At 49.9% G+C, this 144,179-nt stretch overlaps 2 protein-coding genes and 1 long non-coding RNA gene across 3 annotated transcripts; all 3 read right to left on the reverse strand.

The window, feature by feature from the left end:
* Positions 1-423: 423 nt before the first annotated feature.
* Positions 424-61,834, reverse strand: LOC122375876 (junctophilin-1-like). The gene is made up of 9 exons (XM_043355486.1): positions 61,568-61,834; positions 51,488-51,699; positions 27,894-28,171; positions 27,544-27,717; positions 21,937-22,271; positions 20,133-20,251; positions 15,902-16,614; positions 11,722-11,922; positions 424-1,597 (listed from the first exon to the last, which is right to left on the reverse strand). Exons 1-9 carry the CDS (start codon positions 61,774-61,776, stop codon positions 1,511-1,513), a joined length of 2,328 nt encoding a protein of 775 aa, XP_043211421.1. The 5' UTR covers positions 61,777-61,834; the 3' UTR covers positions 424-1,510.
* A 4,168-nt stretch (positions 61,835-66,002) lies between these two features.
* On the reverse strand, positions 66,003-70,097 carry LOC122375953. The gene is made up of 2 exons (XR_006255497.1): positions 69,258-70,097; positions 66,003-67,564 (listed from the first exon to the last, which is right to left on the reverse strand). It is a non-coding gene; the product is annotated as an uncharacterized LOC122375953 (long non-coding RNA).
* Positions 70,098-74,456: 4,359 nt separating this feature from the next.
* On the reverse strand, positions 74,457-78,678 carry LOC122376075. Its single transcript, XM_043355792.1, has 2 exons — positions 78,271-78,678; positions 74,457-76,686 (listed from the first exon to the last, which is right to left on the reverse strand). Exon 2 carries the CDS (start codon positions 75,923-75,925, stop codon positions 74,930-74,932), a length of 996 nt encoding a protein of 331 aa, XP_043211727.1. The 5' UTR covers positions 75,926-76,686; positions 78,271-78,678; the 3' UTR covers positions 74,457-74,929.
* Positions 78,679-144,179: the final 65,501 nt, after the last annotated feature.

Raw genomic sequence — 144,179 nt, forward strand, 5'->3', positions numbered from 1 at the left:
GCAGAGCAGAAAGACTACCTGGGGGGGGGGGGGTGGCAACCCCCCCCCCATGTGCGGGTGAGGGTTAAAGGTCATTTGGGGCAGGGTCATGAAATTTTCTGGGTAGGTGTAAAATTGATCAATGCGAGGGTACGGATAGTTTCGTTGCGATCAGCCGCTTTTTACGCGAGTTATTCGCGAAAAAAAAAACCCTTAGGAAAGGTTGCATCAGCTCCCTTGTGCCGGTGAGTGTTAAATGTGTCATCATTCTCTATCAGGTCAGGTAGGTACCTAACTATTTTACGTTTATCTATGCTACTCCCCCCTCCCCCAACCACTAAAAAAAAGTTCCCGAGCCTATGATCAAACGCTATGTAATGAGATTCCGTCACTGAGTGAGCTGCGAGCCCCGCGATATTGCATCACCAAAGGCCGGGCGCAGAGTTGGCTGGTTTGTATTTGGGTGGGGCTGCACCTGCAGACAGACTGAGACTGCCGGACGGGCCGCGGCCGGTCGCCGAGCTGTCCGCGGAGCGTGTCGCCGCCAGACGACAGGAATATGGTGCCGTCCACACCAGCACGCGGGCGACAAAACGAGACACACGCAACTTCCAGCCGCGCCAAATTATTCCAAACAAATGTATCGTTGGTGTTATCATTGCATAACATAACGGAAGGTTGCAACGTCACCTCTCCTCCCACCCCTGTGCGGTTTGCACAACTACTACCAGTCGTCAGGCAGTTGTCTGGCCATCTATGCGGGCGGCGGGCCGTGAGCACCTGGGCACTGGCTGCTGGGCCGGCCCGGGGACACGTGTCCAGGCGCCGGCGCCCTCTCCGCCCCTGCCCTCACCCTCCCACTCCGGGGCAGGCACGGCCCCTGGAAGCGCGGGGTGGCACGCAGCTGGGCGGCGAGGTCCCCGGCCGACGCCCACCGCCGCGACCTGCACCGCCCCAGCCGCCGCACCAGTCACCAGTCGCCAGTCGCAGGGCCATCGCTCAAACAGGACAAGCAAAACTGAGGAAACCCCTTAGCCGTAACGTGAGCGTATACGAGTCAGGTCGATGTTCATGTAGGTACGGACGACTCGGAGCAAACAGTCAGGGGAGTCGCGCCGCGTCCGGCAGACAGGCGGCCAAAATTGAAGCATCGGCACACACTCGGCTGCAGGCAGCGGCGTCGTTTGATTCGGTAACAGCACTCTCGGGGAATATGGGTGGCACTGCTCCGTCCGCTGGTCACCGGCACCGGCTGGCTGCAGGTAAAAACTGCAGCTGAAGGCACGCCGCCGAGGCTCTGTCACACCTCTCTCCGTGAAAAAATAGCTCAGGCATTCGTGCGTCGCTTCCTGTTGCGACCGCAGCCTCCGGTGTGAGCGACTCAGCTGGGGTCGCGTCTCGCGCGCGCACAGCGAGCAAGGCACCGATTGGTCGCTAGGTTGCAGACACGCGCTCTGTTTCGGCCAATCACGGCCTCAGATTGCGCTTCAACGAACACTGATGACGCTCAAGTAATGTTCTAAGGCCACCGCTATGTGAGGAGCTTCAGAAAGAGAATGGCCAGTGAGATGTTGATGATAACCACTGCCAGCACGAGCCGCTGCCTGGAGAACCAATCCTGCCGGAGAGAGCACACACCCAGTCACACACACACAAACACACACACACACATTCACACACTCACTGGCTGGCCGCAGCGCTTCAACCTTGGCAAACACGACCAGTGCCAGATAAAAGGCGGCCATTAACCCGCGCCCTGATGGGGGGAGGGCATTTTGGCCCCCCCCCCCCCTGTGGTTTTTCTTAAATAGCGGCGCCGCCAAATTTTGGGTACCTTCCCGGGCATCAATTTGACACCTTCACACAAAATTTCAAGTCACAGGTCACCTTGGGTCAGGAGTTATTGAGGTCAAACTGAGGTCATGTTCGAGTAAAAATGGGCAAAAATTATGACATCTTGAAACGTTCACCAAATATACTGTTAACAAGCAATTTTTAAAGTTCTTTATGTGGTTGTGTAGAGAAAGACGGCGCTACAAAACTGCTATATCGGATGTTCAAAATTTTGGGATTTTTACCCTCAAAAATGGAAAAAAAATGATTTTTTAAGAAAAAAAACTCAAAAATTTCCAAAAAAAATCGAATTTCGAAAAACCGGAATATATGTGATAGTCCCTGCAGCCTTCCATATATATATATACCAAATTTTAGATAGATACCTCCTTTTTGGCCAAGTTATAGCGAAAAAAACGGTTCAAAATTGATGACGTCAAATTTTTGAACTCAATTTTTAGCAATTCTAGACCACGTAGCGCAAAACAAAGACCATCATTGAACTCCCCGTGACGAGCTGCATCGAATCGATACCCATTTTATGCAAAAATATCAACTTTGAAATTTGACCTAATTTGACCTGACCTTGACCTGACCTTGACCTGACCTTGACCTGTCCTTCACCAAAACATAATCTCAACTGACCCCAAGGGCTGCCTGTCCCACATAATCGCATTTGGCAGATAAAATGGACCATAATACATTAGTGATGTCAATTACGGAAAATCAGAATACCGATACCAAACCAAATACCAACCAAAACCATGGGAAAATACCGAAACCAAACCAACTTGGGAAACTGAGGGAAATACCAACTTTTTACCGATTTCTTAGCCTCTTATACATTAGTGAGGGTTTATGATACCAACAAAATACCAAACACATTACGATTGAAATACCAAATACCAAGTTGGTATCGGTTTGGTATCGGTATACCAAAAAGTTGGTATCCGATTGACATCTCTATAATACATGCATCACATGATATTTTTAATTTGTGACCCTCAGTGACCTGACCTGGTATCAGTGACTTCAAATAGCAAAATATGTGTTTGACAAACATTTCCCCATCGATTATTTTCAATGAAATGCATTTAACTCGATTTTACAACGCATTTCTTGGAATGCCTGTAAACGGTGAAAATACGACCTTTGACCTGACCTGTGACGTCATCGGTTAGACCGAGGTCAATGAAATTGGGTCACAAGGTAGTTCCCCGTTGGGGCTATCCAACGCCGTTTGCCGCTTGTCGCTACATAGCGACAACCGCGCAACATATGTTGCGCGGTTCTCGAGATCTTAGGGGGGGGGGGGGGCAAAACGCCCCCCCATCAGACCGCGTTGCTCGGCAGACCCCATCAGGTCGCGGGTTAACACTGCAGGGGCTACCCCTAAAAAAAACAAAATTATCCAAATTAAAAAACAAATTTTCCCGCTAACATTTTGTTATTGTTAATTACAATTTACAGGGACTCCCAATAAAAGCAATAGGTAGGGTAGGGTGCGGTAATTTGAACAGGTGGGGCAATTTAAACATAGTATGAATAACACAAAATTACCGGAAATCCAAAAGTCGCGCACCAATAACACCAAGAGGAAAATTATCGTAACTAAAAGGGCTATCATATGAACGGGGTTTAACCCTCGCCCTGGCAGGGCATTTTTCATAACACGGCCTGGCAGGGGGGGGGGGGGGTCGATGCGATCCCCCCCTCGCGATTGGCTCCTATGGCACCTAGAAACACCAAATTTGGTAGGTAGGTGGGCCCCCTGGAGTTCTCGCCCCTGTGCAAATTTGGTTGCTCTAGGTCAATATCTAGGGGAGTTTTGGGGGGTATAAATGTAAAAATTTCGCTAAAAACAGGTCAAAAGTTTTTCGTTTATAACTTTTGATCTAATTGAGATAGAGCTAAAAGAAAAGCACCAGTGAACTCAGCACATCAAGGCGCGTCGAATGATATACTCTTTAGCTTGCTTAAGTGTACTTAAAGTTTTTCTTAAATTTTAAGTAAACTTAAATTAATAACTTAAGTTCAAGTTAACCAAATTGCATCATATTGCATATCATTCGATTCGGCTGATCACCAGGAACACAATGATACCATTTTTTTAAGCTCTAGCGTCATTATGTGCCAAGTTATTGGCAAAAACGTCATTTGACCTCAGTTGACCTCATTTGACCTGACCCATGGATAAGTACACCAAACAAAGAAGCACCAAGTGACCTGCTGTTAAGTACTGTGGTTTCAAAGCACAAAAGTGATAGAACGAAGCGGATATCTCCAGTATTTTCCAAATTTAGTATTTTCCCATAGGCTTAACATTACGACGTAATGACCTCTAACTGACCTCAGGTCAGTGACCTAAAAAAAAACGAATTATATGTTATACAACTCGGTGACCTTAGCACATCCTGAAAGTTTGAAGGAAATCAGTCCAAAACTGTGAGTTGGACAGGTGCAAAAAGAAAATTGAAATTTGACCATGACCTTGTACCGGTTTTTCTGACCTGGTGACCTGACCCAAGGTCACTCAGACCTGAAATTTTTAGGTCATATGTAAAAAGGTTGCCCCATAAGCTGTGCCAAATTTGGCGGCGCTGCGCGCCGCCGTTTTTACGCTATCTTCGAAAAACCTTAGGGGGGTCGCATCGACTCCCCCCCTGCCAGGGCGAGGGTTAAAGTTTCAGGGAATAAATATGTTGACGCACACTGTAAAAATTAATCTCGCAAGTAAAAACGCCCAAAAACACGTCATTGCAGCTACATTGCAGCGCAAAATCTTACATTGTTATCGCCTAATGCGCAACGGCTTTTGTTGTACAATGAACTAATAATTAACCCGCGCCCCGTTGGGCTCTGCCGAGCAACGCGCCCCGTTGGGGGGGGGGGCCATTTTGGCCCCCCCTAAGATCTCGAGAACCACGCAACCTAGCGACAAGCGGCAAACGGTGTTGGATAGCCCTATCAGGGAACTACCTTGTGACCAAATTTTATTGACCTAGGTCAAACCGATGACGTCACAGGTCAGGTCAAAGGTCCAATTTTCACCGTTTAAAATCATTGAAAAAAATTGAAAAATCGAGTAAAATGCATTTCATTGAAAATCATCGATGAGGAAATGTTCTTCAAACACATATTTTGCTATTTGAGGTCACTGATACCAGGTCAGGTCACAGAGGTCAGGTCACTGGGGGGTCACAATATGAAAGTGTCGTGTGATACCTGTTTTATGGTCCATTTTACATGACAAATGCGATTATGTGGGTCAGGCAGCCTTTGGGGCCAGCTTAGGTCACGTTTTGGTCAAGTTCAGGTCAAGGTCAGGTCAAGGTCAGGTCAAATTAGGTCAAATTTCAAAGTTGATATTTTTGCATAAAATGGGTATCGAATCGATTCAGCTTGTCACGGGGAGTTCAATGGTGGTCTTTGTTTTGCCGTACGTGGTCTAGAATCGCTAAAAATTGAGTTCAAAAATTTGACGTCATCATTTTTTAACAGTTTTTTCGCTATAACTTGGCCAAAAAACGAGATATCGATCTGAAATTTGGTATGTATATAGAAGAGCGCAGGGAATATCACATATATTCCGTTTTTTTCGAAATTCGGAAATTTTTTGGATTTTTTCAAAGTTTATCTAAAAAAACTCATTTTTTTGATTTTTGGGGTCAAAAACCCAAAATTTTGAAAATCCGAGATAGCAGTTTTGTAGCGCCGCTTTTTGTCTACTAGACCATATAAAGAACTTTGAAATTGCTTGATAACTGTAGATTTGGTGAGCGTTTAAAGATTGCATGTTTTTTGCTCATTTTTGCTCGAACATGACCTCAGTTTGACCTCAATAACTCCTGACCTAAGGTGACCTAAGACTTGAAATTTTGTGTGAAGGTGTCAAATTGATGCCCGGGAAGGTACTGAAAATTTGGCGGCGCTGCGCGCCGCCGTTTTCGTGCTATTCAGGAAAAACCACAGGGGGGGGGCAAAATGCCCCCCAACGGGGCGAGGGTTTTAACCCGCGCCCCGCTGGGCTATTCAGCCATACGCGCCCTGCTGGGGGGCGTAGCAGATTCTGCCCCCCCCGTCTAACTTCCGAACCGATGGTCTTAGAAAGACGGGGAAAACGGCAATCGAAAGCTCTCAACAAGGCGGATCTTAAGAGCCGAAGTTTTTTGCTTAGGTAGGTCAGAGGTCAGGTCAAGGTCAGGTCAAGGGTACAAAATGCAAGTTTCTACAGTATCGGCCTTGCACCGTAGTTGCCGAAGCATGGACTGAGACTGATTGCCCAAAACGTGTTCTTAGGCTACCAAGACAATATTCGTTGCATACAATATCATTCAAAGGTCAAGGTTAAGGTCAGGTTAGGTCAGGTCAGGTCACCAAAAACAAAATATAGAAAAGGGCATGTGTGACACATGTTTTATTTGTCATTTTATTCATAGAAATCAATAAGCACACTCAATAAGTAATATGGACCACCTCTGAATGAATTTCAGGTCGAGGTCAGGCCAAGGTCAGGTCAAGTGGAGTCAACTTTTGAAGTTGGTTGTTAGGCCTAAAAAGGTGTCTTAACTGATGCATTTTTTCATGGCAAATCGAATGGTGCTATTTTTGTTTCCGTACGAGGTCTAGAACTAAAAAAAATCATTTTTCAAAATTGATGTGTGTCGTGACGTCATAAATTTTGAATAACTCCCACCTTTTTCAATCGATTCTTCTAAAAATTGGTATGTAGGTGCACATTAGGGGTACCCATTTTTCCCGATTTTGGAAATTTGTGGGTGGGGGTAGTTTTTCCCATTATTTCGCGACTTGTGATTCCAATGATGCCAAAAATATTAAAATCAAAGGTGGTTTAGGGGTCGCGAATTGAGATTGAAATTTGCGTATTTACCTAGAAATATGCCTATTTGACGCTGATAATAAATCGCACTAAAGGCAAAGTTTTTGTTTTGAAAGTCGGGTAGAGGGGTCATTGAGCGCTCATTTCCTCATTCAGATCGATGTGCTCCATCACGTGGTTCCGGTTAAATGCTTTACTAGCGATCATTACGATGTCGATATTGTAACATTTGGTGAAAAGCGCCGGGAATCCCGGCGACCAACAACAGGAGCAAAACATCCTGGCCCGGGATGTTTTGCCCCTGTTCTTGGTATCATTCTGGTCAGCGTGTAATCATTTTTGAAATCTTCTCCTCTTGAAGGTCATGAGTTGTAATGGTGACCTTTGATGACCTGTGAGGTCAAATTAAAATGTGACCTTTCAGTTGCCACGTCTCTGTTCATGACAGGCTCTTTGTGTCCATACAATTGTACAATTAAAATTTGTGCAAATGAGCTCAGGATACATCTCACAGATCATGGCTTCGAATGGATTTCAAATCATGTAATTAAAAAACGATCGAACCATTTTTACCGTATGCTTCCACAAGAAACTCCGTCCTGATCGCTCACGGCTACCATGTAATACACCTATGAGACAGGGTAGGATAAATCTGGGTGTTCTACCCAAAAACATCAACTTCTAATCCGAAAACAAACTCGAAAGCGTCGATTCTTTCCATGCCCACCAATCATGTACTATTCCATTTCTTCAGTGGGGACAGATACACACCGTTCTTGTGTAAGAGTTTCCGATACAACTGCAGATCATTTACGAGTTCATATTCGACCACAGGTGACTAGCCATGCGCTGATCCTGCATGGGCCGTATGGTGGTACCAGGACGCATCATATGAGGGAGTGTGCGTGCAGAGACTGAAGACGAGGAGAACCAGGTCCGCTGCACCTAAGGTCAATGGCCCACCCACTGTGTCTGCCCCCAGGCAATGCCAGGAGTCAGTAAACGGTTCTACCTCGGAGTTGGCTGAGCCGTCTAGACATTGGCACCTTCCTAATTTCCAGCTTTAGGCAATGACATCTTCATCTTCATCTTCATCTTCGTTTTGCTTCTGTATATCTATACCGAGATAAAAACAGCACTAAGCTATGCCGGTATGCATGAATGATGACCTTTGCCAATTTGCTAGCCGACCTCCCCGAGTCACGGAGTTGCAGAGACGGTTGACGGATGAGGGAGACGGATAGCACTCGTCGACTTCAGTTCAACATCAGCTGAGGGTTTGGACTCTGAGCCTGTAGAGTGCAGTGTGCAGTGTAAGGTCCGTTATCTTGAAAGGATACTGCTGGCAGCGGCCGTCACCAGGCACTGGTTCCATGTCATGCTATCTGCACCCGTCTCAAGTCATCAGCTGGTATAGAAGTGACACATGCCCAGAATTGGAGTCACGAGCAGTCGTGCACGCGCTCGGCCAGGCCAGTGCTGTCCGTCATAAGCAAAATTGCAAACATATTTCTTTCATAATGGGGCGAGGATGGAGTTTCGGTGTTACTGTCCTGTGATGTTCTTGGCCAGCTTCCTTTCCATATGCTCAAACGCACATGCTGTGTGCGGGTTTGGGTGTTTGTGGGGGAGGGGCAAAGCTAAACTCACTCATACAGCAGCCACCCGACGGTGGTGTAAAGCTTGCGCTTCTCCCTCATCCGTCTCTGCAACTCCGGGGCTCGGGGAGGTCGGCTAGCAAATTGGCAAAGGTCATCATTCATGCATACCGGCATAGCTTAGTGCTGTTTTTATATCGGTATAGATATACAGAAGCAATTGATAACTTCTTTATCTACTTCATGCCATATTTCCGTTAAAATACGGCATGCGAGTTATATGGTTATACCGTAACGGTTTTTAATGCCCCTTCCACCCAAATTGTATCGATAGGTCAATGTTCATGTCCTGGGGATTGCTCATTTCCTTTGCTGAATGAGATGACTCATTGAAAATTAGGTGGTTCCAATGAGAAAGCCTCGATCGCTGATTTTAGCCCCCTGACTACATAGCAATTCGTTGCGGTCTTGTGTAGGTGCTAATGACGGTCTAAGCCAAAGTGAGTGTAAATGAGCATATGCTGTTCATTGACCAAAATGATATTTTTGGTGCTCTCTTTTACCGCTGCACGTCGAATATACCTACAGGCTACAACTAAAGCAATGTTGCACGGTGTCTAACAGCCATTAATACCACTGGAACACGTTGGCTTTGCATATTTATAGTCGTTCAAATGAAGTCATTTTTCCACTAAAATTAAAACTCCAATGCAAGCTTGCGATCCATAAAAGTGATCTAATATCGTTACTTCTGTCACTGCTATAGATCCAGAACAGAGCAAATAATGATAGAATCGACCCCGACCTGTTGGCATGGTAACCTTGTCCCAACATAAAATAATGGTAATTTGGTCGATTTTCTGCTAAAATTGACATGTTCATTTTGAATTCGTGACCCCCAAAAATCGTTTGCCTTCGTTATTTTTGGCACAGATGGAATCAGAATAGACCAAATAATGGGAAAATTGACCCCAACTTGTTGGCATGGTAACCTTGTTCCAAAATTAAATAGTATTAATTTGGCCGATTTTTCGCTAAAATTGGCATTTTCAATTTGAATTCGCGACCCCTAGAAATGGTTTGATTTCGGTATTTTTGGCACAGATGGAATCAGAATAGACCAAATAATGGGAAAATCCACCCCACCTAAAATTTGAAAAATTGACCCAAAAATGGGTACCCCTAGTGCACATAGACCACTTTTCTGACATATATTCCGGTTTTTACGATACACTCAAAATTTTGGATTTTATAAATATTTTGTTTTAAAGTCCTTTGTTTCCCAGGAAATTACATATGTATAGCTCCTTTCGGATTATTCTCTGGGATGTAAATATGTTACTCGAAAGTCCATATATTTCGGGTGATATTGCTCACCCTTGTTCACTGCACAAATAACAAACAATTACCTGCACATATGAAAAAGCACACCATTCGAGTAACATATTTACATCCAAGAAAATATTTTTCCCAAAAAAGTCGTCTTTTTTTAAGAAAAAAAAATATTTTGGGCCAAAATCCAAAATTTCAAAAATCCGAGATAGCCATTTGATAGACAAAGAAGAATCACGTATAACCTTTTGTAACGTCTTGATTCCTTTGAAAATGAATATGTTAGCGGCGTTTGAAATTTTGCCGTTTTTGGGCGAAAATGGCGAACATGACGTCACTAAAACGCCATTTCCTCAACAACAAAAAATCTGACGGATTTCGTTCCAATTTTCATTTAATTAAATTGGAGGCACCCAGGCACCCACCACCCGCCGAGGGGGGGTTCGTACCCGCCCCCCCCCCCCTCGGCCGGCGCGTATGTAGAAAACCAATAGGTCCGGCGAGGGTTAAATTGCTGATAATGTAATTTACCAGCCAAAAAGTGTTCATTACCTACCTATATTAAGAGCTTAACTAGACTTCCTATTATCCAGTCAATGCTATTTACGATTCCTTTATAAAAATGCTGAAGTGTAGCAGGCCATCCTCCAATCATGTTCGGTCTGCTACCTTTGTTCAGTTAAATTCCGAATTGGACATTAGACAAAATCGAAACTCCGAATGTCCAGGTTCCGATTAGCACCACTTTAACCCGCGCACCGACGGGGGTCTGCGCCAACTTCGCACCGACGCGACGGGGGGGGGGCGGATGACCGCCCCCCCCCCTGAGATCTCGAGAACGAAGCAAGATAGCGACAAGCGGTAAACGGCATCGGATACGCACGGCCACGATCTACAATTTTTACTAAGGTCATTTTCAGGTCAGGTCAAATATGACGTCACAGGGGTCGAAAAAGTCAAAATGGCGGCGCTAGATATGGAGAGTTTTTCTCGAATAACTTTCGAATTAGTCAAGATAGGAACAAACTAAGGGCATCATCGTGATCCTCTCGTCAATCCGCATCGAATGATATATATGTTGACCTCGAAAGGTCAAGGTCAAAGGTTGACCTCAGGTCACGTGACCTCGAGGTCATCATGTATATCATTCGATGCGTCTTGACGAGCTGAACACAATGAGACCATCCACGCGTCTGTATCTTGTTTCTGTACGGAGTTATTGGCCAAAAACCTTTGGTGACCTTTGATGACGTCACATGACCTCACAGCTGCCCAACAGCAAAACAGACCTCAAGGTAGTGAAGGTTGATCGTATATGAAGTCATGTATGCTATATGGGGCCATTCCGACCCGTTTTAGTGGTAAAAACAGGGAGTTGATTTTTCCCCCATTGACTTATAATGGGGAGGTCGCGAAATTGACCTGACCTTAGGTCACCTATATCAAAATTCCGATAGATACAAATTGTAGCTACTAATGACCTAATAATATCCTGCGACTTTCAAAGGCCTCCGACATCTACTGTAGCTCTGGCACGGTGACAAAGTTGCAAAAAAGTGACTTGAGGTTGGGTCATTCAAAGTGACCTGGTGACCTGACCTTAAAAGGTAGGAGGTTCAAACTTGCACACCATGTGTAAAATTGATGAGGTTAGTCATACGAAATTTCGCGGCGCTACGCGCCGCGGTGTAGCGCCGCGGTTTTCCCGCTATTCGCGAAAAACCTCAGGGGGGGGGGCGGGGGGCGGATATCCGCCCCCCCCGTCGGTGCGAGGGTTAACAGATGAAGTAAGATTGGGGGAGTTTTTATCGAAAGGAAATGGTAAACGATCTATTACTCGAAGAGATGCGACTTCTGTCAACTGACCGGTGTGTAGCATGCATGTATTGATACTCTGCAACTGTTATATATGTTGCTGTGTTCGTTTTTCAAATGAAGGTAAGCTTAGCATTGTTCTGCCTATTTGTTTATGGATCAAACACATCGGAGCTGTTTAGATTGTCGTTTGTATGGCCCGTAAAGGCAGAATGTTCAAATTACCCCACGGTGAGAAAATTTCAGCACATCGTGATAGCCGTCGCGAAAACGGCTAGTATACGTTTTTGCCTCTGAATCGGCGCGCCGCGCGGCCCGTCTAACCTTGACTTTGGGATTGAAGACATAGAGCAGCGGGTTGGCGCGATACATGGCCGCCTCCTCTGCCTGGCGGCGGCCGAACTCGCGCTGACTGGCGGCCAAGTAGTTGGCCTCCTCGCGCGGCATCACGCGCGCCTTCACCGGCAGCGTGGCCGCGTCCGGCATCGACTTCTTGCGCTGCAGCGTGGCGGCGGTGAGTGAGGGCTGCCGGAGGGAGGGACCGGTGTCAGCTGAGGGAGGGAACGGTGTCAGCTGAGGGAGGGAACGGTGTCAGCTCAGGGAGGGAACGGTGTCAGCTGAGGGAGGGAACGGTGTCAGCTGAGGGAGGGAACGGTGTCAGCTGAGGGAGGGAACGGTGTCAGCTGAGGGAAGGAACGGTGTCAGCTGAGGGAAGGAACGGTGTCAGCTGAGGGAGGGAACGGTGTCAGATGAGGGAGGGAACGGTGTCAGCTGAGGGAGGGAACGGTGTCAGCTGAGGGAGGGAACGGTGTCAGTGGAAGGAGGGAACGGTGTCAGTGGAGGGAGGGAACGGTGTCAGCTGAGGGAGGGAACGGTGTCAGCTGAGGGAGGGAACGGTGTCAGCTGAGGGAGGGAACGGTGTCAGCTGAGGGAGGGGACGGTGTCAGCTGAGCGAGGGAACGGTGTCAGCTGAGGGAGGGAGCGGTGTCAGCTGACTGCTGAGGGAGGGAACGGTGTCAGCTGAGGGAGGGAACGGTGTCAGCTGAGGGAGGGAACGGTGTCAGCTGAGGGACGGAGCGACCGGGGAGGGAGGGAACGGTGTCAGCTGAGGGACGGAGCGACCGGGGAGGGAGGGAACGGTGTCAGCTGAGGGAGGGAACGGTGTCAGCTGAGGGAGGGAACGGTGTCAGCTCAGGGAGGGAACGGTGTCAGCTGAGGGAGGGAACGGTGTCAGCTGAGGGAGGGAACGGTGTCAGCTCAGGGAGGGAACGGTGTCAGCTGAGGGAGGGAACGGTGTCAGCTGAGGGAGGGAACAGTGTCAGCTGAGGGAGGGAACGGTGTCAGCTGAGGGAGGGAACGGTGTCAGTGGAGGGAGGGAACGGTGTCAGTGGAGGGAGGGAACGGTGTCAGCTGAGGGAGGGAACGGTGTCAGCTGAGGGAGGGAACGGTGTCAGCTGAGGGAGGGAACAGTGTCAGCTGAGGGAGGGAACGGTGTCAGCTGAGGGACGGAGCGACCGGGGAGGGAGGGAACGGTGTCAGCTGAGGGAGGGAACGGTGTCAGCTGAGGGAGGGAACGGTGTCAGCTCAGGGAGGGAACGGTGTCAGCTGAGGGAGGGAACGGTGTCAGCTGAGGGAGGGAACAGTGTCAGCTGAGGGAGGGAACGGTGTCAGCTGAGGGAGGGAACGGTGTCAGCTGAGGGACGGAGCGACCGGGGAGGGAGGGAACGGTGTCAGCTGAGGGAGGGAACGGTGTCAGCTGAGGGAGGGAACGGTGTCAGCTGAGGGAGGGAACGGTGTCAGCTGAGGGACGGAGCGACCGGGGAGGGAGGGAACGGTGTCAGCTGAGGGACGGAGCGACCGGGGAGGGAGGGAACGGTGTCAGCTGAGGGAGGGAACGGTGTCAGCTGAGGGAGGGAACGGTGTCAGTGGAGGGAGGGAACGGTGTCAGCTGAGGAAGGGAGCGGTGTCAGCTGAGGGAGGGAACGGTGGAACGGATTCAGCTGAGGGAGGGAACGGTGTCAGCTGAGGTAGGGAGCGGTGTCAGCTGAGGGAGGGAACGGTGTCAGCTGAGGGAGGGAGCGGTGTCAGCTGAGGGAGGGAGCGGTGTCAGCTGAGGGAGGGAACGGTGTCAGCTGAGGGAGGGAACGGTGTCAGCTGAGGGAGGGGACGGTGTCAGCTGAGCGAGGGAACGGTGTCAGCTGAGCGAGGGAACGGTGTCAGCTGAGGGAGGGAACGGTGTCAGCTGAGGGAGGGAACAGTGTCAGCTGAGGGAGGGAACGGTGTCAGCTGAGGGAGGGAACGGTGTCAGCTGAGGGACGGAGCGACCGGGGAGGGAGGGAACGGTGTCAGCTGAGGGACGGAGGGAACGGTGTCAGCTGAGGGACGGAGCGACCGGGGAGGGAGGGAACGGTGTCAGCTGAGGGAGGGAACGGTGTCAGCTGAGGGAGGGAACGGTGTCAGCTCAGGGAGGGAACGGTGTCAGCTCAGGGAGGGAACGGTGTCAGCTGAGGGAGGGAACAGTGTCAGCTGAGGGAGGGAACGGTGTCAGCTGAGGGAGGGAACGGTGTCAGTGGAGGGAGGGAACGGTGTCAGCTGAGGGAGGGAACGGTGTCAGTGGAGGGAGGGAACGGTGTCAGTGGAGGGAGGGAACGGTGTCAGCTGAGGGAGGGAACGGTGTCAGCTGAGGGAGGGAACGGTGTCAGCTGAGGGAGGGAACGGTGTCAGCTGAGGGAGGGAACGGTGTCAGCTGAGGGAGGGAACAGTGTCAGCTGAGGGAGGGAACGGTGTCAGCTGAGGGAGGGAACGGTGTCAGCTGAGGGAGGGAACGGTGTCAGCTGAGGGAGGGAACGGTGTCAGCTGAGGGACGGAGCGACCGGTGTCAGCTGAGGGAGGGAACGGTGTCAGCTGAGGGAGGGAACGGTGTCAGTGGAGGGACGGGAACGGTGTCAGCTGAGGGAGGGAACGGTGTCAGCTGAGGGAGGGAACGGTGTCAGCTGTGGGAGGGAGCAGTGTCAGCTGAGGGAGGGAACGGTGTCAGCTGAGGGAAGGAACGGTGTCAGCTGAGGGAGGGAACGGTGTCAGCTGAGGGACGGGAAACGGTGTCAGTGGAGGGAGGGAACGGTGTCAGCTGAGGGAGGGAACGGTGTCAGCTGAGGGAGGGAACGGTGTCAGCTGAGGGACGGGGAACGGTGCCAGCTGGGAGAGGACGGACCAGTGTTAGCTGAGGGAAGCTGCACACATTTGCTGCCGATCAGTGATAGGTAGCTGTGAGCGGTAGGGGACCGTGAATAGCTGTGGAGTACACGACTGAATATCAGATACATAGAGATCATTGACAAAGATGCAAAGAAACGGTGAATAAACCAAAAACAAGCAGTGAAGCCGGTTGTAATCCTGTGCCCATTCACCGCTGCGCCTCCCCTGCCCCACAGCCATTCAAGTGTTGGCGAGTACCGCCGCCTGTGGCGCCGCCGCTCCCGGGTCGGGTCGGGTCGGTGGCGCCGCCGCTCCCGGGTCGGGTCGGTGTCGCCGCCGCTCGCGGGTCGGGTCGGGTCGGGTCGGGTCGGGTCGGGTCGGGTCGGTGTCGCCGCCGCTCCCGGGTCGAGTCGGTGGCGCCGTCGCTCCCGGGTCGGGTCGGGTCGGTGGCGCCGCCGCTCCCGGGTCGGGTCGGGTCGGGTCGGGTCGGTGGCGCGCCGCTCCCGGGTCGGGTCGGGTAGGGTCGGTGTCGCCACCGCTCGCGGCACCTCTCGGGGCTGATTTCCCAGCGGGCCCGTTGGGCCGGGTCCCACGGGAGGCGACCGTCGCGCCGCCGGTCCGTGGCACAGCAGCTACCGCCCGGAGCACCACCGACGTCTTCCAACTCACCCAGTGGGACAGCGCCTCAGCCGGTCTCCAGGCCCCATGCCGCCTCACCAGAAGTGACCGAAGTAGAGCAGCCAATAACCAGACACCGCCTCAGCCCAGAAGTGCTAGGGATAATCAGATAGGGCCTCAGACGACCAATGTTAGGGATAACCAGACACCCCCTAAATGGCCAGTGCTGGGGACAATCAGGCGCCGCCTCAGCCGACCAGCGTAGGGGAGCGACCCCGACGTGATCCTACCTGGCTGGAAGTCCCGGCCGTGACCCAGCTCAGCCACACACTCCATACTCGTACGGGCGGCAAAAGCGCCCAGCTGGCGAGCCCGGCTCTGAATGTGTCTGATTTCTATCCGCACTCGGAGAACATACCTACCTGCTCAGACAGTCACCGCTCACTAGAAGCCGTAAAGGCGGACTGCGGACCCTGTCCTGCCCAGACCCAGTGAGCGTGCGAGCCGCCACACCTCCAGCGGCCGACCCGAGGACGACCTGGTGGCATTCTCGCTGACCAGGACTGGGCCCCCAGTCGAGCGCCCTACATACCTGCAGCACCCCGGGGCTGAGCCCTGGCCGCCCTCCCACCCGGCCTGCCCGCTCTGCTGCCTTCCCTGGGGAAGGTGAGCGGCTGAGTGCACCACTCACCGCTCCGCCGCGGCGACCCTGCGGCCCCGGCATGAACATGCTCTCGGTCCTCTTCATGGCGTGGCCGCCGGCTCCCATCAGCTCGGCCATTTCTGCCGCCTGCTGCGGCGTCTCCGGGATGAAGAAGTGCGGCCGGCCGGCCGGCTCGGGGCTGGCCGCCGGCGCCGGCTCGGCCGGCAGCGGCGTGTGGCGCGCGCCAGAGGCCGACCGGCGGCCGGCCCGCTCCACCGAGCCGTCCCGACTGCTGGCCGGCCGCCGGTAGTGCTCGAACCGGTCGTTGTCGCACATGGCGGTGGGCGCGGCGGCCACGCTGGCGTGCGAGGGCCGCCGGGAGCCGCGGCCTGGCGGGTCAGCCGTGGAGGGCCGCCGGGAGCCGCGGCCCGGCGGGTCAGCCGTGGACGGTCGCCGGGAGCCGTGGCCGGGCTCGGCACCACTGACGCGCCGCTGCAGCGCCGCGGGGAAGTAGTCGACACTGACGCGGTCGTCATTGGCCAGGGAGCCGGCGCGCGCCGTGACGCCACTGGTGACGCTGGTGCGCCGCTCGGCGGCCGAGTCGCGCTCGGAGCGGCCGGCCGGGTGCGGCGGCACGGGCCCGTCCAGTCCCGGCGGCAGCCCGTTGGGCGGCGGCGGACTCTCGGTGCGGATGTGCGGCACGTTCAGGTCCGTGTGGCCCAGCCGGGCGGCGTCCACACGCGTCCGGTAGCCGTCCGAGCCTGCCGGAGGGCCGGTCAGCGGTCAGATACTGGGTCACGGCCGGTAAGATACTGGGGTCACAGTTGGTCAGATATTAGGGTCACGGCCGGTCAGATGATGAGTGTGCGGCATGGCTCACGCCACGTGATCATGAAGGACGAGCTATGCTGGTTGCACTGACTGGAAGCCCCAGCCAGGGCTGCCTGAAGGGGGCACACCGCGATGGGATGGTTGGGTGCCCGTTCCTTGCATTCCCATTGCACATATACTGCCGTAGGTATGACCTAGTGTAACGTTGCCCTCAATGTATGTCCACCCCACCCCTCCCTTCCCTCCCTCCCTCCCTCCCTTCCTCCCTCCCCTCCCCTCCCCTTCCCTCCCCTCCGCTCCCCTCCCTCCCTCCCTCCCTCCCTCCCTCCTTTCCCCTCCATCCGCCCTCCTCTCTGACCAGCCCTGTATACCTAAGTGCGGTCCGGCTAGTCAGCCGAGACTGGCCCGCCCCCGTAAGAAGGCCCGGTCAGCCGAGACCTCAGCCGAGACTGGCGAAGCCCTCAGACCTCGGCCGAGACTGGCGAAGCCCTCCGGCCGCTCTTGTCGAAGCTCAGGCCCATTGGCGACCGCGGCGGCGCTGGCCGCACGCCAGGCTGGAAATAATCGCCGGCTGACTGGCCGAGACCCTGACCCAGGACTCCAATCCGGGACCCTGATCCCGGACCGGATCCAGGAGCATGATCCAGGACCCCGATCCAGGAGCCGGATCCAGGAGCCTGATCCAGGACCGGATCCAGGAGCCTGCTACATGATCCTGATCCAGGAGCCTGCTACATGATCCTGATCCAGGACCCTGAGCCAGTGAGCTGATCGAGGACCCTTATCAAGGACCATACTCCAATGACCCCGATCTAGGACATAGCTAAGTACAGGAACCTGATACAGGAATCTGATTCAGGATCCCGTATGTTGACCATGATCCAGGAACCTGATTCAAACCCTAATCCAGGAACCTGATGTATGATCCTGATCCAGAACCCTTCTTAAATGACCCCGATTCAGGACCTTGATCCACGACCATGGTACACTCGGGGGCAGATTGATGTTCTACAACTCTTTATCCACCGGGTTCCTATGGCTCAGCATTGGCAGCAGCCGCCTGGTACCGGTAGACTGTGCCGCTTCACTTACTTGTCAAGCGGCACAGCCTACCCCACCCGTGTGACACCGGTCTGGGTCGGTGGCTGGAAGGTGATGTGGGCCGCCTGTGACGTCAGCGCAGCGGTGAGGGCCGAGCCCGGAGGCATGGCTCGGGTCGGCGCGGCGCGGCGGCTGGCGAGGGCTGGGGAGTGAGGTGGGGTGGGAGCACGGACATCGCACGGCTGAGCGAGTGTAGTTAACTTTTGCGTCTCAAGGCGCCAATTATTCTACCTAACAATTGTGCTAAAGCAGTTGTTAAAATGTCCTATCCCCAAGACAGTGCCTATCATCATACTTGCAATGCACATTACGACACACTTAGCATGGCAATGGGACAGCCGATAGAACTTATGTCACTCGTGCATCGAGGTGCGGAGCTATATTTTGTATGACATATTAGTAAGGCCTTGATTGAGCAGATTTGTGTCTATTGTTTCGCACGGCAATCGTCCAGAGACGTGGGAACTGGGGGTTCAGAATTCAGAATTCAGAATGTATTTCAAGCTCATCCAGGTAAACATACACCGGCTTTTCATGTGCTTACGTCAGTTGTGGGATAAAAGGCATACACACACGACACTAATACGACATAAAACAATGCAAAAGGCAACTAACCCAATGAAAGAATGCTAAAAGGTACCACACACGAGCACGCTCACACCTGCATCTGCCGCGCCTGACCCATGTGTATCCGCAAAGCGTTTTTGAAAGCCGCGGTGCGTCCGTCCCGTACGGAGGGTGGTAGGGCATTATATGCTCGGGCCCCCCGGTAGATGAACATTCTCCTCCCTGACTCTGTTCTGATGCGTGGTAAAACAAGATGGTCGTCCTGCCTGGTCGATCTCTGCCTCACACTCATCGGGTTATGAGTAGTGCCGCAGCCAACGCTCCAATTTAAAGCGATTATTACTGTTGCTCTAATATGTGGTCGCAGCCCCCAATAGCAAACCGTTCCAACTAGGAGCCAAAAACTCGGCCACTCAGGGGGGTTCGAACCGGGCTTCTCTCCCACCGGCCAGCTCACGACGCGAGCGTTCATCCACTGAGCTACCGAGGTCCGAGAATGGTCCTCGTCTGCACAAAACAAAATGACATTCACCCGCTGACCGCCAATGACAGTATTGTGACATTTGATCGCGTTTGACCGCGGCGGGTGGTCGCTGGTTTCGGCAGCTCAGTGGATACACGCTAGCGTCGTAGGGTGACCGGTAGGAGAAACCCGGTTCGAACCGTCCCAGGTGCGCGATTTATTTGTTCCTAGATGGAACGGTTTGCTATTGGTGGCTGCGACCACACATTAGAGGAACAGTGAGAGTTGCTTAAAGTTGGGACGCCGCGCTATTCAAAAACCCCAGTTCCAACGTTTCTGGACGATTGCTGTGCGAAATAATAGACACCAATGAGCTCAATCAAGGCCTTAATACTTATCTGTTAAAAACAATGTAGCTCCGCAACTCGATGCACGTGTGATATAAATTCTATCGGCTGTCCCAATGCCACGTTTAAGTGTGTCGTAATGTGCATGGCATGTATGATGATAGGCGCTGTCTTGGGGATAGGACATTTTAACAACTGCTTTAGCACAATTGTTAGGTAGAATAATTGGCGCCTTTGAGACGCGAAAGTAACTACACTCGTTCAGCCGCGCGATGGTCCGTGCTCCCACCCCACCTCACTCCCCAGCCCTCGCCAGCCGCCGCGCCGCGCCGACCCGAGCCATGCCTCCGGGCTCGGCCCTCACCGCTGCGCTGACGTCACAGGCGGCCCACGTCGCCTTCCAGCCACCGACCCAGACCGGTGTCATACGGTGTGGGTAGGCTGTGCCGCTTGACAAGTAAGTGAAGCGGCACAGTCTACCGGTACCAGGCGGCTGCTGCCAATGCTGAGCCATAGGAACCCGGTGGATAAAGAGTTGTAGAACATCAATCTGCCCCCGAGTGTACATACCTGCACATATACTCCAGTGTCCTTGCTCCAGCGCGCTTGATATATGACTCTTAGTTCTTACCCAGTGTTCTTGATCAGGACCATGATCGTTTACCCTGATCCGCTATCCCGATCCTGAACACTGATCCGGGACCCTGACGCACGACCCTGATCCGAAAACATAATACAGGACTCTAACCTGGGACCCCGATCCGTGACATCAGCGTGGGACTACTGTGTATCCATCTGATATCGGAGTTGCCCCAGTTAGCCCCGGAGGATGTCGGAGTTACGCCGCGCCTCTAGCCCCGGAGGATGTCGGAGGTACGCCGCGCCTGGCCCCGGCGGATGTCGGAGTTACGCCGCGCCTGGCCCCGGCGGATGTCGGATGTCGGGAGGGGCGCGGCGGCGGGACACTCGCCTGGCTGCAGAAAGTCGGGCGCGAACTGCTTGGCGTGCAGCCGGGCGACGGCCGAGTCCTCTCGCGCGTGCTGCCCGGCCACGTCGGCCTGTTCGGCCTTACCGCGGGCGGTGGCCGTCCTGCGGGACACGGTGTGTCAGCTGCGGCGCACCGAGAGGGGGGGGGGGGGGTGAGCCGGGCGCCGGTCAGAGGGACTGGTCTGCCCGGCCGGTCAGAGGGGACTGGTCTGCCGGGCCGGTCAGAGGGGGACTGCTCGGCCGAACGGGGCAGTCGGATACTGTGGGCCGTCGAAGATGAATAAGTTTAAAGTTTAAACCATGTACCATTGTACCATTATCCATTGTATGCTATCAAGAATGACACATTTCACTTTTATATGCAAAACGTTAAAAAGTGGGCAGGCTTGGTAAAGAACTTATGTTCCAGTTCATGCAATAGGTCCTCTTTACTAAACTACACTGAGAGAAAAGTTGACTCCGTACCAGCTTTAATTCTGGGTTGATGCGTCGACAACTCCTTATTTATTCACCGTGACCACAGCAAAAACTTGTTGCAAGCTTCCATTATACTTCCCAAGGCTATTGTGATAATTTTGTCAGAGTCGCCCCTACCTATTTCCGTGCTCTCCTTATACTCCTGCCGGATGCTTATGAAATATTCTTTCAATGTGCTGATGTAACTCTGGCTGAACTGTTCCTACCTGGACAACTCTTCTTAACCCTCGCCCATGTAGGGGGGGTGGTTGGTGCAACCCCCCCCCCCTGAGGCTTTTCGGAAATAGTGCAAAAACGGCGGCGCGCAGCGCTGCCAAATTTTGGGTACCTTATGGGGCAAGCCTTGCGCATCTTTTGATAAAAAAAAATTTGACCGGGTCATGTCAGGTCACGGAGTTATGACGTCACAAAGGGAACAGCCTCCGGCCGGATTTTCACAAACTGAGTGCCAACGCCCGAGGTTTCCTGCCGGTGGTACGGTCATCGGTTGATGGATCGTGATGAAACTTCCCATGCATGTTGGGGCAAGTATTGGCTATCATATGGTATAAGAAACTTGACCGGGTCAGGTCAGGTCACGGAGCTATGACGTCACAAGAGGAACAGCGTCCGGTACTATTTTTGAAAAGCGCCCGAACCACTATTTTGCTAATTCTTGTCACCTCAATGGGAATATGCAGCAATATTAGCTTCTATAGGGAGCAAATGGACCTCCGAAATCCAAAAATACAATCAGATTTCAAAAATTTAAATTTTGATTTTTCGAATTTCTGCCGCCGACTGTGACCTTGCCGACTTCCGGCGCTCCCAACGCGCCATTTTTAGAGCTAGGGAAACAAAATACATACCAAACGATAGAGAATTGATCAAGGAACACGATAGTGAAGGTTTCAAGTCGATATCTCCCACCGTTTTGCCGCAATCGCCGCGGAAAGTTGAAAAAAGTCTATTTTTCCGAAAATTTGACCTTTGACCAGTCAAAAGTAGGTCAAATGTTGACCTAGGACCAAAAAATATACCACCAATCGCGAGATCTCGGCGAGAGCAATCCGTTGGTCTTTTCCGCTAAGCTCTACGACGCTCCGTTTTCAAACGCCAAGGGGGGGGGGTCGCACCAACCCCCCCCCCCCCCCTGCATGGGCGAAGGTGGCAGATCGCCGTTTACGGGCGAGGGTTAAGTCCTACTCCTTTGGGTATTCACCAGAAGAGTCTTTAAGGAATTCTGACAGCATATGGTAGCCATTTTGTAGAGTGCGTTTGTCCGCCATATTGGTTTATTTGCAAATGGCAGTTGTGGGCAGGCGGCTCACCTGCTGATGGCGATGTCAGCCTTCTGCAGGGCGATCTTGGAGCCACGGCCGGCCGCGCTCACGGCCGCCTCGATCCGCTCACGAAACTTGGCAGAGCGCATCAGCAGCAGGTGCTTCTTCTTATGCGACGTCACCAGCACGTTGTTCTTGTACTTGCCCTCCTCGCGCGTGCCGTCCTTGAAAGTGGTGACGCCGTAGCCGTACTTTTTGTTGTTGTACCACTCGCCCTCGTAGCGCAGTCCGTCGGAGCGCTCGCAGACGCCGTAGCCGACACGCCGGTCGTTTTTCCACTCGCCCATATAAGTTTCGGTGACGTTGCTGTCCATTTGCTCGTCCTGTGGGCAGAGAAGCAGTGTCAGCAGCGCTGCGGTCCAGCCGTCCACAGCACGGCGTCCAACGCGTCCGCAGCACAGCCGTCCACAGCACAGCCGTCCGCAGCACAGCCGTCCGCAGCACAGCCGTCCACAGCACAGCCGTCCACAGCACAGCCGTCCACAGCACAGCCTTCCACAGCACAGCCTTCCGCAGCACAGCGCCCAGCGCGCCCAGAGCACAGCCGTCCACAGCACAGGCCCAGCGCGCCCACAGCACAGCCGTCCACAGCACAGCGCCTAACGCACCCACAGCACAGCCGTCCACAGCACAGCGCCCAGCGCGTCCACAGCACAGCCATCCACAGCACAGCGCCCAGCGCGTCCACAGCACAGCCGTCCACAGCACAGCGCCCAGCGCACCCAGAGCACAGCGGTCCGCAGCACAGCGCCTAACGCACCCACAGCCCAGCCTTCCGCAGCACAGGCCCAGGGCGTCCACAGCACAGCCTTCCACACCACAACCGTCCACAGCACAGCCTTCCACAGCACAGCCGTCCACGACTCCACAGCGCGGCGCCTAACGCACCCACAGCGCGGCGCCTAACGCACCCACAGCGCGGCGCCTAACGCACCCACAGCGCGGCGCCCGACGCGGACCTAACGGTCGCTCGGGTGGCCGGCTAACGATACGGGCTCGCCGGTGTATGAGGCCGTGGGACGGGCACTGGGAGGCTTTGTTTGGCAAATTTGCCCTAGTTTGATTTAGGTGGTGCTGCCACAAGCGATCAAAAGCTCTTCCGCTTCGGCCGGCACAGCGCCCATCATATCTATCTCCGGGACCCTGCAGTTGCCACTCTACAGAAACCCAAACTCGAACGATTCGAGTCGAACCGTCAGTCCTGTCCAGCAACAACTGTGTGCAGTAGTATCAGCAGCGACTCTCTGTACAGCAGCAACTGCAGGGGTTTCTGTAGGTAAGTGCGTTCTGACAGTTTATTGCAGTTTCTTGTAATGGTGCTGTGACAGTTTTCCGAGCATTTCTGTACTCATGTAGTAGCCATCTCGGTCCCGTGCCATCGGGTTTCGTACTGGCGACCACAGCGCGCCGCCGGTTAGGGGGGAGGGGGGAGTTCCGGTGGCAGTCTACCCCACCGGCTGACCGGGGCCTCCCTCCCTCCCTCGGTGGTGCATCCCTGTAAAGGACGCAATCGATTTATCCAGTCAATATCTAGCGTAAGTCTCCGGTTTTAGAAGTGTGCCTCCTATCCATTATTTTTCTTTTCGTCCCTTAACCCTCGCCCATGTAGGGGGGGGGGGGGTTGGTGCAACCCCCCCTGAGGTTTTTCGGAAATAGTGCAAAAACGGCGGCGCGCAGCGCCGCCAAATTATGGGTACCTTATGGGGCAAACCTTGCGCATCTTTTGATAAAAAAAAATTTGACCGGGTCATGTCAGGTCACGGAGTTATGACGTCACAAAGGGAACAGCCTCCGGCCGGATTTTCACAAACTGAGTGCCAACGCCCGAGGTTTCCTGCCGGTGGTACGGACATCGGTTGATGGATCGTGATGAAACTTCCCATGCATGTTGGGGCAAGTATTGGCTATCATATGGTATAAGAAACTTGACCGGGTCAGGTCAGGTCACGGAGCTATGACGTCACAAGAGGAACAGCGTCCGGTACTATTTTTGAAAAGCGCCCGAACCACTATTTTGCTAATTCTTGTCACCTCAATGGGAATATGCAGCAATATTAGCTTCTATAGGGAGCAAATGGACCTTCCCAATCCAAAAATACAATCAGATTTCAAAAATTTAAATTTTGATTTTTCGAATTTCTGCCGCCGACTGTGACCTTGCCGACTTCCGGCGCTCCCAACGCGCCATTTTTAGAGCTAGGGAAACAAAATACATACCAAACGATAGAGAATTGATCAAGGAACACGATAGTGAAGGTTTCAAGTCAATATCTCCCACCGTTTTGCCGCAATCCCCGCGGAAAGTTGAAAAAAGTCTATTTTTCCGAAAATTTGACCTTTGACCGGTCAAAAGTAGGTCAAATGTTGACCTAGGACCAAAAAATATACCACCAATCGCGAGATCTCGGCGAGAGCAATCCGTTGGTCTTTTCCGCTAAGCTCTACGACGCTCCGTTTTCAAACGCCAGGGGGGGGGTCGCACCAACCCCCCCCCCCTGCATGGGCGAAGGTGGCAGATCGCCGTTTACGGGCGAGGGTTAACCCGCACCCCACCTGGGGCGGGTCCTGGATGTCCACACCTCATGCTGGGGGAGTTTAAACAGCCCCTTCTAACTCGGCTCCTGGGCCACGTAGGCTCACGCTGTAGGCGGCGTTCAAAAGAGCGTAAAAAATAATGAAGAAATTATGTCGGGCATGTTTTAGGTCATGTCAAAGGCCAGGGTCACCAGATGTCATGGAAGGTAAAATTTTGCCAATTTCGAGGTCAAACTTCGACAATTTTCGACAAACCAGCTCATAGCTCAGGAGCCGGATGAGCTAGAACGCCACAGAAAAGCGCATTCGTTAGCTCTTTTTCATCTTCGAAGCTTTAAAGCCTTGGCTTTATTGGCACATCATGTATGTACATGCATAGTTGGGTGTTCCCAACTAGGTATGCATCGCTCCCACTGACCGTAGAGTACAGGCAAGTAGATACCTATGCTTTTAGTCACCACATGCTGCATATCTGATGTCTATGCGACTACCCGAAGCCGCGGCCGTCTGGCTCGCTGGTGGCAGCGGAGGGCCGTCCAATGCGCACCACCAGCTCGCACCAGAGGTGCGCGTCACACGCACATGCACACAGACGCGCCGGCCGGGCTCCGATGACCGGGATTGGAGCGGCACCAGCTGGCCGGGTCCGGGGCCGGGGCCGGGGCCGCCCTGACGCCGCTCCGCGCGCACACCTGTGCCCGGCCGGCCGACACAACTGCGTGGCCAGTCGCGTCCGCTCCCACTGACCGTCACCGCCACCGACGGCACCGGCACCGGCGGCGGTCTCTGCAGTCTTTGGGGCACACACTGGCTACTGAGCCTCCCTCCCCCGCCAGATCCCCCTACCCGACAGTCTCCGAGCAAGCCTTCGAGTCCTGTGGGGGCTCTGAGACCCCAACCTGTTTCCTAGGCCCCATACCGGCTTCTCTATGCATCCTTACTGCACCTGAGCCCCCTTACTCATGGTCCCAAAACGCGGTCTTTGTGGGCCCCTACGCAGGCTGCAGAGGCGAGCCCACATCCGCTTCTGAGGGTCCTCCTGACGGCATCAGAGGGGCCCACTGCGGCACTGCCCATGTGGGCACCTCTGATGATGCAGTTGGGTGGGTGGAAAAGCCACCCAACTTTGAAAATCGGTTCGGTGGAAAATCAAACAACGACCGAGGTCTTTAAGAAATAATTCCGGCCTAAGGGCCTAAGTGTGGTATTTATTTTATCATATGGTGCACATGGTTGCAAAATGAGCCTTTTCAAAACCACGCTTCCCACCAGTTTCTAAGGATTTGACTTCGGCGATTTTATTAATTTTTATTTTAGAAAAAATGAAAGTAAGGAAACGTTGAGAAAAAGTGACCAATGCGTAAGAAGTTGAAGGCTTTCTTCAAAATATCAGTTTACGGCTCTTCATATATCGTGCTCAACATCAGTAGGTATCCATGGAATCGTGAACATCAAGATGAACTAAGAAACACGGCACCTGGAGCTGTCAACACTGTCCTGTCGACGGGTCCAAAATGACGCTATCTGAATAAAATTTGATTATTGGCGTTTATTTGCGTTTCGTACCTACGGATAGATATCGCCACATGGCCCCCCCAAATTAATTATCCCGTCTTCCGGGCAACGCAAAGATAAAAGAAGCATTGCTAGAAATGAGCTTTGACTGTAAGCAATGTTGAGAGATGGGTCAATGACCTCGAAACAATTTTCTGCTGGCATACGAAAAATGACCACAGGCCGAAAACGTTTCCCAGCTACTTAAAGCACTACAGTCTGAGCGGGCCGAAAGCATAGGTATACCAGAGATTTCCGAACGCTCCTGCTAATACTAAAGAGATACTCCACCATATGGTAAAAGCGGATACCTGCCTCGACAATTTTTAAAGATATTGAGCTAAAACTTTCTAGATTTGGCCGTTGTATCTGTCTGATATGATCTGATTTTTCGAAAGGTCAAAACTCTATAGTTTGAAGTTTTTTTTTTAAGGCTTTATGTGAAAGTTCAAAATTTTCTCAGTTTTAAAAGCCAAGATCACAGTTTGATAGCCCTCTGTAAGTGTGTATTGTACGCCCTCTCTGGTAAAGACATTGGTGCCAGCTGTAAAAAATTGGGCTCTTGAAAGCGATTGCCGTCGATCAACATTTTACATCAAAATCGGTCGAACATGGCGTAACTCTGACGTCATTTCCGACTGACCTATCGTAGCTAAGAAAGTTCTATTTGGACAAAAAATGTCAAATTAATGCAGATGAAGGTGCTGAAACTTCGTGTTGATAGCCTAGAGATTTAGAAGATATTGAAGAAAATTTCAAGTCACAGGAGTTCAGGTCAAGCCATCAGGTCATAAAACCGGTACAAGGCCACGGTATATTTGCACTATAATTTGTTTTCGACCCTCCCTGTAAACGTCTCTTCGAACACAGCACGATAATTGCTGGCTGAATTACTGAGAAAATTGGTTGATGCACATTGATTTCGCAGACGACCAACTGCATCAAAATTATTTCTACCTGGCTCCTTTTTTCCCAGACTCGCAGCTCGGCACTTGCCCATGTTTACAAATCCACAATGAGAGAGGACTTGTCTGGAATTATAATTGGACAAAATAATAAGTCGAATGGCGTTTAACATACCCGTACCTACATCATCGGTGTTACAAACTTATTGTGAAAATATTATTTCATATCTCCAATGCAATGTGCGTTAACTAGTTTTTCAGTATTTCAGCTACCAATTCTCGTACTGTGTTAAAAAATATTTAGTGAGGGTCAAACTAAAAAACGAATTATAGTTTAGCGACAATGAAATCACAAAGTTTTTCGTAAAAACATGAACACCGTGGCACCAGTTTTGAGGCACTTTTAGGGGCATCCATTTGACACGCGTCTTAGTTCCAGTGACCTAAGGTCAGGTCAGGAGGTTACCAAAACAAACACATTGTCAAAATAACACTGAAATTACACTATTTTTTCCAGCTATGTAGCCTAGAGCTTGATATCAGTTGATATCACTGCCTGGTGTGCGGTGTCAGTCTGCGCTGGCCGCGCGGCGCCACCCACCTCCACCACGAAGCTGGCGTTGGACTCGGTGTGGTAGCTGCCGTTGGTCACGTGTGACTTGGTCGAGTCGCTCGACTGCCACGAGGAGGTGCTGCGCGTCGAGCGCACGCTGCCGCCGGCCGCGGTGCGTCTCTCCAGCTCGCCAGTGCTGCGCTGCTTCCGCAACCGCAGCCCCTGGCCGGCACGGAGGGGGGGGGGGGGCTCAGTCGGACGTCCGACACGGGGGGCGTCTCACGGTGTTCCGACTGTGTTCCGCTCCTCTCCTCACTCTCACCCTCGTATCAGCCAGTCCCCGCCTGCGCCGCTACTATCTGCCGTCACTGAGTCGCTACAAAGGCCAGCCGCCTCACCTGGAGGATATTCTGCCGCAGCGTGGTGGGCTTGTCGACGGCGGAGCCGCGCCGCGGCGGCGGCTCCTCAGAGTTCACCTGCAGCACGAAGCCGCCGCGCGTGTCGTTGACGCGCCGGTCGCGCTCGGCGGTCGGGTCGGCCGGCGGCTCCGAGCGCAGAGACGCCGCCGACTGGTGGTGCGCCTTGCTCTTGGAGGTGGACGCCGCGCCGAACGCGGCCGACGTTCGCACGCCGTAGCCGTGCCGCGAGCCGCGCTGCCACTGTCCCTGGTACGTGCCTGCCAACCGGGGGCGGGGTCAGACTGCGTCCAACTCATACCGGGGGCGAGGTCAGACTCCGTCCAACTCATACTGCGGGGGCGGGGTCAGACTCCGTCCAACTCATACCGGGGGCGGGGTCAGACTCCGTCCAACTCATACCGGGGGCGGGGTCAGACTCCGTCCAACTCATACCGGGGGCGGGGTCAGACTCCGTCCAACTCATACCGGGGGGCGGGGTCAGACTCCGTCCAACTCATACCAACCGGGGGCGGGGTCAGACTCCGTCCAACTCATACCGGGGGCGGGGTCAGACTCCGTCCAACTCATACCATGTCCCTGGTTATAGGTGCCTGCCAACCGGGGGCGGGGTCAGACTCCGTCCAACTCATACCAACCGGGGGCGGGGTCAGACTCCGTCCAACTCATACCGGGGGCGGGGTCAGACTCCGTCCAACTCATACCGGGGGGCGGGGTCAGACTCCGTCCAACTCATACCATGTCCCTGGTTATAGGTGCCTGCCAACCGGGGGCGGGGTCAGACTCCGTCCAACTCATACCAACCGGGGGCGGGGTCAGACTCCGTCCAACTCATACCGGGGGCGGGGTCAGACTCCGTCCAACTCATACCGGGGGGCGGGGTCAGACTCCGTCCAACTCATACCATGTCCCTGGTTATAGGTGCCTGCCAACCGGGGGCGGGGTCAGACTCCGTCCAACTCATACCAACCGGGGGCGGGGTCAGACTCCGTCCAACTCATACCGGGGGCGGGGTCAGACTCCGTCCAACTCATACCATGTCGCCGTAGCAGTGAGACATCAGACGTCAAAATCTTAATCCGGACAGGATCTTAATGCGCCTGGGGCGCGTGCGTGCGCCCCCTCCCGTCCAACCTCACATACGTGTGCCTTTTGATGGGTACGGAGGCCAGGAAAAGACTTGGCATGCTTGAGCCAGCGTGCCACTACCGTCTTAACCCGCGCCGGGCCGGTGCTCTGAGATTCCGCGCCGGGCCGGGGGGTTGTCTGAACACTCCCCTTCTAACTCGGCTCCTGGGCCACGTAGCGACACGCGGTAAACGGCAATCGAAAGAACGTCCAAAAAAAGGACGAAAACACTTCAGTCATTTTTTGGGTCAGGTCAAAGGTCAGGTCACCAGAGGTCACCAAAGGTAAAATGTTGACTATTTCAACTTTTTGGAAACTGCCAACGGCTATCTCGGGAACCGATAGAGCTACAGCGCCGCGGAAAAGCGCATTCGATAGCCCTTTTACAGGCTTTTCTGACTAATGTTCTCAGATTTGACCTCAGGTCAACGGTTTAGCCTCCAGAGGGCAAAAACTCCAAAAATAGCCGTTTTTACGAAAATCGGTTTTTCGGCGATAACTTTTGACTCAAAAAAGCCATGACATTACTTTTGCCAGTATCGTGTTCCTCTCGTCGAGACGCGTCGGATGAACTGTATGTTGACCTTGAAAGGTCAACTTGAAAATTTGACCTCAGGTCAAGGTCATGACCTGACCGGAAAAGGTCATGTTGCATATCAGTCGATCCGCAACGTCGAGCCAAACACATCTAAGGCGTTTTCAGCGCTCTAGGACGCCTCTATCAGTTATTAGCGAAAAACTGTTAGATTCTGTTCGTGACCTGAGATGACCTCGGGGACATAACGAGGAGTCACAGTTGCCATTTTCTGGTTCAGTGTGTCAATTTTACCTACATCTCGATGTTTGAGAATGTCTAGAATGGCGTTCGTGCAAAACAGACGCTTTTCAATTTTCTCCCATTGACTTATAATGGAGAGGCCGCAAAATTGAACTGACCTTAGGTCACCGATATCAAAATTCCCAGATATACATTTTATAGATACTGTTGCTCTAATCAATCGCTGAAAGTTTCAAGGCAATCGATCAATCGGTGTGGCTATGACGAGCATTCTTATTTTTTCTGAGGTGAAGTCACTTGGCGTGACCTGGTGACCTGACCTAAGGCGACCTGGGTCTGAAATTTTCACAACATGTGCGGAAAAGATGAACAAACAGGTGCCGCCGTTTTTGAGATATCTGCGAAAAACCGCAGGGGGGGGGTGTTCAAACACCCCCGGCCCGGCGCGGGTTAAAGCTCATAGTTGTGCAAATTCGACGAAACAACGCCCACAGAGACCTACCAACAGCAGCTGGGACCCAGGCAGCTGGGACTCAGGCTCGGTTAACCCGCGCATGACTGGGGTATTTTCCATAACGCGAGTGACTGCGGGCGGGGGGCTCTACAAAGCCCCTCCTATCTCCGAAACTACTGGGCCGATCGTCAAAATTCAAACGGCGTCTGAAAGCCGTGGAAAAAACTGCTCAACGAAACCTAATTTCATTAACCTCGAAGTCACCGATAACGTCACAGGTCAGATAAAAGTATAAATTATCAGCATTTTGGCTTGTTCATAGTTTAGGCTGTGGCCATATGCCTTAGATACCCTGAGGGTATGGAACTTGTACTTCGATTTTTTAGGTCAAGGCCAGGTCATCCTTGGTCAGTTCAGGTCACTTTCAGGTCAAAAACAGTCAAATTTTGAAATGAAATTTTTCAACAAAAATGTGTTTATCGGATGCAAATTGAGCTCAGGAACACACGATGGGTGCTATTTATTTTGCTGTACGATGTCAAAACGTACAAAAAATGGATCGAAAAATCTATGTATATTTGTTCAATTTTTTTTATAATGCATATAACTTGGCAATTTTGACCATTTTTGGCCACTATAACTTGGCCATTATTGGGCTAAAACTTCCTAGAGTAGGTCATCGATGGGTGGCCTATTGCATTTATTCCGTGTTTCGAAAAGTAAAAAACTGTTTGAAAAAATCAAAACATATATATTTTGTTTTTATATCTTTTTCGAAATTTTATAAGTTTGGAGAATCCGAGATAGTAGTTTGATAGTCACGTTCATTCAAAGACCACTCAAAGAAATCAGATCTAGCTTAAAAACTAAGCTCTTGAGAGCGATAACCGTAGATCAATGTTTTGCATAAAAATAGGCCGACATTACGTCACTCTGACGTCATTTTCCGTCGATCTATTGTAGCTAAAAAGTTGAAATTTAGACACAAGGTGTCAAATTGATGCCGCTGAAGGTGCCACAACTTTCGTGTTGATAAGTTAACCCGCGCCCGGCTGGGGGTCCTGGATTTCCACGCCCTGCTGGGGAGGGGGGGGGTGTTTGAACACCCCCCCCCTTCTAACTCGGCTCCTGGGCCACGTAGCGATACGCGGAAGGCGGCGTTCGAAAGAGCGTCAAAATTAATGACGAAATTACTTTTATCAATTTTTGGTCAGGTCAAAGGTCAGGTCACCAGAGGACATTGAAGGCAAAATTTCGCCGATTTCCAGGTCGAATGTCGAAAATTTCCAAGAAGCCAACGCATAACTCGGGAACCAATAGAGCTACAGCACCGCAGAAAGGCGCATTCGATAGCCCCATTAACGCCCTTTCTGAGCAACTCTCTTAGATTTGACCTAACGTCAACGGTTTTGCCTGCAGGGGGCAAAAACTGCAAAAATAGCCGATTTTTTTCGGAAACAGTTTTTCTGCAATAACTTTTGACATAAGCCTTGAACGAGCTTACTGTTTCCGGCATCGTGTTCCTCTCGTCAAGACGCATCGAATGAACTATAATTTGACCTTGAAAGGTCAACTTGAAATAAATGGGCAGAAATTATAATGGGGAGGTCGCAAAATTGACCTGACTTTATGTCATCGATATCAAAATTCTGAGATATACATTTTATACATGCTATTGCTCTTAGCAATCGCTGAAAGTTTCAAAGCGATCGGTCACTCGGTGTAGCTATGACAGACATTGAAACTTTTTATGAGGTGAGGTCACTTCAAGTGACCTGGTGACCTGACCTTGAATGACCTTGGTCTGAAATTTTCACAACATGTGTAGAATTGATGTATGATAAGGTGTACCAAAGGCGCTCCGCGCCGCCGTTTTTGAGATATTCGCGGAAAACCACAAGGGGGTATTCAAACACCCCCCCCCCCCAGGGCGCGGGTTAAATGGTTTGGAAGATATTGCCGAAAAACGGGAGAGGGGCTCTGTAGACCCCCCCCCCCATTCATGCCGGGTTAACGGCAGCTGTCCTAGCAGACAGGGCTGCTAAACATCAGCCGCAACGGAAACAGTATGTACATATTTGGACTGATTCGACTGCTCTGTTTCTAGTGGTAAATGGCAACTACATGAAATGTAGCCCCCCCCCCCCCCCGCAGGAACCGAGAGTCAGAAGACGCCTTCGAGACCAGACGGAGGGCGTTTGCCGGCCGCTGCCGCCTGCCAGCCGGCGGGTAGGCTGTGCCGCCGGCCGCGAGTGTCCGGCGGCACAGTCTACCGGGCCAGGCCAGCCGAGGCTCGGCGTGGACACTGCCGCGGTGTAACAGCGGTGTAACAAAAAAGACCGCAGGCCAATCGGTCCAGCGGTTGCTGAGACATAAGCCTCTCAAAAGCGTTACAGGCCGGGCCGCTCATACTGAGATTTTTCCGTTATATTGAAAAGACTTCGCTTCGCTCGCTGCTCTCGCTCGCTCGTAAGTTGATTGTTAGATATGTTTTGTGGATGTCTGTTGGTATGTGGTGGTGAGCGAATGCTTTATTCCAATACGTTCATACCTAAATTGCCTTGGCACAGTAATAATAGCCAGTCTTGTATGTTGTCATCAGAGTGCACTATTAGAATGCGCCCCAAAGTAACTACATGCATGGATGCATATATACCAGGCGCGGATACAAGGGGGGGGGGGGCATGGGGGCCATGGCCCCCCCTTGGCCGATTTTTTTTTTTCAAAAATAAAATAAAAAGTTAAAAAGTTAAAAAGCTGAAAAGGGGGCCTCCTGAAAATAAGGTGGCCGAAATCCGATGAGTTTTTTTTTTAACCTACCCACTTAGTTATTTCTTAGAAGACTAGCTGAGAAGACTTCTTTGTTAGAAGATTGGTAAAGCTTTTCATAACTTGGAGGTCTCTTATACTCACAGAGATGACCACTTTTACAGGGCCTCCTAACCTGCACAGAGGGCCTCCAAGCCTGCACAGATGTTGAGATGTTGCCTGAACAGCTAGATAAGCTCAATAGACGCAGTTTTTTTTTGGGGGGGGGGGGCCAACAAGTGGGAAGATGGGGCCTCTAACAGGTGGGATTATGGGGGGGGGCCTCCTGGTTTCTAATGGCCCCTCCCTTGGAGATTTTCTGGATCCGCCCCTGATATATACAATATACCTACATAGAGGGACGGTCCGAGCAGGATGAAGGTATGGAACTGGACAGACCGGCATATACTTTGCAATGACATGGTGTTATACTAGTAATTGGGAAATGCATGCATCTGCGGTTTTATATGCAGTGTTCAGCTTGTAAATGCTAAGGTTGGCGGTGACAGCACTCCAGTGTGCTGCACTGGCGGATCCAGGGGGGGCCACGGGGGCCATGCCCCCCCCCAAAGGCCTAAAGTGGCCTGTTTGGTCCCCCCCCCCCAAAACGCCAGAAAAATTGCTAAGAAAATATACCTTGATGGAGGTTTTTAGCCACTTGGTGAAGTAAAGCTTTCCACAGCATAATATGGAAGCAATATAGTAGCAGTGAGGGTCAGTCAAAAGTTGCGCGAGCGGAGTCGACCTTAAAAAAAAGACTGTTGTTGGCACGTGTTTATGGCGCGGCAGCCATGGTAGTTGGCGGTGTTTCGCGTGGTGTGGGATCACTGGCGGATCTGGGGGGAGGGGGGGGGGGCACGGGAGCCTGAGGTGCCCCTGACAGGCCCGTGGTGCCCTTGCTAGGCCTGTGGTGCCCCTGGACCCTGGCAGGCCTGTGGTACAGTCCACAGCAGAAGTAATGTGGGGTTTCAGTCATGGGTATGTTCTGCTTCTGAAGCTTAGGAACGATTAGCCAGACTACAATGAAACTTTGAATGTAGCTTATATGTATCGTCACCCTTGCAGCTGCAACTTTAGCTATTGACATCTTCTTTTCAATCACTTCGCATTAAACAATCGCCAGTCAAAGCCAACCGTTGAGTTTGGTAAAACCCTACATTACTTTAGCGGTGGGCTGTACCTCTGGCGGGCCTAGGGTGCCCCTGCTAGGCTGCTGATGCCCCTGGGACCTGACAGGACTGTGGTGCCCCTGACAAGCCTAAAGTGCCCCCAACAGGCCCGTGATGCCCCCGACAGGCCCAAGGTGCCCCTGCGTGATGCCGTGATGCCTGCGAGGCCGGTGGTGCCCCCTGCGAGGCCGGTGGGGCCCCTGACAGGCCCATGGTGCCCCTGCTAGACCGGTAGTGCCCCTGGCAGGCCTGTGGTGCCCCTGCTAGGCCGCTGGTGCCCCTGGGCCCTGACAGGACTGTGGTGCCCCTGACAGGCCCAAGGTGCCCCTGCAAGGCCGGTGGTGCCCCTGTAAGGCCTGTGGTACCCCTGCTAGGCCTCTGGTGTCCCTGACGGCCCATGGTGCCCCTTCGAGGCCGGCGGCGCCCCTGGCAGGTCTCTGGTGTCCCTGACAGACCTGGGGTGCCCCTGACAAGCCTGTGGGGCCCCTCACAGGCCCGTGGTGCCCTTGCTAGGCCTGTGGTGCCCCTGGCGGGCTGGTGGTGCCCCTACTAGGCCGGTGGTGCCCCTGACAGGCCTTTGGTGCCCCCGGGCACCAATCGGGTCATGACCCATGTGGCCCCCCTTGGATCTGCCCCTGATGCATAATATATTGATTTGCAAAGGCGTTATGGCTTATGCAATATGCAATTGCAGGCACTTGGTATCCCTCACTTATCCCTCATTGGGGCTCTGGCGGGCTCCTGAGGGCCCACGTCTATCTCCGGGAGCCCATATAGACAGGCTCCTTTGGGTCCTTTCAGTACACTATAGCATAAGAGGTCTCCATGCGAGTCCTATACATACATCTGAGGGCGTACCCTGATGTCTGAGGTACCCAACTGCAGCTCCAATGGTCTCTTCTTACACTGGCGGATCCAGGGAGGGGGCATTTAGGGCCATGCCCCCTTCCCAGAGGCCTAAAGTGGCCCGTTTTCCCCCTCCCCCAAACGATAATGAAACATAGTTCAATCAGGGCGTGGCCCAGGAGCCGAGTTAGACAGGGCTGTTTTACCACCTCCGGCCCGCAAAGGGACCCAAGCACGGACTCGAAGCGGGTTAAAGAGACCCTCCCACCTTCAAAAAAGTTAATGAATTGGCATGAAAGTGATGTCGCTAGGTTCAGAAAGGGCGAAAACGAATATCTACCAAATTTTATCGAAAAATATTCACCGGTTTTCAAGAGATTAGACTTTTATTTTTGTTTACTTTTTGGGATATCCGCTGCTGTTCCTAGCCACTTTATTTGAAAGTGCGGCATTTGTTGCGCGCAAAGCAGCCTATACCACCGCATGCTACCAAACGTTTTAGTAAAATATTAAAAAAATCATTAGATCTCCGCTGACGTCACACATTCAGAGGGGTATCCAAAAGCATTAGCCCCCTCTGAATCAAAATGCTGCAATTTTGAAATTCAATATTTCCGATTTAAGGCATTTCTCGATGTTGTGAGTGCGTGCCGAAACCGGTAATTGTGAGCCAGGGACCCCATTTTGGCTATCTCAGCTCAAATATAATGTTAAGGTGGGAGGGTCCCTTTAACTGGTCGATAGAAACAATGGTAAGTGTTTACAAAGTAATATAAAGGCATGGGTCGGGTGGGCTACCATTCATATATTTTTCTTTTTAGTTAAAAAAAAATCATAGTGTCAGGGCTGTGACGAAAAATAAGTGGCCTAAATCCGATGAGAAAACAGGATTTGGGGGTACCCTAGGTTTGGCTCCTGCATGAGTTGCCCCCCCCCCCAAAAAAAAACGCAAGCCTGGATCCGCCAGTGGTGTGCTGAGCACAGCTGAGCCGCAGCTGAAGACTGGGCCGAGAGGCCGAGTTGGAGGTCGCGGCCGCTGGACAGTGGGGCGGCGGCGGCGGCGGCGGCGGCGGCGGCGGCGGCGGCGGCGGCGGCGGCGGCGGCGGCGGCGGCGGCGGCGGCGGCGGCGGCGCTGAGCTGTCAGCCGGCCCCGCGAAGGCCGCCCCGCCTGGCCGGCTGCCAGCAGGCCGCATGCCACCGGGCCGGCGCGCCGCGCGGGCGACCACAATCCGCGGCGCCGCCACCGCGCCCACTTGGGAGCCCCTGCCCGACCGACACAGCTCCGTTTGCGAGCCCCCGCGCCCGGCTCCGAGACCTTGACAGCAGCGCTGTGCGGTTGGATTGCCAATGTCTTATTCGTTACAGAAAAAGCATGAACAGCTGGCTGGCTGGCCGTTATAAAAGTAACGGTAAGGGTGGTATAGCAATGATGCACAGTAAATGGCCCCGGCCGCGCTCTGTAAAAGGGGAGCCGCCTGCCTCAGGGGAAAAAAGGCGAGCCAAGGCTCTAGTGTCCATCTCTTACCATGCAGTGCAAAAGCCGTACTGTTAAACCTATACGATTGGCTGCGGAATGGTTTACCGGAGCGTCGTCCCGTTATTCTGCGGTATCCCCTAACCCAGTGAACCTATCGGCAATAGCCTCAGTGCCTTCTGCTGCATCACTGTAGCACTTCCTGTCCTAAGGAAAAGTTCGTAGGATAGGCATGAATAACATCGGAGTGACCTCATGTTCGGTCAACTTTGATGTAAAATTAAGGTCGAAGGGCCTATGTGAACAGTGCCGAAGCTAAGCTATCACTGCTGAGCCACTTGCATCAGATGACGACGAATACCTGTACCTAAATGTAAAAAAGAACTTAAGTTCGTTTTCTTTCAAAGGAATCGTTCACTTTCCTGAAATTAGTTTTTTTTTGTAATGGATTTATGTTTTTTTTATGCTCAAAATGATCAGAAAATAACAAAATTTTTCTGTAAAAAGATTATTTTCTATATTTTATTATAGGAAGAACTATATTCTTTATAAAATAATGCTTTACGGGAAGCTTATTACGCGTTGACCAATCATATTGCGTAGTTCAAACCTACCCATGCTGCATTGGCTTAAGCAGCATGCTAATTGGCTGACAATGACGTGGCTGCATTCCTCAGCAAGGCACGCTTCCCTCAACAAGGCACTCTTTACGGAACGAGAAATGGAATATCTTCGTCTAGGGTGATCGTTGGGCCGTAAAAGCTCTAGTCTCAGCTAAAGCTACCAAACTGCTATTTCTGTTCAAACCCCCATGTTAAAGTGATCATCCCACCTTAACATTAGTTTTGAGTTGAGATAGCCAAATTGGTGGCCATGGCCTGAAAATACCGGTTTGGGCACTCACAACATCGAAAAATGTTTTAATTCGGAAATATGGAATTTCAAACTTGCAGTTTTCGGATTCTAAGGGGCTAATGCATTGGTATGCCCCCTTAGAATTTGTGACGTCAGCGGAGATCTAACGATTTTTAAATCTTTTACTAAAACGTTTGGTAGCACGCGGTGGTATATGCTGCTTTGCGCGCAACAAATGCCGCACTTTCAAATAAAGTCGCTAGGAACAGCGGAGATCCCAAAAAGTAAACAAAAGTAAAAGTCTAATATCTTGAAAACCGGTGAATATTTTTCGATGAAATTTGGTAGATATTCGTTTTCGCTCTTTCTGAACCGAGCGACATCACTTTCATGCCAATTCATTAACTTTTTTGAAGGTGGGAGGGTCCCTTTAAACATGAACTATTTCGAGATATGACTTGAGTGTCATGATTAAAAAACTTTTCCTCAGGACTGTATGTAATTAATGTTTATGTTTTTTCGGAGTTGCACCGAAGGTGCACCGATGGGTCTGAGCCTGTCCGTAGTCCTCGCTAATGCCTACATGGAGCACCTTGAGGAGTCGGTATTAGGCACAGCATCCAGTCAGCCAGTCATCTGGAGAAGGTATGTCGACGACACATTCATCTTGTGGAAACATGGGAATGAAGCACTTGAACAATTTCACAGGGAGCTGAACAGCTTCAGCCCAGCCATTCAGTTCACGGTAGAGAGGGAAAAAGACCAGCAGCTCCCGTTCCTTGACGTCCTCGTTCGTCGCGACAGGGCAAGACAGGGCAAGACAGGGCAAGTGTATTCGAAGCCAACAGCATCTAATCTGTACCTGAAGTACGACTCCAATCATCCGGCGTGCATAAAAGCTGGCAGTGTAAGATGTTTGGACACGAGAGCCCAGGTCATCTGCAGTGAGCCATCAAGCCGGCACGAAGAGAGGGCGCACCTCTGTGACCTTCTACAAAGTAATGGCTACCCAAAAAGTTTCATCGAAAAATCGATGAAGAAAAGAAAACAGATCGGGCAGCAAGCTGAAGATAACGCGCAAGAAAAAAACATTCGTCAAGCTACCATACGTGAGGGGCGTTAGTGAAAAACTAGCTAAAGTCCTCCGTCCCATTGGAATCCAAGTGGCACACTCATCGAACCGCCTACGAAGCCGCCTAGTCAAAGCCAAAGACGCCCCCAAACCCGAAAAGAAAAAAGGAGTAGTCTACCAGATATCCTGTTCCTGTGGCTCAGTCTACATACATCGGCGAATCGGGAAGGCCAAAGGATGTCCGACTCAAAGAACATGTCGCGGACATCAAGCACGCACGGCTGGACAAATCTGCTACAGCAAGACACTTCAGCACCTGCAGGGGTGACTTGAACCCACTCACCGCCAAGACGCTAGCCACTGAAGGTCACTGGAAGAGGCGCAAGGTCCGAGAAGCCATAGAGGTCAAGCTAACGCCACAGGCCACTATGAACCTTGACGAGGGCGGCGTCCGTTTGAGCCCCATATGGGACATTCTCTTAACCTAGACCCGCAGCATACATAGTATCGTCGTCTTCAAACCGCTAGCTTATAGAACCTCTAGTATTTACCCAGCGGCCGCCATCTTTTCTCATATCGTTTTTCGTATATTTTGTCCTACAATTACGCCCATTGTGAACCTTACATTACAAGTTTGTCCCCAACAGTTATAAGTTTTATTTTAAAAAAAGTCACCAACAGCTGGTAGATTGCCTGTAATATGCTTGGTGCTAAATTAGGTTTAGGTAATTAGTTCTTCTCAGGCATGTTTAAAATGTAGGTTTTTAGATGACGTTGTCGCGTGTTTTGTATTGTATGTGATTGTCGAACTACGAACCGAAACTTTGTGCGCCATTTCACCGATGAAGGTACCACAACGAGTACCGAAATATCTGAATAAATGTAATATTTGTACTTATCCTCTTTAACAACTCCGAAAAAACATAAACATTAATGAACTATTTCCTTTAACCCGCGCCCCGTTGGGGTCTGCCGAGCAACGCGCCCTGCTGCACTGTAAAAAAGTTAAGCAGTTTGCCTGCTATTCTCGCGCCAAATTTCAGCAGTTCATAGCTGCTATTTTCGACTGCTAACAGCCCTGTAAATCGGTTCCAGCTAAAATTTTAGTAGCATTAAGCTGCTAAATTACCTGCTAATCGTGGTGCTAATTAACGTGTTGCGTTTATGCACCCTATGATAGGGTGCGTAAATGCAACACGTGAATGCAACACGTGAATATGCACCCTATATATAGGGTGCGTAAATGCAACACGTGAATTAGCACCACGATTAGCAGGTAATTTAGCAGCTTAAGGCTACTAAAATTTTAGCAGGAACCGATTTACAGCGCTGTTAGCAGCCGAAAATAGCAGCTATAAACTGCTGAAATTTGGCGCGAGAATAGCAGGTAAACTGCTTAACTTTTTTACAGTGTGTGGGGGGGGGCAATTTGGCCCCCCTAAGATCTCGAGAACCACGCAACATAGCGACAAGCAGCAAACGGCGTTGGATAGCCCCAACAGAGAAGTACATTGTGACCCAATTTCATTGACCTAGGTCAAACCGATGACGTCACAGGTCAGGTCAAATGTCGAATTTTCACCGTTTACAGGCATTTAAAGAAATGCGTTGTAAAATCGAGCAAAATGCATTTCATTGAAAATCATCGATGGGGTAATGTTCGCCAAGCACATATTTTGCTATTTGAGGTCACTTATACCAGGTCAGGTCACAGAGGTCAGGTCACTGAGGGTCAAAATATGAAAATATCATGTGATACATGTTTTATGGTCCATTTTATATGTCAAATGCCATTATGTGGGTCAGGCAGCCTTTGGGGTAAGTTTAGATTATGTTCTGGTGAAGGTCAGGTCAAGGTCAGGTCAAGGTCAGCTCAAGGTCAGGTCAAGGTCAGGTCAAGGTCAGGTCAAGGTCAGGTCAAGGTCAGGTCAAATTAGGTCAAATTTCAAAGTTGATATTTTTGCATAAAATGGGTATCGATTCGATGCAGCTTGTCTCGGGTAGTTCAATGGTGGTCTTTGTTTTTCCGCTACGTGCTCTAGAATTGCCAAAAATTGAGTTCAAAAATTTGACGTCATCAATTTTGAACAGTTTTTTCGCTATAACTTGGCCAAAAAGAGGTATCGATCTAAAAATTGGTATGTAGATAGAAGAGCGCAGGGATTATCACATATATTCCGTTTTTTGCTAAATGGAACAAACTTTTGGGATTTTTTAGCGTTTTTCTAAAAAAAAATTGATTTTTGGGGGTCAAAATCCAAAAGTTTTGAAAACCCAAGATAGCAGTTTTGTAGCGCCGTCTTTTCTCTACATGACCATATAAAGAACTTTGAAATTGCTAAGTAACTGTAGCTTTGGTGAGCGTTTCAAGATGTCATGTTTTTTACTCATTTTTGCTCGAATATGACCTCAGTTTGACCTCAATAACTCCTGACCTAAGGTGACCTAAGACTTGAAATTTTGTGTGGAGGTGTCAAATTGATGCTCAGTAAGGTACTGAAAATTTTGCGGCGCTGGACGCCGCCCTTTTCTTGCTATTCAGGAAAAACCACGGGCGGGGGGCAAATTGCCCCCCCCCCTCAGCAGGGTAAGGGTTAAATGGTTTGGCTCCAAATTCATTATCCAAGCTGCCACTCGAGTCAGTTTTTGGGTCTGGCCAAGAAATTCCAATAGCTACAATATCCATTTTGGATTTGTGCTCGCTAAATACATGAAAATTGTGTCTACCAAAAGAGCATGTAAGCTATGATAACGTCACTCGAAGTGCAGCTGGTACCCAATGTTTAAATCCTGATGGCCTTTCTACATACACCATGCGTTTTCTGCGTGCGTTTTTTTCGCGAGTTTGCGTGTTTTAACCCTATTCCTGGCGGGGGGGGGGGCTCAGGAGCCCCCCCTGAGGTTTTTTGGTTATATCTCCCAAACGCGTTGAGCTAGGAAGCTCAAATTTTCTGACTGTTCCTAAAAGGCTTCTACGCAACATGTCTGAAAATTTTGAGTTGATCTGACCTCAGGTCAGGTCACCAGAGGCGGTTTGGTGACGCTACCTCAGAAAAGTTTGCAATCACGCCAGAGCTAGAGTTTTTGACCGATCAATTTCTTCTCTTCAGGGTTTAGTTAGGGTACCAGTATGTGCAATTTGTATATCTAGGAATTTTGATATCGGTGACCTAAGGTCAGGTCAATTTCGCGACCTCCCCATTATAAGTCAATGGGGGAAAAATCAACTCCCTGTTTTTACCACTAAAACGGGTCGGAATGGCCCCATATACCATACATGACTTCATATACGATCAACCTTCACTACCTTTAGGTCTGTTTTGCTGTTGGGCAGCTGTGAGGTCATGTGACGTCATCAAAGGTCACCAAAGGTTTTTGGTCAATAACTCCGTACAGGAACAAGATACAGACGCGTGGATGGTCTCATTGTGTTCAGCTCGTCAAGACGCATCGAATGATATACAAGATGACCTCGAGGTCACGTGACCTGAGGTCAACCTTTGACCTTGACCTTTCGAGGTCAACATATATATCATTCGATGCGGATTGACGAGAGGATCACGATGATGCCCTTAGTTTGTTCCTATCTTGACTAATTCGAAAGTTATTCGAGAAAAACTCTCTCCATATCTAGTGCCGCCATTTTGACTTTTTCGACCCCTGTGACGTCATCTTTGACCTGACCTGAAAATGACCTTTGTAAAAATTGTAGATCTTGGCCGTGCGTATCCGATGCCGTTTACCGCTTGTCGCTATCTTGCTTCGTTCTCGAGATCTCAGGGGGGGGGCCGAATCGGCCCCCCCCCCCGCCAGTTTCTTGTCCCGGCGGAGCCCGCCAGGAATAGGGTTAAGTAATATCGTTCTAGAAAAAAAAACGAGATTACGTTTTTGCGGTATGTTTTTTTGTAATATTATAGTTTTTAGTCAATATAAGAGAGTTATATTGTCTTTTATATACAGGGGAGAGAGGTGGGAGAATTGGGACGCAGGAGAGTAGGGAAACGACAATATTTAAAAAAATGGGCAGCATCCTTCCACGATTTTTGCTTTTGCCTTTTGATTTTATGTCTCATGCAACACTTAAAGGTTTCAGGAACCCTTTTCTGGCCGTCGGCTTTGCGAGTTGAGCACCAAAAAACATGTTTTTCGAGTGTTTATCTGAGTTGTCTGTGTATTTCATATGACAAATCATCTTTCTTTCCACATGCCACGTTATGAGCTTAACACCGTCTTTATGCGATTGCTAGTTTGCATGATCACGCTACGTAACTGAGGAATGACGAAAATGTAAGCTATGATAACGTCACTTGATATGACGGTGCTCTGGGAGAATTGGGATTCCGCCCTTTAACGAAACAGATAGTGTGAAGACAAGTTCCAATGTATCAAATGTTTGCCTAGACATAGGCACGACATATAATTCAAGATAGAGTCGCTGTCCCAACTCCCAATACCCAATTTTATGTCTGTCAATTCAGCCTCGTGTCTGTCCCTTTTCACTGAGAGCTGTTTTGATTCCTTTTAAGCATATTAGGGGAATTGGTCTAAAACAACACCCTGCACTGAAAACTAAAATGATTCCGGGGGTGTGATATTAGGAGAATGGTCTAAAACGAAACCCCAATTATTCCCGTAATATACTTCAAGTAGCACCTTTTTGGCCTTAGATACCCCCCATATCCCAACATTATTACCCTAATATGCCTGTTGGATGGCTAAGTGGAATCAAAATGATTATCTGGTTATGCCTCCATTATTCTTACGAAATGCCTAGTGTATTCCCCCTGAATCTCCTCTATGCCCCTTTGATGCCCCCTAGCATAGTTCGGATGCTCCGTCTAAACCCGATCTATGCTCCTTTGATGCTATCTATATACCCCATTGATGCTCCTTTGATGCTTGCTATAAACCCCATTGATGCTCCTTTGATGCTCTCTATATACCCCATTGATGCTCCTTTGATGCTCTCTACATACTCCATTGATGCTCTCTATATACCCCATTGATGCTGATTTGATGCTCTCTATGCACCACATTGATGCTCCTTTGATGCCTCTCTATATACCCCATTGATGCTTCGTTCCGCAGTGGCGCGGATCAAGGGATGGGCTCGCGGGGTCATGCTATTCCTCGTGAGATCCCCATGAGATACCGAGCGCACTGATTTCTTTACCCACACAAAGGTAAGAGACGCCATTTATGTAACCACCTTCGCCCTTCCTCTGAATTTCCTGGATCCGCCCATGCCATCGACGCTCAGCCACACCAACAGCAACCACGATACGCTTGTGTGTATAAGAAAAACGTACTGTATTGATTGGAAAGACAACTGCCTCTGCATTCATTTCAAAATCACAGCTTCCTAGTTGCCAAGAGACATTCAATTTGTACAGTCGGTCTTAAAAGTACCGCGCAAAGTAACGGTGGATCCATCAAGCCTGACCGAGGAAGGGCCTGCTAAATTTGAATCACCGAAGCAATTGACATTCTCGACCACTCCCCAGGTCAATTGGTTCGGTGACTTTCAAATTAGGTATAGCAGGCTCTTCTTCGGTCAGGCTTGATGGATCCACCGTCACTTTGCGCGGTACTTTTAAGACAGACTGTACATACTATCCATATTAAACATACGTCACGCACACGCCTCATACCATAACAAACAAATAACAAATGCCATATCACATGTTGAGATCCAGGCTGTAAAAAAACACACATGACACACGAGAAGCGCCGCTGGCTCTTCTACGATGACCGTTGTTTTGCGACTCTTACGAAGGAGTCGCAAAACAACCGGTGCCCCTTCAAATGGCGTGGTTTTTCCCACCTTTGCTACACAACGAAAGTTGAGCGTGTGGCTCCTACGAGTTCCCCCTCCCTGACCTCAAGAAAGTCCGACAACGTAGCCCAGGGGCTGCCACAGGATGTCAACAGGCCCGCCCATGCCGCTTGTGACCCCTTTCCCTGTGGGGCGGGCCATCACGTCCGTCTCCATCATCTCCGTCCATCACTCCGTCTCCACTCTGCCCCTGGGCTTACCTCACTGCGCGGGCACACTATGCTGTCAGCACCGACAGATTTTTCAGCGCGTCCGCCGTCGCTGTTGACTCTGCCGGCAGCCCCATGATGTCGTGGACGATGAACCACATCGTGGAGCGCGATGCACGGGACACTTTCTGGTTGAAGACGTAGTAGGCGACCCCGAAGAGAAGGAGTGCCTCTTCAAGGCACTGGGCGCTGGCCACCACTGTTTCTTCGACCACGATGTCGAACTCGTCTCCCGCTCGTGTATCAGGGGACGTGTCATCGTCGCCGCTGGCGCCTCCATGACGACCGTTCCCTCCTCACCCAGAAGGCGCAGCAGTACCAGCGCCGCGTCCTCTGTGGATCAGGCAAGGAGGACGACGGACATATCACTTACTCATTTGAGAATATTTTTTATTCACACTGACGGGTCCAGGGATGCTCACACATACTCAAGAGTATGAGGCAATCCCCCCCCCCCCCCCCAATGCATTTTGTATAAGATTGGTTGAACAGGTTCGCTTATACTCGATATGTAAGAAGTTAACATGTATCAGAACAACGATGTTCAACTGTTGGGTACCTACCTATTTAAACAAATATAATGCTGTATAGTAATGATCTCATTTAGACATCAGAAGCACAAGTACACGCAACCTTAGAAGAACACTACATATGAAAAATCAAGGGCCTAAGTCAATCCAAGCATTTCATCGTCATATGAGTTCCTGCTAAGGATGGTACTCACCCTCAATAAGGCTCAATTCCAGCCTAAAATGGCACGATCGCAACCACACAGCACCCAACACCGCTCTTCACTGATCACCGGAAATGGCGGAGAAAAATGGCGGACCTTTGGCGTGTTCCTGATGCCTCCAACGAAGAATCATTGAGGAATACTATGGTTCTGCTCGGGTGATATCAAGAGTATTTTGAAAGAATCAGGCAAAGGAAGCATAACAGAAGAATATGAAAGCATCTCAAGGGAATATGAGCCTCCCTGTGATTCCGGCAAGATACCCTCTGGGCAATGAAAGGGTATATTGCAAGAATAGTTAGAGAATCATAAAGGCATAACTATCAGCGACTGGGGTATCAACAGCATCTTATACGCACGGAATCATGCAGAATCATTTGGGGTATCAATGGCATAGTATGGTTCTCACAGGGTGATATCAAGAGCTTATTAAGAGAATCAATAATTCATGGAGGTCGAGGGAATATCATGGGAATATGAAGCCAACTGCGATTCCATGAATATACCCCATAGGTATAATGAAGAGATCAAAAGGGAATAATTGGGGTATAGACTTCAATGATCAGGGCATCAGGAGATTCATTTTGGTTTTCAGTGTGATCATTTCTCCGAATATACCCCAAATACACTTTCTTTGAATATCACTCTGAAATTCTTCTAATATACCCTACACTGAGAACCTTTTTGATTCCTTTTGAGCATATTAGGGGTTTTGGTCTAAAACAACACCCTGATCATTTCTTCGAATATACCCAAACTATACCCTTGTTCTTTAAATAGCTCCCTTGAATTCTTCTAATATACCATAGTAAGTACCGAAGAGGAAAGGAATATGATTCCTGTTCTATTCCCTGCGATACCCACAGTACACTCCTTTTAACCTACCAAAATACCCTTACATCGAAACCTCTAGTATTCCTTCTAAGCGTATAAGGGGAATATTTTGCAAACTATACTCGCATTATACCACGTAACACTCCCGTATTATTCTGTGATTTCCATCACTGATCTCAATGTATTCTTGCATTAGACCCCACATAAACCCAGAAGGGAAAATAATAATGCCCTAGGTATATTCGTCGTAGAACTTGCTCAGAAACTGTCTCATTACTCTCAGCTCCCTCGTCCGATTTCCCTTTATATATCGTAACACATCCAAAACGAGGGTTAAGGTTCTATCCCCAGCAGGGCGCGTATGGCTGAATAGCCCAGCGGGGCGCGGGTTAGTGGTCAGCAACACGTCCAGGGAGCGACTGCCCGTCCTCCTCGCCCGCCCGGCCGGCCAGTCCCGGCCCGCCGACCGGTCACCGCCGGAGGCGCCGAGCGGCACAGGTACGGTATCTGACAGTAGCGGCAGAGACTGTACACTAGGGTATATTAGAAGAATTCAAGGGAGGAATTTAAAGAACGAGGGTATAGTTTGGGTATGTTCGAAGAAAATGATCAGGGTGTTGTTTTAGACCAAAACCCCTGATATGCTTAAAAGGAATCATTTGAGGAATCATTTGAGTATCTTAAGGGCATTCCGCCAGGAAAACGGCAGAGTTATAGGAGCATGACACACCATGATCAAAGGGAATAGAGAATCGTTTTGGTTTTCAGTGTTCTCCTACATGTGTTCCCATTTTCCTGAAAATGAATGGTTTTGTTTTTGTCCAGGTCACTGACCTATGACGTCATAAGTGAACCTCTGCACGGTCATCAGATGTCGCAACTTCGCAACGCCCTCGGTGCCAGAGGAACTTTCACGGGGAGATGAATTTTACATAACGTAGTATCCTCCAGAGGTCTCACAACTTTTTTTCTCGGATTTTTCCTAAGGGTCACATGAGGCCAGGTCGGTCACGTGACCTCACCAATTTAACCCTCGCCCGTAAACGGTGTTTTGCCACCTTCGCCCATGCAGGGGGGGGGGGGGTTGGTGCGACCCCCCTGGCGTTTGAAAACAGAGCGTCGTAGAGCTTAGCGGAAAAGACCAACGGATTGCTCTCAACGAGATCTCGCGATTGGTGGTATATTTTTTGGTCCTAGGTCAACATTTGACCTACTTATGACCGGTCAAAGGACAAATTTTCGGACAAATCTAACTTTTTCAGATTTCCGCGCCGATTGCGGCAAAACGGTAAGAGATATCGACTTGAAACCTTCACTATCGTGATCCTTGATCAATTCTCTATCGTTTGGTGTATATTTCGATGTCATAACTCTAAAAATGATGCGTTGGGAGCATCGGAAGTCTGCAAGGTCATTTGTGCATTGGGTCACGTCAGGCGTGTGACGTCACTGACCTGACCCTGACCCAAAATGAACTACAAGAAACAACCGACGATGCCTGAAATGGATAGCAAATTCGAATTCAGGGCATCAAAATACCCCGAAAAGGCATACAAGTGCAAGAAGTCATTACAGGTCAACCGAGGTCACTGACCTTACCTTGACCTTTAGTAACCTTCAAAATGTCAACGGACATTGTGCCAATGTCAAATCAGCCAGTTGTGATTCTAAAACAATCCATCAGTGTGTCAGGTCAGTCGGCATTTATACCAATGTGAAGCAATCTCCAATTTAGCGTAAATCCGGCCGGGGGTTGTTCCCTTTATGACGTCATAACTCCGTGACCTGACATGACCTTGACAAAAAATTTTACCAAAAGTTGCGCAAAGGATGCCCCAAAGGGTACTGAAAATTTGAGCAGGCTATCTGAAACGGTTCGGCGTGTAGCTAAGAAAAACCTCAGGGGGGGGGGTGCACCAACCCCCCCTACATGGGCGAGGGATAAGTCAATGGGGAAAATGAGAACCACTATTTTGGCGCCCGGAACGATCTCAAACTATCTCAAGCACACGGCTTTCTGATTTCATGCACTCTTTGCAAGGTCCGATGCTTCACTTTCCCACGGTCACGAGAGTTTTTCGTTAATAACTTCCGATCGAATTGAGCTAGCGAGTCGGGAAAGCCACCAGTGGACTCGGGCAGACCTGCCGGATCGAATGGTATGCAATATGACGTCATTGGAACAACTCCCTGACCTGGAGGATTCTGACCTTACCTTGACCCGAGCTAAACATCTCAACTTGACCTCACTCGAACAAAAAGTATACCATTCCACGCACCTGAGTGAGGCAAACACGATGAAGCCAAATTCGCGGCGATGCACCCGTTTTTTTGCGAGGTGTTAGTTACCAAAAAACGAGCCCGTTGCTTGAGCCACTTGACCTGATCTCAGAGGTCACCGGTTGACCTGAGACCTTAAATTCGGGTACCAGTCGCTGCGTCTCGTAATGGCGCATACGCTCGTTTTTTTTCTGTGACGCTCTATCTCCATCAGAGGCGAAATGGCTAGGGGACATACTTCTCTCTGCCGGCGCGATATGTAGAAAACCAACAGGTCCGGCGAGGGTTACCCTTCGCCCCAGTGCAGTGGTGGTGGTGGTGGGGGGGGGGGGCATATGTTACCACCCTGTCGCGTTTTCTGCGTGTGAATAAAAAACCGCGGCGCCTAGCGCCGCGCCGTTTGAAGTAGCTTTTTGTACATCAATGTTGGACAATGTGTGAAATTTTTGACCCCAGGTCATGTCAGGTCAGGTCACCAGGTCAAGTTAACTGACCAAGCCTAAAGAAGTTTGCAATCATGTCCAGCCTGCACTGTTTGTTGGAGAGGTTTTAAACTTTGTGGATTGCATGATGTTATGGGCGCCTATAATTTTTATGTCTCGAATTTTGTATGTCCGTGACCTAAGGTCAGGTCAGTGGCGTGACCTTTCCATTATAAGTCAATGGAGAAAAACGAAAATGCCTCTAGATCCGTGTGTACGCATAGGAACAGTCCAAATATTTCAGAATCACAATGATCTGGACCAACCGTGACGACCAAGGTGTCTTTTTTACTGATAGCCTCTAGAAAGGTCATCCGAGGTCATTTGAGGCTACAAACAGATTTTTGCCAATAACTCTCGATTGGAAAGAGATAGAACGCTTGGGAAGGCCTCATTGTGTTTGTCTTGCCGAGACGCATCGACTTATATGCAACATGACTTTTTCCGGTCAGGTTATGACCTTGACCTGAGGTCAAATTTTCAAGTTGACCTTTCAAGGTCAAATTATAGTTCATTCGACGCGTCTCGGCGAGAGGAACACGATTCTTGCAATAGAAATGTCGTGGCGTTTTTTTAGTCAAAAGGTATTGCCAAAAAACACTTCGTAAAAACAGCTACTTTTGGAGTTTTGGCCTCATGGAGGCTAAACCACTGACCTAAGGTCATTTTTGATGATGACCTTATCAAAAGAAGAATTCAAAAGCTATCGACTGCTTTTCCAAGCGTTTTTCTAGCTATCATAGTCCCTGAGATAATGGCATGTTTTCTGAAAAATATAATGACAATTCACAAATTTTGAACTTCGATGACCTCTGGTGACCCCAATATTGCTCTAAGATGAAAAAGGACTGAAATACTTTCAAACGTACGCATCGAGAGCTTTCGACTGCTTTTTACCGTTTAGGTTTAGGAATTTAGTAAAAGGTATCAAGAGAAATTCAAGCTACGAAGTACTATGTCACACTGCCAGACTCGTGTCCCGATCCGGTCCGGGTCAGAGCAGCCGGCCGGTCCGGCCCGGGTCAGAGCAGCCGGCCGGTCCGGGTCAGAGCAGCTCCGCCGGCAGGCCCGGCCCGGGTCAGCTCCGCCGGCAGCTAGCTCTGCGCCCGTCTCCCGGCTGACCGCTAGGCGCGCCACCGCCAGCAAGGCCCTCGTCACCGGCCATTGTTGCCAAATCTGCGAGTCTACCGACTCTGTTGCCAGAGGGGAGGGGAGGGGAAGGGGAGGGCTGGCCGACGCGGACCGGAGGAGGCTGCAGGTGCCGATGATTGCACAGGAGAGAACACGGCCGATTCCGACTCGTTGTCATATACGCTATACGGTATACAGCATACACTACACACATATACACGTGCGGGGAACGGGACTAGAGAAGAGCGCTGCACAGTTCTGCAGTACCTCATCACTGTGCAGGCGACTGGGAGGGCACTAGATATACCAATTGCAGAAAATCGGGATACCGATACCAAATCAATACCAACGAAAATCATGCAAAAATAACGATACCGAAACAGCCTGGGAATGTCAGGGAAATGCCAATTTTTTACGAACTTCACAGCGTCAATAGTGAGGATTCATAATACTAACAAACTACCAAAAACATAGGAGGATCGGAATAACAAATACCAAGTTGGTATCGGTTTGGCATCAGTAAACCGAAAAGGTTGGTATTCGATTGACATCTGAAGGTACGATGGCACTCGGTATATGAACGGACCACCCAGATGGATTCGATTATCGGCAGCCTCTCAGTGCAGTCCGACACTGGTATGGGATCGGTAGGGCAGCCTCTCAGTGCAGTCCGACACTGGTATGGGATCGGTAGGGCAGCCTCTCAGTGCAGTCCGACACTGGTATGGGATCGGTAGGGCAGCCTCTCAGTGCAGTCCGACACTGGTATGGGATCGGTAGGGCAGCCTCTCAGTGCAGTCCGACACTGGTATGGGATCGGTGGGGCAGCCATTTAGCGGCGTCAGTCGGCCGGAGTTGCCGGTGGCAGGGCTCGCGGCGACCGCCAGCCGGCGGCAGAGACAGAACAGTAGCCCCAGTCGGCCGGAGGGAGCCGCCGGTGGCTACTGCTGGCAACGGCGGGCCGTGACATCCCCCGCCGACCACGTCCTGGACACTGTCCAGCCCCCCCCCCCCGCCGCCCCTTCCCCCCTCTGACGGCCGGCAGCCAGCCCGCCCGCCCGACCGCTCTCTGGCCCCGCCGCGCCGGTCCGACCTCGCCGGCGAGTGGAGTGGACGTGAAGATTGCCAGAGACCTACCCGCCCTGGTAACGGATCCCCAGAGGCAACCGAGACACTACGGAGTCGATTGAAATGCTCCTGAGACGACTAGGACGCACCTGAGTCGGCTGGGGCCCGCCTGAGTCGACTGGGGCCCTCCTGAGTCGGCTGGGGCCCGCCTGAGTCGACTGGAGCCGCCGGAGTCGACTGGGGCCCGCCGGAGTCGGCTGGGGCCCGCCTGAGTCGACTGGAGCCCTCCTGAGTCGACTGGAGCCCTCCTGAGTCGACTGGGACCCACCTGAGTCGACTGGGGCCCGCCTGAGTCGACTGGGGCCCACCTGAGTCGACTGCGGCCCTCCGGAGTCGACTGGAGCCCTCCTAAGACCCACCTGAGTCGGCGTACGTCTCGGAGCCGTAGCCGTCCTGCAGGCCGTTGGCCCAGGTGCCCTCGTATTTGGCCGAGGAGGTGGTCGACTGGCGCACGCCGTAGCGGCCCTTGAAGCCCTGGGTCCACTCGCCGCGGTAGATCCAGCGGCCGCGCGTCTCCACACCCAGACCGTGGCGCCGCCCGTTCTGCCAGTGACCCTCGTACGTGCTGCCGCTGAAACGTCCGGCCACATCAGGTCAGCACAGGTCAGCAGAGCTCACCAAAACGCAGACAGCTTTTACCTAAAGAACCTGCTCTCAAATAGAAAGCTAGATTTTTCCCGAGCAGACATTGACAAAACAATTGCAGCAAAAATAAAACCATACATTTGTAATGAATTGGGTCAGTGAAAAATACGAAGTATTTAGAACTAAACTGAATACTGATATATTTATTTCATCAAGGTTAAATATATATTCATAATTTTTAATTGACGGCGGTATGCACGTAATGCTGAGGGCACGGGAGCGAAGGCACATACACGCATTGGCGCCTTTATGTCAATGCGTGTATCTGTATGGTATGCAGCACCAATGTGAATATGTTGTAAACCAGTATATAACGCCTTTTGGGGGCGACTAACGGAGCGAGCGAGAGGGTGAGCCTTGCACGTGCGAAATTTCGAGGGGTTACTTCCAACTGACTTATGCACGGCATCCTACTAACCGGTCTCTAGTGATGTGCCAAATTTGAGCACAATCGGCCCATAGCCGTTCTCGAGATCTGGAAGCGACACCGTGCATGTGCGCATGTGCAAAATGAGTCCCGACTGACTTTTGCACGGCACCCTACTAACTGGTCCCTAGTCGTGTACCAAATTTGAGCGCAATCGGTCCGGCCGTTCTCGAGATCTGGAATCGACCCCTGCACTTGCGCACGTGCAGCAGCACCCCAACTCTGACACATGGATATGCATTGCCTAGCGGGTGCCTACCTACAAGCTAACTTTCAGCGCAATCGTCCCAGTAGTTACCAATACCAAGATATTGCAATTGTTACAAAAGTGACACCTCTTCGTTTTGCACGTGGCACGTTCATAAGAGGTCATCCACATGCATCGGGAATAGTCTAATACTTGGTAGAAGAATTGAAGCTACCCTACAAAAATTACCGCATGTAAATCGGTCAAGTGGTTGCTGAGATATAAGCCTCGCAAAAGCGTCGGCCGGCCGGCCGCTCATACTCAGAAATTTCCGTTAATCTAAGGAAAGACTACGCTCGCTTCGCTCGCTCCGTAATAAATTCTCTCTCTCTCTCTCTCTCTCTCTCTCTCTCTCTCTCTCTCTCTTCTCTCTCTCTCTCTCTCTCTCTCTCTCTCTCTCTCTCTCTCTCTCTCTCTCTCTCTCTCTCTCTCTCTCTCTCTCTCTCTCTCTCTCTCTCTCTCTCTCTCTCTCTCTCTCCCTGGGCACTGATGCTGTCGGTAGAGGACTGCCGTTGGCGCAGGCGGATCATGCGCGACGCGAGTCGGTCAGCTCTATAAAAAAAAATTCCTAACGTCGACTTCAAAAAGGTTATATCGACCATCAAAAGATCGAACTAAGCTATTTTCATGATTTTCCATCTTGTCTTAAAAAATAACATTTACGTTGTGAAGTATTCTTTTCTGACAGTGGCCAAAACAGCGGCCAGCCCCCTATGTATGTATGTTGGGCCGCGTAGGCCTGTGTATGTTGTGCCCTATGTATGCGTGCCGTACAGGCCAGCGGCGGCTGTGGACGGGTGCGAGCGGCTGTGAACGGGTGCGGGCTGCGGCTGTGGACGGGTGCGGCCGGCGGCGGCCTGCTGTGGACGGGCGGCGGCCGCCGGCTGTGGGCGGGCGGCGGCCGCCGGCTGTGGGCGGGTGCGGGCGGCGGCTGTGGACGGGTGCGAGCGGCGGCGGCCGGCTGTGGACGGACGCGGCCAGCTGTAGACGGGTGCGGCCGGCGGCGGCCGGCTGCGGACGGGTGCGGGCTGCGGCTGTGGACGTGTGCGGCCGGCTGTGGACGGGTGCGGGCTGCGGCTGTGGACGCGCGGCGGCCGCCGGCTGTGGAGGCGCGGCGGCCGCCGGCTGTGGAGGCACGGCGGCCGCCGGCTGTGGACGGGTGCCGCCGGCTGTGGTGCGCGGCGCGGCGGCCGGCTGTGGAGGCGCGGCGCGGCGGCCGGCTGTGGACGGGCGGCGGCGGCCGGCTGTGGACGGGCGGCGGCCGCCGGCTGTGGAGGCGCGGCGCGGCGGCTGTGGACGGGTGCGGGCTGCGGCTGTGGACGCGCGGCGGCCGCCGGCTGTGGACGCGCGGCGGCCGGCTGTGGACGGGTGCAGGCTGCGGCTGTGGACGGGCGGCGGCCGCCGGCTGTGGACGGGTGCGGGCTGCGGCTGTGGACGGGTGCGGCCGGCTGTGGACGGGTGCGGCCGGCGGCTGCGGACGGGCGGCGGCGGCCGGCTGTGGACGGGCGGCGGCGGCCGGCTGTGGAAGGGTGCCGCCGGCTGTGGAAGGGTGCCGCCGGCTGTGGACGGGTGCGAGCGGCCGGCTGTGGACGGGTGCGAGCGGCCGGCTGTGGACGGGCGGCGGCTGTGGAAGGGTGCCGCCGGCTGTGGAGGCGCGGCGCGGCGGCCGCCGACATCTGAGTGGAATGCAGCCGGGGTCACCGAGCCAGCCCGCCCCCGTCACGTGGTGCGGTCCGCACAATCAGCACTGGGTCACGTGGTGGCTGCAAATGCCCGACATAAGACGTTGGCCGGATGACATGAAGGCTTGTCCGCTGTTCCTGGCGTGCAGACCTTTGAACCTGCAATTTAGCGACTCAGAATTCACAGACCATTTGGTCTTCCCGCTGTCTGTGCGGGCGCAGAGAGCCAGGGTCAGCCGCCGCCGAGAGCGGGCTGGTGCTCCCGGCCGCGGGGGCAAACCACCATGTGCCTGCGGCTCCAGAGAACATGGTAAAAAGTGCACAGCACAGGTAAGGCTCAGGTCGCAGAGAAGGACTCGGGTCTCAGAGAGTGCCCAGTTCTCCCTGTAGGGCCCGGTTTCGAAGTGGGACCGTGGAGGCCGAATGCTCCTCACAGCCAACTCTGGCGCGCGCCCGACGGCCGGCGCCCAAAATAGCACCGTCACCGTGCCGCCGAGCCGGGCCTATCTCAGCACGGCGGGGAGGGCCCCGGAGCACGGCCACAGGGTGGTACACACACACACGCACCCACGCGCACACGTACAGGGCAGCCAGGACCATAGCGCATGACAGAACGGACGGGGTTAGCGATTCGTGACTGACAAGGTCTGAAGGAAGGGATGCGGGATAAGACTGAAAGGACACAGGACAAGACTGGGATAAGGCAGGGCAAGACTGAGAGGAGGCAGGGCACGTCTGGATAGAACTTGCAATGGTGGAGCACATAGTGCTGGAAAAGGCTGCAAGTGCTGCAAGGCACGGTGATAGAGGAAGGTTACGGTAGTGCGCAGCAGCTAGGATAGCACAAAATACGAAAATGGACCAAGGACAACAGGCAACCTTGGGTTCAAATTTCAGGATTGTTGCACATATGTCTGGGTGAGACCTTTCCTACGGCGTCTCGCTACGTTGCTTAAAGTGACCATCCCACCTTAACATTAGTTTTTAGCTGAGATAGCCATATAGAAACAGGGGAGATCCCAAAAAGTAAACAAAAGTAAAAGTCTAATATCTTGAAAACCGGTAAATATTTTTCGGGGAAATTTGGTAGCTATTCGTTTTCGCTCTTTCTGAACCGAGACACATCACTTTCATGCCAATTCATTAACTTTTTTGAAGGTGGGAGGGTCCCTTTAACCAGCGCAGAGACGGGGGGGGCGGCTGACCGCCCCCTGAGGTTTTTCGTGAATAGCGGGAAAACCGCGGCGCGTAGCGCGCGAAATTTGTATGACTTTTCCCTCATCGATTTTACACATGGTGTGCAAGTTTGAACCTCCTACCTTTCAAGGTCAGGTCACCAAGTCACTTCGAATGACCCAACCTTGAATCACTTTTTTGCAACTTTGTCCCCGTGTCAGAGCTACAGTAGATGACGGAATCCTTTGAGAGTCGTAGGATGTTATTAAGTCATTTATAGCTACATTTATTATATCTCGGAATTTTGATATCGATGACCTAAAGTCAGGTCAATTTCTTGAACTCCTCATTGTAAGTCAATGGGGGAAAAGTCAACTCCCTGTTTTTACCACTAAAACGGGTCGGAATGGCCCAATATATCATGAATGACTTTATATACGATCAACCTTGACTACCTTGACAGCCTTTTGTGCTCTTGGGCAGCTGTAAGGTCATCTGACGTCATCAAGGGTCACCAAAGGTTTTTTGCCAATAACTCCGTACAGGAACAAGATACAGCCACGCGGATGGTCTCATTGTGTTCAGCTCGTCAAGGCGCATCGAATGATATACATAATGAACTTAAGTTCACGTGACCTGAGGTCAACCTATGACCTTGACCTTTCGAGGTCAACTCATGCATGATTCGATGCGGATTGACGTGAGGATCACGATGGTGCCATTAGTTAGGGGAAAGTGGGGTAAGACGGTCAGGGTAGGTAAGACGGGCACCCCTTCTGCAGACCAAACCAATAGCGCTACGAGCGAGAAAAATTAGGACCAGAATTGCCTTTCCCACTACACACCACCATTGAAGTCTGGTGAATTTGTGTTCAGTCGATAATCTTTTATTTTGTTTTCTTTAAAACACTCATTTCATTGAAAGCATCCATAATGTATTGTGCAAGCTTTTGTGTGCAGCACTATAGAGTTAAAAACTGCCAATCACTTGTGGTACACTCATATGCCACCAGTGTTCATTTACCGCAGATTTGCTTTGTCTGCATCAAATTGTTCACAGAGAAAAATCGTGCTGAACTTCTGACATTGAGTTTGGGGTGGCAACTATGAATCCAATGGGTCTGTAATGGTGAAAATATTTTTGTTGCTGTAGGAAAAAAAGCATTTTTAATAAAAATATGTTCGATTCCGATACTCACAGACATGTGATATTTATTCACTTTCGATGACAACACAAAAACAAATATTCTAAATAGCCAGACGTTTCGGCCTCAGGGTGCCTTCGTCAGTGACAATATCGAGATACTAATACATTAATAAATTAATCAATATGTTTTACACTTTCAAAATACACATGACCTGGACATTTTTCAACCACTTTCAACCATTCTGAACATGGTTGAAAAATGTCCAGGTCATGTGTATTTTGAAAGTGTAAAACATATTGATTAATTTATAAATGTATTAGTATCTCGATATTGTCACTGACGAAGGCACCCTGAGGCCGAAACGTCTGCAGACGTTTCGTCATTTCGTGTCCAGGTCATCGAAAGTGAATAAATATCACAATGTCTGACACGATATACTCACAGACATGTTAGCAATATTCCTTCGGCACAGTTTATTCTCGAATATTGAACGTGAAAACGGTTCTACATGGCTTCTGAACTAGAGCCATATATCCGAGCATACGCCTTCTGCACAAATCACGTATACTGCCATTTCCGAAGCACTTGTGACCAACGAGCGACTGTATCAATGCAGCTAATCTCGGGCATTTGTTGCGATCTGTGTTGGTCGGTGAAAAAAGCTGGCCGTCTTGCCCTACCCATGTGACCGTCTTACCCCATGGGGTGGGGTAAGACGGGTTTTGCAAGGTTTTGCAAAAATAGCTGCAGTTTATTTGTTGAATCAGGTCTAAGTCTCATTCTTCTGGCAAATGGAAGTAAAATGCCTAAAAAAGGTTTTCACTCAGTTTCCCGTTTCTATGATGTTTCTATCCGGCCGAAAAAATGGCTCCAAAGTTAAGGTGCCCGTCTTACCCCACTTTCCCCTAGTTACTAGCTTGGCTACTTCGAAAGTTATTAGAGAAAAACTTCATTTCTAGCGCCGCCATTTTGATATTTTGACCCCTCCGACGTCATATTTGACCTGACCTGAAAATGACCCTTGTAAAAATTGTAGGCATTGTCCGTGCATATACCATGCCAAATGCCCTCCCCCTCCCTCGCTCACTCAATGGCGTTCGAATGGGGCGGGGGGGGGGGGGGGTAAGTCAGGTGCGCGTAAGGTAATTAAATGCTGGGCACTGCTGTTGTCCTTTAGGCAGAGCGTCTTCTTTGTTATGCCAGCGATATCCAGTAAGTGGTTGGCCTCCTTCGCCGCCGAATATCATCTGAATACATGAATGCGCTAATGCCACGAACCACGTGCTTTAAACTGAGATGACGCTTCAGCCGCCGGGAGACGTAGCTGAAAGTTAGCACTTAGTCCTTATTAACAACGTCAAACTACCAGTGAACCTTATCACAAAATAGTTTTAAAAAATAATGAAATCAAAATGAGTAAAAGCCGTGTTCTGCAGCTGAGCTTCAGCCGGTGGTGACATATCCATTCTACGGCCTTTATAAGACTGACCCAGGTGCCAATCTTCCGGACCGAGGGGGCGTCCATCTGACCCAGGTGACACATCCCACACCGAGGGAGCGTCCATCTGACCCAGGTGACACATCCCCGGAACGGGGGGGGGGGCGTCCATCTGATTCAGGAGACACATCCCGGACCGAGGGGGCGTCCATCTGACCCAGGTGACACATCCCAGACCGAGGGGGCGTCCATCTGACCCAGGTGACACATCCCCGGAGCGGGGCTGGTCCAGGTGGCCTGGGTAGCTGACGGTAGGTATAATATACTCACTCCGCCACCGCTCACACCGGCGCGGCGCGGTGGCTGGCCGCGGCGCCGGCCCGTGTGCCGTGTGACCTTGTGCCGGCTGCGATCGATCCGTCAGGTGCCCCCCCCCCCCCCCTCCCGCTGCCCGTGAGGCCGTGACGCCACCCCCGCGACGGCCCGGCCCGGCGGCGTGTCGGACGGGCCTCGGGTCAGCCGCGGCAGGGAGGCGGACCACCGGAGGTCAGCTCTCCCCTCCCAGTCCCAGGCGCCGGCCGCCCTCCCCGGCCCGGAGGCGGACCACCGGAGGTCAGCTCTCCCAGGTCCCAGGCGCCGGCCGCCCTCCCCGGCCCGGAGGCGGACGGCCGAAGGAGGGCCGAACCCAGTCGGGAGGCGGACGGCCGAAGGAGGGCCGAACCCAGTCGGGAGGTCGGACGGCCGAAGGAGGGCCGAACCCAGTCGGGAGGTCGGACGGCCGAAGGAGGGCCGGACCCAGTCGGGAGGTCGGACGGACGAAGGAGGGCCGAACCCAGTCGGGAGGTCGGACGGCCGAAGGAGGGCCGGACCCAGTCGGGAGGTCGGCGCCGGAGAGAGCCATGCTATAGTTACATCTGCAGTCACCTCTACCTTAATGTGTGCGGTTCAACAAATACATAGTCGACCCGGCGCTCGTTGCAGTAATTCATCTACGTGTAGGTATTATTACCAGTTATAGCCAATCAGGTATGATTTCAAGCTTTTACGACTAGACGTCGTAATTCGACGTACGTTTTTTCGACTACTAGTCGTTTATTGTTTTCGTTCCGAATTTTCGACCTTCGCATCGAGGCCGTCGTCAGAAATATGGCAACCATGATAATATAAAGCGTTGTGGACACATTTGAAAAACAATCATCATCTCTTAAAACGTGCATATCATCCCTCCAGCTATCTGTAATTTGAAACTCTGAATCCCAATGCCAATGAACTAAGGGGTAGGTAATTGTATGACAGAATGACTGGCTGAATGACTGACTGACTAAATGACTGACTGAATGAATGAAGGAGAGAATGAATGAATGAATGAATGAATGAATGAATTGAAAAGTGAATGAATAAATCAATGAACGAATGAATGGAAGAATGGGATGAAGTGATTTTCTACATGAAATACATAATCATGCTGTGACACATTACACAATACTTAGGTGAAAATCACAGAGTGCTTGGTCGTTGGCTCACGCACAGACTTCTCTATATATGGAGAAGTCTGTGGCTCATGCCGTACTACCAGCACTGATTCCATAGAGGACTGAATGCGGTACCATCTACTCGTTGATCGTGTTAGTTAAGGTCAAGGATTAAGGCGAGGGTTAAGGTCAAAGGTTGACCTCAGGTCACGTTCCCTCAAGGTCATCATGCATGCCATTCATTCCATGCGCCTTGATGAGCTGAACACAACTGAGACCATCCGTGCGGTTGTATCTCGTTCCTGTAAGGAGTTATTTGTAAAAGAAGCCTTTGGAGGCCTTTGATGACGTCATATGACCTTACAGCTGCCCAAGAGAAAAAGGCATCAAGGTAGTCAACGTTGATCGTATATAAAGTCCTTCATGGTAAATGAGTCCATTCCGACGCATTTTAGTGAAAAACATCAGGCAGTTGGTTTTCCCCTTTGACTAATAATGAGGTCGCGAAATTGACCTGACCTTAGGTCATCGATATCAAAATTCCGAGATACGCAATACTAATGATTTCATTACTTCCTGCGACTTTCAAAGGCCTCCGTCATCTTCTGTAGCTCTGACTCGGTGACAAAACTGCAAAGTAGTGATTTGAATTTGGGTCATTCGAAATGAGCTGGTGACTTGACCTTGAAAGGTAGGAGGTTCAAATTTGCAAACAATGTGTAAAATTGATGGTGAAATAATCATCCCAAATTTCGCGGCCGTAGCACCGCGGTTTTTCCGCTATTTACGAAAAACCTCAGGGGGTCGGATATCCACCCCCTTACGTCGGTGCGCGGGTAAAGTAGGTCAAAAATTGCACCTTTCGTATGCTATCAACATCTTAATCTCGCCAAAACATGCAAAGACTTTCCGCATCGTTAAAATAAGAAAGACGACAAACGCTTGCGGTCTGGTCGGGCGGACCGACTTGGCAGCGTGTGCCTGCGAGTGGGCCGACCGCGCCAGACTGTCCTCCGGGAATAACCGACTGAGCAGCCACCGCCAACCCAGCAGCCACTGTTCCCTCCCCCCCCCCCAGCAGCCACCGCCAACCCAGCAGCAGCCACCGCCAACCCAGCAGCCACCGCCTCTCAGCAGCCACTGACCCCTCCCACCCAGCAGCAGCCACCGTCAACCCAGCAGCCACCGCCTCTCAGCAGCCACCGCCACCCCCCCCCCCCCCCCCAGCAGCAGCCACCGACAACCCAGCAGCCACTGCACCCCTCCCCCCAGCAGCAGCCACCGCCTCTCAGCAGCCACTGCACCCCTCCCCCCAGCAGCAGCCACCGCCAACCCAGCAGCCACCGCCAACCCAGCAGCCACTGACCCCTCCCCCCCCCCCCCCCAGCAGCCACCGCCAACCCAGCTCAGCCACCCATCCCCCACCAGCGCCTCTCCCCCCCCCCCCCATCAGCCACCGCCTCTCAGCGCCCGCGCTGGCCACCCGGCTGCCCTGTACAATATACAAATACATTTACCCTGCGACTGCCGACCGCTCAGCCAAGGCTCAGAGCTGTACTGTACTTACACCTTTTGTAACGCTCACTGATGTTTAAGGTCGGAGGGACTTTTCGGATAGGCTATGTGACTTTTTTAGAGCGATGCTCGTACATACTCATACATACATACATAATCAACTCTTGAGATAACTCAGTCTTTCCATATTTATGCCAAAATTTCAGCGGCGCCCAGAACGCGCAGCACAGCGCCGCCCAGGCATGACAGGTACACTCGGGGGCAGAGTGATGTTCCACCACTCCCTACCTATCGGGCTCCCATGGCTCAGCACTGGCTGCTGCCAGTGGCAGCACTGGCAGCACTGGCACTGGCAGGCAGTGCTGATCAGTGCTGAGGGCAGGCAACACTGGCAGCAGCCAGTGCTGAGCCATGGGAGCCCGATGGGTGGGGAGTGGTGGAACATCAATCTGCCCCCGAGTGTACAGGTACGAGCGCTCGTACATATAGCACAACGCCACCCGGTCACGGGTTGGGGCATATTACAGCGCCGCCAGGAAGGCACGGGATGGGGCACAGTCAGCGTCTATGTATGAGGTATGTATGTAATGTACGTTGTCTTTGTCTTCGACTGTGGTCAGTGCCGGCGTGTGTGTGCTGAGGAGGGAGCCAGCGATGGGCGGTCGCGGCCAGCCGGCCGGGCCACTCACCTGGGCCAGGTGTAGACGCCGGACACCTCGAAGCCGTAGTGCCACGAGCCCGAGTACTCGCCCTGCGCCTTGGGGCCGGTGCAGACGCCGTGGCCGTGCGCCTTGCCGTCCTCCCAGCCGCCGCAGTACGTGCCGCCGTCGTCAAAGTCGAAGCGGCCTCCGTTGACGGTGGCGGCCGCGGGCGCCGCCTCCTCGGCCGGCGGCTCCATGACGGCGCGCGTCACTGGCGGCGCTCGGCGCGCCGTCGGCGGCCGGCGCGGCCCCACTGCCGGCACCGACGGCGGCCGGCGCGCCGGCGGCGCCACCATCGATCAGCCAGCCGCGCAGGCGCCGGCTCCCGGCGCGGCGCCGGCGGCAGCAGCCTTCGGCGCTCCGGTGTCACCGGTGACACGGCGACAGGCGCCGTCAGCGTCCACAGTACTGCGACTGCAGCCCTGTGATGGCCGAGCTGCACTGAAAACAATTTAACCCGGAGCCGGCGAATTAACCCTCGCCCGCACATAGGGTGAGGGGTGGTTGCCACACCCCCCCCCCCCCAGGTAGTTTTTTTTTGCTCTGCACTCAACATCTTTCGAGCTAAAAGGCTGATTTTTCGTATCGCTGCTCCTCTATCCTTTCTTAACATTAGTGGCAGGGGGGATTGTTTTTATCCACCCCTCAGGTTTTTCGGGAATATCTCCGAAACCGCTGAAGCTACGATGCTGAAATTTTCTGACTTTTCCTAAAACTAAATTGGGCACATTCCCTGAAAATTTCAAGTTCATAACTTTACCAGGGGCGGCTCCAGAGCACTGGGAATTGGGGGGTCCTATTCGTGAAGCGAGTCATTTGGGCGAAGATCACGATGCTGCACCATTTTTACGAACAGTGAATGAAAGGTATCATGTGATAACATATACATGTGAGATGATGTTTTTCGTACTCCAGCGTAGATGGGTAGCCATACTGCTTCCACGGTTGACAGTGATGACAACAGTCATCTATCCGGGGTTCGAGTCCCCGTATAGTCCAAATCTTAAACGAGCTTGCAAAAGATGACTGTTGTCATCACTGTCAACCGTGGAAGCCGTATGACTACCCATCTACGCTGGAGTACGAAAAACATCATCTCACGCTCTCAGTCCCAGCGGATAAAAACAACACCTAAGGATAACATATACAGTTATTGTGCATCCTCTTTTGACACGTTTTTGCTACCAGTATAGCGCCTTTTGGGGCGACTAACGGAGCGAGCGAGGGGGTGAGTCTTGCACGTGCGAAATTTCGAGGGGGTACCTCCAACTGACCTGTGCACGGCACCCTACTGACTGGTTTCTAGCGATGTGCCAAATTTGAGCACAATCGGCCCAGCCGTTCTCGAGATCTGGGAGCGGCACCCTGCACGTGCGCACGTGCTAAATGGGTCCCAACTGACTTGTGCACGGCACCCTACTAACTGGTCCCTAACCGTGTACCAAATTTGAGCGCCATCGGTCCAGCCGTTCTCGAGATCTGGAAACGACCCCTGCACGTGCGCACGTGCAGCAGCACCCCAACTCTGGCACATGGATATGCAGTGCCTAGTGGGTGCCTACCTACATGCCAAGTTTCAGCGCAATCGGCCAAGTAGTTACCGAGATATTGCAACAATTACAAAAGTGACACCTCTTCGTTTTGCACGTGGCACGTGCATAAGGAGTCACCCACATGCATCGGGAATAGTCCAATACTTGGTAGAAGGAATGAAGCTACCCTACAAAAATTACCGCGTGTAAATCGGTCAAGTGGTTGCTGAGATATAAGCCTCGCAAAAGCGTCCGCACGGCCGGCCGGCCGGCCGGCCGGCCGGCCGCTCATACTCAGAAATTTCCGTTATTCTACGTAAGACTCCGCTCGCTTCGCTCGCTCCGTAATAATAGGCGGATCCAGGCGTCCAAAAAGGGGGGTTATGTTTTACCTCCCAACATAGGTGCCCTGACACCGCCTATGCATGACCAATACAATTGTAGTCGTTCTCTCATAAGAAAATTGTAACATAACAAGACCATTACCACCCTTTTTAGAAACAGTACCAACAAAAACCTAATTTACTATACTTTTTGTGTACCACCAATCTCAATGATCTGTATCCGCCTATGATTTTTGAAAATGCATATTTTTTTGGATCCATGTGAATTTCTGGTTCATTCTCTATCGATCGGCAAAAGTTGCGTTAAGATTGGTTCAGAAACCTGGCCGTGATAAACAGTCTAAAATGTATCTGCAATTTGCCCGTTTTTACCCCCTTCTACCCCCTATTGACATTTTTTAATTTTTATTTTTTAGAAATGTAGATCACGTTGAGCGAAATCGAATGCCGTTTGAATTTTGAAAATCGGCCCGTTAGATCTCGAGATATCAAGGGGGGTCGTAAACAGCCCCCCCCCCCCTGCCACTAATAGGGGTAGCCAGGAGCCTGCCACTAATAGGGTTAATGACCACTGAAAATGTCAAGTTTCTGTGATCTTTTGTTTCGGAGTTATGACCTTGTTCTTCAGGTCATGTCATGACCCAAATGACAAATATCCAATATCTTGCGTTGGCTATGGGTCTTGAGAGCTTTTGACACCTTGATTTCGGCCTTTTTTGCCAGTCTTACCTCCCAACTAGCATGAAACATGCTGTTCGACGATGTACAGATGTCAAGGTCAGGGTCAAGGTGAACCTAGGTCATCTAAAAACATTGCGTTTTAGGCAAGCTGAATTTACTTTTCGTGAACTTTGGCTGTATTTTTGATAAAAGCTTCTCATTTCATGATATGTAATATGGACACATAAACAATCGGTGCACACATCAGTAGGGGAAGCCGGGGGAAGCCCGGGCGCGGGGGAAGCCCGGCCACCCCGTTTCCGGCTAAATTATTCACAATAAAATGCTCAACTGTTTGTCCTTTCAGCGTGGCAGCTAAGGTAACGCCAGCAAAAAAGTTAACCCATTTATGCCCAGGAATATTGACCATCATGAAAATCGACGAAATCAAAATATGTTATGCTCCTACCAGGGCCTTGCATGGAATCGAAAATAATTTTTGCCTGCAGCAAAAGTTTTTCGAGAAAAACGTAAAAAACATGCGTTGCGAAATCGCAACGAAGGGCACACCGGGCGCCATCAGCGTTGCGAAAACGCAACGACGGGCACACCAGACGGACATAAAGTATACACTGAACTGCCGTATATGCTAATTTGTTTTGACAAAACATCAATCAACTGTTGACAACTATTGCTTGAAAATGCGGAACCCACATCCGTCATGCTCTATAACCCGCCTAAGAGCCTCAGTGAGGAAGCATAACTTCATGATTCGCGAACGGGGAGATGGCAACACGGTCATTATCAACCATTTACGTTGTCCATTGCTGTTCATTTAAAGTTGTGGTCGACACGTATCCAGGGTGATGTTTTCTTTTTGGAAGCTAGACAGAGCCATTACCCCCACCTATCAGACCCCACACTAATACAATTAAACGAAGGATTGGGAGTAAACCAGTGCCTCACGTATGCGCGTATATCCGCAATCAATAGCCGCGTTTACATAGGGCTAGTTGCCAGATAGTGGAATTCCACTAACGAGACATTTTTTCCACTAACGAGACATTTCAGGCACCTTCAGATAATTCTGACGACCTATCCGGCCAGAAGGACCAAACCGATTGACAAAAATAAATACATCGTGGCGGATGAACACTAAAGAGGTACTTCAGGCCTAGACATAGTATAGATGTCGCAACTCGCGGCCTTCGCGGCAGTAAGGGCGAGGTATAGATGACGCTTCTGCAGCAAGTCACTGGAACGTGCGAGTCGTGGAATGGAACGGAAGATACGGAACGGGGGCTTCTTAACGGAAGCTTATTCGTTTTATTTTCATTTAAGAATTGATTTCGTGCGCTAGGGAAAGAACATTGTCTTCTTTTTTCTTACGTCTGCACCCCCCCCCCCCGTCCCTTCCATCCTTTGGATCAGCCAGTGTGCAGCAAGAGGGTTCATCGGAGAAAAACAACAAAGAGCAATCCTCCCTGAGCCTGTCAGGTCAGAAATAACCTGAGCATAGGCGGCGGAATGGGGAGGGCACCGGGGCACCGTGCCCCCCTTTGATTTTGGCATTTTAACATTAGCCCTATGGGCGCTGCATGGAAAGAATGGGACCAAAAGTCGGCGGTGCCCCCCCCCCCCTCCTTAATTGAAGGTGCTCCGCGGCTACTGAACCTGATGACCGTTCGTTATGCCCTACTGCCCACGCTTCTTAAAATTTCAGTAGTAGTCAGTTATCTGGCCAATGTTTCCGTATAGGGGTTGGCAAACACAACTGAGCCTCGTGAGTGGGATGAGTACTGGACACAGAAGTGGACAATCTGTTGGCAAGGAGCCCGCAAGGATAATATCTCGAAACTCAGGACTACGTATACAAACACTTTAAAAGCATCTAAATCTATACTATAATCGAAAGCCGCATTGTTGTGAACTACCGGCACGTGCGTCCAATCACCATCAAGAACGGAAGTCCGACCTACAGCAAGCACGACAGTCCGATCATAGATGTATTGAAAAATAACTAGCAACTTTAAACATCGCCTTCCTCAGCCACGCTCTACACCGCATCACATAAGAAAACCGCCAATATCGATTACAAAACACACATAAAGGAATTTCGTAGGTAGAGATCAGAGGAATACTTCACCTCCTTTATCTGGCGCGTCAATAGGTATAAAGTAATCTTTGGCGTCTACGCACTAGGAACATCTATAATGCAAACAGCAGTTCAGAAACCATCCACTAAAATTGCAACAAGGCAAGGGTTGGTCAAAATAAATTATAGTCACCGTGATAAATAGCAAACGAAATACAGAACGAGCAAGCACAACAAAGCATTCCACACTCGTTTAGACTGTACCTACAATATGCCTACATAAGACATTGCAGCAGTGTACAAGGGAAACATTCTTTAAAGATGCTAACGTGAGGAGTTTTAAAAGTTTGGTGAACATAGTTACGAGTCACTGCACAAGAAATGTCGCGGTCGCCAGCCGGCCCAGGCGAAAGAGTCGACGGAGACGGCGTCAAACAAACCCGAGAGGGGGTAGTTTCATCCGCATCAGCGGAGGCGCTCTCTCTGTTAAGGTCGTCAGTTACCAGCCGCAGCACCCTGCTGGCGATTTGATAGCTGCTCTCATTCTCAGCTGGCTGAGCGCCATGTGCCGGGTCATCCGGCTCCATGATTTCCCCTTTCATTAGCAGCTGCTGTTGTAGTTATTGTTGTTGCGTTCCTTTCAGCTGCTGCCGCAGCATAGCCGTACGGTTCTGGATGGTTCTCACGGCGGCAGCCAGGGTCACCAAATCCGTCTCCCCGTAGCCACACCAGACTCGGAAAAATGTACCGAGATGTACCGAGCCAATGTTGCAGCACTCGCGGCATTCATCGGTAGGACTCCGCCCAACCCAATGTCGGCACTGGCAGGAGCCCGACCAGTGGTCCAAGCGAAACTGATGAAAATCGACAGCTGATGAGCGGTCCTCCACTGACGCCGGACGGGTGGCGACGGCGCGGCCGGTCCTGGAGCTGGAACAGCAGAATGGACCGGATAGACGGCGGTCGACCCATATCGACCGGTACCATCCGTCCGGCCAGCTCCTCCAACACCGCTCTTAGGGCGAATAGCTCGCCGCGCGTGCTAGAGCAGAGGGCGCCTGCCGCGACACGCACCTCTCGGATGTCGCGGTTCGGGGGGGGGGGGGTGGCCCCTCCTCCTCCATCTAGCACACCATCGGTGGCGGAGCTGTCTGACCAGATCAAGCTCGCCTCAGACGGGAGCTCCGCCAGACGACTTTCCGCCGCCTTGGCTCGCCAGCCGTCGCGCCCAAACTCGCTTCAGGCCGTGAGTCTATAGCCGGCGCGGTGGCGTGGCTTCGCCATGGTAGCCTTGGGCGGGTTGTCCTCAGAGAACGCATTCGCATTGGCGAGGAGGCGAGCAGCGCCACGAGTCCTGAAAAGACCAAACAATATCAATAGACAATCAAAACTGTAAAAATTGGCATTAACTGCGCAACTGATGTTTGCTTGTTTGTTTATTAGGGTTTACGGGCGCTGCGGTGGTCATTTTGCACCCATGAAGCTGTTCTGGTGAACCTGCGCAACTGAGCAGTGATCATGCTATAACTTATGTTTGGCGTAGTACCAGGGTTCCAACTCCACCTAAAATTTCGGCGCACGTCAGGTGTAACGTCACATGCGACAAATTCAGCGCATGTCAGTTGGGCAAACTAAGGCTGATGGAATAATATAAAACGAGGGCACCAACAATTGATCCTAAATGACCATACTTGGACATTAATGCAGACCCTCTCTGTATCACCAATTGTCAGAAAACAAGCGGTTTCAAGGAGCGTTAGAGAGTCATGAAGCCAGGATAAAACACAGTGCTATTTTCTAAAAACAGTTTTTACATGATAGAGTTGGGCAACTCTCTCCCTCTCTCTCCGTTTACTATTCGCAAGGCCAAAAAGGCCAATTGGTTTTGAAAGACATTGGATTACAAGCTGAGAATTTTTTACTTTATCATAAAATGTTAAACCTGCGTGTAGATAAAGTCTGAACGGTGGTTTGTAGGCTGATAGGTTGGAGGTTGAAGGTTAGTAGGGAAGTTAAGGTCAGGATAATTTCTGCTTTTTATTTTCATTGGACTTCAGTCTTCATCAACACACGCATCAAAAATATCATCTATTTGAGCATCTTCAAGCCTCAATATACAAGTTGTACCACAAAAAATTAAAAATTGATGTCATGCCAACATATGGTCATGATTTTTACCACCAGAATTGAATTAAATGCCTATTGATGCTTTACCTAATATTTTGAAGCCTGAAATCTGATTAACCAAACATTTTTTTTCTTGTGTTGGCAGTCTAAAATTTGGCTGGCTTGAGCGCGATGCTATTGCTCTAGCAGAATCTCAAACGGATGTCTACCAAGTGCCACTCCCAAGAAAGTTTTTCAAGATTCTAAAACCACAAACTTTGTTGCTGCCTGATCGTGTGATGGTAAATCAAATGATAGCACTCCGTCTGAGGCCAGTTTTACAAACAGAAAATAGCCACCTGCCGGATTATTTTGCCTAAAGGCTAATTCACATATGGAGTGTAGGTAAATGGTGAAGCCCTCACTGCTTACATGCCTATCGCGTTTACCCTCTGTATGTTGTACCTACGTGGAATGGATATATGAGGAGAAAAATTCCAGGCAGCTATTTTTGTTGGTAAATCGGGTAAAGTAAAACTGGCCTCTGAACGAAAATTTGGACTGAGTGAGATGTCGGCTCTTTGGTGGTTTGGATAGGAGTTGATGATTTTAATTGAAAGATTAAAAGGAAAGGGCAGGGGCGCGGGAACTACTTTCCGACTGGGGGGGCACACCATAATAGAGATCAACCTAGGGTACCCCCAAATCTAGTTTTCTCACCGGTTTTAGGCCACTTATTTTTCACCCCTCGGCTTTTTCAACAAAAAAAGAAAACATTTGCAAAAAAAAGTGTGGTATTCCGTCTCAAAGATGTGGGGGCACCGCCCCCACGGCCCCAGAGTTGGGGGGGGGGGGGGGCAAGCTGCCCCCACTGCCCCCCCGGCTCCCGCGCCTATGGGAAAGGGTTTCAAGACAATCGGCATGACAAACCAACACCTTACCTGCAGTTCAAGTTTGTCGATTTCTTCATCAAAATCTAGTCTTCGTCTAGTCCACAAATCAAGATAAAATTACTGGATAGGTACAACTTCTTCTTCTTCTTCTTCTTCTGCACCTCACCTGCCACCCCCTACACTTCTACCTTATTCTGATAAATATCTTTACATAATTTTCACAAGAATGCCACTCAACGGGGTAGATCTAAAAGAGTGCAGGGCTTAAGTTTTGAGCTACAGAGTTCTCAGTGATTTTGAGACACCCAATATGTCTTTGGCACGCCGTATTTGTCTCTCACCGCTTGCGAATTCGGCGATATGATTGGTCGAAGGCCGAGGCTATGGGTCCAAGAAAAGGCCAAGATTCCTGCCAAGATTCTTACAGATAGCCAAGACCGATGACTGACGTGACTGACGGCATGTTACTGCCCTTGGCATATTGCCAATGCACTGCTCCGTCATATCGGCAGTGATGTCAACAGTCATATCGGAAGTAATATGGTAGCTAAACGCAAAAACCATTTGGTGTATGGCTACCATACTTTTCCGATAACGAGACATTCTAGATCAATCTCTCTACTGTTGGCGACATCTGCTGAGAAATCCCAAGACCGAACGCAAGCACATAAAAGTAATGCACTCTAAGGATGCGTTCGAAATCTGGGAAGTGACGGATTTCATTCCTCAATGCGTGTCCCAGCGTTCCCCATGCTGTTTGTTCCGCCATCTATTGCCATGTTTCGCATTCGCACTTCATGAATTCACCACCCCGCCAAGTAGGTTGGTATCAAGTTGGTATAGGTGTCGCATTGCTCTGGTCGATTAGGCTGAGCCAGCTGTCTGGAGAGTGGAGCCGATCCAAAAAACGCAGAAATTCAAAACACCGACTCCAAAGCAATGGCAATTGGCAGCATGCATATCGACATTAGAGCGTAATTCTGTCGTGATTGCGTCAGAAGCAAACATAATGGCAAGAGTTTCTTGTGTGTCGGTAGGCGCGTGTGGAGTCGCTGGACCGACCGGGGACGTACCCAAGGGGGGACGGACGGGGTGCGCCTCCCCCCTAGGGGTTTTCAGGGCCCATGCTGGCAGAAGGCCAACGTTGGCCAAAATCACGTCGGAGACGAACGAAATTCATGGGAATCCCCCAAAAAATCACGTCAGGACTCAGGACAATCAAGACTCTCCGACTCGCCTGCCACCTAGGGCCCTTCAATTTACTGCGTGGGGCCTCCTGTGAATAACCGCTAGTGTCTGTGTCTGACCACTAGGACCCTGGACCCCTCTGACTCCTCGGGTAGAGGGCCCTCTGTAGGTAGGAGGCTCTCTCTACGGGATTCCTCCGCTCCCCCCTCGGCCAAATTCTAGGTTATACGTGCCTGCGTTAAGCCGGGGTCGGAGAGAGGAGTTGACGACCGAATGACAAGGAGTACTCGTCCTGAAAGTAAACATTTGGAATATAAACAATCCAAAGCTGTTCAGTATTTATATCATTCGAGAGCAGTGCCTTCAATTTGGATACACTTAGCATTCATTTCCCACACCCGTGTACACTCCACGAAGGCTTCTCCGCTGCGGACTCCTGCTTCCGCCGATGCGTCAGTTCTGTTATGGTCGGTAGTGGCGATTAACACGGCGATATCCTTGGAGCGACACAGGACGACCGAAACACGATGGCGGCGACCATGGAACTGTTTATTTTTTATGTGCTTCCATATGACCGGGGGGGTGAGACCAAATGAAGGGAAAGGAAAACGTGCCCCATCACAACACCCCCCCCCCCCTCAAGACGCATGCGTCGGTACAAGATACGCATTGCGTCTAACACATAAACAAAAATGTACACCACACACGGTGTGGACGCACGAACTCAGTCGTACGTCTGGTCCGCCCAGCGCACGGTCAGTCGGGCCGGACGGCGACGGCGGCGCGTCCCACGGCGCACTGAGCTGGGGTCGTCGGCGCTGTTCCGCAGCACCGGTGGTGCCGGCTGTCCGCCCGCCGGCGCAGCGGCGGCGGTCTCCTCCGTGCCGTCGGGTGCCGAGCTCGGAGCGAGCTGCTGCCGGCGCCCGGGTGCAGGTGTGGCGGCGCCCTCCGAGATGAGAGATCTCTGGGGTCGCAGATAGCGCTGGTTCCGCCAGTAGACTCGGCCACTGGGCAGCCGGACCAGGTAGTCGCGCCGCTGCCCGACCGCCGTGATGACGCCGACGCGGTCCCACAGCCCCGACCGCGGGTCTTGGACGAGCACACGCTGACCCATGGTGAGCGCGCTGTGCTGGCGGGCTGTCGTGTCGTACCGCTCGACTGTTTCCTGTTGCTGCGCGGCGGCCCTGGCGTCACAGTCGTCCGCCGCCCGCTGCCAGCAGTCGGCGAAGGCCCGGTGGTGCGCCGGCACTGCCGATCTCAGCGGGTGGCCGAACAGGACCTGAGCCGGAGAGCGGCCGTCGGCGCGCGGCGTGTTGCACAGCTCCAGCAGCCCCTGCGCGTAGGCGTCCGTGTCGAGCTCGCCGCTGCTGGTCGCCTTCTGGATGAGCCGTTTGGCGGCCTTGACCGCCGACTCGGCGTGCCCATTAGACTGAGGGTAGTGCGGTGTAGAGATCTGGTGCTCCACTCCCCAGCGGCGCAGAAACTCTCGGGTGAGCCGGGCGGTGAACTGGTGTCCACCGTCTGTCCGGAGGGTGGTGGGCACGCCGGTGGCCGCGAATATCTGGCGCAGGCTGCAGACCAGGTCTCTGGCAGTCGCCTCGCCGGCCACGTGCGACACAAACGGCCACCCGGACAGCCGGTCCGCGTATACCAGGAACGTGCGGCCGGCCCAGGCGAAGTAGTCAGCGGAGACAGCCTCAAGCACTCGTGATGGCGTCTTTTCCGGCATCAGCGGCTCCTTCTGCTGACTGGGCAGGTACTGCTGGCAGGCCGGGCACGCTCCGACATGGTTCGCAATGTCACTGTCCAGGAACGGCCAGTAGACTACCTGCCGCGCGCGGCGTTTGGTGCGCTCGACGCCCTGGTGACTGGCGTGCAGGCGCTCGAGCGTGGCGCGCCGCAGACTGGGCGGTATCACGAGCCGCTGGCCGCACACCACCAGGCCGTCGTCCACGGCCAGCCGGTCCCGAACTCCCCAGTACGGTCGGAGGCGCGGGTCCAGCTGTGACCGGTGCTCTGGAAACCCGTTCAGGATCAGGTCAGTGACTGCGATGAGCTCCGGATCGGCGGCGGCGGCGGCGCGCACCTCTGTCAGCGCCGCGTCTTTGAACGGGCTGGGACCGTCGTCCGCCCCGTCGGTGGCCAGCCGTGAGAGCACGCTGGCGAGCTGATGGCTGGCGTCCCTCTCGGCTTCCTCGTCCTCAGGCGCCGGGTCATCCACCGGCGCGCGCGACAGCGCGTCCGGGATGGCGTGCAGCTTGCCTTGCCGCCAGATGGCGAGCAGGTTGAACGGCGCCAGCCGTTCTCGTAGCCGCTGGAGCCGCGGATTTTCGATCTCCGCAAGGCTCTTACTGTTGAGGATCGGGATGAGCGGCCGGTGATCGGTCAGGACTTCAAACCGCTGCATCCCGCCGAGATAGATGCTGCATTTCTTGCAGGCCCAGGCCAGGGCCAGCAGCTCCAACTCGATCACGGCGTACCGCGACTCGGCGTCCGATAGGAAGCGTGAGCCGCACTGGATCAGTCGCCACCGGCCTGCGGCGTCTTGCTGCAGCAGGCAGTAGCCCAGGCCGCCGGAGCGAGCGGCGTCAGTCTCAAGGACTGTGCAGCGGCGAGGGTCGAAGAAGTCGAGCACGGGAGGCGACGTGAGTGCCATCTTCACCGCGCTGAACGCCTGCTCGTGCGCTGGCGTCCACAGCCACGCGTTCCGCGGCCGCAGCAGCTGTCTCAGCGGCTAGGCGGCGGCGGCGACCTCTGGGGAGAAGGCGCCGAGCTGGGTCACCAGGCCGAGGAACGACCGTAGGTCGGTGATGTTGCCCGGCCTGGGGAAGGCCTGGATGGCACGGACTTTCTTGCCGTCGGCGGTATAGCCAGCCGAATTGATGCGAAAGCCGCAGAATTCGACCTCGTCTTCCGCGAACTGACATTTGTCCGGGTTGAGTGTGATACCGTGCTGGTCACACCTTAGCAGAATCTGCCGCACGTGCTGCAGGTGGGCGGCGTAGTCAGCGTCATAGGCCAGGACGTCGTCCACGACCTTACACGTGCGCGGGATGTCGCCGAGCGCGGCGTCACCGCGCTGGTTGTACACGTCGCCAGAGCTGACGATTCCCATTGGAGCCCTCAGGTACCGGTAGCGGCCCCACGGCGTGATAAAACACGTCAGGTCTCGTCTCTGTCTTCTGGCCGGATGGGGACCTGGTGGTACCCCGCCTTGCTGTCCAGCTTGGTGAAGTACGCAGCGCCGGGTGAGACGAAGGCGAGTGCGTCTTGAGGCGAGCGGACCGGGTACGTCGGTCGCTTCACGAACCGGTTCAGTTTCGTGAAGTGCACGGTCAGCCGACAGCCGGACACTGTGCCGTCTGACGACCCCTTGGCCACAGGAACGATCGGATGACACCAGTCTGTGGGGTGCTCCACCGGCTCGATGATGTCCTTTTCCATCAGCTCGTCGAGTTGCAGTCGCACGTCCTCTCGCCAACAGAACGGGATATTCCGGGCGGTGGTCACAGCGTGAGGGACGGCGTCGTCTGTCAGCTCGATCTTCATCGGCTCCCCCGTCATCTTCCGCAGGGTCGACTCCGTATCGAAGACCCTCGGGAACTCGGCTTTCAATTTGTCGAAATCTGCCCGCCGCTGCCGTGCGGAGGGGGTGCCACCGGCGGCCGGGCGGCGGCGCGCGCGTAGGGCCGGGCGGCGGCGCCCGCCCGGTCGGGTCGGCGCCGGCCGAGCTGGCGGCCGGCCGGTCGGCGGCAGAGACGCGGCTTATGTCCCGGGTCTCCTCAGGTGCCGCCGTCGTGCCGCTGCAGCGCCGTAGTGCGGGCTGTCTGCCGGCGGCGGGGGCCTCAGGCGGCTCGCCGGGCGGCGGCGGCTCCGGTGCCCCACCGTCCGTCCCAGTCTCGGCTGCCGAGCCGCGCTGGCAAATCTGCCGGGGAAAGCTCGCCGGTAGAATTCCCAGGCCGATACAATCGTGCCACGACAGCAGTGGTGAGTGCAGTGCTCGCAGAACGGACACCTGCACGGTCTGTATGACGTCACCGAGCTGAAGGGTGAGGGCGCACGTGCCCACACAGTCCAGCCGGCGGCTGTCGGCGGCCCACAGCACAGCCGTGGAGGGCGTGAGGTCCGCTCTGCTCACTCCCATGGACTCGGCTTGTTGCAGTGAGAGGGCTGATATCTCGGCGCCTGTGTCGGGCGTCCATACGGTCGTCCGCCTGACTCCGTTTGGCAGGTGCAGCTGTAGCCGGACCTGCGGCGACCGGTGGGCCGTCACACTGTTGAGGCGCGCGCCCGGCGTCCGGGCTGCCGGCGGCGCTGACTGCTGCCGGTTCCCCGTGTCTCTCGTGGTTGCATTCGCTGCCAGCACCGAAACCTGCCGGTGCGACGCGTCGGCAGCCGTGCTGACACGGCGGCGGCTGATTGCGCTACGGTGGCGCCGGCCCCTCCCCTGGCGGCTGCTGCTCGCGCTACGGAAGCGCCAGTCCTGTCCCTGGTGGCTGCGCTCGGAACTAGGCGTCTGCCGGCGCCGCTCTTCAGTGCCCGCGGCATGCCGACAGACCGAGGAAAAGTGGTCCCGTTCGTGGCCATCGGTGGCAGGTGCGACCCAGGGCGGGGCAGGCACGACCGTCCGTGTGCTGCGCGGCACCGCAGCGGTCACACCGCCGGGTCTGGTCGGCCGAGCGCGAGTCCGCGCCGCTCGGCCGACCGCGCTGTCGCCGGTACTCGGAGAGCCGGCGCAGAGACGGCTCGCCCGGGCCACGGATCGCCGAGCTGTTGAGACGGGCGCTCTCGGACGCCCGGCACAGGTCGGCGGCCATCTGGAAGGTCAGATCGGGCAGTTCCAGCATGCGGCGTCTGGCCTCGTCATCACTGGTGCCCACCACCAGATGGTCTCGGAACCTATCATCGGTGCAGTTCGGGCAAAAATCACAGCAGGACGCTATCTCCTTCAGGGCGCAGATAAAATCGTCCACTGACTCGCCTGGCTCCAGCATCCGCATGTTAAACTCGCAGCGGTCGATCACCACGTTCCGCTGCCGCCGAAGGTGGGTGTGCATGGCGGTGATTACATCGGCCATGGACGCCTCGGCCGGGATGGGCAGGCCAAACCGGACCACGCGGGCCCAGTCGTCGTCGAGAACAGCGAGCAGGGCGGCCCGCTGCTCAGCCTCGGTGAGATCGTGGACGCCGGTGAGGAGGCAGTAGCCGGAGAACTTCTCTTTCCAGGCCTCAAACTCCTTGAGGGTAGCGGTAGCCGCCAGCCGGGGCGTGGGCGTGCCGGCGGCGGGCATGCGTGCACGCGGCCGGGCGCCGGAATCGGGCCCCGCGGCTGCCTGGGCGGGTGCCGTGGCGTCCTGCACGGCCGTCGGGCCGGGAAGCACCCGCTCCAACAGCGCCGCCATCCGCTCCTCACGTCGCGCTGCCGCTGCAGCCAGCTCCAATTGCTGCTGCAGCATGCCCCGAAGTAGCTCCATCTCAGACGGCTTCTCGGCGGCGGCGGCCGACTGCGCCTCATCGCCGCCCGCCATCTTGGACGCGCGCGCCGCACACAGATGTCACTCGCGACTGGCGACACGAGCATGAATCAGAGATTATCCCAGCCGCTCGCCAGGTTTCGTGCCCCACCCCACGCCAGCCCGTCACCGACTTCAGTCGGCTGGGCGGCCCATCTTCCGCGATAGTCCTGAGGGCTTGCCCTCGGGGAGCGCGTGCGCCTTGGCGAAGAGCTTCGCTACCAGCACGTCTCGCCGGGCGGCCAGCGGGCACCGGCATCAGTCCGGACTTCACCATCACTGCGTGGGCTGGGATAAACAAGGGGCAGCCGGTGATATACGGGTCACCGCCTGCATCTCCCTTTGGAGGAGTTCCACGTGGGATTGTGGCGTCACCGGGAGCCAGGTGGCGGCCGCGTGCACCAGCACTCCACGGACGTATCCAGACGCTACAGCGCAGAGCTGTCGTTCCTCTAGTCCCCAGCGCCGCGCTGTCAGCTTGCGAAGCTGCTGGATCCGGGGCGCACTCGGGAGCGGAGACTGCGGCAATGGGCCCCGAAGTGAAGGAGCAGGTTGAGGGGGTGGCTCCGAGTAGTTTGAGACGGTCGGCTGCTGGAACCGACTTTCCGTCGACTTTGATGGCACAGTCCACGGCGTCCGCGGCGCTCTAGGAGACGACGAGCAGCTGCGTATTTCACCCGCTACCAGCATCTTGGACTGTTTTGCCCAGCGCAACACAGCGTACGTCGTCTGCCGCGTCCGGCCCCAGTTCAGTATCGTCTGTTTCCATTAACACTCTGAAATGACAAAATAATTAGCCATTAAAATCAAAGTTCAGCACTGACGAAGTTTAACCAAACTTGCCATTTCAACATAACACAGTGAGCTGTCAGAATGCTGTTCTTTTGTGCTTTGACACAGTTGCAAAATAGGTACCTTCATACGTATATCATAGAAGTAATTACTGGTTATTATTATTGGAGGATTTTTTTGCAGCATTCTCGTCAAGTAAAATACATTATCTTCTTTAAAAGGACCATAGTGTGAGGTGTAAATACAGTCTGTAAGGTTGTCCAGACTAATTGTGCCCCTATTTGTACGGTCTGGGCTGGAGCATGTACTGTTGGCATGTTTGCACGTCCACTTTGGATTAATCTGGCTTGCTAAGCGAATGCGATGGCAGCGCCTTGCATTGCTTGCATGCGGTGGTTGGCATTGTTGGGAGGTGTTCTAACTATCTGTTTGTCCCGCTTTGCCCACAGCGTCGACTGGGTTGAATATACTTGTATTTCTGAGTGAACAGTTTCTCACATTTGGAGGCAGCCATTCAACCCAGTCTGGAACCCACTCTTGCTTCCGAAGACGCTTGAGGTGGCAGAATTCCAGCAAGTCAATGATTTTTTTTTGTGATAGCGTGGATGAAAAAGTTCAAGCACTCTCTTTAAAGTAGCGGCCAAGGAGCCACGGACACAGGACATGGCGTGTGCCCCTGTTAAGCCAGACAGATTTAATGGTTCTGGTGATGTGGAAAGATTCTTGGCCCATTTTGAAGTGGTGTCAAAAGCCAATGAGTGGTCAGAACAAAAGCAGTTCCTGCAGCTCCCTGCCTGCCTGACTGGACCAGCTTTTGATTTTTATCGCCAGTTGCCTGCCATGGAGTGTACTGACATTCACACACTGAAAAAGGCGCTCAAAGCTGAGTATCATACACCAGCTCTCCCTACAGATTATGCCATCATGCTGTCCAAGCGTTCACGCATGCCCGGAGAAACTGTCATGCAGTATGGCGAGGCTTTGAAGAGCCTTGGCAGGAAAGCATATGCTCCCTTCAGTGAAGAACAGTTGGGAACTGTTTGTCGCTCCACATTTCTGAACAATGTTGATGAAGCTATGAGAGTGCAGTTACTACTGACCCTGAAGGAAACAGAAAGTTACAGGGACCTACTGCAAAGAGCTCGACAGCTGGAGCAGGTAATGGGACCTCGTGTACGTCATATTGAGGAACAGTCTCAAGAGCACCGCCTGGAGGATGAGGTATCCAAGCTGTCCCTGGTTGTGGCGAATCTGGAGAAGAAGGTGGATGCACTCCAGGCAGGACGACAGGAAAGGACTCACAGACGTTCACCGCCGGGGCCGTGTCCGAACTGTGGCCTGGAGGGGCACTGGCGTAGGGAATGTACCAAGCCCAGTAAGGATCGACAGCAGACAAGTGCTGCAGAGGTTATTTGCTTCAAATGCAATACGCCTGGACATTTTGCTAAGGGTTGCGCGGCCCATTTTCAGTAGGCGCGGCTGGCGGGGGTGGGCGGAGAGTGATTCGTACCTCTGTACGTCCACTTTACCCCGAGTCGGCCGCGCCTTGCAGCTGGAGCGCGGATTACCTGAACGGTGATGTTGTGTCGTCCTCCGTATGGAGGCCGGCCGCGGCGGCCCGCGGCTCGTCGGTGCGTGGATCTTAGAGCCGGCCCGCTCCGGCCGGCGGCTCGTCGGCGCTGGAGTCCAGTAGCGCGCCTGCTGCGGCCGGCGGCTCGTCGGTGCGTGAATCCTGGAGCGCGCTCGCTACGGCCGTCAGCTCGTCGGCGCTGGAACCCTGGAGTCCGCCCGCTGCGGCCGGCGGCTCGTCGGCGTTGGAGTCCAGTGGCGCACCTGCTACGCTCGACTACTCGTCGGCACCGGACCCCCGTGGCGCGCCCGCTGCGGCCGGCGGCTCGTCCGCGCTGGAGTCCAGAAGCGCGCCTGCTGCGCTCGGCTGCTCGTCGGCGCCGGACCCCGGTGGCGCGCCTGCTGCGGCTGGCGGCTCATCGATGCTGGAACCCTGGAGCCCGCCCGCTGCGGCTGGCGGCTCATCGATGCTGGAACCCTGGAGTCCGCCTGCTGCGGCCGGCGGCTCGTCGGCGCTTGAGTCCAGTGGCGCGCCTGCTACGCTCGACTGCTCGTCGGCGCCGGACCCCCGTAGCGCGCCTGCTGCGGCCGGCGGCTCAACGGCGCTGGAGCCTCGGGGCGCGCCTGCCGCGGCCGGCGGCTCGGCGCTGGAACCTCGGGGCCCGCCTGCTGCGCTCGGCTGCTCGTCGGCACCGGACCCCCGTGGCGCGCCTGCTGCGGCCGGCGGCTCATCGGCGCTGGAGTCCAGTAGCGCGCCTGCTGCGCTCGGCCGCTCGTCGGCGCCGGACCCCGGTGGCGCGCCTGCTGCGGCTGGCGGCTCATCGATGCTGGAACCCTGGAGTCCGCCCGCTGCGGCCGGTGGCTCGTCGGCGCTGGAGTCCTGCTGCGCTCGGCCGCTCGTCGGCGCCGGACCCCGGTGGCGCGCCTGCTGCGGCTGGCGGCTCATCGATGCTGGAACCCTGGAGTCCGCCCGCTGCGGCCGGCGGCTCGTCGGCGCTGGAGTCCAAAAGCGCGCCTGCTGCGCTCGGCTGCTCGTCGGCGCCGTACCCCCGTGGCGCGCCTGCTGCGGCCGGCGGCTCATCGATGCTGGAACCCTGGAGTCCGCCCGCTGCGGCCGGCGGCTCGTCGGCGTTGGGGTCCAGTGGCGCACCTGCTACGCTCGACTACTCGTCGGCACCGGATCCCCGTGGCGCGCCCGCTGCGGCCGGCGGCTCGTCGGCGCTTGAGTCCAGTGGCGCGCCTGCTACGCTCGACTGCTCGTCGGCGCCGGACCCCCGTAGCGCGCCTGCTGCGGCCGGCGGCTCATCGGCGCTGGAGCCTCGGGGCGCGCCTGCCGCGGCCGGCGGCTCGGCGCTGGAACCTCGGGGCCCGCCTGCTGCGCTCGGCCGCTCGTCGGCACCGGACCCCCGTGGCGCGCCCGCTGCGGCCGGCGGCTCGTCGGCGCTGGAGTCCGGTGGCGCACCTGCTACGCTCGACTACTCGTCGGCGCCGGACCCCGGTGGCGCGCCTGCTGCGGCTGGCGGCTCATCGATGCTGGAACCCTGGAGCCCGCCTGCTGCGGCTGGCGGCTCATCGATGCTGGAACCCTGGAGCCCGCCCGCTGCGGCCGGCGGCTCGTCGGCGCTGGAGTCCGGTGGCGGGCCTGCTGCGCTCGGCTGCTCGTCGGCGCCGGAATCCCGTAGCGCGCCTGCTGCGGCTCCAGCCGAGGCTGTACAAATAGGGGCACAATTAGTCTGGACAACCTTACAGACTGTATTTACACCTCACACTATGGTCCTTTTAAAGAAGATAATGTATTTTACTTGACGAGAATGCTGTAAAAAAAAACCTCCAATAATAATAACCAGTAATTACTTCTATGATATACGTATGAAGGTACCTATTTTGCAACTGTGTCAAAGCACATGTAAAACAACCATTCCCGCAATTGCTCCTTCTCAGTGGAATTGGGAGTGGAAAATTGGGCTTGAAAACTGGAGGTGAGAGTGGAAAATGATTTGCATTTGGATGTCGTTTCCCACCCACATCTACAAATTTTGGGACACTGCGCAGCAGTCAATGCACATTATGGTTCAGTCGCAAGCCTTGCTTTAATCAACGAAAGAAAATTATTTGCTCTATCATGCATCATGAATTAACGAAATTTTTGTTCATATTTTTTTTTTTTACCTTTTCTCATAATTTCATGCACACCTTAAAATCATGAAACTGTAGCGAGCAACTGATTTGAAGATAGAAAAGTCCTTGCTACATTTCTCGACATTATCAAAACATCTTTTTCCAAACATACCTATCAACATCCTGGAAATATGAGACTTAGCAATATATTGAGGTTCCATACCCTTGACAAGGCAAATGCACCAGCTTTTAAACCAAAACAACTTTACCAACTTTTAAATAAATTTGTGACTTCCATTGATACTCCCATACAAAAAATCATTGTTGTTGCCTGCTGGATCGAAAAGCGAAAGAGCGCCCTCGCCCCTTCCGTGAGACCTGCACAAACTTACCAGGAGTCTGCAGTCAGAACACGACACCGTAATCATATTGAAAAAGGGCATAGCGTATAGAAGAGTAGCAACTAGCGTCTCACTGACCTTAGACCAAAATATTTCTCTTCATGATATCCACGCAAGGCCAATGCAATGTATGTAGATAGGCATATCAATACAGAAATGATATGTCCAAATATGTCTTTGCCGCGTCATAGTTGTAACGCACTACGGGGATCTCCAGAGATCTGATTGGCTAATATTAGCCAATCAGTAGCATATGTTACTGGAAACTGTCATAGTGGAAGTAAATTGGTAGCTGTTTCAGCTACCAAATTGATGAAGGAAATAGGGAAAATTGCTTATTTTACACGAACACCAGTCATACGCTAATCAAAGTAGAGCTAATGAGAATGGCATTATCCCACGAAGGAAAGCCAATTTGCCACGTAAGCCACCATGAATAGATTTGCTGAGCTTGTCATCACGTGTTTTTAACAAAAAAAGTCAATGAAATCATGTAATTTACGAATTTCTAGCACTCACATGCATATTTTCGTCTGCACACCGAATTGCGTCCAGGATATTGGCCATGGCGTATTTCTCGTGAACCCTCTGTTAGTGGAAATTCCACTATCTGGCAACTAGCCCTATGTAAACGCGGCTATTGTTAACCACCCTCCTAGGAGTAAAGTTAAATTCCATTGCAGGTTAGTCGTACCCACTCTCAGCAAAAAGAAAAAAAGGACCGATCCGGCTCTAACAAATAACCCGCGTAAGGCGTAGCGCATCACAACAAATCGACTCCCAGTTTATCATGTTTATTGTTTACACCTAATCCAAAATTTTCATGGCCCCACTCTCAGCGACCTTCACGTGTAACCTCTTTCTCGAGACAATGCCAGGACAGAATGGTGATTCGACGTCAATCCGTCCTTTCCATCTTCAGGATAGTTGAATCCTCCTCCACGCCTCAACCCCCTGTTCCGGGCTGGACCGGCAACGTATATCGCAATCGGGCAGCTCACATAGGAGCGCGCCTGTAGCCGGGTGCAGTGAGTGCTTGGGAGGGGGTAAGGGGGTGGGTCATGGGTGGCCTGACCACTGGCTGGGCTCAGTCTCCAGTCTACGATTAACCGTGTCCGGTCAGACAAATGTCTCCCCTAATTCCAATAATCCTGCTAGCTCTAAAAATGGTCTGATTAGATAAAAAGCCTATCAAAGCAAGAAAACAAGCGTATACTCTACATTAAGCAGCTTATGAATCTATGCGAGTTATGAATCCTAAAAATCATTATTTTCCCAGGTCCGCCCTCATTACCCCTGCCGAAGGGCTCAGCTACCCCCAGAGCTACCCCCAGAGCTCAGCTACCCTATCCCACTATTTGCCGACCCTCAGTTATCTTTTCTAACGTAAATGTTGGTAGTCAGCAGATTCTATCCAGAGAATGGCGATGCCTATCGGTCGCCTGATACAGTGGCGGATCCAGGGGGGGGGGGGCAAAATGGGCATTTGCCCCCCAAACGGCATAATTTTAACATTACGCCTATGGACGATGCATGGAAAGAATCGATAAATTGTTATGGTTTGCCCCCCCCCCAAACCTCTGAGCTGGATCCGCCTCTGGCCTGATACCAGAATACATCCCCCTTATTCATTATATATGCACAATGTACATAGTAGATCCAATTTCCAAAGGACCTAATTATCTCTCAGCTCCGTTAGCATCGCCGACCGTTTGATGCATGGGTCCTTTTCCTACCATGCGATTTTCAGATGCATGGGGACACATTGCTTAGTAACAGCCCGAGGCCGAAATCTGCGAGAGAATAAGAAAGGAGTGTTTGGTGTTTGTGGCTGTTTGAGCCAGCAAATATGAAATGTGTCGCAACATTTTACGTGCGAACGCACCGTGCAATAAACATACCTATACACGTCCCTCGACCCTCATGGCATAGGCGGCGAAGCGCGGGGGGAGGGGGCACCGGGGCACCGTGCCCCCTTGATTTTGCCATTTTAACATTATTCCTATAGGCGTTGCATGGAAATGGAAATGGAAAGAATGGGACCAAAAGTTGGCAGTGCCCCCCCCCCCCCCGCCCTTAATTGAAGATGTTCCGCCGCTACAGCCTCATGGCTACAAAATGAGAGAGAGAAAGAAAGAGAGAGAGAGAGAGAGAGAGAGAGAGAGAGAGAGAGAGAGAGAGAGAGAGAGAGAGAGGGAGGGAGAGAGTTGGGGAACGAGGAGGAGAGGGAGGAAGATGGGGGAGAGAAAGAGAGAACCCACAGCGTATCACGAGTGAAGTCTATTGTTGATATTCATACTTCCGCTACCCTGCAAATGTGCCCATCGTTGCGTTTTCGCAACACCGCTGTCTTTCCGATGTGCCCTTCGTTGCGTTCCCGCAACGCGACCGTAGTCATATTTGAAAATAGTCACAAACCCTTTTTGTAGCATTATTTCTTAACAAAATGCATATCTACGCTATTGTAAGGACTCTGCAGAATATGTTTACACAATTTTCATTACGATATTGTTAAGCACTTAGCCTACTTATCTTGGTTTTCGTGACGTCATCACTCACAAAACCTTCGACTTCCCTCTGGGAGCTCTAGGCAGTAACTTACCGGCCGCACAGACTTGTAACTGCGTAGCATCATGCGCGCAACCATGCTACACTTGCTGAAACTTGTCTCATCGGTTAGTCTCTTTTACACACTTCTCAAGCTTCGATCACGTCGACGCTTGCTTGCGTTGCGAAAACGCAACGAAGGGCGTAAATGGGTTTTAATTGTATTAGTGTGGGGTCTGATAGGTGGGGGTAATGGCTCTGTCTAGCTTCCAAAAAGAAAACATCACCCTGGATACGTGTCGACCACAACTTTAAATGAACAGCAATGGACAACGTAAATGGTTGATAATGACCGTGTTGCCATCTCCCCGTTCGCGAATCATGAAGTTATGCTTCCTCACTGAGGCTCTTAGGCGGGTTATAGAGCATGACGGATGTGGGTTCCGCATTTTCAAGCAATAGTTGTCAACAGTTGATTGATGTTTTGTCAAAACAAATTAGCATATACGGCAGTTCAGTGTATACTTTATGTCCGTCTGGTGTGCCCGTCGTTGCGTTTTCGCAACGCTGATGGCGCCCGGTGTGCCCTTCGTTGCGATTTCGCAACGCATGTTTTTTACGTTTTTCTCGAAAAACTTTTGCTGCAGGCAAAAATTATTTTCGATTCCATGCAAGGCCCTGGTAGGAGCATAACATATTTTGATTTCGTCGATTTTCATGATGGTCAATATTCCTGGGCATAAATGGGTTAAACGAAGGATTGGGAGTAAACCAGTGCCTCACGTATGCGCGTATATCCGCAATCATTGTTAACCACCCTCCTAGGAGTAAAGTTAAATTCCATTGCAGGTTAGTCGTACCCACTCTCAGCAAAAAGAAAAAAAGGACCGATCCGGCTCTAACAAATAACCCGCGTAAGGCGTAGCGCATCACAACAAATCGACTCCCAGTTTATCATGTTTATTGTTTACACCTAATCCAAAATTTTCATGGCCCCACTCTCAGCGACCTTCACGTGTAACCTCTTTCTCGAGACAATGCCAGGACAGAATGGTGATTCGACGTCAATCCGTCCTTTCCATCTTCAGGATAGTTGAATCCTCCTCCACGCCTCAACCCCCTGTTCCGGGCTGGACCGGCAACGTATATCGCAATCGGGCAGCTCACATAGGAGCGCGCCTGTAGCCGGGTGCAGTGAGTGCTTGGGAGGGGGTAAGGGGGTGGGTCATGGGTGGCCTGACCACTGGCTGGGCTCAGTCTCCAGTCTACGATTAACCGTGTCCGGTCAGACAAATGTCTCCCCTAATTCCAATAATCCTGCTAGCTCTAAAAATGGTCTGATTAGATAAAAAGCCTATCAAAGCAAGAAAACAAGCGTATACTCTACATTAAGCAGCTTATGAATCTATGCGAGTTATGAATCCTAAAAATCATTATTTTCCCAGGTCCGCCCTCATTACCCCTGCCGAAGGGCTCAGCTACCCCCAGAGCTACCCCCAGAGCTCAGCTACCCTATCCCACTATTTGCCGACCCTCAGTTATCTTTTCTAACGTAAATGTTGGTAGTCAGCAGATTCTATCCAGAGAATGGCGATGCCTATCGGTCGCCTGATACAGTGGCGGATCCAGGGGGGGGGGGGGGGGCAAAATGGGCATTTGCCCCCCAAACGGCATAATTTTAACATTACGCCTATGGACGATGCATGGAAAGAATCGATAAATTGTTATGGTTTGCCCCCCCCCCCCAAACCTCTGAGCTGGATCCGCCTCTGGCCTGATACCAGAATACATCCCCCTTATTCATTATATATGCACAATGTACATAGTAGATCCAATTTCCAAAGGACCTAATTATCTCTCAGCTCCGTTAGCATCGCCGACCGTTTGATGCATGGGTCCTTTTCCTACCATGCGATTTTCAGATGCATGGGGACACATTGCTTAGTAACAGCCCGAGGCCGAAATCTGCGAGAGAATAAGAAAGGAGTGTTTGGTGTTTGTGGCTGTTTGAGCCAGCAAATATGAAATGTGTCGCAACATTTTACGTGCGAACGCACCGTGCAATAAACATACCTATACACGTCCCTCGACCCTCATGGCATAGGCGGCGAAGCGCGGGGGGAGGGGGCACCGGGGCACCGTGCCCCCTTGATTTTGCCATTTTAACATTATTCCTATAGGCGTTGCATGGAAATGGAAATGGAAAGAATGGGACCAAAAGTTGGCAGTGCCCCCCCCCCCCCCCCGCCCTTAATTGAAGATGTTCCGCCGCTACAGCCTCATGGCTACAAAATGAGAGAGAGAAAGAAAGAGAGAGAGAGAGAGAGAGAGAGAGAGAGAGAGAGAGAGAGAGAGAGAGAGAGAGAGAGAGAGAGAGAGAGAGAGAGAGAGAGAGAGGGAGGGAGAGAGTTGGGGAACGAGGAGGAGAGGGAGGAAGATGGGGGAGAGAAAGAGAGAACCCACAGCGTATCACGAGTGAAGTCTATTGTTGATATTCATACTTCCGCTACCCTGCAAATGTGCCCATCGTTGCGTTTTCGCAACACCGCTGTCTTTCCGATGTGCCCTTCGTTGCGTTCCCGCAACGCGACCGTAGTCATATTTGAAAATAGTCACAAACCCTTTTTGTAGCATTATTTCTTAACAAAATGCATATCTACGCTATTGTAAGGACTCTGCAGAATATGTTTACACAATTTTCATTACGATATTGTTAAGCACTTAGCCTACTTATCTTGGTTTTCGTGACGTCATCACTCACAAAACCTTCGACTTCCCTCTGGGAGCTCTAGGCAGTAACTTACCGGCCGCACAGACTTGTAACTGCGTAGCATCATGCGCGCAACCATGCTACACTTGCTGAAACTTGTCTCATCGGTTAGTCTCTTTTACACACTTCTCAAGCTTCGATCACGTCGACGCTTGCTTGCGTTGCGAAAACGCAACGAAGGGCGTAAATGGGTTAAGGCTGACAAAATTTGCATATTGTTAAATTTATAGCGCCAAAATGATATTTTAACCCTCGCATGTGTAGGGGGGGGTCGGATGGACCCCCCCCCATGTTTTTTCGCGAATAACTCGCGTAAAAAGCGGCCGATCGCGACGAAACTTTCAGTACCCTCGCATTAATCAATTTGACACCTACCCTGAAAATTTCATGACCCTGACCCAAATGACCTTTGACCTGTGACCTCTTTTCCGAGACCATGTTTGGCCGGAATCGCGATTTCGCGTATGTCGGCTCGCACTAGCCGCGTGTTTGCAAGCTTTTCGTGGTTTCAAACATTCAAACATGTGATTTGATGTTACTCCCGTGTGTGTCAAGGTCACCTGAAGGTCAGGTCAGGTCATTGACCTTTGGTGACCTCGGGTGACCTCGGGTCACTTTTTCGAGTTTTACATGTTTCTAGGCTAGTTTTTGGAGCTGAATTCGAATTTAGCAACCATTTGAACATTTACGAAGTAGTTTTGGTGACTTCGTAACATGTTACGAAGCTGTCAGAGGCGGTTGACACGTACTACGAATACCCGTCACGACGCCTACTGGTTGACCTGACCTGACCTGACCCGACCTGGTCTAAATGCTTCAAGACATCATCTGTGATCAAAACTAACACGATATTCGTGATCAGCACCCCGAAAAACCCCTTAGCAGCCACACTTTACGACTTTCTAACAGGTCCCGATTTTCCCGACTTTGGGTCATTGACCTGACCTGGAAGGTCAACCAATGACCTAGGACCTTAAAATTGGGTATCATCGGCTTCCTCTCGTCACGGGCAACACGCTCGTTTTTTCCGCGAAGCTCTAGCTCGATCAGGGGCCAAACGGCAAGGGGGGGGTCCAACCGACCCCCCCCCCCCCCCCTACACATTAGAAGCTGGCAAACGCCGCACACATGCGAGGGTTAACCCTAGAACGCCTATGGGGGGGGGGGGTTGTATCAACCCCCTCCCCCTGAGGTTTTTTCGAAGTGCACGCTAAACGGCTTGTCATAGCGGGCTGAAATTTTCAATACCCTATGGGGCAACCTTTGCGCATCTTTTGCCGAAAAAATTGATCGGGTCATGTCAGGTCACGGAGTTATGACGTCATAAGAGGTACAGCCTCCGGCCGACAGTTACCAAACGTGTGCGCCGAATCCCTAGGTTTTCTGCCGGTGATACCCACATTGTTTGATGGATCATGATGAAACTTCCCATGCATGTTGGGGCAAGCATTGGCTATCGTGTGGTGCAAGAAAATTGACCGGGTCAGGTCAGGTCACGGAGCTATAACGTCACAAGAGGAACAGCGTCCGGTACTATTTTTGAAAAGCGCCCGAACCACTATTTTGCTAATTCTTGTCACCTCAATGGGAATATGCAGCAATATTAGCTTCTATAGGGAGCAAATGGACCTCCCGAATCCAAAAATGCAATCAGATTTCAAAAATTTAAATTTTGATTTTTCGAATTTCTGCCGCCGACTGTGACCTTGCCGACTTCCGGCGCTCCCAACGCGCCATTTTTAGAGCTAGGGAAACGAAATACATACCAAACGATAGAGAATTGATCAAGGAACACGATAGTGAAGGTTTCAAGTCGATATCTCTCACCGTTTTGCCGCAATCGCCGCGGAAAGTTGAAAAAGTTTGATTTTTTCGGAAAATTTGACCTTTGACCGGTCATAAGTAGGTCAAATGTTGACCTAGGACCAAAAAATATACCACCAATCGCGAGATCTCGTTGAGAGCAATCCGTTGGTTTTTTTCGCTAAGCTCTACGACCTTCCGTTTCGAAACGCCAGGGGGGGGGTCGTAACAACCCCCCCCCTGGCCGTTCGTGTTATTAAAAATGGCCTGGTCGTGCGAGGGTTAAGGGTTTTTAGCTAAAAAGTGAGATATCTTGCACTGTTAATGTTATGCCATACAGTACTAATATTTATACGAATGTTATGTAAGGACCGTTTAATTAAGTGTTTCTAGTAAAGGGTGACTAGGCAGGCTGGCTTAACCCTCGCCGGCCAAGGGGTGCGGGTGCCGCCCCCCATAGGGTTTTTTCGCGATAGCTCTAAACACGCTGGCGATAGAGAGCTGAAACTCGGCATACCTGACCTTTGATTCAAGCCGGATCTTTTGACAACAACCGCATTTTTGGGTAAGGTCAGGTCACTGACCTATGACGTCATAAGTGAACCTCTGCACGGTCTTCAGATGTCGCAACTTCGCAACGCCCTCACTGCCAGAGGAGATGTCACAAGGAAATGAAACTTGCAGGATCTAGTATCCATTATAAGTCCCACAACTTGTATATCTCGGATTTTTCCTAAAGGTCATATGAGGTCAGGTCATTTTCGTGACCTAAACATTATAAGTCAATGGGGAAAAATACAAACTGCTATTCTGGCGCCGGGAACGATCTCCAACTATCTCAAGCACACAGAATCGTGATTTGATGCACTCCTTGCAAAGTTAGATGCGTCAGTTTTGCAATATTTACCTTGCGTGACGTCATTTATGACGTCATCAAGGTCTTATTAGTTTTTCGTCAATAACTCTTGATCAAATTGAGCTAGCGAGTCGGGAAAGTCACCAATGGACTCAGGAAGACCTGCCGAATCGAATGATATGCGACATGACCTCTTTCAACCAACTTCGTGACCTGGGGGTGCTGACCTGACCTTGACCTGAGGTCAACACCCCAAGTTGACCTGACCCGGACAAAAAGTATATCATTCGACGCGCCTCAGCGAGGCGAGCACGATGCTGCCAAAATCGCGGCTCTGCGGCCGTTTTTTGCGAAGTTATTCACCAAAAACTGAACCGTACCTTGGGGCACTTGACCTGACCTCAGAGGTCACTGGTTGAGCTAGGACCTTAAAATCGGGTACCAATCTCTGCGTCTCGTAACGGCGCACCCGCTCGTTTTTTCCGCGACGCGCTAGCACCACCAGGGGCGAAACGGCGAGGGGGGGTCGTACCCGCCCCCCCCCCTCGGCCGGCGCGTATGTAGAAAACCAATAAGTCCGGCGAGGGTTAAGTATGACATTTTTTCGAATATTGCTGTTCTAAAATAAAAATTAGCACATTGGGGTAACCCCGGGCGAGTGGCCAAGCTTACCCCAACCGAGAGCAATGCCACTAAACCACTGTTTTCCTTGAGATAATAAGTACTGAGCAGGTTTGGTTTACACCTAGATCAAAGATAAATTTCGAAAATAAACATGTTATCATAGACAAAGCCAGTCATGTCACTTAAGGTCAACTAGGGTCAAACTACGTTTTTGCAGATAACGCGACAGACAATGAAGGTAGAGCTTCAAAATGGTGTCCTTGTGTTATTCTTCATCAGCCGAGTCGAATGATATGCAATATGATGCATTAACCCGCACGGGGCTGAGGGGGGAGGTAAATTTTACCCCCCCCCTCGCGAATGTTTGCAATATCTCAAAAACGGCGGCGCGCAGCGCCGCCAAACTTTCAGTACCTTTTCTTACATCAATTTGACACGTTCCCTGAAAATTTGAGCGAAATCCGTCGGGAATTTTTTAGAAATTGACGTTTTAGTGACGTCATGTTCGCCATTTTCGCCACAAAAACGGCAAAAGTTCAAACGCCGCTAACATCTTCATTTTTAAAGGAATCAAGACGTAACAAAAAGGATATACGTAATTCTACTTTGTCTATCAAATGGTATCTCGGTTTTTTGAAAATTTTGGATGTTGGCCCAATTTTTTTCTTAAAAAAACTGACTTTTTTGGGAAAATAGCTATAAAATCCAAAATTTTGAGTGTATCAAAAAAAACGGAATATATGTCAGAGAAGTGGTCTATGTGCACCTACATACCAAGTTTTAGAAGAATCGGTTCAAAAATGTGGGAGGTATTCAAAATTTTATGACGTCACAACACACAAAATTTTTGAAAAATGACTTTTTTGGAAGTTCTAGACCTCCTACGGAAACAAAAATAGCACCATTCGATTCGCCGTGAAAAACTGCATCAGATAGACACCTTTTTAGGCCTTACCAACCAACTTCAAAATTTGACCTCACTTGACCTGACCTTGACCTGACCTGGACCTGAAATTCATCCAGAGGTGGTCCATATCACTTATTGAGTGTACCTATTGGATTCTATGAGCAAAATGACCCATAACACATGTGTCGCACGTGTCCTTTTCTATATTTTGTTTTTGGTGACCTGACCTTGACCTGACCTGACCTTGACCTTGACCTCTGAATGATATTGTAGGCAACGAATATTGTCTTGGTAGCCTAAGAACAAGTTTTGGGCCATCAATCTCAGTCCATGACTCCATTCTTCGGCAACTACGGTGCAAGGCCGATACTGTAGAAACTTGCAATTTGTACCCTTGACCTGACCTTGACCTTGACCTCAAACTTTAAATTAAGTACATGTTTTTAGTTGTTCGTAATGAGATTTTTCGATTGGCGTTCGAATTTTCCAAATCAGACCATTAGTTCGGGAGATAACAGGGGGGGGTAAAATTTACCCCCCCAGCCCCGCGCGTTCGGCTGGAGACCCCAGCCCCCCGCGGGTTAACCCACGAGCCGCTGGGGGGGATAAAGTTGTCCCCCCTTTACGTTTTGTGAAATATCTCCGAAACCTGATGGGCTACGAACGTGAAACTTGGCATAGCTTCAAATGAATACCTAGGCAATGTTTAAGGAAAGCTTGGTGGATGTAGCACCTAAGATGACGTCACAGTGACGTCATAAAGTTTTGCCGTTTTCCGATATGGACCGTTTCTGACGACGCTGAGCATGAAACTCAACTGTAAATGAACTAGACAGCGCCTGCTGTCATCCTAAAACATCTAACTACACTTCCATCTAGTTTCTGACCAATAATCGGTCCTTTATATTCGGTCCCATATATCTGATGTATCGTGAGGAATATGAGAGTCGCAATTCTATAATTTCACTTATGACGTCACTGTGACGTCATTTCAAATGGGATCGACACCAAATTTGGACAAAACCTCGGCTAGATATTCAGGAAGATGTGTGCAAAGTTTCGCTCGCTTCTCTATCTCTTCGCGTTGCGACGATATCGTCGCAGAAGTAAAGGGGGGGGGGCAACTATATGCCCCCCCAGCGGCCGGCGGGTGGCGCGGAGGCCCAGCGGCCGCCGGGTTAATATTTGGAAAACACATAATGGTTTCATCAACTCGTTGTAAAGCGCTGGGGAGGTGGCCGGCGTTACCCCTATGCCAGGCTTACCCCAGAAAAATCAACACTTTTTTAAAATTCGATTTTCTCAACCTTATACTTATTCCACGAAACCGAATTTTTGGGAAAACACGGCCAATGAACTTAGCTAGCTAGCAGGATATCAACATTTTATACAGCACGTATGGTATGTAATAAAAATGAAAAAGAGCTTACTATGCCGGGCTTCCCCCGGCTTCCCCTATACACAAACACACACACACATCCTACAAGTACAGACATACAAACACATATCATTGACCTTGACCTAACTTGACCGGAAATGACCTCAGCAGCAATATCCTGGTCGGATAGTGTGACAAAGAGGTTCTAGCTGGCTTGGCACCAGAAAACGGCATCGTCATCGGTATATGATAAGCAGCGCACTTGATATCCAACGGTGACCCAAAACAGCAACATTTTTTAGTTTGACCTGACCTGGAAGGTCAATGACTGACCTAACTAGAAGGTAAAACTGGATTCGTCTCTTCCCAAAGAATCTTTTTGGTCTTTATCGCGAAGCTATATCTCCAACAGGAACGAAATGGCGTGGGGCAGTGGCAACCCCTCCCCCATGTGCGTTCTAGGATGGGAAAATGGCATGTGCAGGCGAGGGTTAACCCGCGCCCCGTTGGGCTATCGGCGGACCCTACCACCCGAAGGGGGTTGCCGTTTCGTCCCCCACCTAAGATCTCGGATATTTACCGGCCGATTTTCAAAATTCAAACGGCGTTCGATAGCCCCACCGAGGAAATACCTTGTGACCAAATTTCATTGACCTAGGTCAAACCGATGACGTCACAGGTCAGGTCAAATGTCGGATTTTCACCGTTCACAGGCATTTCAAGAAATGTGTTGTGAAATCGAGTAAATTAGTAAGTTATTGAAAACCATCGATGGTACATTGTTCGTCAAACACATACTGAGTTCTGAGGTCTGAGGTCCCTGATACCAGGTCAGCTCACAGAGGTCAGGTCACTGGGGGTCACAATATGAAAGTGTCGTGTGATACATGTTTTATGGTCCATTTTACATGACAAATGCGATTATGTGGGTCAGGCAGCCTTTGGGGCCGGCTTAGGTCACGTTTTGGTGAAGGTCAGGTCAAGGTCAGGTCAAATTAGGTCAATTTTGCATTAAATGGGTATCCATTCGATGCAGCTCGTCACGGGGAGTCTAATGGTGGTCTTTGTTTTGCGCTACGTGGTCTAGAATTGCCAGAAATTGAGTTTGAAAACTTGACGTCATCATTTTTGAACAGTTTTTTTTTCGCTATAACTTGGCCAAACAACGAGATATCGATTTGAAATTTGGTGTGTAGATAGAAGACGATTGGTACTATCCAATATATTCCGGTTTTTCGAAACTGAAAAAAAAAGATTTTTTGGCTAATACATTAACCCTCGCCCGACGAGGGGGTTGATGCAACCCCCTAAGGTTTTTAGCAAATAACGTAAAAACCGTAGCGCCGCCAAATTTGGCATACCCTCTGGGGCAACATTTTCGCACCTTCCCTGAAAATTTGAAGTCCCAGTCTTTTCAGGTCAGGTCACCAGGTCACAAAAACCGGTACAATGTCAGCGGAAAATTGGACTAGCTTAGCGGCAACTGAATTCCAGAGTTCACTAAAGTTGGTAACAAAGTAGGTATATAATTCGATGCGCACGGACGTCCTGAGTTCACTGGCAGGGGTGGAGAAATATGCCGAGTTGGGGTTGCACGGGCGCAGCAAATCCCCCGCCGTCCTAGCGGTGACCTTGACCTCCGCCGTCTGGTGCGGCTCCAAAGCCAAGCCGGCGCAGCCGGCGTGGAATTGGGAAGACTCGTGCTACCCCAACTCGGCACATTTGTCCACCCCTGTTCACTGGTGCTTTTATTTTTGCTCTATCTTTACTAGGTTAAACATTATAAGCGAAAAACTTTTAACATGTTTTAGCCAAATTTTTGCACTCATGCCTCCCAAAACCCCCCTAAATATTGACTTAGAGCCACCAAACTTTCACAGGGGCGAGATCTACAAGGGCGGCGCCACCGTGGGGGCAGTGGGGCAGACTGACCCCACTGGCAGGAGGCCGTGGGGGCAAGACTATGTTTTTGCCCCACAAAATTTGGCTGATGTGGAAATGGAAACAGAAGACCGGTGCAACATTCATGATAGGCGGTTATAATAGCACGCCTGTTTTTGACGGTCCCCGTATCAAGTACATCAGCAGAACGTTCGTTCTCGGACCGTCTGTCGCATATCTCCTACTCCCACTCATTCTCCTACTCATTTTCATTCACCAGAAGGCTGCCCTCGAGCTTGACCTCGAGGAGGTTGAGAGGCAGGTTGTCAAAATCGGCCTGAGAAGAGATCACCCTCTTTAAAGAACCCTTAGACTGAGACTGAGCTCACATACATATGTGTGTCCGAGTTATCTGGAAATGTACTGGATCGCCCTAATGGAGCTTATTCTGGCATATCAATCGTGTGCGAGAGAATCGCACATATAGGTACGCACTACGGGAAAAAGAGAACTAGGTACTGATTATTGTTTTGAGGAATACACCATTTTACATCTCAACGAACAACATAACGTTTTCACAGGTTTGTGTCTCGCAATCTAGTTTTATAGTTTTATTTGCTCGCGACCTTAGCCCGCCCGGGCCCGGGGGTAATCCCAACCATCGCAGCCCGGGGGTAGCCCCCCCCCCCCCTGACTAACTCCTTAAATAAGGCAGCTACGGAAACAAAAGTGGTACCAAACGAAAGGTATCTACGCGAAGATTCTAAAGCAGCTAAAATTTTTGACCTCAGGTCAGTTTTCAAGGTTAAAAGTCAAGGTCAAAGGCAAAAACCGGCACTTTTGTAGTGGTCTCAAAGTGAGTGTTCCAGGGGACGGCATGGTGCATAAGACCGTCTAAAATGGATGTTAAACGAAAGAAGAGAGTCTGGGGATTCCGATGATGTGCATAACATTCATATTTCAAGGTCATGGTCATGATCAAAATTGACCACAAACTTTGCACTTTTTCTTATATCTTGTATACTAAGTTCCGAGATGTTTTGAAATGTTTTGAAGCTTAGCGGGCCCCTATTTGTGCTTTGCTTACCATACGATGCTGCTACAAGGTCAAAGTCACAAGAGAGTATCCTTGCTAGACTAGGCTATTTCACTTATTCAAGTCAGGCATACCTAATAATTAGACATGTTTTGCCATCCTATCCTGAGGCTCCAAATGAATGCTTAGAGCAAAATGAATGCCATAATCGTGATCAGCGGCTACTAAATCATCACAAATGACCTTTTATGTGTCAAAGTCAACCAAAGGTCATTCGAGGTCACATGAGGTCAACATAAAACTTGACCTTTTCCAAACAATATGCATGTCATTCGACACGTCTCGACGAGGCGAATGCGAAAGTACTGCTGCCGTAGCTCTAGGACCATTTTTGTTGAAGTTATTTGCGAAAAAAAAACTAAAGCCCCAGCTCGGGGTCTAGGGCTGATAATCCCGGGATCGGGATCCCGGGATCCCGGGATTGTATTAATCCCGAATCCCGGGATTAGAAGCATCGGGATTTCGGGATCCCGATATTTTCCGTACAGAAACATCGTTCATAAAGTGTAGCTGATAGTAGGTATGTAAAAAAAGGTAAGTGAGAACAACGCATTACAGTGCAGTTTTATGTCCAAAGATCTTACTTACGCCGTGCAAAGTCGTTATGCACAAGTATTGGTTACATATATACCTAATTGACATTGTTTCACACCGTCTCAGCCTTCACAATGTGGCGAGAGACGAGCTCTCTCTCGGCTCATCTCTCGCTCCCCGCGACGTCCCTCGCGTACTCGGTTTAACAGATCATTTTGCACGATGACATACTATGCCGACTATCGAATTCGAGTCCATCGAGTGGGAGGAGGTCGGCCGTCTTCTCTGTGTGACTGTGGGAGCACGTCTGGTGGCTCAGTTACTGTCAGTGCCCCGTGGCTGGACGATCCATGAGGCTGGCCGGGCGCCCTGGGCATGGTTACCGTTAGTGAATAATTATTAATTACGTGCCTTTGTGATAAGCTATAGCTAACTTTGCCAAAATGTCGGATTTTGCTGAATTTAAAGGCAGTGCGGTGTGGGAACATTATCTAAGAAGTCAAGATGGCCACACAGCAAAGTGTCGTCTTTGTAAAAAGGTACTGAAAATATCTGGAGGTTCCACCAAAGGACTTCACGTCCACCTCAGGAGCAAGCATGGTGGTATGAGTGTTGCTGGACCATCCCGATCCGGAGAGACGCCGCAAAACGTGTCCGGCGAAGGTCAAGGTGAGAGCGCTAAAACCACGGCACCGCATCTAAAAGGAATGAAGACCTTAGATTGCTACTATGTTTCCAAAACGGACGACGACCTGGATGCTATCCTAGCTATAATGTGCGCGAGAGATGGGATACCTTACAGTTTTCTGTACCTCACCGGACCTGCGCGGACTTTTGGCTGCTAAAGGATATAAAAACCTTCCAACCCATCACAACACGATCCGCCGGCGTGTCCTCAAACACTGTGCTCGCCTGAAGTGTGACGTGAAGGCGAAGCTGGCCGAAGAATTGTCAAATGGCAAACGGTTCTCACTTACGATCGACGAGTATACGTCCCTGAAAAACCGTCGCTATATGAGCGTGACTGTCCACTGCGAAGGTAACATGTGGGGTCTCGGTGTCGCGCGTTGTCACGGATCGATGCCAGCAGAGAAATGTCTGGATCTTCTGCAGGGCAAGCTGGCAGGATTTGGCCTTGAACTCAGTAAGCACGTCACCTGCGTCACAACCGACGGAGCTTCGGTGATGGTGAAATTCGGGAAGTCACTGCCATGCGAGCACCAACTCTGCTTCGCACACGGTGTTCACCTCGCCGTTGTCGACGCTCTGTACTCGGGTGACGCCGGGCAGACCTCTGAACAAGCAGATGACGACCGTGGTGGTGGTGGACCTAACCAGGTGAGCTTAGTATACAATTTTTTTTTTCTACTAATAGTCCGTTACCCATGATCAGGCAACCAGGAGTGCCCCCACCCTCAGTCCCAGCGACGCACAGAACCCTTACGTTAACACCAAAATAAAAATCAAAGTTGAAAAGTCGCGGCACTCCCTGTTAAGAAGAGGAAAAAACATAAAAGAAGCGGAATTGACTACGTATGATATTATTTAACTTGGTTAGTAGATACAGAGAGCCATAGTAGTTAATGCCAAATCTAGCATCAACTGTCCGCTAAGGGTTCAATCGTACATTGTTAGTGAGGAACACGCACTCACTCACTTGGAAGGGGACATTAGTGGGGTAAATCAGGTCTGGTCTAATTCATGCATGTTGTCTTGCCATCCCTCCCGATGCCCTCCAGCTAAGCCGAGCTTGTTGCAAGAGAGTCATCGGGAGAGATGGGGCCTGATATGGTGATTATATGCGAGCAAACATTTCCATGCCAACACTCTCCCAGTCTCACACTCCTGCGGCCCGCCTGGCCAGGCCAGGGCGGCATCATTCACCAATGCGTGAGGAATGGTCCGCCCCGGCCCCGGGGGAACTCAACGTTGCCTCCCCAGCCGGGGAGATCTGTGGGGCACCTCCCCGGCGTTCCAGGCGGGCGGCCCGCCCCCACCCGCGCCGTCCCGCGTACCGCGTTCATCACGCGTGGACGGCGCCCCGCGGCCGGCCAGCCGAGCGGGAGGTCAGCCCATCGTATGGGCCGGCCCCCCGCCCGGCCGGCCAGCCGACCGGCCCCGCAGTTAAACTGGGCCGGTCTCGGGTTAGCCCGGTGGGTGGGGTGGGGGCAACGTATCAGTCAATGTACCAATCTCTTAACGTAGTATTTTAGTTAAAAACGGTATGGATTTGATGAAGAATAAAATGAGTTTTCTTTTCTTTTCAAAGAGATGTAAGAGATGTTCAAAGAGATATGAATTATGCATTACATCTGATATAGGCACCTAGCGTGAAAATAGAATAACAGTGACGAAATGGTAGAAAATTGTGCACCAAAGTTCGTATCATTTACTGTGCGATTTCACTTCATAAGAGTCAAAGAACAAACAACATTTCACCCAGAGAACAAGGCTTAAGAGCATCGAGCTCAGTGTCATCCGCATCGCGCAATTACTCTCCTTAAAGCATAAAGAGTCGTAAATCTTCATCTACAAATAATCCGAGGAGCCAACACAGCAGGATGACCCCTTAATATATGTACATCTTACATAGATTAATAAGGTAAGGATATTGTCGCCTTGCAGGTGAACTCGTCAGATGAATCCGACGGTGATGACGAGGATGAGGACGACAACGTGGAAGAAAACACTACTGGTGCTACTGGTCACCACGAACTACATAGTTCGCTCTCTCCAGTCGTTAAAAGCATTAGAAACATTGTCCGCTGGTTTAGAAAATCGCCCGTACGAAATGAAGTCCTTCAGAAATACGTCAGAGGAGCGTGGGCAGGAACTGATGCTAGTGCTAGACTGTAAAACCCGATGGAATAGTTTGTATGACATGCTAGAACGATTTGATAACCTCAAAGCAGCTGTCCACAAAGCACTCATTGACATAGGAGACAAACGTATGAAAATGATCGATGATTATGAATACGCCGCCATACCTGCGCTCATTCGCTGCCTGAGAATCATGAAACTCGGAGCAGAAGCGCTATGCAGGAGAGAAAGTGGACTATTGGAGGCTGAAGCTGCTCTAAAGTTTATGTTAAGCGCGCTTGACAAGGAGGACTGCGCGATTGCATGTAAACTGTCTGATGCGTTGAAACAGCGCATCCGACAGAGACGGTCACGTGCGGCTAAAGTCCTACAATCGCTCCATAACAAAATGTCGGCAGACAGAGACTGGAAAGATATTTTTCCTAGTGCCTCTCGCAAGGAAGCACAGGACTTAGTTGTCCACATGATGGAAAGATTGGGAGAACAGATGCATGATACCGAAGTATGTGTAGATACAGAAGTGATGGACGCTGATGATCCTGAATCAGCGCCGTCTCTTCAGTCGATGCTTCAACAAGCTCTAGATGAGGTTAGAGCTCCAGAGCAAGGCACCAGTTCATGCCCGTCTGGGATTAACTTTTCGCAATCTTCTCTGATGATGACGAAGGCCATAAGGAAAGAATTGGAAAATTTACCTATCTCAGGAAGGACAGGCATGGTAGCGCTGTCCTACAACTGGCTGAAGGGCATAGTTCCTACGAGCGTTGAATCGGAACGAGTGTTTTCCACTGTCGGGAATATCGTCACAAAAGTGCGGTCGAGTCTCGGCGACGAAGTCGTTGATGCACTTTGCTTCCTCAAGTGCTACTACCGTAACAAGTGAATGTGACCAGGACATGCTGCTGGTCAGACGACCACAATCCGTAGGCACGTCTACTGTATCCTGACTCGAAATATAAACAAGAAATACAATGATCAATGTCATTCATGCTCTTATATTTGTTCGGGGTGAAGGTGTATGCCTGGTATTGTGTTTATGATGGTAAGGATGCGCCATATACATACGATATTGCAAGAAAATTCTGCTTTGTAGACAGGTTAAAATAAAAACTGCTCAATCCAGGGTTGTATACCAATCAAGTCGATTGAATTGATTGATTTGATTCAACGCGTATTTTGAGTTGATTGGATTGAGTCGATTGACTTTTCGAGATGACTGGTTGACTGACTCGTTTGACTTTAGCGACTGGTTGACTGATTTGATTCCCGAAAATTAGAGTGACTCGTATGATTGAGTCGATTGAATGGAAAGTTGAAATAAGTTTTAGTTGACGAAAAATAATGACACCAATTGATGACATCAAACATCACAAAACTACACTGAAAACTGCTTGTCATCACAACTGCAATATGGGGTAGATGGCCAAATAAAGAACAGGGCCTAAACATGAACAGCCAACTTTGACTTTCAACTGCAATAACTGCTCCAATCCTGTGATAGAACCTGGCGATGCACCTACCTACCTTTCTGCACTCAGCAGGAAACTTTTTTTTTTAATCCAGATGATAAAGTGCAAGGCCCTATATACTAATAAAGTGTGATTAATTAATAATTCACATCTATGAGAAAAACACTTTTAAATGGCCTCCTTACAATAAAATACCAAAAGATGAAATAATGAAAAAATTATTGATGATTTCGACCACAGGTCATTATCAAAATAAGCCAGACAGAACTTTTGTCAGACATAGGTACCTATAAGTTTTCTCATAGAACTTATACCTATGCCTTACATACAGCAAGTGCTTCAACAAATAATTCACATCTCCACATCTCCTCAGAAACAACCCACTGAACTCTATAAATATCTGAAACCCCTACAAAAATAACTGAAACAAAAGCGCCGTTTTCGTCTCGCTAATTACGTTTACATTAATAGCTAATTTGTTGCATTGTTTAATTTGCAGCAGAACGTTTGTTGATCCTTTTCTCCTGAGAGCCTAGGCATAACATATTTGATATATTTCATTTTCCTTAAAATATTTTACCGAATATTATTAAGTGGTTTTATTTCAAATGAAATAATATAATTAAAACGAAATTGGTGTTGTACAACCGATTTATTTTATGATGATCTACCATACTACATGATAATCAATGACGTCATCTTACCAAAAAATCAAAAGACGTAGAATAAGGATTTATAAAAGCTTAGCATACTTATTGGCAAAACGTTTTCTTTGTTTTTTCGCAGTCGCACCGTGCCGTTTTCGCGTTTTAATTTTCCTTGTTCTTCTTCCTTTGCCCTTAACTTATCCTGTGGTTCCAGAGTCCCTGTCCTTTCCATTTCCTTGTAAATATTAATGCTCATCCCTATCCCCCAGTCCTAACAGTTTCAAATTGTATTGCAATAAAATGTTTTGAATTCTTCACATATAACCTATCTACCTTCGTTGGTACTGTTGGTAGCCAGTGACACATCTAGGCAGGTAAGGAGGTACCTACCTGCTTTCCTGCTGTCTTCATAAAGCATACCTAATGAAGTTGTCAAATTTGTAGCACATTTTCAACACTTTCATATGGTGTCAGTGTGGCATGTAACCTAGCTAGGTTCATTATGTTCAGGGTTCAATTCAGAAGAGCTCCGCATAACTCACATAAGAGACAGACGGGGGCTTTACATGGGGTAGATGGCCTGATGACTTAGCTGGAATATGGCCAAAATTAAATTGACAACTTTTAGGTGAAAGGTGGTGATTTGGGTTAAGGGGCGTTTGTTGAAGTCAACTACTGGGTTATTTTGCACCCATTAAATGAAACTTCTGCTCCAATTCTACCCATTGAACCTCAATATCATGATCCACCTGTCCATCACTAGGCATCCTTCCTTATTACATAGAAACTTTGAATGGCATGGCAATTTATAATTTTAAATGACAATATTTTTATGTTTCTTCTGTAGGTAGGTAGGTAGATAGGTACACCAGACTGCTATGGACACTTTTCCAAGTTGGTGGGGCAAAAAACCTAATGTATATCTTGGTTTGAGTCGTTTGATTGAGTTGATTGATTCCTTTCATTGTCGCGTTTGAGTCGATTGAATCAATTCCCGAAAACTTCTCTGACTTGATTGATTTGATTGGTTTCCCAAATTTGTCGTGATTGAATTGATTGCTATTGATTGAGTCGTATACAACCCTGGCTCAATCCCGGGATCCCGGGATATCCCGGGATTGCATTTCTAAAATCCCGGGATCCCGGGATTGACAAAAAGTCCCGGGATTATCAGCCCTATCGGGGTCGTTGACCTAACCTTTGACCTCAGGTCACCAAAGTTACTTAAGTATTTTTCCTAGGTCAAATGCTGCACAACCGTGCTCGTAATTTGTCTTATCTCTAAAACTCTATTTTTGGCAGCTGGTGGAAGTTCACGTCTGTGACGCCGAAGTTTGCCGTGCAGGAGTCTAGAAAAATCGGCCCTGAGACGTTATCAAGAAGGCTAGGTCCTTTTTTGCTTCAAAAGATGTCAAATTAATGGGGGATAAGGTACAGCAAGTTTCCTCTTTCTATCCCTAAGCGTTCATGAGGTATCGCAAATATTCGCCTAAGGGGAGGCGAAAAACGCCACCCGCCCCCCTTCCGAGTTCCGGGCCCGCGAGGGTTAGTGGTTAAGCTCAATACGTATGCATGGAACCTGAAACCACAATAATTTTGAATGGCAGCATCTAGGGGCAAGAAAGGTGCTCATAGATTTTGCAGATCGAGGTATCAGACAACAGTCTGGTCACCTCAAGCTTGCCCCCACTGGCGAAAATTCGTGCGCCGCCACTGATCTCCTATGGACCCACCTACCCTGTAAATTTGGCGTTTCTAAGTGCCATAGGAGCCAATCGCGAGGGGGGTCGTACCAACCCCCTCGCCGTCCGTGGTATGGAAAAGGCCCTCGCCTGGCGAGGGTTAAAAAATGTTTTTTTTTTATATTTGGGGGTCAAAACTCAAAAATGTCAAAAATCCGAGATCGCAGTTTTGTAGCCCTGTTCATTTTACACCTTTTATGTCTTGATCATTTTTCTGTATGTTGAAAACTGTAGGCCTGACAGCTCTTCTCGCGAAGGTCTTTTTTTGGTCGAAAATGGCAGAACATGACGTCATTCTGACGTCATTTGTGGCCAATCTATCATGGCCTCTGGAAATATTTTGGTCACAATGTGTAAAATTAATGCACGGAGGGGTCCTAAAAGTTTGGTGGCGATATTTCCAGCTGTTTAGGAGATATCGATGGATTTCGCCCCCCCCCCCCTACGGGGCGTGGGTTAAGGTTGGCTGGTCACTTAAATCTATAAGCGGTTGGGAGCCATCGCAAATAGTTATTCGTCGGGGGCGAAAAACGTTTCCCTCCAATGCCTGAGAATTAGGTGAACGGGGCCCAAATTTTTACAAGTGCGGAGAACATACCTATCTGCTAAGTACTGCTGAACAGGCGGCGTTTTTTAACCCTCGCCGGCACAGAGGGGGGTTGATGCACCCCCCTAAGGTTTTTCGCGAATAACTCGCGTGAAAAGCGGCCGATCGCAACGAAACTTTCAGTACTATCGCATTAACCCGCGCACCGACGGGGGGGGGGCGGATATCCGCCCCCCCTGAGGTTTTTCGCGAATAGCGGGAAAACCGCGGCGCGTAGCGCCGCGAAATTTGGTATGACTATTCCCTCATCAATTTTACACATGGTGTGCAAGTTTGAACCTCTTACCTTTTAAGGTCAGGTCACCAGGTCACTTTGAATGACCCAACCTCAAGTCACTTTTTTGCAACTTTGTCACCGTGCCAGAGCTACAGTAGATGTCGGAGGCCTTTGAAAGTCGCAGGATGTTATTAGGTCATTAGTAGCTACAATTTGTATATCTCGGAATTTTGATATCGGTGACCTAAGGTCAGGTCAATTTCGCGACCTCCCCATTATAAGTCAATGGGGGGAAAATCAACTCCCTGTTTTTACCACTAAAACGGGTCGGAATGGCCCCATATACCATACATGACTTCATATACGATCAACCTTCACTACCTTGAGGTCTGTTTTGCTGTTGGGCAGCTGTAAGGTCATGTGACGTCATCAAAGGTCACCAAAGGTTTTTGGCCAATAACTCCGTACAAGAACAAGATACAGACGCGTGGATGGTCTCATTGTGTTCAGCTCGTCAAGACGCATCGAATGATATACATGATGACCTCGAGGTCACGTGACCTGAGGTCAACCTTTGACCTTGACCTTTCGAGGTCAACATATATATCATTCGATGCGGATTGACGAGAGGATCACGATGATGCCCTTAGTTTGTTCCTATCTTGACTAATTCGAAAGTTATTCGAGAAAAACTCTCTCCATATTTAGCGCCGCCATTTTGACTTTTTCGACCCCTGTGACGTCATCTTTGACCTGACCTGAAAATGACCTTGGTAAAAATTGTAGATCTTGACCGTGCGTATCCGATGCCGTTTACCGCTTGTCGCTATCTTGCTTCGTTCTCGAGATCTCAGGGGGGGGGGCGGTCATCCGCCCCCCCCCCCCCCGTCGGTACTAAGTTGGCGCAGACCCCCGTCGGTGCGCGGGTTAATCAATTTTACACCTACCCTAAAAATTGCATGATCCTGACCCCAATGACCTTTGAGCTGTGACCTCTTTTCCGTGACCATGTTTGGCCGAAATCGCGATTCGGCGTATGTCGGCTCGAATTAGCCGCGCGTTTGCAAGCTTTTCGTGGTTTCAAACGTTCAAACATGTAATTTGATGTTGCTCCCATGCATTAGGGTGGGTGTCAAGGTCACCTGAAGGCATGGGCGTCGCCGACGGGGGGTCGGGGGGGGGGGTCGCGACCCCCCCACTCGTCAGAACCGGGGGGGTCGACCCCCCACTTTTGGCAATGTTGAGTATGCTTTTTTTAGCTATCATGTCAGGGAAGTTGGCGTCAGCAACATCAACAAATACAACGTCAGATTCAGAATCGCTTCAAGAGCTCCCTAGTCCTTATTGCTTATAGGTCAATAAGCTGTGGGCGAGAACATCAGCATGACAAATATGATTTTAGTCCCTTTTTATCCCTCAAATGAGCGAGCGCGTCAAAACTGACCCAAGCGTTCGTCTGATTGTCAAAATAATGGTTGCAGTCGATTCGTCGGATGACGTATCAGTAACTACGAGGTACCTGGCTAGCCTCAGCCCTGCTACCCTCGGACCTGCCTGCATAGGGGAATTGGGGCCAGATGGTGGATCTCTCTGGGGCTTTCCTAATAAGACGCGCAAAAAGGAGTATATTGCAACGAAACATCCAGTGACCTCGAGTTAATGAATTTTACACCTGTTCTAAAAAAAAATTGGCCCTGATTCGAATATGGATGACCTTGGTTAACTTTTTTGAGTTTTATTTGCTTCCACTTACAACTGTGGTTTTTGGGGCTGATTTCGAGTTTAGCGCCCGTTTGAACCGTTTGAAGTAGTTTTGATAAATGATGGTTATGTAACATGTTACGAAGCTATCGTTGGTGGTTGTCAGTCACCCACTCTAGATGGCCGGCAGGAAGCCTGCTGGTCGACCTGACCTGACCCGACCCGATCTACCCAAAATGCATGGAGTCATCATCTTTGTTCAAGACTAACATCGAACTCGTACTCGGGACCCCGATAACAGCTACGGCTCACTAAGTTTTAGCAGGCGGCCAGATTTTTCCTACTTTTGGGCGTTGACCTAAGATGACCCGGGCCCGGCCAAAACCTTGAAATTGGGCATCATCGGCTTTCTCTCATCACGGGCAGCATTTTCGCTCTTCCGCGAAACTCTACCTCGATCAGGGGCCGAAAGCATGCCTTATGCGTTACGTTGGTAAACGTTTTACCTTAGCGACCCGCAAAATACGAATAAGAGCTACAGCAACACAGAAAGCGTATTCGATAGCTTTTTAAAGGGAGATAATGAGCTTTCTTTTTTCTTAAAGGAAATAGTTCACTTTCACGAAATTATTTTTTTGCAATGGATTTGTGATTTTTTATGTTCAAAATGATCAGCAAAGAAAATAAAACCTTTTTATAACAAAAGATTATTTTCTATATTTTTGATATAGGAAGAACTTTTCAGTTTCTGTAAGGCACACGCGATCCAGTATGAAAAGAGCATGGGTCCCGAAAATTCTTCAGAAACTAGAGAAATTATCGCGGCCACCGGCATTTGGGCGGCTCGTGCTTTTGTTACTGGAGCGCCTCACTGGAGCGAATTTCTCTAGAGTTCTCGTAGATAATTTCTCTAGTTTCTGAAGAATTTTCGGGACCCATGCTCGTTTCATACTGGATGCGAATATATGCAAGGCACACATCCTCAACGCAAGACACATTTTTCGGGACGAGAAATAGAATATCTTTGCCTAGGGTGATCGTTGGGCTGTAAAAGCTCCTGATTTATGCTCGTCTCAGCCCAAGCTACGGAACTGCTATTCCAGTTCAAAACCCATGTTAAAATGTGAACTATTTCCTTTAAATAAAAATTACTCGACATCTATACTATTTCTACTGTAGTTTCTATAAAATATGAAAATTTCCTAGCACATTTTCGTATGTGAAAAAGGTTTTTATTTTTGCAAAAAAGAAGCAGTACTTGCAGTACTTGTAACACCCACCGAAATGCGTTGTCCTTCTCTATAAAAAAGTCGCAGTATATGGCGCTTTTGTTTCAAACAGCGACGCTTGGGTTTTTGTTTATGTTATCGCCTTGTCGTTGCTTGGTTGTAAGGATTCTAATTTGAATTATAGTTAATTCGGTTTAGAATTAATTAGATTCTAATTCGGGGGTACATAGTGCCTACTCTTCTTTGTTTCCAAGTATTATTTTGCGCCACAAATGAACGGCATGCGCCAGAAACGCAGCCAAATCTTGCGATTGCGACTACGAAATTCATTATTTTGGCGTCAGAGCCTGAAGCGAAAAATACAAGCATATTTATTTCAAAAAGACTTCAGGTTTGTCGAACGGTGTTATGAGAATTTTGATAACAGTACTGCATAAGTTTTTCAGTGATGCCGCAAAAGTGTTGTATCTATCTTCTTTTATTGTGCAGTCGGCGGGACCGATTCAAAATTGAGCCGTTGCTACTAAAATAGCAGCATATGGCGTCAGATGATGAACAGGAAAAATAGTTGCGTAAATTTAGACATAAACCACCCCCAAACCATGAATATCTTTTGAAGGCATGCTATAGACGACCATTAACTGACTAGATGTGATGAAGATCACATGTAAGGAATACGCTCATTTTACAAAATTACATGCAAGTACCAAAAAGTGATGTAAGTACTTATTCAACGGTCATTTTCAGCGCTCCCCGCTAACGTGACTTCAAGTTGAGATATTTGCGGCAAGGTACCGAATTGAGCAAAATGGTTTTAATTTACATTGGCCGTTTTCACGACGGAATAGCAGGCATCTATTTAATCCCCATTTGATCCTTTGGTTCCTCAGGAATTTTAGTAGTTCTTTTTAGTAGGTTCCCCAGCTTTCGAATGAATGGTGCGTTAGTTTGCTATTTTTCTATTAAATATCACATCGATTTACTTTATCTAAGGATTTATCACTAATATCAACATAAAGCGTAAGCACAATTATAAAATTATGAAATTATTAAATACTAGTACAATAGTTAAAAAAAGATACTGAGTTGCCAGGCTACAAAGAATATATATATAGGGGAAGTTGGGGCAATGCCGGAGTTGGGGCAAAGCCGAAATTCGAGATATTTCGAAAACCGTAAGACATGGATGCCACCTGTCAGTGATGCTCTGAAGCTTAAGTGACTACAATTATCGCATGTTTGTTACGAGTCGTCATTGGGAATACTTCGACTGTGAGGGCGCCAAGAGCGTTTTCAAGGTACGTTTCCCTTGTACTACATGCGCCTTTGAAGCTGCATTTCTTGCTCATTATGCTACCGTTTGTCTGGCCAATTCGGTCAAGTAATCTTTAGCATGTCTTTGCGTAAGTGTGCTGCCTATTTGAAATTTATACAGCACGTTGAAAAGTTATGGGCCTGCAAATGAAAGTATGGCTGGCTGGGGTAATGCCGAAAACGTGCGATTACGCACGTGTTAAAAGCACGCTACGTGGACTTTACTGCTGTAGAATAGCAACGCGTATTTTTAGTCACACAAATTACACTTTCAACCGACACAACGGCCTGTTACCTATAAGGAATAACTTACCTGGCATTTTCTTATTATATCACACAATTATAACTTCCAGTGTGCACCGCGTCCTCAAGCTCTTAAAACGCGTGTCAGCTTTGATGAATTCTGGATAAAGTTTGAGATAAACTGGCAAATCATCAATGTCGGCATTCCCCGTAGATCATTTCTCCCATTTTCGGCTTTCCCCGCAGTCCGGGGCAACGCCGAAAAAGTCACTTCTTTGATATTTTTAGTTTGTGCGCTTAAGGGTATGCGAATTCATCAAATGCGCCTGGTATGTTTGAAAGGCGAAAGACTGGCCTCTCGAATGACGCCAACAAGAATAGCTTATGTTGTCTACCTTGCGTGCTACGGGCGTCAGAAAAAAAGTCTTCGGCGTTCCCCCAACTTCCCCTATATATTTTTTTTTTATATTCACAAAATGTTCACACACTGAGAAAGCATCAGCAACACTATTAAAAAAATGACGTATAATGAGAATACCCGCCGGTCTGGGCGGGCCGGGACGACACTTTCAGGCCATTGCCGCCCCAGCCCCAGGGAGAGCTAATAAGAGACACCTCCCTGGCCGGGGAGAGGTGTAGGATACCGTCCCCCCCCCCCCCCGGCGCTCCAGACGGGCCGCCCGCCCCCGCCCGCGCTGCCCTGCTTAATAATGGCGTATGGATATAAAAACGCATAGGCAAACACTCGCAGGGGCAGCGCCCCTATCACGCCGACCGCCCGAGCGGGACGCCATCGCGCAGTCCGGCGCCCCGGCCGAGCGGCCGGCGGACCGACCCTGCATGCAGCGTGCTAGGGCCGCTGTGCAGGGCCGGTCACGGGTTAGCCCGGATGGGTTAGGGGCGGGGGCAGCACAATGCACAGTCCATCACCAATGCCGATCAGTCAGCTGCGGATGGTCCGGGAGCACATTGTGCTCACACGGAGGCTGACGTACGTACACCATAACCATACACATACAGCGACGTACAACAAATACATAACAATCCACGTTCGGAGCTGCTACTGGTGGCGGTGCTCCATCTCCACAGTGTTACGGAACGACAGTCCGAGAGGGGCCCACTTTCTATCGTGCTCATTGTTCTTATTATTAATTTTGGCATTATACTTCTCACTGTCCTTGTCTGCTTTCAGGATTGCAATTAAAGCCGAAATTGATGGTACTCTTTTTGAACAAATGATGTGCACTGCAGCACTTACACAGTGATTTGCCAATGCATCATCCGTTATTCCCAAAATTACCTTTTGTAATGCGATTTTTTCAGCTAGAAAACCAAGTTGCTTGCCTCTAAACCACGTTTTCAACTCAGTCCATAGGCCTTTGGCTCTCGGACAGAACCAGACTCTGTGTTGAATGTCATCTAGTTGCCCACAATATTCACATTCATCTGAGTTCCTGATGTTCATCATTTTTAACAAGCTGTTTGTCGCTAGTATACGAGTAATTATTTTATATTTCATACTTCTGTACTGCATTGGGGTTTCTTTTAATGTTAAATAAATTTCACTCCAATTTAAGGCAGGGAACTCGCTTTCCCATTTCGCCTCCCATTTGTTGTTTTGGCATTCAGTTTTCTTTCTTACTAGGACATTGTACGCATTAATGACTCGAGTTTCTGGGCTTAAAATAAAGCCAATGACCGGATCAACAATTGGCTGTTCCACCTTGTGCCTGTCCTGTGATGTAACCCAATGATTGGGAAGACTACTAATTAAAGCAGAAAAGTCAAGAAAATTTGCCCCTACACGATAAGTCTGGTTAAACTCATCAAAAGTCATCAACATGCTGTTAGACTTCAAAAGATCATTTAAAGTCCTTATGCCACTTTCGTACCATCTCCTAACCCAAGTGCACTTAAACTTTGTGAAGTCGGAAAAGAAGATATTACTTCGAGTAATGTCATCATCTTCCATTCGGTAACTATCTCGGAGGTCTGCTAGAGCCAGCATTACTTCTTTCCAGAACTGATTTCGAAGTCCATTTGTTTTCTTCCTAATCGCTTCTGCTCCTAAACCCCAGATAAATCCTATTTTTCGCATTTCTTTTTCTACAATTTCGCCCCAAACATTGGGATTTATTATTGCTCTCTTAATCCAGCTAATCTTTAATGCCGATATATAAGAGTCCAGGTCAACCATGCCAACACCCCCCTTCAAAGTACTTTTGACCGTTGTTAACCGGTTTATCTTATCATTCTTTCCATTCCACAGAAAGCCAAATAGCATTTTCTTAAGACTCTTCAGTACAGCTGTTGTAGGTCTGGGAATTGACAGAAACAGATAACTGACTTTTGAAAGCAGGAGAGTTTTTATAATTGTAACCCTACCTTGTAACGATATATTGCGGTATTTCCATCTTCCTATTTCTCTTGCGACGTCATTGATTTTGTCATCATATGCCTTTATAACCTTGCAGAGATCATTTTCGAATGTTACTCCTAGAATTTTAACTGATTGACACCAATCTAATGAAACTTTCCTTTCTAGGTATTCCTTATTTCTGAACACTTCGCCAATCCACATTGCTTTAGTCTTCTCTAGGTTTGGGCGAAGTCCAGAGTACTTGGCAAACCAACCAAGCTCTTGAAACAGTGCTCTTAAGCTATTTTCATCAGGGTGTAATAAACACACAGTATCATCGGCGTACATTGATATTTTGTGCTCTCTGTTACCTAGTTTCACGCCTTTGATCTCACGATTCTGAATGATCTTGTTCGCCAAAATTTCCATCACCAAAAGAAATAGATAGCAGCTCAAGGCATCGCCCTGTCTACACGATCTGCTTAGTTTAATTTCGCCAGAAAGATGACCATTGTAAGCCACTCGTGGTGTTGATCCAACGTACAAAACATTGAACCAACGTATTATATTAGCGGGAATGTCTTGTTTTTTCATTATCTCCCGGAGAAAACTCCAATTCACAGAATCAAAAGCTGCCTCAATGTCTAAACTGATGAGTATTCCGCTAAGTTTCTCATCATTCATCGTTTGTATGGTGTCATAGATCATTCTAATGTTATCTCCTATGAACCTTTTCTTCAAAAAGCCTGTTTGATGTGCTCCGATCAGTTTATTCAAAACTCCTTTGAGCCTATTCGCTATTGATCCTGAGATCAGCTTGTAGCATACATTGAGTAAAGTGACTGGCCTATAAGATTTAATCTGATCTCGCGGTTTATTTGGCTTTGGGATAAGTACAATAATGCCCTCTTTCATAGTGTGCGGGAGTGTCCCTTTCTTCCAACAATCATCGCACATAGCTTTGAAAAAGCACTTCAACTCCTTCCAAAAGAATTTGTAAAATTCTACCGGGAAACCGTCACTACCAGGTGATGTACCGTTTTTCATGTTAATTAAAGTCTTCTCAATTTCCTCTATGCTTATTGGCTCCGCAAGATTCAATTTGTCCTCGCTAGAAATTTGCTTAATCATGAGCCCAGATAGGTACCCTTCAAAGTTTTCATCAGTAGCCGGGCCATCGTTACCACGAAATTTTCTTTGATAGTGCTTTTGGAAAGCGCTCAAAATATCAAATTGATCTCTTTTTATCCCTTGTTCTGTCTCAAGCTGCGATATTCGCTTCGCTTCATGCCTTCTTTTTTTCTAAAGTTAAGAAATACTTCGTTGGTTTTTCTGCACTGCTTCTCCACAGAGCCCTTGATCTAATAAGGCACCCGCTTAATTTGTGTTCCCTCATCTCTTCTAGCCTTGATTGGAGTAGTTGTAAGTTGTTCATTGACTCCCGCTCTCCCAAAGCATCAACTTCCTTAGTAAGCTCCTCAATTTCCCTTAGCAATTTTTCCTCTTCTTCTCTACTTGCTCGCTGTTTTCTAATCCCAAAAGTTATCGTTTCTCTTCTAATGGTCATGAGCAACGTTTCGAAGAAGAGCGCAGGTTCTATTGTAAACTGAACTTTGTCTGGATTCTGTCTCACGTACTCAATTTGGTACACTGGCAATGCATATTCTTGCGCAACAGCAATTATGTTCTTTTTGACAGAGTCTACATACTCGCTATCTTTGAGTAATGACGCGTTAAACTTAAATAATCCCCTTCCTCTGCTCTGTCCAACGACATCGATTTGTAACACTACCAGTGAATGATCGGATCGATATCCTGGCTGGATATCACAATTCACTACATATCCTTGTAATGAACTACTGATCAGGAACATATCCAGTCTGGCTTGCTTTATAACCGGGTTTCCTACTCTCCATGTGAACCTTTTACTCACGGGGTTTCTGACTCTATAGATATCTACGAGGTCTTTTTGGGCCATGAGCTGTTTTACAGCTTCTCGGGCCCTGATATTATTAGCTCTCTGGTAGTTATAGTTGTCTTTTTCTTGGGATAATGTCAAGTTGAAATCACCCCCTATGATGATTGGTAAGTTGTCGTCCCCAACACAGTCATCTATATGAGCTAACAATGAGCGATAGAAATTGGGGTCGTCACTGTTTGGTCCGTACACATTAACCAAGCACATATCAAATGAAGCATTTACTTTTACCCTACTAACAATGACATTTCCATCCTCACTAATGTATTGTTTTTCAAACTGTGTATCTACGTTCTTGGTGAGGAGAGCCACTCCTCGAGCGTTGCTCGTGTATGGCGCCACAACAACATCTGTTCCCCAAGAATTTCTAAAATAGGGAATGCCAATCTTTCTACAGTGAATATCTTGAAGAAGATAAATGTTGACATTAAGCTTGCGTAAGTACGCGAATACATCCTTCCGTTTTTTGAAATTTCCTAACCCTCTACAATTAAACGAGGCAAATGTAATTTCACTTATCTAGAGAGTTAAAGATAAATAAACCTGGGTGGACTACTGTCGTCCTTGCGAGCATGGCGAACATGCCCCTTTGCACAAACACAAGGACACCGAGCCTATCATACCTGTACATACACTCCGACTCCACTCCCCACTCCCTCCCAACCATCCACATACACATTGAACACACATTCGTAACCAAATGAACGAACGTCAAACTCATGGATACAAGATCATACTCCATATCTAAGTGGTTGGAACCCTCCCTGCTTCTCCGAACACATTGTATGCAATGCATTTTACCACACACTCCTGCACTACTGATCATACCCTCCCCCATATGGTTCGACAGGGACAGGTACCCCACAAACCACGACAAAATATGCCCCATTTTTACACTTGTCTGTCAATTCCAGTATGAGCGGATGTCTCGCATCCCACTAAGTCCACCTTCACGAGAGACAGCCCGCTCCCCCAACGTACCCTCGGCCGAGTCCGTCCCTGTCCCTGCGCCGCCACCACCAGAGTTTCTCCCGGTCGGCGGCAGATGTCGCCCCTGCTCCCCCACTACTCCCATGTTATCCCCACTCCCCTGTCTTGCCGGAACGCTGGCGGGTCGAGGCCCATGGTGTCTCCGTTCCCCGCCGGGAGACCGCCCACGCCCCGCCTCCCCTACTCCCGCCCGCGCTCGAGGCCGCGGCGGAGACTCCAGATTTCCGCATCCACCAGCAGACATCCGCTCCGGCCCCATTCCCTGTCCCGCACGCTCCTCAAGTCCGTTCTCCACACCGTCAGGACGCGCCAGCTGCGCCCGGGGCGGAATCGGCCGCTGAGAATGAGACCCGCGCCCCGAGTCGGGGCCACCGCCAGCCCGTCCCACGATGCACGCCGCCGCCGCCCCGGTCACCACCTCACCGCCACCACGCAGATCAGCCGGAGGGCATGGGTCGAGCTGCCCGATCAGAGGCGGCGCCAGGCACGGGGCTCCGACGGTCCCCGCGGCGCGAGCCGGCCCGCTGTCAGCCACCTCCATGCTCTGCACCGGCGCCGAGCCTGGCGTCCCAGCCTCTCTCTCCCCAGCACCGCGCGCCGCCGCGGCTGCCGACCCCGTACCGAGGGGTGGCACCGGGCCACCGGCGCGAGCAGAGGCGGCGCCAGGGGCGGCACCGAGGGGGCGCACAGGAGGTAGACCGCTATCCTGTTCCAGGGGCAGGTTTAGCTTAACTTCAGCATCGTTCTTGTTTTTTATTTTGATAAGTCTTGCGCCCTTTTCCTTTGCGGTGAAGATCTCTCCTCCGCGTGACATCACAGTTGACAAGAGGCCTTGTTTTCGGAGCTGCAGGAGCATATTGAAGGCCTCTTGCCTTCGTGGAGTGAGGCTCTCATTTATGTAAATTTTGTGCCCTTTCAGCCTTCCTTTTGACCTGAACACTAGGTCTCTCAAAGACCCCTTCTCACTGTTCGCAAACCTCACGAGAAGTCTGTCTCTGGGCAGACGGCTTACGCTGATAATCTGCCCCGGGTGAACGTCTATTTCCAGGAGCCGGTCAATCACCGCAACGACTACCGTCATCAGTCTTTCATCGTTTTCAGGCAGACGAAGATCTTGACCTGAGAAAATAAGCAGCGGCATCCTGCTGATCCTTTCTCCCTCCTCTCTTTCATGCTCCAACTGTGCCACACGGAGCTTCAGCTGCTCTAACTCGCCACTGACCTCGTCCACCTTTTTCTCAACGACGCTTGTCTTATTTGAAGTTGCAGTTATGGATTCATATGCAAAGTTTAAAGATTCTTCGATGCTTGCCACTCGCTGATCTAACGTTCTTTTGATTTCGACCACGGCCTCACTTGTTTTTGTTTCAATAAAAGTTTTTAAATCTGTCACAGCATCAGACAGTGCGGCCTCACCTTCATCCTTCTGTGGTGTCCCGGACTCATGCCGTCTTTTACTACGCTTCGTCATTACTGTCGCTCTCACGTTTTCACTAATCACTGCCCGCTATCCTCACTCGTGCCGACCGTTTTACGGCTCCGGAACACACAGGGCTCCGCCCGGTCACGCCACCGGCGAAGCGGAGCGGGCCACTGCACGTCCGCTCAGCTCAGCTGCCACCACGCGACTTTTCTCAAAGAATATATTCATTTATGGCGCACGACAGACATTTAGAAAGCAGCGCCCTGTTTTATTGCACGCTGCTAGCCGCTTCCATTGGGTTTTGCAGGCCGACGTCATTGGTCGTTACACGTATGATGTCACGCGACTTGTGGCCTGTCACGGCTCTTTAATGATCTCCACTAAATGAATGCAACAATGGCCTTTTAAGTTGATCTCTGTGGCCATCTGCCTATGGAGCGACCAATATGAAAGTTGGGTGAATTTACCGGGGTTACATGACTATGAGCAAGCAAATGTGTATCAGGAATGGATTTAGGTGGAGAATTGCGCTGGACCATGAGTGCTCGAACGCTCCCAATTCCACGCCGGTTTGGCTTTGGAGCCGAGACAGACGATGCGGGTCAAGGTCACCGCTGGGGTAACGGTGGATTGGCTGCGCCCGAGCACCCGTAACGCGGCACAATTCTCCATCTATGGATTTTCCTATTCGCTCAGCATTGTGATAGGCGTTCGTAATAGCATTTACTCTGCTCACGTACCTATCCCCGGTTATTCAAAAGAAGTTTTTGTGGGGGAATATCACGGCTTTAGGTACTCGGTGGCCCTATTCACGACTTTCAAAGAATGCTCCGATAACTAAACACCGCACAGACCTACTGCATTAGTGAATCTGACAGAAGGTCTGTGGAATTACATCCCCCCTCACCACACCCCTAAAAACTCATCCAGTGTCCAAAACCACTTTTATCGACTCGCAAAAAAAAAACACACACACACATACACACACACACAAAGCATGGGGCATGTCAGCTCTCAGTTCATTTATCATTGTCTTTACCATGGTTCAATTGCATTGCGCGATTTAAAGCACGTGAGTGCCTATACATATAGTATATATGTAGAAAATAATATCTACAGCAAAACATCCAAAATTACAAAGGCTACAATGCTTAAAAAGTAGGTTCATCAAGGAAGCCCATTTTTACTTGCGTTGTGTTCCCAACCATGCGATTCCAACGCGGGCTATTCGCAACGTCTGTTAAGGCACGTTAACAACTGACAAGCCGCCACCGCTGCCACTTATTCATAGATGGTTGATATCGCAGCTTGGGCGTCAGCAGCGCGGCCCGCAACGCGTCGGCGCCAGCGCACGCAGCTGTTGGCACTCGGCAGCCGGTGTTGCGACTTAACGGCCGGCCGGCCCCATGAAGGAGAAGCTCTTGGTGAAGCTTTGTGATCGCCTCATAGCCGCCTTGGATGTCATCTTTCTTGGCAGATCCATCCGTTCAGATGGTACGGTGCAGTCTGGATAAAGGACGAAGTCCAACGCCGCTAACCCCGCGACCGCCACCCCACAACGTGGCCGCAGACCGAACGGGCGTGAGGGCCGTAAGGGCCACCCCGCCATCCGGTAGGTGGCTGAGCAGCCGGGCGCAGCGGCGCCTGGGCGGCGGCCGCGCTGAGATGAAGTCCCAAACCACCATGTCGCCATCACCGCCATCACCATTGCTGCAGCTGTTCCCAACCGCCTCAATCGCCGCCGTTTTGCCAGCAGTCGCGCCGCGGAATGGCAGAAGCTCCAGAGTAGCCTCCAGCGCCCCTCTCCGCACGTGTGCAGGTGCACTGCGGCCGCCGGGTCCGACGTCCAGGCAGAACATGATATTTCCATGCTGCTCCGACGGTGGGCTGGTCTTGTTTGGGCGTTCCTCCACTGTGACGTCGGTCACGCCTGCCCCGGCCAGGGCGCAGAGGCCGACGTGTCACCATCCGGTTGCAGTCCTCAGTCGGGTCGCAACGTGTACCTCTTCCGCAGCGTGGAGCGCGCTCCCGCTGGGCAGCGATACAGCCAAAAGTAGCATAGCATGCGGGCGGCCAGCGCTGCGCCGGACAGCGGACCCATGCCGGGGGTATGCCGGTCTCGGCCATTAGCGGGGTCGTCGGGGCCGAGGCTGTACATACAGCTGGTGACCGCGTGAGCCGCCAATCGAAGCTCACGGCTTATAAGCTCGACGCGGGCATCACACGCCGTCCCGATGGGAGCTCCACGACGCCGCCGCGAACTCCAGCGCGGCTCGCAGCGCGAAGACCAGTACGGACGGCCGGGGCAAACGGCGTGCGGGAGTCGCAGGCGACGTTCTGCGGACAGAAAGGGTTGGGCATAAGCTGGTCGGCAGGACACTCTTGAGCCGAGCCTTTGATGTAATTACAGATGATCCAGAAGCATGCACAAAAATTCATGACACACTATTCTCATTTATGTATTTGCTACATATGATATGATATACCAGCTCATGATCAGTGACGCATTCTGGGCAATATGTTCTAAAGTGAAGTAACTGAAGTTACAGCTTAAAAGCTTAAAAAAAAACAGCTTAAAAACACACACACACACACATTCGATAGCTTATGAGAATAACATGCCTTGTGTGCTTAATGCAGGAAAATATTTTTTTCACTTTTTTAGAAACAGCAAGAGTTGTCAACAAGCCATGTCAACTATCTAAACATTTTTTATGGAAACTGCTCTAGCTAGCTTAAAGTTTCACAACGCTTCCGGAGCACCGTACCCAAACTCAGTTCATGTTACAAGAAAAAAACAGTAATAATGCCTCCTAATTTTGAATGAAATATAGGTATGAGTAATTTGATTTGGAAAGCAACAAATTTCCGCACATCATTTTAGCAAAATTACTATTTTCTTCAGCCATCAGGTTACACAGAACTATAGTAAACTTTATGATCTAGTTTACACAAAACCAAAGCCCCGATTTTAACAAATGTAGATAAAATTTAAACAATTTTAAAAAAATGTATCGTGGAGAAATTGAAAAGTGTAGATTTGTAAAGCCGGGATATTTCAATTTCACGGATTAGGCACTTAAAGAAATATCTTCACCTTTCTTTGAGCCACCAGCCTTCACCCAAGTTTTACACGAATGTAGTGAAGCAGACAATGTGGCAACTCAAAATTGTGATGGTTTGAGATAACTATGACGGTAAAAGAAAAAGCAACACAAGGTTCCTTACCCTCGTTTTTTTTTTCACATGGGTTCAGATGAGGCTTCAACTGTTGCCGACCTGAGGAGCTATAGGGACTTGAGCTTTCCAAAACTCAATTTCTAAGGGCACTGAGCATTGTTTGGCTTTCACACGAATGCGATAGTAAGTTATATGAAGTTGACAAAGCAAGCAAAGCAAAGCATGATGCCCCGCGCGTCCCCCCGCGACCACGCCCCGCGTCCGACTCCCGACCGCCGCGTGACCCGAGGCGCCCGGCGGTCACGTGACCTACCGGCCGGGACTGCAAACGGCCTTCACCACCATTCTTGTATGACGTCATATCCTACTGAGGTGCTGATTGGTCGGAATTAGATACCTGAAGGTAATTATCTGCCGTAGTTATTTTTGTTTCATTGTTTTGCGTGTTTTCTTATATGAAATGTAATAAAAAAATGTCATATTTAATCACCATTAAAACATAACTGAATAGGTATAAAAGAGAACTCGATATATACTTTCCTTGTTTTTTAAGAATTCCGGAATTAGATACCCGAGGGAGCAAAGAGGGAGCAAGTTGCCACGCTGATTTAATACCTCATAGTCGAAAGGTGGGCTACTAGAACTAAAAATTGCTGTGTTTGTAAATAAATAAGTGATTTGAGGGCAAAAAATGCCCGGATTTAAACTTCTAAAATTATTTTGAACATAAAATATTTCAGTTTGAGGGATGTTAAGGCCTCTAAGGGTAGGTACTTTTTAGGTATCAAATAAGTTCCTCTGCGAAAGTTCCGTCGTGAAAACGGCCACTATAACCCGCGCCCCACTGGGGGGGGGGGCTATTTATAGCCCCCCCTCCCATTTTTCTGCAATAACTTCCAAACCGCTTGACGAATCGACGCCAAACTTTCAGTACCTTCGGCTGCATCAATTTGACACCTTGTGTCAAAATTTGAACTTCGTAGCTACCATAGGTCGGCCGGAAATGACGTCAGAGTGACGTCATGTTCGTCCGATTTCGACGCAAAATATTGAACCACGGCAATCGCTCCCAAGAGCTCAGTTTTTAAGCTAGATCCAATTTCTTTGCATGAAAGGACTCAGAATTGACCGCGCTATCAAACTGCTATCTCGGATTTTCAAAATTTTGAAAATTTTGAAAATTTTATATAATAACATTCAAAATTAATATTTTTATATTTTTTCAATTTTTTTTGACTTTTCGAAAAAACCGGAATATATGTGACAGAACGCATGATTATGACTAATTCTAGCAAGTTTTAGCTAAATATCTTCAAAAATGGCCAAGTTATACGCATTATTGCAAAAAATTCACAATTATTAATTTTTCAAATCAATTTTTCAGTACGTATTTGGCATCGTACACCAATATAAATGGCACCATCGTGTTCCTGAGCTCAAACTGCATCCAATAGACACCTTTTTTGTTGAAAAATTTCAACTTCAAAATTTGACCTTTTTTGACCTGAAAGTGACCTGACCTAAGCTAATTTCGACTCAAAATGACCTTGAATGACACAGACGACATCAAATTCGAAATCTATGGCCTAAATGGACCATAAAACATGTGTCACGTGACCGACGCATGATATAATATTTTCGTGACCTGTGATGACCTGACCCTGACCTGAAAATCAAAGTACAAGTTTGGTACCCTCAAGGTATCTAGAGCATCTGTTCACGAGTGTGGAAACCAAAAATGAGCCTGATCTGACTTGTAAGACGGCGGCCAGAGCCCAAAATGTGAACAAGCCAAAGTGCTAATAATTTTTACTTTGACCTGACCTGTGACGTCATCGGTGACCTCGAGGTCAATGAAATTAGGTTTCGCTCGACAGTTTTTCCGGGGCTATCAGACGCCGTTTGAATTTTGACGATCGGCCCAGTAGTTTCGGAGTTAGGAGGGGGGGCTATGAATAGCCCCCCCCCCCCCCCCAGTAGGGCGTGTTATACACAGACCCCAGTGGGGCGCGGGATAACTTGTTGTGTTTTGTCAGAAAATGGTCCTAACTCAGATTTTGTGGAAAAAGGTCATTATCTCCCTTTAAAGCTCTTTCGCCAACTTCGCCTCAGATATGACTTCGGGTCTATGGCTTGTGTACTGTAGCACGCTACATCTTGAACATTTAACGTAGTATCTTTTCGGCACGGCTCGGTCCGGCAGTCCCTCTCCCTCGCAGTCCGGCCACACGCCTAGCCTCGCTTTCCCACACCCAATTCCCCCCCCCCCCCCCCAGTTCCCCTAATCTATCACTGTCCGCACAGAATGGGCAGCCGTTAAACTCCCATTAAGACGCGCGCTTTTGGAGACAGCTACCGCAGGATGAACGATTCGAACCCCAACAAGTAACAGCTGGATCAGTAACATTGTCAACAGCTCATGGACCCACGCCGAGGACAGATAACGGCTGGGAGCGCTGGATCAGTAAGATATGTCAACAGATCATGGAGCAGTGTCAAGGATGGATGCCGGCTGGAGCACACAGCCTCCTTTGTCGGGCACAGCAACCCAGGGTGAGTGACCCTGGCAAACCAACCGGGTGACCGACCTCACAATGGCCTCATGAGGTAGTTCCAGAGATCTCCGCAGAGGAAGAAGGCGCTGACTTACGGCCACACCCGGTACGGTGGGCGGAGCAAGAGTGACGTCACAAGGGGCGTTGGCGGCAGACGAAACGGAAGGAAACAAAAGTTTGAATAAAATGAAATTGAAGAATCAAAATTAAAACTCGAAAATCACAAACCTTTCGGGGATTGTTTTATGCCAGCGATTACTAAAATGATAAAGCACTCAACACGAAGACGATTCGACGGCCAAAAATTGCAGGCACAGAGGAGCAAGGTGACTAAACAGGATAGAGGGCGCCATCTTACGGCCCCACCCACCAGAAGAAGGCAGAGGAAGATGACGTCGCAAGGGCGTGGCAGTCACCCCTCCCCCCCCCCCCCCAACTATAAAAGGGTGCGCCACCCAACCAGAGAGGGAATCACAGTCGAGCAGCCGAGAGTCACAGTCCACAGCTGGAGCCGGAGACGCCATCTGGGAGCCGCCGTCAGTCCGGGGTCACCCGCGAGAAGCCTCTTCAGTTCGAGTGATCAGAACCGAGGACAGCAGCCGACGCTTGTGACCACACTGAGAAGCGGAAGCGCAGAGAAACTCCAGAATGTGAGTGTTGTTGAAAAGTCTGCTCAATCCCAATCCTTGACCCCCCCCCCCTCTCTGCCCAGCCTGCCGTGCCGTGACGACTGCCAAACATTTTCGGTTGCCATAAAATGCACTCTCAATTGGAATTGGAAAACTTAAATTACTTTGAACTTATTGGTCCAGACACCCTAGTAGCATATTAGGATCTGAATTTCGAGGTCTTGTCAGAGTCGCCAGCAAATCGTTATTGTCCGTTGGAATTCACGATTAGGCCGTGAGCGAGATTCTAAAATTTGAATACGCAGCTCAGTGTCACGAACGCTGAAATTGATGACAGGATGCGTGACAACATTGAATGTCTTTGTCTTTGGTCAAACTGGTTCGTTCGATTTATTATAATCGACGGTGGTCAGGTGCGATTTGAGGTTGGAATTCGTTTGTGAAATTAATGGTGTAGATTCGTGCTTTATTCACTAAAATTTGCATTGCGAAATCATTTGTAATATTGCTGTAGGAATTAATTGCGAAGTCGAAATCAATTATTGAATAGGTAAATACGGTTGAAAGGGAATGTAATGTTTTAAGGTGGCGACTGATTCATGCGATCGATCTATGAATATGGCTATGAGTTATGATTTTCGACAGATATGAATGCTTGAGCTTACGGCGGAATTTCTTCTGTTACTTAGGTGCAGAGTTGTGAGCAGTGGTTTGAGGTTGACGGTTTGACACTTTGCGACTTTAGATGGTCACTTTGCGTCATTGAAGTTGCGAAATGTCGAGTAACAGGTAGATGTAGAATTGTTGTGGTTAGAACTAATATGCGACTAATATAGGTACCGATCGTTGTGTTTTTATACTAGAAAGGACTATCTTTGTTGGGGAACGATTAAATGGGACAAGGAGTTCAAAAAAAAAAAAACTGACGTAGAACGGAGCTGATGAGATGTCGAACAGGGAGATATTGCAGCGATATTTTACCAGATTCACACTCACTGACACATCCGGTGAATCCACCCGGCTAGAAGAGACAACACGCACGAGCACTGCACCGCGAGTGATGACGCGCCCATCGCGGCGTGGCCTTGACTGACTGTCGACGCGACGCCAGCCGGCGGCCAGTATCGTCGCTCTCGACGCGGGCGTTGAGCCGCCAGAGGGCGTAAAAAGCAGCCACAACAGGGGCAGTGGGTTAGCCGTAATTGGGGCGCGTGCGGTAGGTGAAGGTCACGTATAGGAGCCTAGTTAGTTGCGGAAAGTTGCAACGGGATAAGAACGTAGACAGTTAAATATGACATGCTATATGATATCTAGGACTGCACTTCGTTTGATGCGCATTGTTTACTGCTAATAGGATGATTTAAATTAGATTCCCTATGAAAGGCTAGGGACCCTATGGCAATATTCTGGCACTCTATAAAGATAATTTGTTTAGGTAACTAGTAGCCCATCAGAAGTTATCGAACGAGTTTCAAGGAGGTATTTCCGTTTGAGCATTCAGTAATTCACTATGATACGGTGGATCACAACCAGACGACAGATCGGTGCGAACTCAATGGTTCTAGATCATCTGATTAAATCAAGAACGGTTCAAGGTTTGTTAGGATTGTATACGAGAACTGTTGATTAGGTTCACGCGTGCAGCAGCAATTAGGGCTTGAGATTACGATTTGGTTTGGATAAATAATGCGTTTTTGTTCTTCGCGTTCTTGCGAGTTCGCCAATAATTACTCCACCAATATTGGCACAGGGCATTTTGAGGCACAGACGGCTTGTTTGCCCGCCTCCTATGGCGTAACGTTTACCAGCATGACTGTATAAGACACAGATGCACTTCTCTAAACCCACGTCCAGACCGAAATGATAAGAGGGACACACCGTCACGTACGCAGGGCATGTGCACGTCTTCCGCCAGTGGTACCGGCCACTGTTAATTTTCCCGCTTAGGTAACACTGGGTGAGAAGGCAGTGAGAGGTTTCTACGGCAGGGGAAGGGGAAGATTGGCACAGTGCAGTGGAGAGTAAGTTATGCCAAAGGCAAGAAGCCGAAGGTCAGGGGTGAGTCACCCAAAGAGTGGATAAGGCGAGCCGTAGTGTCCCGGATAAGTCCTCATACTTATTTCGTAAAGGTACTCTAATCGGTACTGGACAGCCTCAGGGGAGGGAAGAATGTACTCCAGGACACGTAAGGCCTTGAAGAGTAAATCCCATGGTTTAAGGATAGTTCCAGGATATGAACTGTGGTCCCTGGGTCGTGAACGGGAATGTTACACGCGGACCGGAAGAGGGCATAGGTAATCTCTCCCGGTAGAGAGATAAGTCGGATATAAGTCGTGTATGTGTGTACCATAAGTCTATCGGACGTGTAGTGAATCCCATAAATTAGTAGGGTGGATATTTGTGTATGATTATTCTGGACGGCCCTGCGATAAGTATCTTTGTCGCCGGTTAGCGGAGCATGCATATGGATTTCGGAAGGAGACATTTATCTCGCCGGGGAGACAATGGTTTGTAAGACGCCTAACACTATCGGAGGGAATTTCGGGGGCTACCAATTAAATTTGGGTGAACACATGAAATGTGAACGTAGTGCGAGCAAGGATGTGAGAATGATGACGCATGAATCTTAGAGTAAGGCCGATAGGAATTTGGTAGAATTCAGTTACGGCAGTCGAACAAATGATTCTCGAGGGCAACTGGAAACTAGCAACGCTAATACGAATTAAGTGGGCAATTTTCTTAATGGGGAGGCCAGTGATATAGGAATGGGTGACTGGACGAATGATCACATTCAATTTATCAATGTAATTACCACCCATATGTTTGGCAGTGGTCATCGGGACTTCGAATGCCCTGTCCTTCACCTGCCCAACTCTGCCGCAAACCCAGCTGATCGGATCCCTCTATCCCTAATCCGAGCAGTGAAGAAGCATCTCGTGCATCATGGTCTATACAATGAACAGAATCATCAAGCCTCTAAATTAAAAAGCATCTTCCATCAGATGTATTTGTATGCAAGGTGGATCTGAATCTCTCCCAGGTGGACGTCATCTCAAGATCTCTATCTGGATCCATACCTCTCTCTCAGGTGGATCTCGTCTATCTCAGGATCCATCTCGGGATCTCTTCAACGACTCTCAAGCTCCCCTATATCACCAGCTCTACAATCGAGTCATCACAGCAGCAATATGTTCTACGTCTTCTTGTACAACCAGCTGAGCGACAGGGGATCGCTGTTTGATCAACTGCGAAGATACAGCTCTTCTTCTTTTCTTAATTCCCTTGCTACAGTACCATAGAGTCCAAACAGCTAAACGGACGGATTTTGCCGAAACATTTGTTCTGTAACAACCTATGATTCAGTGAATGTGTATGATATTTATGTTATCACCATCGTTTTTGTTTCGTCGAAACACGTCGCATGGCTTACAATTTGAACTTAAAAACTTGAATAGAAAACTTGATATCAGGTAAAGGTCATGACCTGACCGGAAAAGAGCCTGCTGCATATGGATCGATCTGTGTTACTGAGCTGAACACACTCCAGGTGCTGTCATCGCTCTACAACGTCTCCATCAAAAGTTGTTGTCGAAAATGTGTTAGAGACCTTTGATGACCTAATGACTGACCATTTCAGTCACCACTGGTCATTAGCTGCACCTTATCTCTAAAATGAACAAGATGCCATGGCTACTAAAGTATCTAGCGTTTTTAGCATATTCTTTCAAAGCAGAGGGCATCGTGCTTTTTCCCATATCTTATCATGATTGGTGAGGTCACACACCTATTTGACCTGACTTCGCTTCTCAGATGTAAAATCCCAGATTTGAGATTCATGAACTGTTGGCACTTATAATCCCATTCATTAGGTACACCAAATTTCAGACTTTTAGGAGTCAGGAGATAATCTATAGGAATGACAAGATTGCAGTTTTAAGAGGCATTAAAACTGAACTTGACATGACATTGTGACCTGACCTCAGGTGACCTCTGCTTGATTTTTATGCACGATGCAAAAGTGATGTACAATAAGATATACCGCTGCTTTCGTGGCACTGCGCGCCGAGGTTTTTCTCCGGGCACACGAAAAAACCGGGAGTGTGGCTAAAAACACCCCTACCCATCAAGACGAAGACCGGAAACCCGACCCCCCACTCAAAAATCCGTGGCGACGCGCCTGCCTGAAGGTCAGGTCAGGTCATTGACCTTTGGTAACCTAGGTTCACTTTTTCGAGTTTTACATGTTTCTAGGCTAGTGTTTGGAGCCGAATTCGAATTTAGCAACCATTTGAACATTTACGAAGTAATTTTGGTGCCTTCGTAACATGTTACGAAGCTGTCAGAGGCGGATAACAGGTACTACGAATACCCGTCACGACCCCTACCGGTCGACCTGACCTGACCTGACCCGACCTGGTCAGGTCAGGTCGACGCTTAACGACATCATCTGTAATCAAAACTAACACGATATTCGTGATCAGCACCCCGGAAAGCCCCTTACCAGCCACGCTTTACGACTTTCTAACAGGTCCCGATATTGGTAAATTCCTTTTTAATGACCTCCTTACAAATTATTTATGTTTTCGATGTATTTAGCTTGATACAAATTTTCGGCCACGGGCCTTGATCACATATCAGTTTAAACACAGACACGAAAAACACACAGACACCAATGCAGTTACAGTTTTGCCAGTTTTTTTTTCAGTTTCTGTACAACTTCGCGTGATAAAAAAGCACAATATACCTACAGTTCTAAGGAATATGTTGGATGGGCCCAATAAAAACGATCATAGACAACCAACCTAATAGGTCATAAATTAACTTTAAATTCGTTTTCGTATTCGATTCATTTATCTACTTTTCAACGTTCACTCATGTACATTGAAATGCACATAAAACCCGATAACTACATAATGTACCACGATGATACATTTCGATTCAGTTGCGGCTTTCGCTTTCGGATTTGTAGCGACTCACTTATCTTTCGGTGTGGATGGTCGCCGGTTTTTTGAATGATTTCCACCGTTAGAGGAATTACACCCCTTTGAAGTTCTAATTCTCTGTGAGCCGATCCAAAGTGATCACCAATGGGTGTGTCTCGGGTCTTGTTCTTGGCGTTTAACCCGCGCACCGACGGGGGTCTGCGCCAACTTAGTACCGACGGGGGGGGGGGGGGGCGGATGACCGCCCCCCCCTGAGATCTCGAGAACGAAGCAAGATAGCGACAAGCGGTAAACGGCATCGGATACGCACGGTCAAGATCTACAATTTTTACTAAGGTCATTTTCAGGTCAGGTCAAAGATGACGTCACAGGGGTCGAAAAAGTCAAAATGGCGGCGCTAAATATGGAGAGAGTTTTTCTCGAATAACTTTCGAATTAGTCAAGATAGGAACAAACTAAGGGCATCATCGTGATCCTCTCGTCAATCCGCATCGAATGATATATATGTTGACCTCGAAAGGTCAAGGTCAAAGGTTGACCTCAGGTCACGTGACCTCGAGGTCATCATGTATATCATTCGATGCGTCTTGACGAGCTGAACACAATGAGACCATCCACGCGTCTGTATCTTGTTCCTGTACGGAGTTATTGGCCAAAAACCTTTGGTGACCTTTGATGACGTCACATGACCTCACAGCTGCCCAACAGCAAAACAGACCTCAAGGTAGTGAAGGTTGATCGTATATGAAGTCATGTATGGTATATGGGGCCATTCCGACCCGTTTTAGTGGTAAAAACAGGGAGTTGATTTTTCCCCCATTGACTTATAATGGGGAGGTCGCGAAATTGACCTGACCTTAGGTCACCGATATCAAAATTCCGAGATATACAAATTGTAGCTACTAATGACCTAATAACATCCTGCGACTTTCAAAGGCCTCCGACATCTACTGTAGCTCTGGCACGGTGACAAAGTTGCAAAAAAGTGACTTGAGGTTGGGTCATTCAAAGTGACCTGGTGACCTGACCTTGAAAGGTAGGAGGTTCAAACTTGCACACCATGTGTAAAATTGATAAGGGAATAGTCATACCAAATTTCGCGGCGCTACGCGCCGCGGTTTTCCCGCTATTCGCGAAAAACCTCAGGGGGGGGGGGGCGGATATCCGCCCCCCCCCGTCGGTGCGCGGGTTAAGACATGCTCATTAAAACGTAGCCTAATAGGCCGTTTTGTCTCGCCCACATATGTTACTTCTTCTCCACCTTTCTGGCAGACGCTACATGTGATTCTATACACTACACCTGCGGTTAGGCACTTCCCTTTCAATCCCGACTCACAAGTATTGCAAACTCGCGACCCTGCTGGGCACTTGGGATGGGAGAGGGCAGAACGTGTGAGGCGGCTTTTCAATGTGTTCTTGCTTTGCCAGGCTACTCGCAAGTTTAGATCAGTTTTTCTCACGATGGCATTGACTTTGGCACAGACGGTCTCGTCGATATATGGTAGAGTCAGGTACCCGTCTAGCTGCTGTACTTGCTGCTTTTTGTGGTGCCGGTGCTCTCCATTTGTCGTCGGATGTGTCTCTGCTCGGGTAGCCTCTCGTTGCAGCCTCCGCACCAACTGTTTTCTGTAGCCGTTTTCTTCGAATAGCTGCTGTATCTTCTGGCAGGAGCGAGCACGTGCCGCTGCATCAGACGACAGTCTGATGGCGCGTCGAAACTCGGCTCGTATCACTGCCTGCTTGGTCTTCATGGGGTGTGATGATGTTTGATGGATGATGATCCCGGAGTGATTTGGCTTTATATATAGCTCTGTTTGGTACTTGGAATTTGAGTTCACAGTGATGAGAGTGTCCAGAAACGGTACGTTTCCAGACTTACTGCTATCTTCCAGAGTGAACTTGATTCTCGGGTGGATGGAGTTGAGGTACTCGAGGAACTTGTTCAGCTCGTCCCGTCCGTGAGTCCAGACTCCAATGGAGTCATCAATATACCTCGAGTAGAACTCTGGTTTCAGCACTGCATTGTCCAGTGCACGCGTTTCGAATTTGTGCATGAATATGATGGCTACCGGGGGTGCCACCTTGTTGCCCATGGCGATGCCGACTCGCTGTCTGTAGAACTCGTTGTCGAATTCGAATACATTGTTTTCGAGGCAGTGGGTGAGAAGGCGGGTGACGTCATCTGGTTCTAGTCCACACAGGTCGATTTCGGCTCGGTGTTCGTCTATCATCATGATAGACGAACGATAGACGAACGAAGACGATGATAGATATATCATCATGATATATCATCATGATAGACGAACACCGAGCCGAAATCGACCTGTGTGGACTAGAACCAGATGACGTCACCCGCCTTCTCACCCACTGCCTCGAAAACAATGTATTCGAATTCGACAACGAGTTCTACAGACAGCGAGTCGGCATCGCCATGGGCAACAAGGTGGCACCCCCGGTAGCCATCATATTCATGCACAAATTCGAAACGCGTGCACTGGACAATGCAGTGCTGAAACCAGAGTTCTACTCGAGGTATATTGATGACTCCATTGGAGTCTGGACTCACGGACGGGACGAGCTGAACAAGTTCCTCGAGTACCTCAACTCCATCCACCCGAGAATCAAGTTCACTCTGGAAGATAGCAGTAAGTCTGGAAACGTACCGTTTCTGGACATTCTCATCACTGTGAACTCAAATTCCAAGTACCAAACAGAGCTATATATAAAGCCAAATCACTCCGGGATCATCATCCATCAAACATCATCACACCCCATGAAGACCAAGCAGGCAGTGATACGAGCCGAGTTTCGACGCGCCATCAGACTGTCGTCTGATGCAGCGGCACGTGCTCGCTCCTGCCAGAAGATACAGCAGCTATTCGAAGAAAACGGCTACAGAAAACAGTTGGTGCGGAGGCTGCAACGAGAGGCTACCCGAGCAGAGACACATCCGACGACAAATGGAGAGCACCGGCACCACAAAAAGCAGCAAGTACAGCAGCTAGACGGGTACCTGACTCTACCATATATCGACGAGACCGTCTGTGCCAAAGTCAATGCCATCGTGAGAAAAACTGATCTAAACTTGCGAGTAGCCTGGCAAAGCAAGAACACATTGAAAAGCCGCCTCACACGTTCTGCCCTCTCCCATCCCAAGTGCCCAGCAGGGTCGCGAGTTTGCAATACTTGTGAGTCGGGATTGAAAGGGAAGTGCCTAACCGCAGGTGTAGTGTATAGAATCACATGTAGCGTCTGCCAGAAAGGTGGAGAAGAAGTAACATATGTGGGCGAGACAAAACGGCCTATTAGGCTACGTTTTAATGAGCATGTCTTAAACGCCAAGAACAAGACCCGAGACACACCCATTGGTGATCACTTTGGATCGGCTCACAGAGAATTAGAACTTCAAAGGGGTGTAATTCCTCTAACGGTGGAAATCATTCAAAAAACCGGCGACCATCCACACCGAAAGATAAGTGAGTCGCTACAAATCCGAAAGCGAAAGCCGCAACTGAATCGAAATGTATCATCGTGGTACATTATGTAGTTATCGGGTTTTATGTGCATTTCAATGTACATGAGTGAACGTTGAAAAGTAGATAAATGAATCGAATACGAAAACGAATTTAAAGTTAATTTATGACCTATTAGGTTGGTTGTCTATGATCGTTTTTATTGGGCCCATCCAACATATTCCTTAGAACTGTAGGTATATTGTGCTTTTTTATCACGCGAAGTTGTACAGAAACTGAAAAAAAAAACTGGCAAAACTGTAACTGCATTGGTGTCTGTGTGTTTTTCGTGTCTGTGTTTAAACTGATATGTGATCAAGGCCCGTGGCCGAAAATTTGTATCAAGCTAAATACATCGAAAACATAAATAATTTGTAAGGAGGTCATTAAAAAGGAATTTACCAATCACCTACATGCCTTACATACAAAGAGCACTACAAGAATTAAAAGGTCCCGATATTCCCGACTTTTGGGTCATTGACCTGACCTGGAAGGTCAACCGATGACCTAGGACCTTAAAATTGGGTATCATTGGCTTCTTCTCGTGAAGGGCAACACGCTCGTTTTTTCCGCAAAGCTCTAGCTCCATTAGGGGCCAAACGCGGGGGGGGGTCGTACCAACCCCTTGTGCCGTCGAAGGACTCAAAATGGCCTGTGCCGGCGAGGGTTAACACTTGCCAAAGCTGTATTACGGTGTTTAAATACCTATCTGACAAAAAGGTGCTTTAAAAAGACGTGGCACAAGCCGTGTGATAGTTCCACAAACATAGAGTAGGTATACAGGTTTGCAAATAAATTATATGAAATCTTGAAATAAATATTAGATATTTCAATACCTTAGTCACGATGCATCAGAAAATTCAAGACATTAGAGGATTGTAATAAGAGTTAATAATAACATTTTGCTCATAACTAAAGTAAGCCAAAAACAAATCCATTTATTCTTATTACAATTATAAATATAATCACGCTAAAAAAAAAACGTTTTGAACAATTCAAACATTAGAGGATCATTTATTTCTATGTATACAAAATTTACTTAACCGGAGGATGATAACTGAGTAGTCAACAATAAACTCGTGTTTTTGCACGCGAATTCATTTTTCAAGAAAATCATTTTTGTCTGCTCATTTGCAATTTTGGAAACGTAACGCCAACATTAAATTATAGTTTTTAGCCAAATTACCGTTAATAATGTCACCACCTGAAGATGAAGAGCGCACTGATGTTCTGATTGCCGAATCAAGTTGTGGACCGAGCAAGCCACGCCGAAAGAAGAGCAAGGTAGCGGCCGCACCGAAGAAGAAGAAGCGTTCTCGATCCGCCAGCGCTGGTTCGTGTTCATGTGGACCAGCGAAGAAAAGCTCCGGAAAGCGTAAAAAGCGTTCGAGGTCTGCCAGTTCAGCTGCCCCAGCTAAGTCCTCCAGCAAACGCCGTAAGAGCAGGTCCAAGTCACGATCCGCCAGTGCCTGTTCTGGTGCAGGAAGTGGTGGTGGGAAGCGCAAAAGGAGTCGTTCAAAGTCCAGCAGCGCAAAACCAAAATCGAAATCCAGGAGCCGATCTAGGAAACGTTCTGCTAGTGCAGGCACCGCAGCACCCAAGAAGCGTTCCAAGAGCAGGAAGTCACGGTCCAAATCCAAGAGCGGGGATGCCCCGAAGCCGAAGAGGAGGCGTTCTAAGAGGTCAAGATCGAAATCTGCCGGAGGCAGCTGCGGCCCGGCATCAAAGCCAAAGAAACGTCATTCGTCCAAAAAACGAAGCGCCAAGAAGGCTGCTGCTGTAAGTGCAGCACCAAAGCGTCATAAGAAACGTCATGCGAGCAAGAAGTCAGCGTCGGGTGGTTGCGGGCCAAAACCAAAGCCAAAACGCGCCAAGCGTTCAAAGAAAAGTGCAAAGAAATGTGTTTGTTAAATTTTTGAGTGCAGATGTGTAAAATATATTTTTAGGCCAATCATTTATTTTATATTATTTGTTTATTTATATATTTCTTCAATTCATATTCTATGAACGGATTCGATCAGCTAAATGATGCTATACTGGAGTCCTCCAATGGAAGGGGTTGGACAAATACCTATACCTACCAGGAAATTCCTAGAACTTGGACCAGCACTTCAGTAAAAAGATAAACGAACAATTTTCTTTCGTCCACCATGTTTCATTTTCGCTGGCACATCTAAGGGAGGGGGGCGGGGGGCAATCCGGCAATGGCGATCCCCAAACCCTAAATGGGGAGGCCAACATATCTTTTGCCCCCCAAGCTTTAACCTTCACCCCAGTGGGGGGGGGGGGGCATATGTTACCACCCTGTCGCGTTTTTTTGCGTGTGAATAAAAAACCGCGGCGCGTAGCGCCGCGCCGCTTGGGGTAGCTTTTGGTACATCAATTTTGGACAATGTGTGAAATTTTTGACCCCAGGTCATGTCAGGTCAGATCACCAGGTCAAGTTAACTGACCAAGCCTAAAAAAGTTTGCAATCATGTCCAGCCTGCAGTGTTTGTCAGCAAGGGCGCACACAAGGGGGGAGGGCACACGGGCCCGTGCCCCACCCATTCGAGTTGAGGCCCCCCATTTGAGGCCGCCTCAAATGGGCCTCTAACTAATCCTTAGACCACCGAAGACCGTGTACAACGGGCCCTCAAATGGCCTTAAAGGGCCCTCAGATGGTCTCAAAAGGCCCTCAGATGGCCTCAAAGGGCCCTCAGTTAGCGTCATAGGGCCCCCATCTGGTGTCAAAGGGCCCTTAGATGGTGTCAAAGGACCCTTAGATGGCCTTAACCCGCGCCCCACTGGGGTCTGTGTATAACACGCCCTACTGGGGGGGGGGGGGGGCTATTCATAGCCCCCCTCCTAACTCCGAAACTACTGAACCGATCGTCAAAATTCAAACGGCGTCTGATAGCCCCGGAAAAACTGTCGAACGAAACCTAATTTCATTGACCTCGAGGTCACCGATGACGTCACAGGTCAGGTCAAAGTAAAAATTATTAGCATTTTGGCTTGTTCACGTTTTGGGCTCTGGCCGCCGTCTTACAAGTCAGATCAGGTTCATTTTTGGTTCACACACTCGTAAACAGATGCTCTAGATACCCTGAGGGTACCAAACTTGTACTTTGATTTTCAGGTCAAGGTCAGGTCATCACAGGTCACGAAAATATTATATCATGCGTCGGTCACTTGACACATGTTTTGTGGTCCATTTAGGCCAAAGATTTCGAATCTGATGTCGTCTGTGTCATTCGAGGTCATTTTGAGTCGAATTTAGCTTAGGTCAGGTCACTTTCAGGTCAAAAAAGGTCAAATTTTGAAGTTATAATTTTTCAACAGAAAATGTGTCTATTGGATGCAGTTTGAGCTCAGGAACACGATGGTGCTATTTATATTGGCGTACGATGTCAAATACGTGCCGAAAAATTGATTTGAAAAATTAATAATTGTGAATTTTTTTGCAATAATGCGTATAACTTGGCCATTTTTGAAGATATTTAGCTAAAACTTGCTAGAGTTAGTCATAATAACGCGTTCTATCACATATATTCCGTTTTTTTTTTTCGAAAAGTCCAAAACTTTTTGAAAAAAATGTAAAAATGTAAATTTTGAATTTTATTATATGAAATTTTCGAAATTTTCAAAATTTTGAAAATCCGAGATAGCAGTTTGATAGCGCAGTCTATTCTGAGTCCTCTCATGCAAAGAAATTGGATCTAGCTTAAAAACTGAGCCCTTGGGAGCGATTGCCGTGGTTCAATGTTTTGCGTCGAAATCGGCCGAACATGACGTCACTCTGACGTCATTTTCGGCCGACCTATGGTAGCTACAAAGTTTAAATTTTGCCATAAGGTGTCAAATTGATGCAGCCGAAGGTACCGAAAGTTTGGCGTCGATACGTCAAGCGGTTTGGAAGTTATTGCAGAAAAACGGGAGGGGGGGGCTATAAATAGCCCCCCAGTGGGGCGCGGGTTAAGGAACCCTCAGATGATCTCAAAGGACTCTCAGATGGCCTTAAAGGGCCCTCAGATAGCCTCAAACGGTCCTCAGTTGGCGTCAAGCGGCCCTCAAAAAGCCTCAAGGGGCCCTTAGAAGACCTCAAAGGGCCCTCAGAAGGCCTTGAAGAGCGTCAAAGGGCCTTGAGCTAGCGTCAGAGGCCCCCCCAGCTAATGTCAGAGGGCCCTGAGCTAGCGTCAAACTTAAAGTGCCCTTAGCTGGTGTCAGAGGGCCCCAGTTGGTGTCAGAGGGTCATCCATTGGCGTCTAATGGCCATCAGAAGGCCCAAAAACGATCCTCAGCTGGCGTCCAGCGGTCCTCAGCTGACGTCAAGAGACCCTCAAAGGCCTCAAAGGCCCCTCGACTGCTCAAAAGGCCCTTAGAAGGCCTCAATGGGAACTCAAGAGACGTTAAACGGCCCTCAAAAGGCTTGAAAGGGCCCTCTGCTGATGGCAAAGGGCTCGCACCTGAGTCAATAAGAGCCTTGTCAAAAAACGGACCTGAGAAACCTTGCCGGCCCTGGTTATCTGCGGGACTCCTACACAGTCTTACCTGAGTGGCCCCCGTTTACTAAGGGGCCCTGGTTATTGATGGGGTCCCTGGTTACTTAAGGGGCGCCTGGTTACCAGAGGGGCCCATGGTCACCTGGTGGGCCCCTGATCAATTGAAAACCCCTGGTCATCTGAAACGCCCCTGATTACCTAAAGGGTCCCATCACTTGGATTCAGTGACATAGCAAGGGAGCGAGGGGGTACGTGCCCGTTCTCGGGTTTAGGGTTCCTTCGAAACCGAGGGGCCCTGCGGCGCCAGTTGGTAGCAGAGGGTTCGCGCTGGCCGCACTTCAACTCGGAAGGACACCACAGGGCTTGTGGGGGGACGTTATTGGCTCCTATGTAGCCACAATTATCTTCATAAAGGCCCAATGTCGGTTTCTGAGAGACCTCGCCGGCCGCTCAGGGCCCTAAGTAGTAACGGCCAACGAGGGATTGGCTGCTATGGCTCCACATCCGTCTGTGATAGACACACGGTCCACACCAGTGTTTCTAAAGGCACCCACAACGGCAACTGTGAGGCCCCTCGCCCCACCTCCAAGGGACCCCTACCATCGCATCTTAAGTTAAGGGCCTACATCGGCGGCTCTGAGAGTCCCCACACCGACGCCTCTGAGGGCCACGTACCAGTGACTCTGAGGGCCTCTTACCAGCCTCCGAGTGTCCTTGCCAGCCTATGACGGGCCACTTTCCACTTGCAGGCCATTTTGCAGGGCCACACACATGCCAATGATGGCCCCCACCAGTGTCTCTAAGCCCTAAGACCCCGCAACGGCGCCTGTGAGGACCCAACACCAGCGCATCTGACGGCCTTTCACTGGCACCTCTGAACGTGCCACACACCAGTGACTCTGAGCAGCTCGCTCGCTTCGCTCGCTCGTAAAATACCATGTAAATTAGGCATTAGTGTCGGCACATAGACATTAGGCATTAGGCATATACACTGTATATAGTACATTAGTACACTCCTAATAGTGTACATTAGGCACACTCCTCGGGCATAAATGATACTTTTGCTTGCCAATTTTCCACATTTTCTCATGCAAAGACCGTTTTAAAGAGACCCGTCTGCCAGTGAGACTGGACCCACCGTGCCTCCCTCCTCCCATCGAAAGGTCCTGGGTACATCCTTGCCTGAGCTGACCCCGGGCGCCCGGGTGACTCGCGGGCCCGGGGTCAGGTGACCAGCAGGTGACCCCCTCTTGGGCGAAATTCTGGGTACGTGTCCGACATGCATCGTACATAGTCTTGTACAGGGCTGCGGAGTCGATGGATTTTCGGCGACTCCGACTCCGACTCCGACTTCGGCTTTCAAAAACCAGCTCCGACTCCGACTCCGACTCCTGGCAGAATTGTCGACTCCGACCGACTCCAACTCCCGACTCCGACTCCGCAGACCTAGCAGGGCTGCGGAGTCGACAGATTTTCGGTGACTCCGACTCCGACTCCGGCTCGGGTTTCTAAAATAGACTCCGACTCCGACTCCGACTTCGGTCACAACTGTCGACTCCGACCGACTCCGACTCCGACTCCGACTCCGACTCCGCAGCCCTGAGTCTTCTGTTGATTTGATTCATTGGTTAAGCATTAAATATAAGTTGGGGCATTCCACGTCAAATCGAACAAAAATCGGCTGTTTTGCACCTTACCATCAGCGATTTCATTTTAAATTTGTGAGCGAGTTCCTGTGTGGCCCCGGACATTACATTGATGTTTTTTGCACATTCTGACCACAGGTCTTCTAAATATAGGGCATCAAATTTTTACAAAATGTTGCATCTTTATATTTTTGAACGACCATAACTTTGGTTGTACTTGTTTGATTTGAATGAAATAACCTTACTGTTTTGGTAATTTCTTAAGCATTTGTTTAGAATTGCACCTACTTAAATATATGACCTTGACATTTGCTTAACTCTGTTCTTAACCCGCGACCTGGTGGGGGGGGGGGGGCTATTTTTTGCCCCCCCCCCTCCAGACTTTTCGATATATCTCCAGAACCACTGCGCCGATCGTCACCAAACTTTCAGTACCCTCCCGGACATCAATTTTACACATTGTGACCATAAATTTTTTCCAAAGGCTATGATAGGTTGGCCGGAAATGACGTCAGAGTGACGTCATGTTCTGCCGTTTTCGACCCAAAAAAGGGTTTCGCGGGAAGAGCTGTCAGGCCTATAGCTTTGCAAATACAGAAAAATGATACAGACATAAAAGCTGTAGAATGAACAGGGCTACAAAACTGCTATCTCGGATTTTTGAAATTTTTGGATTTTGACCCCCAAAAATCAAAAAATAGATTTTTTGAATATAATAGCCAAAAAATCCAAAAAGTTTTTTGAATTTCGAAAAAACCGGAATATATGTGATAGTCCTTACCACTTTCTATCTACATACCAAATTTGAGATCGATACCTCTTTTTTTGGCCAAGTTATAGCGAAAAAAAACTGTTCAAAATTGATGACGTCAAATTTTCAAACTCAATTTTCAGCAATTCTAGACCTCGTAGCGCAAAACAAAGACCACCATTAGACTCCCCGTGACGAGCTGCATCGAATCAATACCCATTTTATGCAAAAATATCAACTTTGAAATTTGACCTTTTTTGACCTGACCTTGACCTGACCTCCACCAGAAAGTGACCTAAACCGTACCTGATGGTCTTATAACCAACACCATTGAGTTGGAAATGAAAAACTGGTCATAAAACATGCATCGCATAACCTTAGTAAAGTTGGGTTCATGTGGTGACCCTTGGTGACCTTTGGTTACCTGACCTGTGACCTGACCTGGTATGACCAGTGACCTCTAACAGCAACATAGCTACTAGGCAACTGACGCCCTATCGCTGATTCCCGACAAAATGCGTTTTCCTCGGTGTTATAGCGCATTCCCTAGAAGACCCGTGAACGGTGAAACATTTCATCTTTGACCTGACCTGTGACGTCATCGGTGACCCCGAGGTCAATAAAATTTGGTTTCCTTCGACAAATTTGACAGGCCTTTCGAACGCCGTTTGAATTTTTCGGATCCGTCCAGTAGTTTCGGAGATACGAGGGGGGGGGGGGGCAAAAAATAGCCCCCCCACCAGGTCGCGTTATAAACAGACCCCACCAGGGCGCGGGTTAAGCACAAATATTGAAATAGCAAAAAAACACGTCACCTTCGATTTGGCTCATTTTCATATATTTTATTGTGTACCATATTCTTAACAACCTGTGAAAAAATTAGAGTGGGCCATTCATAAGTTTTGAAGAAAATTGCACATATGCAAACTATGTTAGCACGCGCAGTGGAGGGGGAAGAACGAATTTCGCCCACCCCTCCTATTTTTCGCCAATATCTCATAAGATTAATGCAAAATTAATTATGGCTACCTGTCAAGAATTGAATTGGACATCTCATCGTGCAAGCAATAAGAAAATCGGTTCACAGCTGTTCTAGTAATAGCGGTGTAAAGTGAACATCCTGTCGCCGCAGCAACGCGGCGGCTCGGCAGCCGGCGCCGACCGCTACGCGCCGCCTGAATTGTAGACTGTGCCGGGACGGAACGGAACGGTTCCGTCTTTACATCGCGCTCCCTACCGCTGATTACGTTCGACTCGCGTCAAAATTTTGTGAGAAGACTAAGAAATGTACAGGCAATCTTATGGTGAAAGAATTTTGAAAATCGGATGGTAAACAATTGAAATATGAACGTGTAAACACAGAATTGTGATTGCTGCGTTTCCCGCATCGGCCGAGCCCGCCTCAGCCGGCGACATGTTACTCTTAGCAGGCCTCTAACTGCCATATTTATTATTGGATTAACTAGAAATTCCTCATACATACTAAAAAATGTATGTTCTTTCATATAGTGGAGATCAAAAGACGTGAAGATATCGTTGCGTGATAATGTTTTCGTTGAATTTACTTCATGATGCATTTCCACACGGCTCAAAATTCACCGCAAAATACCGTTTGCCTGAGACACTTTTACCATGGAACGTGAATGCTTGACTACGATGACTATGCATTTCCATTCTCGCAGAGTTTGGGGTATCACTAATCAGCAATCATTCATTTCAGAAAGTGTACACAAGCAAGCATGTCTTGACCAGGGTTGTATACGACTCAATCAATAGCAATCAATTCAATCACGACAAATTTGGGAAACCAATCAAATCAATCAAGTCAGAGAAGTTTTCGGGAATTGATTCAATCGACTCAAACGCGACAATGAAAGGAATCAATCAACTCAATCAAACGACTCAAACCAAGATATACATTAGGTTTTTTGCCCCACCAACTTGGAAAAGTGTCCATAGCAGTCTGGTGTACCTATCTACCTACCTACCTACAGAAGAAACATAAAAATATTGTCATTTAAAATTATAAATTGCCATGCCATTTAAAGTTTCTATGTAATAAGGAAGGATGCCTAGTGATGGACAGGTGGATCATGATATTGAGGTTCAATGGGTAGAATTGGAGCAGAAGTTTCATTTAATGGGTGCAAAATAACCCAGTAGTTGACTTCAACAAACGCCCCTTAACCCAAATCACCACCTTTCACCTAAAAGTTGTCAATTTAATTTTGGCCATATTCCAGCTAAGTCATCAGGCCATCTACCCCATGTAAAGCCCCCGTCTGTCTCTTATGTGAGTTATGCGGAGCTCTTCTGAATTGAACCCTGAACATAATGAACCTAGCTAGGTTACATGCCACACTGACACCATATGAAAGTGTTGAAAATGTGCTACAAATTTGACAACTTCATTAGGTATGCTTTATGAAGACAGCAGGAAAGCAGGTAGGTACCTCCTTACCTGCCTAGATGTGTCACTGGCTACCAACAGTACCAACGAAGGTAGATAGGTTATATGTGAAGAATTCAAAACATTTTATTGCAATACAATTTGAAACTGTTAGGACTGGGGGATAGGGATGAGCATTAATATTTACAAGGAAATGGAAAGGACAGGGACTCTGGAACCACAGGATAAGTTAACCCGGCAGGCGGTGGGCCTACCAGCCACCTTCCGCGCGGTGGGGGGGGGCACTTTTTTGCCCCCCCCCGTATCTCCGAAATTACTGGACGGATCCGGAAAATTCAAACGGCGTTCGATAGCCCTGTCAAATTTGTCGAGGGAAACCAAATTTCATTGACCTCGGGGTCACCGATGACGTCACAGGTCAGGTCAAAGATAAAATGTTTCACCGTTCACGGGGCTTCTAGGGAAGGCGCTATAACACCGAGTAAAACGCATTTTGTCGAAAATCAGCGATAAGGCGCCAGTTGTCTAGTACATATGTTGCTATTAGAGGTCACTGGTCATACCAGGTCAGGTCACAGGTCAGGTCACCAAAGGTCACCAAGGGTCACCACATGAGCCCAACTTTACTAAGGTTATGCGATGCATGTTTTATGGCCAGTTTTTCATTTCCAACTCAATGGTGTTGGTTATAAGACCATCAGGTACGGTTTAGGTCACTTTCTGGTGGAGGTCAGGTCAAGGTCAGGTCAAAAAAGGTCAAATTTCAAAGTTGATATTTTTGCATAAAATGGGTATCGATTCGATGCAGCTCGTCACGGGGAGTCTAATGGTGGTCTTTGTTTTGCGCTACGAGGTCTAGAATTGCTAAAAATTGAGTTTGAAAATTTGACGTCATCAATTTTGAACAGTTTTTTCGCTATAACTTGGCCAAAAAAAGAGGTATCGATCTCAAATTTGGTATGTAGATAGAAGGCGGTAGGGGCTATCACATATATTCCGGTTTTTTCGAAATTCAAAAAAAACTTTTTGGATTTTTAGGCTATTATATTCAAAAAATCTATTTTTTGATTTTTGGGGGTCAAAATCCAAAAAATTCGAAAAACCGAGATAGCAGTTTTGTAGCCCTGTCTATTTCACACCTTTTATGTCAAAAACATTTTTCTGTATCTCTAAAGCTGTAGGCCTGACAGCTCTTCCCGCGAAACCTTTTTTTGGGTCGAAAATGGCAAAAATGACGTCACTCTGACGTCATTAGCGGCCAACCTATCGTAGCCTTTGGAAAAATTTTTGGTCACCATGTGCGCTAGCTGCTCCCGGGAGGGTACTGAAAGTTTGGTGACGATCGGCGCAGCGGTTCTCGAGATATATCGAAAAAACTAAAGGGGGGCAAAAAATTGCCCCCCCCCCACCGCCTGGAAGGTTAAGGGCAAAGGAAGAAGAACAAGGAAAATTAAAACGCGAAAACGGCACGGTGCGACTGCGAAAAAACAAAGAAAACGTTTTGCCAATAAGTATGCTAAGCTTTTATAAATCCTTATTCTACGTCTTTTGATTTTTTGGTAAGATGACGTCATTGATTATCATGTAGTATGGTAGATCATCATAAAATAAATCGGTTGTACAACACCAATTTCGTTTTAATTATATTATTTCATTTGAAATAAAACCACTTAATAATATTCGGTAAAATATTTTAAGGAAAATGAAATATATCAAATATGTTATGCCTAGGCTCTCAGGAGAAAAGGATCAACAAACGTTCTGCTGCAAATTAAACAATGCAACAAATTAGCTATTAATGTAAACGTAATTAGCGAGACGAAAACGGCGCTTTTGTTTCAGTTATTTTTGTAGGGGTTTCAGATATTTATAGAGTTCAGTGGGTTGTTTCTGAGGAGATGTGGAGATGTGAATTATTTGTTGAAGCACTTGCTGTATGTAAGGCATAGGTATAAGTTCTATGAGAAAACTTATAGGTACCTATGTCTGACAAAAGTTCTGTCTGGCTTATTTTGATAATGACCTGTGGTCGAAATCATCAATAATTTTTTCATTATTTCATCTTTTGGTATTTTATTGTAAGGAGGCCATTTAAAAGTGTTTTTCTCATAGATGTGAATTATTAATTAATCACACTTTATTAGTATATAGGGCCTTGCACTTTATCATCTGGATTAAAAAAAAAAGTTTCCTGCTGAGTGCAGAAAGGTAGGTAGGTGCATCGCCAGGTTCTATCACAGGATTGGAGCAGTTATTGCAGTTGAAAGTCAAAGTTGGCTGTTCATGTTTAGGCCCTGTTCTTTATTTGGCCATCTACCCCATATTGCAGTTGTGATGACAAGCAGTTTTCAGTGTAGTTTTGTGATGTTTGATGTCATCAATTGGTGTCATTATTTTTCGTCAACTAAAACTTATTTCAACTTTCCATTCAATCGACTCAATCATACGAGTCACTCTAATTTTCGGGAATCAAATCAGTCAACCAGTCGCTAAAGTCAAACGAGTCAGTCAACCAGTCATCTCGAAAAGTCAATCGACTCAATCCAATCAACTCAAAATACGCGTTGAATCAAATCAATCAATTCAATCGACTTGATTGGTATACAACCCTGGTCTTGACTCTGTCTTTCAAGGTCACGCGCGGTTGCATGATGTTGATGCATGAAAACGGCGTTTGCCGCGAAAGTTATGAATGGCCCACTCCAATTTTTTTCACAGATGGTTAGGAACATTGTGACGGACATAATATGTAAAAATTACCCAAATCGAAGATGACGTGTTTTTTGCTATTTAAATTTTCTGTTTTAATTCAAGGTCAAATGCATTTCAAGGTCACTTCAATTTAATTTTTTAATTAAAAATCAAAGCCTAATCAATTGCCTATAAGACCCTGTTAATATCATTTTGATACCAGAAAAGGAACCAGAGTTATAGCCATTTAAAAAATTGATGTGTGGCATTTATCGCTATATTCAATGACCTATACATAGGCGTAGGAACGTTTTCGAAAGTGAGGGGGGGGGCCAGGGTCCCAGAGGTCCAAAACCTAACCTACCCCCAAAATCCAATTTCTCCTCGGATCTCGGCCACTTTGTTTTCGCAAACATGCTCAGAGATAAAAAAAATCGAGACAAAAACAAAAACAAAATTGGTTAAAATTTCAGGGAGACTTCTGTCCATAAACTCAAACTGATGGACGTGTTCCCCTGTCCTCCGCAGCCGTTGGCACTTGGCACCCATGCAAATTCCAGAGGTATCCAGCAACTTTTTCATTACGAGCAAGCGTGAAACGTGCAAAGCGAGTCTTTTCAATATGCCTATAAAAATCAGCATGAACGGCCCAGCTAGGCTAAGCCAGACCAGACCTATAAGGTTTTTAAGAGGTTTTATATCAGCGACCACTGCAACTGCGCTGATTGACTATCAGAGGCCGGTGTGGGACTTATAGAGGTCGGTCTGGGCCCTCAGAGGCCAGTTTAACCCTCGACGGCCCGGACCTATAGGTTTTCTACATACGCACCGGCCGAGGAGGCGGGGGGCGGGTACGACCCCCCCTCGCCGTTTCGCCGCAGGTGGAGCTACCGCGTCGCGGAAAAACGAGCGTGTGCGCCGTTACAAGACGCAGAGATCCATATTTAATTTTAAGGTCCTAGGTCAACCGGTGACCTCTGAGGTCAGGTCAAGTGCCTCAAGGCATGGTTCCGTTTTTGGTGAATAGCTTCGCAAAAAACGCCCGCAGAGCCGCGATTTTGCCAGCATCGTGTTTGCCTCTCTCAGGCGCGTCGAATAGTATACTTTTTGTTTGGGTGAGGTAAACTGAGAGTGTTGACCTCGGGTCACGGTCAGGTCAGCGCCCTCAGGTCACGAAATTGGTCGAAGGAGGTCATGTCGCATATAATTTGATTCGGCAGATCTTCCTGAGTCCATTGATGGCTTTCCCGACTCGCTAGCTCAATTTGATCCGTAGTTATTGACGACAAACTCATATGACCCTTATAACTTCATAAATGACGTCGCGCAAGGTCAACATTGCAAAAGTGGCGCATCGAACCTTGCAAGGAATGCATGAAATCACGATTCGGTGTGCTTGAGATAGTTGGAGATCGTTTACGGCGCCAGAAAAAAAGTTTTCAGTTTATCCCCATTGACTTATACCTAATGGTGAGGTCACGAAAATGACCTGACCTCATATGACCTTTAGGAAAATCCGAGATGTACAAGTTGTGAGACTCCAAATGGATACTAGGTACTCCAAGGTTCATTTCCCTGTGAAATCTCCTCTGGCAGTGAGGGCGTTGCGAAGTTGCGACACCTGAAGACCGTGCAGAGGTTCACTTATGACCTCATGGGTCAGTGACCTGATCTGACCCGAAAATACGGTTGGTGTCAAAAGATCCGGCTTGATTCAAAGGTCAGGTATGCAAAGCTTCAGCTCTCTATCACCGGCGTGTTCGGAGCTATCGCGAAAAAAAAAAACTATGGAGGGGCGGCACCCCCCCCCCCCCCATCGGCCGGTGAGGGTTAAGGCTCTCAGAGACCAGTACAGGGCCTGCAAAGGGCAGGATGAGACCTTTAGATGCCGACTTGGGCCATCAGAGGCTAATGTGGGTCCTTAGTCCTTACAGGCCAGCATGGGCCCTCAGAGGTCAATGTGGGACCCTAAAATGCCGGCATGGGCCGGTGTTGGACCCCAGAGGCCAGCAGAAGGCCCTCAAAACCAAGATGGGCCTCATAGGCCAGCATCGGGTCTTCAGAATCCAGTGCAAAGCCCTCAGAGGCTAATGCGGGTCCTTATAGGCCAGCATGGGCCCTTAGAGGTCAGTGTGGGGCTGTAACAGACCGGCATGGGCGGGACCTGAACCTAGAGACCAGCGGAGGGCCCTCATAGGCCAAGGTGGGCCCTCAGAGGCCGATGCGGACCCTTAGAGACCGGCATCGGATCTTCAGAATCCAGTGCGGGGCCCTCTGAGGTCAATGTGGGACCCTAAAATACCGGAATGGGCCGGTGTTGGACCCCAGAGACCAGCAGAAGACCCTCAAAAACCAAGATGGGCCTCAGAGGCCGGCATCAGGTCTTCAGAATCCCGTGCAAGGCCCTCATAGGCTAATGTGGGTCCTTACAGGCCAGCATGGGCCCTTGGAGGTCAGTGTGGGGCCCTGAAAGACCGGCATGGGCCGGCGTTGGACCCCTAAGGTCAAGATGGACCATCAAGAGGCCGATGCGGACCCTTAGTGGCCGGCATCGGGTCTTCAGAATTCAGTGCGGGACCCTCAGAGGCACCTAAAGGTTAGTCTTGGGACCCCATGGGGTCCCATGGGGTTCTGCATTTCTGTCTCTGCAGAGACAGAAATGAGGCCACCAGAGGCCGGTGTGAGGCCCTCAGACGCCGGCTGGGCCCTTGAGGCCGGTTTAGGGGCCCTCAAATGAGGTCAATGTGGGTTCTCAGCGGTCAATGTGGGCGCTTGACCGCCACTGAAGGGCCCTCCGAGATCAGTGTAGGACCCTCAAAGACTGGTTTGGGAGCTGTTAATAGCTAGCGTGGGATTCTTGAGCCTCGTGACAATCGAATAAGGGCCAGAGCCCCATACGCCCATGGGGGCCCATTGGTTGTTGGGGGGGGGGGGCAAATGATATGATGGCCCCCTGATTAGCCTTTGGAGGGGGGAAGGGCATGGCCCTGATCCCCCCCTCTGCGACCGTCACTGCACTGAAAGTGGAAGGGGGAGGGGCAGAAACAGACATTGCTGGCCCACAGCCTGTTTGAGCCGAGGCGGAGGCACGGTCAACCTGGCCCCCAGCTAGTACGCCTTTGACGAACTATGCCTACCCCAAGCAGATCCGGTCAAGCGTTGGTCGTTTGTATACGCATTCTCCTGCACCGTGCTAGTATTGTCTTATACCTATTCAGTGCTTGCTGTCCCGCGCCTCGTATTCAACAAAATGCTGTCATCAGGACCCACAGTCTTGTCTCTGATATGGTTTCCTTCATTGAGTGGAGGAAATTGCGGTCAATAACGCTGTAGAAACAAAAGGGAATTTTCATTAAAAGGGCAAGCTGAATAGTTGTCAAGTTACCGGGTGGTAGGGTACAGACAGACACTTAAGTCAGCAAAAAGTGGGGGGGCCAGTTAACATTGCTGGCC

Source organism: Amphibalanus amphitrite, unplaced genomic scaffold (assembly GCF_019059575.1).
Source record: "Amphibalanus amphitrite isolate SeventyFive unplaced genomic scaffold, NRLGWU_Aamphi_draft 000004F_arrow, whole genome shotgun sequence".
In the NCBI taxonomy this organism is placed as follows: Eukaryota; Metazoa; Arthropoda; class Thecostraca; order Balanomorpha; family Balanidae; genus Amphibalanus; species Amphibalanus amphitrite.

Excerpts from the sequence above, each read along its gene's own strand:
- LOC122375876 (XM_043355486.1), bottom strand. The coding sequence starts at position 61,776 with ATGGAGCCGCCGGCCGAGGAGGCGGCGCCCGCGGCCGCCACCGTCAAC. Across the intron at positions 22,272-27,543 it reads ACGCCAGCTTCGTGGTGGAG|GACGAGCAAATGGACAGCAA; the intron begins GTGGGTGGCGCC and ends CTCTGCCCACAG. Across the intron at positions 20,252-21,936 it reads GCTGACATCGCCATCAGCAG|GACGGCCACCGCCCGCGGTA; the intron begins GTGAGCCGCCTG and ends CGTGTCCCGCAG.
- LOC122376075 (XM_043355792.1), bottom strand. The coding sequence starts at position 75,925 with ATGGCGGGCGGCGATGAGGCGCAGTCGGCCGCCGCCGCCGAGAAGCCG.